The sequence below is a fragment of the Mesocricetus auratus genome, unplaced genomic scaffold, assembly GCF_017639785.1.
Source record: "Mesocricetus auratus isolate SY011 unplaced genomic scaffold, BCM_Maur_2.0 Super-Scaffold_100676, whole genome shotgun sequence".
Lineage (NCBI taxonomy): Eukaryota > Metazoa > Chordata > Mammalia > Rodentia > Cricetidae > Mesocricetus > Mesocricetus auratus.
Window position 1 is genome coordinate 112,377,530 of NW_024429266.1, and position 144,179 is coordinate 112,521,708.

The window sequence follows — 144,179 nt, forward strand, 5'->3', positions numbered from 1 at the left end:
GGGAAAATGGGACATCTCACGTGATCCGACACTTCCCTTGTGGAAGTGGAGACAAGCGTGTGACTCTAAAAAGAAACTATAAGCCAAACTGAGACAAGGGACGAAAACTGCCATCATTTCATGTACTTGTGTTTCTGAACTTCCTCTGTGGCCAAGCATTTTACTGCTGCCGGGGACCCAAAGATGACAAACCGCAGCTCAGCTTCCTCTGGGGCAGTCCTTGCTTATCACATTTGTCAACATATATTTTCTGTTCTCTGGGCTCACAGCGGGCAGTGTAAACTGATACATAGTTTCATAGTTCTATATGGAACATTTTCTAGTGAGGTCTTTTGCTTGTCTGCACCAATGGGAGCTTCCCTGTATTCTAGAGAAGTTTGAATAATAAATACATTATCTAGGAGTAAAAGGAAGAAGTTCACTTAAGAAGAATTAACAACTAGCATGCGCAGTCTGATTTTCTCTCCTCTTAAAAAATAATTTGCGCCGGGCGTTGGTGGCGCACTTGGGAGGCAGAGACAGGCGGATCTTTGTGAGTTCGAGACCAGCCTGGTCTACAAGAGCTAGTTCCAGGACAGCCTCCAAAGCCACAGAGAAACCCTGTCTTGAAAAACCAAAAAAAAATAATAATAATAATTTGCACTTCCTCTTATTTGATTATAAAACTTAACACCGAAGGCAGGAGATGGCTCAGTGGTTAAGAACGCATGCTCAGAGGAGCTGAGCTCTATTCCCACAACCGTGGGTGGCTCACAAAAGCCTGTAACTCCAGCTTCAGAGATACCCATGCCTCATGGGTACCTCCACACACATGTACATACCTTCCACATACATACATGTATACACATGATTAAAAATAAAATAAATCTTAAGAAGGACAATATATTGTAGAACATTTAGTAATGTGAAAGCACACAAAGAAGAAAACAAAGGCTATGTTTTCTCCATGGTTCTGCAATGCTGGTTCGTCTTCTTGTGAAACTTCCTGTGTCATTTATATAGCTTCCTGTCTGTCTAACATGGTGAAGGAAATGTCTTTTTACCAGATCATAAATTATTTTTAAAGATGTGATTTATGAAAGAGACATGATAATCCTCCCCTAACAATAGTTCTTCCAGAAGACATTGGCTAATAATGTATATCTTAGAAGACAGCGTTTTCAGTTTCAGTTACTTGAGAGGAGCAGCCAGTCATTGAATTCTCTGCGTCATCTTTTTGACTTGCCAGTAAGTACCACCCAGGTTAGCTCCATTACTAAAAGACAGAGAAAGCACCTTTTCCCTTCAAATTCCCATAATGACAGTTTAACTTATGCTCTGTGTATTTAGCCCAGGGCTTTACATGTGCCAGACCAATGCTCCTCTGCCACTGACCTGATGTTCTGTTTTCCAGGGATAGTATTTCTAGAAAAGTGTATGACCAACCTTGAAGGGTAAATTCTCTTTGCAAAATAATATCCATCTAGCATTTTTTTTTAACTTTATCTGAGGACATAGCAAGAATCAACTCAGTTTCTTCTCCTGCACCCTATGACACGGATCATGTTGTGGAATATTACTTTAACTATGTAAAGGTGTGCTGCATTTGTTTAACTATGTAAAGATATGTTCCTGTGCCTGCCTAAGGCACCTGATTGGTCTAATTAAAAAGCTGAATGGTCAATAGCCAGGAAGTAGAGGGATAGTAGAGGGCGGAGAGAATAAATAGGAGGATGAATCTAGGCTCAAGAGGGAAGGGGAAGAGAGAGAATGAGGGAGAGAGAGAGGGGCAGCCAGGCAGCTGCCAGACAGACAGACACAGAGGAAGCAGCAAGAGTAGGACATACAGAATGAAAGAAAAGTAAAAAGCCCAAGGCTGAACGTAGGTGAAGAGACACAGGTTAGGTTACAAGAGCTAGTGGGAACCCACAAAGACAGCTGACCGGACAAGAGGGAGCTCTTGGACCCCAGACTGATGGCTGAGAGGCCAACAGGGGGCTGATCCAGACTCCATGAATGTAGTGTCATTGAGGAGGCCATAGAAATCACTGGGGCCTTGGGTAGTAGGTCAGTGTTCACCATGGTTTATGAATGAGCTTGGGGAGCCCATTCCACATGGAGGGATGCTCTCTCAGCCTGGACACATGGGGAAGGGTCTAGGTCCTGCCCTGGATGAAATGACAGACTTTGGAGATCCCCCCAACGAGGGCCTCACCCTCCCTGGGGAATGATGTGGGGATGGGGTGGAGGGCTGGGGAGGCTAGTGGAGGGGCAAGGGAGGAGGGGTGAGAGAGGAAGCTGGGATTGACATGTGAAGCATTCATGTTTCTAATTTAAATGAAAACATATATTGAGGGAAAAAAGAGCTAGTGGGACAAGTATGAGATAAGGTCAAGCTTTCATAACTAATAAGTCTCTGTGTCATGATTTGGGGGCTGGCGGTCCGAGAAAGCCTACTACAGATCATTTCCATGATCCCCAAATGTGTGTGTGGATTTCTCCCTACCAGCAAGCCAGTAAACAGCTGTGCAGCAAACACCAGCTGAGTATCTTCTAACACACTTCACTTCTGACTATATTTCTACATGGAGATAGTATTTGATCCCAAAGGCTGAGGGACTCAGATGCCAGTAAAAAAAATCCAGGATTCCAAAATTTCTGATCATTGGACTTAAATTTGGAGCTCTCATAACCTCTTCTTTAGGATTGATTAATTTGCTTAAAAATGTCAGAGCACTCAGGGAAACGTTAATATTACTATGCCTGTTAGCTTCCTCAGGATATTTAAAAGTGTGCATGCGTGCGTGCGTGCGTGCGTGTGTGTGTGTGTGTGTGTGTGTGTGTGTGTGTGTGTGTGTGCAAGGAATGAGGAATCTCCAGGGCAGGAGACTCTGTTCCCATGCATCACCCTGCTGCATGTGCATGAGTTCTTGCTGACTTCTGCAAGCCTCCACCTGTTCAGCAGTCCAGACTTTTCTGAAGCCTGCCCCTTTTCATGGGAATCTGTTGCATAAGCACAATTGAAGCATGGACAGTCATGTAGAAGTACGATTGGACAGCAAGGCATGATCTAGTGCTAACAGACTGAGTGGGGAAACCCAGCAAAGCCTGTCTGTTCAGATTCTTCTTGGCTTCTCTGTGCAGCATTCTTTGCTTCTGGGTGGAGGACAGCACCCTGCTGGAAAGGGGGCCCTAATAATCTGCTATCAGTTGGAGAATGTGAGAGCATTTCTCCACGGCCAGCTCCAAGGCCTAGACAGGTGGAGATTAGCAATCATTTCTAATTTGTATGGCTTGCCTTTGGGAGAAAAGAGAGTAGAGGGTCAGAAAGCACAATTTTGCTGAAGCCTGCATGAATCCTAGTGTACCCCAGCAGAAGAACAAGAGATTGGCTTTATCCTTTCTCCTTCTCATGCCATTTCAAAGTCACTTTAGAAACCAAAGTCAAAAAGCCAAATACTTTAATTTTTTTGGCCACAGTCATTTACGGCATGATCAGGGTTATGAGAGTCACGAGCCAGGGATGAGGACGAAACTCCAAATGTGTCTCAGACCACAGTTCACAGTTCTGGAAGTCTACTTAGTGGTTTCTACAGAAGAGAAAGACAGGATGGGGCGTGTGGAATGCTGTAGTTGACGGAGATGGGAATCTTATGGCGCTGTGTGAACAACTGCAGCTTGACCTCCCAGATGTGGCATGCAAATCCGGGGTGGGCGTGTGTGCAGAGTGAGCCAGTGCAGCTGTAGGAAACAGATTGTTTTGTTGTCCCCGTGGCCCCGTCTTTATGATGGCGACTTGCTCTGTCACTGTCTTCTACGCCCTCTGCTGCGTCCGCCCCTTCTCTCCTTCCCAGCATCACTTTGTTCATTAACTCGTCCCACTGCTGGCTTCTGAAGCCTTTGCTACCCAACGTTTTAGCTTCAGCCCCTACTGTGTGATTGGTTAATTCAAGTTCTTGAAAGCTGTAAGCAGTTGTCACTGTTCCTGCTGTTGTGCAGTGTCCCTACGGTCAGTCACCTTTTAAGCTTTGCTGCCCCAGGTAGTACATTTCTATGAAGTGGGTCATATGGGAGTCTGATCCAGCATCTGGTACTGCAGAGCCTCTGAATGACCCTGTATGCACACTAAGATTTTAGATTGTGATGTGCTTAACATAGTAGTGAAGCAAAACTTGGGCATATTCTGACTGTTTCTTGTTTGTTGATTGTAGACAGCTTTTCACGTTGTAGCCCCTGCTGACCTGGTACTGTAGCTCACAGTAGCTTTGAATTGTGGTAGTCCTGCTCCAGCCTCCTCTGTGCTGAGGTTATGGGTATGTGCCACCATGCCTGGCTTTCCCACATTTTTAAGAATAAAATTTTTTTCTTTTCATTAAAAAGTCATGTTATTTTCTTGTTTCCAGGCAATTTTAATAGAAATCCATTTTAGGCCGGGCGGTGGTGGCGCACGCCTTTAATCCCAGCACTCGGGAGGCAGAGGCAGGCAGATCTCTGTGGGTTCAAGGCCAGCCTAGTCTACAAGAGCTAGTGCCAAGATAGTCTCCAAAGCCACAGAGAAACCCTGCCTCGAAAAACAAAACAAAATCTATTTTAGATACCCATTTTCTTAGAGTTCCTGGGATTTAATATAATAGGGAAAATGTCCAACTGGTCTTCTTTCAGGATGGTAAAGCCACCTTAACAGTTTGTGTGGACTTGTGCTCCCAGACAGCAGAGACTAGCAAAGACGGACAGGGAAGGGCCTGGGATGTGATGACTTTTATAAAGTAGTTTAAAAGCATTTCCCCTTTGAGACAGAATGTTCTCTTAGGCTCTGCCACCCCACAGTTTTGCTACTAAAATATAAATGGTTTTGTGTAGCAGTTAACTTATTATTAGACTCTTATTATTAGACTCTTATTATTAGAAACTAATGTGTACAACTTGTGTTGGAAAGTAGTTGGCAAACAGAAATTTGTTCTTTGGTTTGATTTAGACTTAGAGGAAGACTTACGTAGACTTGATATTAGCTTATGAAACTGTATGTAAAACAGGAAGTGAAGCCTGGCAGTAAGCTATTTCTTCCTGAAGAAAGAAAACAAATTTATATAAAGTAAACTTAGACTCCAGCGTCTTTCCAGTCCATCCATCCACATAGTCCGAATGTAGCATCAGAGAGCTGTTCTGATGTCTTGGCCTCATCCCTACTCCCCAATTTTCTGATTGACTGAGCAGGTTGAGTATTAGTAATTTTGGAACACATCCTAAGTGATTCTAGTAAGCAGACAGAACAGAGAAAGAATATTGTCTTCCTGCACCCTGCGCTTGCACTCAGGGTACTCTGCTCACAACCAAGATGCCAGGCGGTGACCAGCCGTATTGCATCCAGTGCCCTCTAAACATTGTTTGTGCTGGCCCTCTTCTGTTATTTCCGCAGGCATGCCAAGACTTTCCTCCCCAGACCTTTTTTCCTGATTCAGATTCATCCCATTTTTTTCAAAAACATTGTTCAGCTGATACCTCTCCACGAAGCCTCCCTCATCATGTTTGACTGGAGGGCTTGCTCCTCAGTTGGAACAATGCCTTAATTGTGTACTGTCTTGTGTCATCTCATTTACAGTTGCATGAAAAGATTAGCCATTAACTTTTCATGTTTGTTACCCAGCTATCTGTGCGGTGGGTTTTTAGCATTTGATTGTATGCGTGACGAATCAAGTGCCTATACAACCCAGGAAGCGATATTTCCTCCCACCTTCCATCCCTAATTCCATTTGGTGTGACTCAGGTCTTCAGCTTTTGGAATATGCCCTGTCTCTGTCCTTCCTGCCTCTAGACACCCTGGCTCTTTAAAGCAGGCCAACACATCAGTGGGCAGCAGGGCCAGTGGCCAGTAGAACTGATTGTATGAGTGTATCTTTTTATGCGTATCTTGCTTATCTATTTTATGACCCAGATGTATCTGGATTTCCTCCCCTCCTTGGACCTTCATTCCCTTATTCCCTCGGGGCTTGAAAGCAGAATTTAACTTTTCAGGCTTCCTGTCCCTGTGCCTTGGGGCTACACACTCCCATTCACCACATTCCATCCCAGGGGACAGAAATGATCACTCCAGTTCTCTGCCAGAACCTAGGCTGATCTGTTAAGATTCCCATCTGTCTTAGTTAGGGTTTCTGCTTCTGTGAGGAGACACTATGAGCACAGCAACTCTTACAAAGTAAGATATTTAATTAGGGTGGCTTTCTTGCAGTTCAGAGGTTCAGTCCATTATCATCATGGTGGGACATAGCAGTGTGCAGATAGCCATGGTGCTGGAGAAGTCCTACATATTTCAGGCAACAGGAAGTGGTCTAAGACACTGGACCTCAAGGCCCACCTCCACAGTGACACAAATATGACTTACTCAAATAGGGTTGCACCTTCTAATAAAGCTACCCCCCCCCATGAGATTACGGGGGCCAGTTACATTCAAACTACCACACTGTCAAAGGGAATAGACTCATTCTACTCTGCTTTTGAATTGGGAGTGCAAACCTGGAGGCGGTGTCAGGAGGCAAGCCCAAGGCTACATGGTGAGACTGTGTGCTGGATAGAAGCACTTACCACTCAAGACTGGGTTTCATGTCTGGGACTCACACAGAGATGGAAGGTGAGAAGCAATTCTGTAAAAAAGAAAATTATCTCCATGCATGTGCTGCAGTACATGCACCACACACACACACACACACACACACACACACACACACACACACACACTAAGTTTAACGACAAACAAACCCCAAGATCCCCAATCATGCTGTATTCCAAGTGCTCAATAGCCATATTTAGGGAGTTGTTGCCAATTTGGACAAGACAATAGAGACTACTTCCAACATGGCGGACACCACTGTGAATGGTGCTGGTGTAAACATCTTATATCAGGCCTATAGGTTTTTCATGGGTCCATCCCAACTTTCTGCTGTAGGCTAGTTTGTGACTTCTCATCTCTTTTCCCTGTCATTTTTCTGTGTTCCCCGACCACTCTGTGTCCTTCACAACTCTGTGACTTTGGACGAATGTGCTGTTCTCTTTTTGAAATGACCTTGACTTTCAACTTTCTTTGGCACTGAATATTGGGCTTGGGACTAGCACATCCTAGCAGGTACTCCACTGTGGAACGGTGCCCTCTGCCCTTTACATTTTTTACCTTGATGGGGGGGGGCTTTCTAAGTTGCTCAGGCTGGCCCCAAATCGGTGATCCTTCTGCCTCTCCTTCTCCAGTAGCTGGGAATATAGGCATGTGACATCATCTTGTGTTGTCTTCTCAGAGATGACTCAGACGTCTTCTCTGTGGAGTTCTTTGATTTTTCTTCCCTTGTATTCTTTTCACCCATTTAACGTGGCTCTGTTGACTTTAACACCATATTTTATTATTCTTTCCTGTATATCCAGCTATGCCTTTGGAGAGATAATCCTGTGTCATAGCAATGTGTTTAATGAAACCTAAAATGGGTTGATTGATTGTTATCTCTTTGGTATGTTTTTAAAAGTTGCTTAATGCATTGGGAGAATTTTTTTTCATATCTAACATTAAGCTAGAATGACTTCCTGTCTTCCAGGTTGGAGGTTGGCTTAAAAAAAAAAAAAACAAAAAACAAAACCAACAAAACTTCTAATTTAACCAGATTAGAGTTGAGAGACTGTACTAAGGGGAGTCTACAAGGTCAAATGTGACATGGTGGAGCATAGGCAGGAGCTGGCTCACAGGGGGTCAGTATAATATTATCTTAAGGGGGGAAATATGTAGGGAAGATGAAAAATGGATAATGGAAAAAGTGGAGAAATATATTTGAATTTCTTTTTCTTAAGATGTTTATTTTTTAATGTGTATGCCTGAGTATATGTACGTGTACCACATTGTGCAGGTGCCTTCTGAATCCAGAAGCATTATATCCCCTGGAAATGGAGTTACAGGCAGCTGTGAGCACTGATGTGGGTCCTGGAAACTGAATCCCATTCATCTGGAAGAGCAGTGAGACATTTCTCCATTTCTCCATTCCCCTTTTGCATGTTAAAAAATTCGTGTGTGTGTGTGTGTGTGTGTGTGTGTGTGTGTGTGTGTGTGTGTGTATGTGTGATGTGTGCATGTGCACGGATGTCTGCAGAGGCCAGAAGAAGGCAACTGATCCTGGAAACTGGAGTTATAGAGGTGTGAACACCACCCCCCCCCCTTCCATGTGGGTGCAAGAGCAGTAAGTACTTTCAACTCTTAAGTCATTTCTTTGACCCCATATTTGAAAACTTGAACACTAAGGCCAAAAGCAATGAACATAACAAAAGGGAAGGATTTTCATTGCTATGTCTGAAAACATACATTTCCCCCGCCTCAAAGGATCTCATCAAATTTTGATATACTCTTGTGAAATGATTTATTTGAGTAATTAAAAATCAGTTCGCTTTTCTTTTCTGATTACGTTTTACAGCATCTGGCAAGGCTTAATTTCTTCTGAGACGTCCATAAGCTCTAACGGGCTTCAGAGAGTCTGATCATCGCTTAGGGGCCACCACAAACCCGACAGTCGTCACTCATCTCCCCTGGGCGTTCCCCGGCCACGCCCATCCATCAGACCACGCCCCTGAGCCCCAGCAGCCGCAGATTCTTATTGGCGAAGAAGTTGTTCTGGTCCCACCCTGGGGGCCAGTGATAGGCTGCCCAGGCGTGGGGCGGTGGCGGTTGGCTGTCTGGGGACGGGTCCCTGGTGGTGCCTGTCACAGAGACTGGCGGCAGTGGCGGCTGTCGGGGCTGGATTGTCAGTCAGAGAGAGGAGGGAAGATGGCTCTCCCGGACCCGCGCTGCTAGGGGGAGGAGAGGGGCAGGTGGCGCGGCTGCTGGCGGAGCGCAGTCGCCCGGTTGCTTCGGTCGCCGTGGTCGCCGTGGTGGTCGCGAGGCGAGGCCGCGGTGGGTCCGGAGCTGCTCTGGTGAGTCCGCCGCGAACCGCTCGCCGGCCCCGGGGGCGCCGGGAGACCGAGAACTTTCTTTGGTCTGGGAGGAGTGGGGCTGAGGCAGCTGCGGGGGGTGGGCGAGGACTTCGTCCTGGGGCGGCGGCCCGTTGCGGGTAACGGCTCCCGGCGCGAGGCCGGGCGGCCGGCGCGCCTCGGGAAGCCGAAGTTGGTCGTTCCGGCTGCCTGCTACCGACGAGGCTCGGGTCTCGGTTGGGGCGGTGAGCTCGGGGCGCCCCAGGGTCGGCCTGACGCGGAGTCCACCACAGCCTACGGCGGCTGCCGACTCGTCCCCACCGCCCAGCGTCCGGCCCCACGGCCCACGCGGGCTCCGTAGACCCGGTGCTCTTCAAAGCCGTACTCGCCCGGGTCTCGGGTCCCGCGGGGCTGGGGGGTTCAGAGTGCCAGCCTGGTCTATCCATCACCCGGAGGAGCTCATCTTCTGCCCGCGCCGCCCTGGACCCTGGAATTCTGCGTCTTCCGAGGCTACAGTGACTGTGCTCGAGAATCGTCGGGGTTTCCGCTAAACGTTTTTTGTTGTGGTTGTTGTTATTTTTTTCGCCGCGAAACACCCCAAGTTTGTACGCTTCGGCAAAACTGGATGTCTGCTCTGCAGCGTGCACGTGTGTGGCTTTGTACCTTTAGAGTTCCTGAAGGATTTAAATTTGGCCCTAGTGGTTTTGCACTGCACAAAATCGGCTCTAGGACAAAACGCGGGCAGAGGCTGCCTTGTTCAGGTAGGGGGAGTGCTGCTACTACTTAGAGACTGCTACCGGTAGCAGGGCTACACCGGCCTTTTGCAAAGTGGGTGTCCTTTGAGTAACACAGTGGGTTTTGGAGGAGATGTGCCAGCCCTGTGGTTCATGCAACACGTTGCAGCTTTTAAACTTTTATCTGCACAAAGCCGTAAAGATTAGTGTAACCTTGAAGCAGTGCGATAGTTCTGGGAGATGTGTTTTCCTAAGACCTCTCGCTCTGCCGCCAACAGCACCAGCCCTCTATCATTTGTGAGCACTTGTTTTTCCTCCTTTAAGTGAATACGTTTTACGGTTTACAGGATGAATCTTAGTTTGAACCACGTTTTGAAGCACGGGGAAGGACAAGAAAGAAAAAGGGCTGCTTTGTCAGTAGTAGCCTCAAAATCAAATATTCAGATAATCTGATCACTTTAGTGCAAGGGGGAAGTCCCACATGTATTTAGGAAAACAGATTCTGCAATTGACACATATTGAAGTCATTTGACTTATTAACATTATTGCCAGAAACAGATTAGAAATTCTGTTAGTAATCAGAACTAACAGCCTCTGGATATAAACACGGTAGGGAATGGGCTGGGCCAGTGCACAGTTCCTGTTGTCTTTCCTTTTGAAAAATTAAAAATGTATGTGTGTTTGTGTGGAGTGTGTGTATGTGCGCGCGTGCGTGTGCACGTGCGTGTGTGTGCATGCGTGTGTGTGTGTGTGTGTGTGTGCGCGCGCACGTGCGTACGTACACGAGTGCATGCAATTGCAATGGCGCCAAGATCAGTTCGGTCTCTACTTCACCTTGTGGGTGCCTAGCCTATCTGGTCATCAGGCTTGGTGACGAGTGCCTTTACCACTGAGTCATCGAAGACCTGCCCTTCCTTTTTCTAGTTTTTTGTTTGTTTTTTATTCTTCTATTTTATAAAATCCCTTTTAAAGAATGGTGTCATTTTGACAGTAAGTATACATATATCTTCTAGTTCACTCTTACTCAGCATCCTCTTGCCTATTATTTATTTTATAATCAAGCCCAGGAAATCTTCATAGGTGACTTTTAAGAGTGTAGTTCAAAAACCAGTCATCAGATTATTGGTTGCAAAAAAGTAGAGATTCGTGAGTGAGGTTTTTCAAGAAAACTGAAGTAAAGAGAGGAGTTAGTGCTGGCTATGCAAAGTTCTTCTCTGCCTTGGCTACACATTATAATCTTTTGAGGAACTTAAAATTTTTTACTCTCAGAAGGAATCCCCACCCTTTTTCCAATGAGGGCAACATAGGACAAGAACTTTCTGAAATATAGCTGGTATGTAATAAAATATACATATTTCAGTTGTGCCATTTAATGCTTAATATGTTTATATTTGCAAAATCATTACCACAATTAAAGCAGTGAACCCGTACATTGCCTCCTAAAGTTTGTTTGTATCCTTTGTAATCTTTCCTTCTGATCCCTGGGGAACACTCACTCACTTTCTGTTAGTATAGGGTGCTTGCCTGTAAAAGTTTAAAACTTTAAAAAATATTATTAGTTTCCTAGATGTGAACATGGTTGAAAAACCATTTCAGGGGCTGGAGTCAGTGATTAAGAGCACTTGTTGCTCTTGTAGAGGGCCCCAGTTAGGTCCTAGCACCCACATGCTTGTTCACAATCATCCATAACTCCAACTCCAGGAGATCTGACGCCTGCTTCTGACCCTCAATGGCACCAGGTGCTCCTGTGTTTCTCACATATGTGTATGTAGGTAAAATAACATATGTAGGCAAAACACTCATGCACATAAGATCTTTTATAAAAAGTCCACTACAATAGAGCATAGATTGAAAGACTTTGATGTTTGCATGCATGCATGCATGAAGAAAAAGAGTAGACTCAAGGTAAAAGAATTTGGGGGAAAGAATGAGATAATTATTCAAAATTAATCCTTGAGGAGCTGAAGAGAAGGTTGACCAGTAAGAAGGAAGGGCATTCCTGGAGGCAACATCTTAACAAGGAACAAGATAAAGACAGTGTACTCTTTGTTAGAATAGTTGATGTTGTCAATAGTACCAAGATTGGTTTTCTTTTTTTTTTTTTTTTTTTTTTTTTTTGGTTTTTCGAGACAGGGTTTCTCTGTATTGTTTTGGAGCCTGTCCTGGAACTCACTCGGTAGACCAGGCTGGTCTCGAACTCACAGTGATCCGCCTGCCTCTGCCTCCCGAGTGCTGGGATTAAAGGCGTGCGCCACCAACACCCGGCTCCCAGGATTCCATAGTGATTCGAAGGGTCTCAGGCTCCACAGAAGGTGTTCTTCTGAAGGACATCTGTTCTCACAATACTAGGATGTTCTCTTACCTTTTTTAAGGACCTTCAATGTTTTGTCGGTCTGGGCAGGGTGGAATGGTGTGGGGAATTAACAGTATGTCTGTTGCTTACTATTTGAAAGCCAAGTGCTGCCAGACTTTTTTTTTTGGTCCTTCCAGAGTTAGGCTGCCTATCTGAACAAAGGAAAGAGAACATTTAGCAGTTGAAAATGCTGTTTAAACTGACTATGGAGTGCTGAGCCCCAAGTAATACATCTGCAACACAACCTCTACTCCTGTGGCTCAGAGAACATCATGGAAGAGGGGGTAGAAAGACTGTTAAGAGTAGAGGACAGAGCTGAGATGTCTGCTATGAGACAGTGTCGTCTGTGTATGACAGGGAAATCTCATATACCAGGTAATCACAAGATGGTTCCCTAAACCATCCCAAAAAGTGGCCATACCAATTGACAAGTCAGTTTGGGTGGGAGAATTCTCATGAAGTTTCTTCCTTGAAAGAAGAGCTATAGGCAATTAATGGGTGCTTGAGAGAGGAGAATCAGTTTCCCCATGGATGAGCCCCATGGTAGGCTAGCCAATCCCAAGAAGTCAGCCCTAAATGCATAAGAATGCCTTTATGGTTTCACAGTCAAATATTCATAATTTTCATTTATGATCTGTTAAAAAATATTTTGTCCTTTTTTTTCTTTTTTGAGTTATTAAATCTGATCACATACTTTCAGAATGTATGTTGAGATGACAATGTGGTATTGTTTTTAACCCATTGGTCAGTGAGTTGTATAAGACTTCTTATTAGATTTCACCAAGGAGTGCTTGTTTCTGAAGTGCTTGAGAGTGATCTCACAGTGTATCTTTCCCCCTGTTATAAAGTTTGTAGTGCTTTGTTTTCTGAATACAAAGAGAGAGAGCCTGGTTAGAGGATGTGAAAGGGCTTTCACCCTCTCTGCACTGACAGGCTCTCCTTTGGCAGGTTTGAAATAGTTTAGCTATAAAAATGTTTAGGTCTTAATTGTAGTTTGTTGATATCTCAAATTGGGCTTAAATCCTTTCTTAATATAAATATTTTAATTTCACAACTATGAAATAAGGATTTTCATTCCTATATTACAGTTAAAACTGAGTCTCAGTTCCAGTTAAGCATAGGGAGGTGAAACCCAGTTCTTGTCTGAAATCACAGCTCCAATTGTCTAAATTTCAAAATTCACAGTAGTTTGTTAGTTGATAGATGTTGCAGATGGAGTGGCAGGCTGAGTGACCACCAAGCAGTAATTAGAAGAGGGGAACCATTTGGGAAGTTATGAAGCATGAAGTTGATCTTGTTGAGGGAATGGAGAGTAAGGTGACAGTGGGTTAGAAACAGGTGGAGCAAGAAGCAGTTCCTAAAACATAAAACATGCAAGTCAAACAGACTGTTAGACATGTCTAGGAAACACAGAGACCCATCATGTGAACAGTGCAACTGTTAGGTTAAAAGAATAAATAATATATCTAGCAAGTTCAGAGATGTCAAGTGGCAACTTTCTATAGCCGATGGGGATAGACAGTCGATTAGAATCAATACTCTATATTTAAAGGGGGGGGGTTCAAAAAGTTCACAATTGTTTGCCCAATTTAAGCACTTTTAAAGGTCTGTGAGGTCAAGACATAGAAGCTCAGGTTAGAAGAAAGAGATTTGATGCAAAGTTAAAGAATGAGGCTGGAGGAGGAGCTGGCTGATTTGCTGTCTGTAAGGCTGTAGAGAGTTTATGATGAGAACCAGAGTCAACAGTACAGGGTTGGTTAAGTGAGCAGCTGGTGGCAGGCAGCTGGAGCCAGTAGATGAGGCTGCTGCATCAGAAAGTCAGCCCAGAATGAGTAAGGATGGAAGCAGCCTGAAGGCATTGGGGTCGGAAGAACTGGTCTTCTGAAACTTTAAATGATGAAACGTATTCTCAGTTGTCCAAGTGGCAAATTTCTTGTTAGGATCTCATAGACTCATCTTTTTTTGAGCATTTTGAGCATTTACAATGTGCCAGCTTATTAGTATTATTAATTTTAAATATCTCTCTGTGAGGTGTACATATATATGTATGTTCCCATGATAATGCTAGGTTGAAAAGATTTAAAAAAGGACCAGCCAACAAAGATTAAGAAAGATAATAGTAGAACTTGTTATTTTCACAAAGAGAGCTACAAATATGTTTTATACAGTATTAGGTCACTCCTTAGAAAGGTCAGCAGTGTCATGGAAATAAAACTGAGCTGGCCTAAAGTCAGCAATCAGAGCAGATACTCTTCATGTCACCATGTTGTAAAGTTTCCAAGAGTTGATTACAATGTAATGTGAGTTATCGAATTTGAATTCCATCAATCATGAATTAATTATTGGTAAGAAGTCCAAGCAGAGCCGGGCATTGGTGGCGCATGCCTTTAATCCCAGCACTCGGGAGGCAGAGGCAGGCGGATCTCTGTGAGTTCGAGACCAGCCTGGACTACCAAGCGAGTTCCAGCACAGCCTCCAAAGCCACAGAGAAACCCTGTCTCAAAAAAACCAAAAAAAAAAAGAAGTCCAAGCAGGTTTTGTCTTTTACATTCCTAAAAAATACTTCCTTCAGAATAAAAACAGTTGAAAAAGAAATGCTTAAAACAATTTAGAAAGTAACAGCCGTCATAGTACTTTCAAGTACAGTGGGTGGAGCCAAGATAAAACACTTTTGCTGTACCAGTTTTAGCTTTCTAATCAATCACAAAGCAACATCTAGGTACATTTTATTGTATTAGTATATGACTTAATATTTTTTAAAACGATATTTTAATTATTTTACACTTCAGCTTCTACTAAACCAAACTGACTGTTCTACCAATCAGTGTGTAGTCTTACTAAACTATGTGCTTTGATTACTATAACTTTTTAGACAAACATCTGTATTAATGAGACTTACCACCTAGTTTCTGATTGGGAAGATCTATTTTCTCCTGTCTTAGACTAAGGCTGTGGTAGAAACAAAATCAAGGGCCAGGGCCTCATACATGCTAGGCGGGTGCTATACCACTAAGTTACATTGTCAGCCGAGATCTGTTGCATTTTAAAATTATGTCTTGTTAGTAGGCATCACTACCATTAACAATGTTTTCTTGCATTTTCTTATTGTATCCCCATTTTTCATTGAACATCTGGGAATCCACTGGCCAACTTCTCTAACAGTTGAATCCCATTCCAGCTTATTAAAGAGCAGTGACTCACTCCAAAACATCAACCCCCAAGTTAATTGGAATTTGGTTCTCTTGACATTTCTCTCTTGCTTTATCCCTAGCAGTGAACACTGCCACTTAAAATGCAAAAAGCTTTAAGAAATTAAAACACAACTGTGGTTTGAAGAGTGTATTTTTGCATGCTATTATGTTTGGGAAAGAGAAGAGGGAAATGAATGATACTAAAATGATTGAAACATACTGCTTACTGTTTGTTTTCATTTATATTCTTAAACCTATATAAATAGCATTTGTTTTTATTGTTTGTTTCATTGCTTATACCCTGATTCATCTTGATTTATTTCAAAATGGACTAAGGAACACTCACTTCTGCTGTTTTAGGTTTACTTGTCTCCACTAACAGACTGTGAATCCTTTAAGTCACCTACTATGTCATATCCATTTTTGTGGGGAGTAGAACATAGTAGACATTTACTAGATACGAACAAGTGGGTGGTATTTAGGCATTAGTACAAGAAAAGAAGAGCCAGGTTGGTTGTTGGATCCTGGTTGATTGTGGCTTCCGTGCTGTTATGGGCTGACTTGGCTCCCCTCCTAAATATATGTGGAAGTCCCAACTCCTTGCTCCTCCTATGAAACTGGTGATAGCATCTTTACAGAGGTAATTAAGGGAAAATGAGGCCATTAAGGTGGATACTAATCTAATATGACCAAACTCCTTGAACTTGGGACACGGTAGTTAAAGAGAGGTAAGGGTGTAAAGATGGCAGCCATCTACATGCCAAAGAGAAAAGCCCAAGGCTGATTGATCCCTTTCTGGTGGCTCTTAGCAGGAATCCTCCTTGCTTTCAGACTCTAGCCTGGAGAATCTTGGCAACGAAAGTAAATTTCTGCGTTTAGTTTGCCCAGGCTGTGCTACTTTGTTACTATAGCTCTAGGAAATGGTATGGATGGGTTATACGCTTTATGCACCTCAGATCCCGTCATTGCTTACTCCCAAGAAACAGACCTCCAAGTTTAATGCCTAAACCCCCTAGGCAAGACATGGGAGAGAAATGGGGTAGCTTAACGGAGAAAGAAATTACTTACTATTTGTCTCCTCCACCAGCTTCCCAGTAGCTAGTGGTTACATTTTTAGTTCAATTGCGTTTGTTTAGTTTGACCAAGGGAGAGTGCTTATGGGCTTCTTTGTTCTTAACAATCCTGGTTGGGTTTTCAGGGTAGAAAATAGAAGACCAAATGCAGTGCTTTCTCCTATGATGTTAATTCCAGCTAATTGCATTATTATAGCTGCAGCTCAATATTATCTATTTTATTCTGCACTTGTTGCCGCCAGCAGAGTGCGCCTTTTGGGTCATGCCTATTTCTTTGATGCTTTTGATACCCTCTGGTCACCAGCCCCACTGAGCTGCCACAGACTTGTCAGCATTTTTCCATTACATGCTTCACTTACATGCTATGTAAGTCTGTGTAAAGTTTTTAGCCACTTAGTTCCTCTGTTTTGAAATTAAGTCATATTCAAATAGTGCTGTGTTTACTCAGATTTTACAGTGTTTTTGAGATTCTTTACTGAAAACCTACTTTTGAATATGTACAAAGCAGTTCTTTCATCTTTTGGAGGCAGTTTACTAGCATTCTGAAAGTAAACACTACTAACAACAGAATGAAATAAAAGCCCTGGTGCCTGAGGGGAGCAAACTTGTATTTGTCATCTAGCAAAGAAAAAGCAGCAAATGTTGTAAAACTTGGGTCATAACTTGTGCATTTTTGGAGCATCCTTATTATGGATATATGAGCACCCTGGTAAATACTAGTGAGGTGTCTTAGTATTCATATTTTGATGCCAAGATTGAACCTAAAGCCACATACCTACTACTATGCTCACACACATGTGTGCTACCAATGAACTATACCCAACTCTGTAATGATGCTATTTCTTTAGACCTTTTCCTTTCTTTTGTTATAATTGAAAAAATACTGAAACCAAGACTTTCCTCCAAATCGTGCAGATAATTGACAGATCTGAGTCTTTTTGGTTTTGGTTTTGATTTGAGACTCAGTTTCTCTGTGTATCCCTGGATGTCCTGGGATTCTCTCTGTAGACCAGGCTGGCCTTAAACTCAGACATCCACCTGCCTCTCTGCCTTCCTAGTGCTGGGATTAAAGGTTTGTACCACCACTGCCTGACTAGATCTTGAGTCTTAACGAAAGACCTTTCCTCTAGTACCTTACCATGTCTTTTCTGTGGTCCTCTTATTTTCAACGTGGCTGCCATTAACAGATCTCTGCACCTTCTCTTTCTTCTCACTCTCTCCCTTCGGTGAAAACAAAATAACTGTTTAGTATACCTGTAATCCCAGCACTTGGGAAGCTGAGGCAGGAGAAATGTGAATTTTAGTTTAGCCTGGCCTAGGTAGAGACACTGACTAAAGGATGGATGGATGGATGGATAGATGCATGGATGGATGGATAGATAGATAGATAGATAGATAGGTGGGTAGATAGATAAGGCTGGGCATAGTTGCTTATGCCTGTAAATCTCAGCAATTGGAAGGCTGAGGCTAGAGGTTTGGTGTGAGTTTGAGGCCAGCCTGAACTTCATAGAGAGTTCGAGACCAGCTGGCCTACACAGCAAGTGTTTATGAGGATCCAACTGCCTTCTGTTAAGCCAAAACATTAAAGAGGTTTGCAAAAATGGGAAACAATGCCACTCATCTCAATAATATTTTTGTTTTATATTGACATGGGATAGGGTTAGCATTTTATTTTTAAAAGAACACTTAAAATATATTGTTAAAATTCTCAATATTGTAAAAATTAACATAAAATTATTATAACCACTCTGGAGTTTTCAATAAACTTTTTTAAAAAGGGTATTGGTGAAGGCCAGTGTTTTTTGTGTTTTAGATAGTGTCCTGTTGTCAAATGATGGGCTTACAGGTGTGTAACAGCATGCCAGGCACAATAATTTTTAACAGTATAATTTATGTGTAAAAGACAAGCATAGCAATTTATGTGAAGCAAGCATGTTTCTAATTTAAATAAAAAAATCTACTGAGAAAAAAAAGACAGGTATAGCAATTAAAACTAATCTCCATTTAAGAAAAGGATAGGGAAGATGGTAGATGTTTGACTAAAGTGTTCACAGTATTTTGTGTGTGGGTTTTTCTCTTTCCTTCTTTCGCTCCTTCCTTCCTTCCTTCCTTCCTTCCTTCCTTCCTTCCTTCCTTCCTTCCTTCCTTCCTGGTGTTCTGTAACTGTCTTGGGTGGTATAATCAGCAGAAACATTGTTTTAAACTACTGACTTTACTAAGATTATAATTTGACTGTGATGCTAACTAAGTACTTGTAATTAGCCTGCCACTAAATGGCCGGTACTCCATCAGTTGATTTTTCTACTCACTTATCCCCCGCCCTTTCTCAGCCTTCCCCATTGTGTGCTCCTTAAGGACAGAGAGCAGACCTTTGTCTTTTTGCTAGTAGTGCAAAGTAATAGGGAAACCTTCCATTATACTCAGTAAGCAATCAAAGGCTTGTTGAAATATTAATGTTACAATTTGAATACATAGTAATATCGATTTTCTGCAGACACAAAAATGTTGAATGCATTAACCCTTAGCGTGATCTCATTTGTCTGTTTTTGCTTATTCACAGCCTCTTTCTTTGTTCCTACTCTGGTGCTGTAAGCCTATAGTCTGCATAAATTGTATGAGCTTGACAGGGATTGAATGACTGTCAACCTGAGGTTCTGGTCTAGTGACTATAGGAAAAGCATTCTTAATCACTATGCTACTTACTATGCATTTCCATAACAATCATGTCAATAAATTCTCTTCAGATAATTCCTAGTTCAAAATTTTTACAGCAACCTTTTAAAATCTGTCAGAAGACTTTAAGAGTTTTGTGTCTTAGTCATCAGAGTTAAATGAAGTTTGATTGACCGAGATGATACTTGAATCACCTAACAAGTACTACAGTTATATTTTGTGAAAGATAATACATTTTTTTAAAAAATTAGTTCATCCAATAATTGCTCTTGCAGATTTCTACCTAATAATATATTTGAAAATTTCATTTTATGGCATTCTTATATTTAATGAAATACATAATTTTAATTTCTAATAAGAGATTTTCTAAGTGGTTACATATATTAACCAGTCTCTGTGCCATTGGGTGAGGCTTTGGCGACTCACAGATACTGTGCCGTGGCTCTCCCTGAACATTTTCCCTTGGCAAACACACACCTCATCAGCATGAACCTGGAGTTATTTCTGAGCAGACTGTAAAAAGCTGACAGCAGAGAGAAGTAGTCGCAGAGGCTGGAGTGGCTTGACATATTTTAGGCAGGACGAGGGAAGCTGAGATAAGTAAACTCTGCCCATTTTGTAGGGTGGGTTTGATGCGGGAGACCTGAGCCATGGTGGTTGCGTGTATTCAGAGAAGGCATGCTGTTCCGGGAAGATCAATATGGCAGTAACGTGCATGGTGCACTGCAGAAGGGAGGGTCCAGAGCAGGAGGCTGCATGAGCAACTGTGCAGACAATGCAGCCCAAGCTCTCGGGTTGCTGTGGAGATGGAGAGCAGATGGCAAATTTGACAAGCATCGTGATGGGTGAAATTTAACCCTGTATTCAGCAAATAGTTATTAGATACTGTACGTATTTATGCTAATAATATCTGAGCCTAATTTTGCCTATAATTACTAACACAATTTTAAGATCTGCAACTATTACATAATTTTAATTTTTATTTAATTGTGGTGCTAGAGACAGAACCCAGGGCCTTGTGTATGTTAAGTAAGCAGTCTCCTAACTGAGCCGTATCTCAAGCCTAAGATGGTTATATAGTTTATTTTTGAAAAAATATTACATTAGCTGGGTATAGTGGTATACATCTTTAATTCCTGTACTCAGAATGTAAAGGCAGGTGAATCTCTGTGGGTTTTATGTGAGCCTGGCCTATCATACCAAGTTCCAGGTCAGCCAGGGCTACATAGTAAGACCCTGTCTCAAGCAAGCAAGCAACAACAACCAAACAAAAATATTAGTAAGTAAAATAAAATTATGAGCTGAGTGAGTATCCTGTAATACCAGAACTTGGAAGGCTGAGGGAGCATAATCACCATGAGCTCTAAGCCAATCTGGGCTACATAAGACCATATCTCAATGAGCCAAAAGTAAGTAAATAACAGATAAAGTAAAATGGCAAATAATGCATGCTGCTAGTAGAATTCTCAGTATTTTTTTCCTTGTAAGACCCTATCTCAAAAAGCTGGAAGTAAATAAATAATAAATAAAGTAAGATGGCAAATAATGCATGTTGCTAGTAGAATTCTCAATATTTTTTTTTCTTGTAGATTTGTGCTTCTAGATGAACGCTGTAGGTCCTTAAAAAATGAGAAGCAAGGGTTGGAGAGATGACCTAGAAATTGAGAACACTTTTGCTCTTCCAGAGGACCTTAGTTTGGTAGCCAGCACCTACATTGGGTTTCTCACAGCTACCTATAACTCCTACTTAAGGGGATCTGATGCCCTATTCTGGCTCTTAGAGCACCCCCCCCACACACACAACATGTATAGAAATATAATTTTTGAAAGGAGAGCAAAGCATTTTTCTCCAAATATTTTATTGTTTATTTGGTTAGCAAATGTGACGGCAACTACTTTACCATACAGGTTAAGAAGTCTTCTGACAAGAACAAAGAACAAAGAAAAAAGGAAGGAAGTTGCTGACTGGAGAGCTTGATTTTCCGCCCCCACATTCCTGCCCAAACTCCAGTCTTTTGTGTAGATAAGTGCTCTCTCTTCTGCTGAGCTACATCCCCAGCCGCCTCATGAGACTTTTGCATTTTTAGTTCTTTCTAAGGAGAACTTAACATTTGTATTACAAATATTCTTTGAGCCAGGTTTACTGGCCCATGCCTTTAATTCCAGCACTTGGAAGGCAGAGACAGGTGCATCTGGTCTACAACCTGGTCTGCAGAGTTCCAGGACAGCCAGGGCTACACAAAGAAACCCTGTCTCCAAAAACCATAAACAAACAAACAAACACAAAAAAGATTAAATAAAGAGAAGAGTTCTTTTAGTTTTGTAATGCCACCTATCACTTTGTGTAACAGGTTTGTTTGCTTTTTAACTTGTTATAAACTTGATTTTTACCTCAAGCAGTCCTTACAGCAAGCTGTTGGATAGTTTAAAAGAAACTGAAAAGTCCTTTTTAAGTTAAAAGTCATTTTCTCTGCTTAGAGCCAATAACATAAAATATGTATGAATCTACTTAATAACATTAGCTTTTCTTATAAAATAATGTTTTCTATAAGTAAACATTGATTAGTATATAATATAATCAGCATTCTGGGCTATAAACATAAAGGCAGAATGAGGCCAAGAAGTTACAAATCATGTTAGGAATCATTTATATGTTAGTTTATTGATGAGAAAGTTAGACTTGGAATGTTTCCCAATGAATGTCTTTGTTTACAGTAGGCAAAATTTTTCTTACCTTCTGTGGTGGTTTGAATGAGAATGCTCCCCATAGGCTCATATGTTTGAATACTTAGTCCCTAGTTGTTTGGGAAGGATTAGGAGGTGTGGCCTTATTGGAGGAGGTGTGTTCATTGGGGGCCGGCTTTTGAGTTTCACAAGACTGGAGCCATTCCCAGTGTGTCTGCTCTCTGCTTCCTGTCTGTGGATCAAGATGTGAGTGCTCAGCCGTTGTTCCGGTGCCATGACTGCCTACTTGTTGCCATGTTCCCTGCCATGATAGTGATGAACTCCTATCCCTCTGGGACTGTAAGACCCAAATGAAACCTTCCTTTTGTAAGTTGCCTTGGTCATGGTGTTTTATCACAGCGATAAAGCAGATAATAGTCCTTCATTAACTACAAATGTATTGCCTACATATTTGCTTTAATTTTTCCTCTCCTGGAGCTTAGTGAAACCTGGCTCCATTGATTTCATCCCATTGTCCTTGTTTTGTTTTATGTGCTTGGGCCATCAGATTTTCTTTTGATCCCTATAGTTCATGTGTTCCCTCTCGACATTTCTCCTGTTTTTTTCATTCAGAGATTTATATTTTGTTGCCTTTTTTTGGATCTTTCATCATCATAGAACCCTATTCCGTTCCTATATTAACTATACTAAGGTATGGATTTTTAGCATGAATATTTACTTAGTTTGACACCTCCTATACTCAGACTACATCCAGTTTGGGTAAAATCATAATTATTGTTGGATGACTTTACATGTCTCTGACTCTGATCCTTACATTTTCTTTAGTATAAAATTCTTGTGCTGGTGATATGGCTCAATGAAGCAAAAAACACTTGTCATTAAACCTAATGACCTGAGTTAGATTCCCTGGACCCACATGGTAGGTAGAAGGAGAGAAGTGACTCTAGTAAGTTGTCCTCTGATCATCACATACTTACATTGCAGACACACACACACACACACACACACACACACACACACACAGAGAGAGAGAGAGAGAGAGAGAGAGGGAGAGAGAGAACAGAGAGACAGACAGACAGACAGACAGACAGACAGACAGAGATAGAGAGGCACTTCCTTTTAGGATGACTCTTGTTGCATGCTCTGATGTCACCTTGTGATGGTTAGTTACTGATATAAATGTACTATTAAAAAGTGAGAATGGGGCTGGGAATATAGTTCAGTTGAAGAGTGCTTGCCTAGCATGCATGAAGCTCTGGGCTTGATCCCTAGCACAGCATAAGCCAGGTATAGTTGCATAAGCCTGTAATTCCACAACTTGGGAGGTAGTAGCAAGAAGGCTAGAAGCTGATTCTGAGAATCAACTCAGAGAACAGAATCCATGATCCAAACTAGCAAAAATGTATGTTTGTTCATGTATTCATCCATAAAACAAGTATGTATGTACCTGTTATGTGTGAGCCAATGAATCAGTGCCATACTGTAACTTAAATGGTAAAAACATGACTAAGTAAGTGCAAGATGAGAGTGGTCTGTTTGGCAGCTGTTTTGTTTTGCTTTTTAAAGAACTTAAGGTTTTACTGATGCTAAGTCTGATGTCTTAGTTAGGGTTTCTATTACTGTGAAGAGACACCATGAACAAGGCAGCTCTTATAATGGAAAATATTTAATTGGGGCTGGCATACAGTCTCAGAGGCTTAGTCCATTATCATCATGGTGGGAAGCATGATGGTGTTCAGGCAGACACGGTGCTGGAGAAAGAGCTGAGCGTTCTACATCTTGATCCACAGGCAGCAGCAGGAGACTGTGTACCATATTGGGTGTAGCTTGAGCTTATGAAACCTCAAAGCTAGCCTCCACAGTGACACACTTCCCCCAACAAGGCCACACCTACGCCAACAATGCCACACCTTTTAATCGTGCCACTCCTTTTGGGCCCAGCATTCAAACACCCGAGTCTGTGGGGGTCATTCCTATTCAAACAACCACACATGATATGAACTCTTTCTATGGAACTTTGTTGCAAAGGAAATTTATAAAATTTTAGGTTCCCTTGATAATAGTGTTCTATTCTGTTAGATTTCTCTGGAGTTATTATATTTACACAGATACTTGATATGTTTACTATTTCTGTCCTTTAAAAAGCCTCCAAAACAAACATTTATCTACCTGAGTCTTTACCTTGGTCTCAACTCTTGGATCACAGTTAAACATCTGTCCCAAGAACAGCTGCCCTCTGGGATGGCAAGCAGTTGTATTTAGGCCCAATATAAGGAAATTATGGCCCAACCAGAGATTTATTGAAGGAGTTTAGAATTAGGAAATTGAGACACATGGGTTTGACATGGAAATGCTCATGGATGTGGAGCAGAGATGTGATGATAGAATAACCATTGTGGGCTACAGCACTTCAGTTAGAAAGCCAGTGAGCAAATAACACAGCACATAAAGTGACAAGAGATGGTGCATGGCCTTTAGAAAACAGACTAACTTTATGTCTAGTCTCCTCAAGAGGGTTCCACTACAGTTCTGTTCTTTGGATGTTCAATTTCTTGAACAGTTTCTTTTAGTCAGAGCTACACAGATGTTGCAATGACACTTCATATTGGTATGAGAATAAACATAGGAGTTTAGCATTTGTTTTTAAAAACATTCTGGGGTTGGGGACATAGCTCTGATGCTAGAAAGCCTGTACACTATGTCCAGAGTTCTGAGTCTGAGCCCTAGAATACATGAAACCTGGCATGGTGGCACACATCTGTAACCTTCGCACGCGGAAGATCGAAACAGGAGGCTCATTCTCAGCCACAGAGGAGTTTGAGGACAGCTTAGGCTGCATGAAACCCTGTCTCAACAACAAAAACCCAAGCATCTGTTTCTTACTATGGCTTTGATGATTTGTGGTTTCTAGGTGGTGTGAAGCTCTGTTTTTTGGTAGTTTTATTATATAGTTTCTAAATCTGTTGTGAATACCACTTTCCACTTTTTGGAAGAGGTTTTAAGCCTCAAAATTCAGAGTTTTAGTTTGAAGATATTATGTATAAAATTGTGTTCTTGGTTTTGTCATCAAAATAAAAGAAATTATCCCTTGGGAAAATGCTAAATTTGAAAACTATCTGTGTATTCACCTTTTAAGACATTATGGTCTTTCACGTGTATCTTTTTTCTGAAATGTTAAGGTGTTAAAATTGAGAATGTCTAACAAAGTAATGAGTTTTTGCATTGCATATTTTATGCAACTCATTTTAATGTTTTACATAAGAATATGAAGATAACAAGAACCTTCTAATTTATTTCTTATTTTTATGAGTTATACTTAGTCAATCCTAGACAGATGACATATCTATTACTGTATTATTAAAGAACATAGCAAACTTTTTAAAAGACAATTTAAAATATTTATTTTTATTATTCTCTCTCTCTCTGTCTCTCTGGTGTGTGTGTGTGTGTGTGTGTGTGTGTGTGTGTGTGTGTGTGTGTGTGATGTGCATGGGTGACTGGAGGACAGAAGAGGGTGTTTACTGCCTGGGAGCTGGAGTTACGGGCTGTTGTGAGCTGTCTTAATGGATGGTGGGAATTGAATTTGGGTCCTATGGAGGGCAAGTGCTCTTAACTGCTGAGCCATCTTTAACCCCTCAATGCCCATTTTATACTGACGTTCCCAGTAATAATGATTGTTTATTATTATGTCAACTCTGAATTCCTTGTTGTATTGGCTTTTTAAAAGTCTGTTATGAGGGCTCTTCAATGATACCTTGCACAGAGATTGTATGTTCTAAGTGTTAAAGGTAGTGTTTTGGCTGATCGTGGTGACACACACCTGTGATCCCAGCATGTAGGAGGCAGAAACAGAAGTACTGCCAATTTGAGCTGCTTAGCAAAACACAGAGGGGAAGATGACAGAAGAGAAGATCGAGGCTTGGGGGAGGTGGGGGTAATGGCAGAAAGAGACAGAGACAGAGACAGACAGAGGGGTTAGTGTCTTGGGTGTCTGTTGTTGCCTGTCAAACCGTTATCAAATTTCATTGCTTCACCCACTAGAACTTCTTGAAGTCTTCCCTTACGAGGACACCAAAGTCTGGCTGAGTCTCAGGTCTGTAGCTCTGCAGGGCCCCCAGTTCTTTCCCATACAGCCTTCATGGTGGTTTGGGCTTCATTAACTGTGCCACCTGAGTTACAGGAGGAGAGACCTCAAGTGTAGGGGCTGAAGTGGCAGAGATCTTGAAGCCTGGCCTCAGGACTCCTGATGCTATGTTTGCTGTGTGAGTTTGGTCAAAGCAGCTGTAGGACTAGTTCAGATATCAACATAGTTGTTGAAAAATACTTTCTAACTTCTCTTTTAGAGTTCATGGCATATATCCTCTTCCTGGACAAGGTATTTTTCTGAAGATCTGGGGAATTTGAGAAGAATAGGAGATGGAATGAGAGGAATGATTGCCATTTCTCCTTCTATTGTCCTAACTTTTCCAACAGGCACCCTCAGGGCTGGTTGCCATAGCACACGGACATTCCACCAGGTTCTTACTTGTCTGTGGACTAGACAAATGATGTTTTATTCAAAAAATATTTCCTTGAGTTAAAAAAATGCTCAATTTTCAGGAACCAGATAGGTGATTTGTGTTTTATAGGGAAAACAGGTTTACCCAATGGGCATTTAAAAAGATTCCCACACGTCTTCCCTCTCCTTCCTTATGTGTTGAGCAGTCGTTTCATGGGGCAGCTAGCAGCACCTCATCCTCTGCTTCTTCATACATTTTAGTTTTAGTCAGACTCTTAACAGTAAAATCCATAGTTGGAATCAGTTTTGTTCTGTGACATCATTTGAACAGTTCCCTCTGCTCTGTTTCCCTGAATTCTACCTTGTGACTGTGAGAACATTCTGACAGCACTTAATTAGCTGTCACAATGGGCTCTTCACATAGGGGAGCAGTTTAACATTGACTCTTGTGGGGCTGCTAAGATGCTCAGTGAGGAAAGGTGCTTGCTTCCAAGCCTGACAGCCTGAGTTCAATCCCTGGAACCCACAAGGTTGATCAAGAGAACTGACTCTCGCAGGCTGACCTCTGACCTGTATATGTATATGTATCCGCCCCCATTTAAATAAACACATGTGAAATTCATGATATATCACTATCCATGAATAGAAACTTGATTTTCAAAATAATATACTTACATACTTTTTGTTGTACTTTATAATGAATACCTCATGGTGAAAATTATATGAAATTACAGTAGGAGTGAGGAAAATATTCAAGTTTTTTATACTCTTTAGTTGGCTGATAAAACTGATGAGCTAACCTGCCTCCATCTTAGGCTTGAAAGCCATCTTATAGTAAAAAGAAATGAGGTTCATTCCTGTTTATTATTAAACCTGTTTCTCAAAGATTGGATCATGCCCACTTGTAATGTTAATTACAAATAGTTCTGTACTGTCTGTTCCAGGAAACAGCAACCATATCTTTGTTTCAGAAAGTTGTTATGACTATCTTGTCACCCTACCTTTGTTTGAAAAGGTTGTCATGACTACCTTGTTATGACTATCTTGTTATGACCATCTTGCTTTGCTGCTCGTATAACCCTGCCAAATCCTCCATTTGGGAACCCCCTACCACTGAACTATAAAAACCATTATCTTGCCCACATCCAATGCTGATCTCATGAACCCTACCTTAGGGGGAGGCAGCCCGTGTACATAAATAAAAAGACTTGCTTTAATTAATTGCTTGTTTTAATTAATTTGGCCATGAAGATTTGGGTCAGTGGTCTTTCTCCTTTGATCTTTGGGATTAACAAAAACAATTATAATGCTGTATGACCCTGATGACAACACTCTTAAATGATTAATTTTGGTCATTATTAGAGTTAAAACAAGAATATAGTGTGTGAATTGAATACAATGATAGATTTAGGAAAGTTTTATTATGTTAGAAATATAACAGTTAATTTCATAGGCTACACTTGTTAAATGCTACTTAGAATCCTACTGAACTGTCTAATATAATTTTAACTGCTGTGCTCCAGAATATATTTGAGAAAAATAGGAAGTTAGTTACCCAGTGGGAAACTTGTATTTTAATTTTGTTCCTTTCACCTTGGGAAAGAATAAAGCATTTTAAAAGTATAAAAGTATGTTTTGAATGCTGCTTGATATATCCCGCTTTGTGCAGAGCCGACTGTTACATAAGCAAGGCTTTGCTGTGGTGCTAATAGGTTCCATATTCAGAAGGCAATGCAGGGGTGGAGGAGCAGCTGTGCAAAGACTCTTGCTGCTTGCTGGTAGACACAGTCTCCAAGTCATTGTGGCATTCTGTGGTCACTTTGCATTTTGCCCTGTCTAGTCTTTAGTGATACCTTTAAATTGTAACTGTGGTTCATCATAGAGCCTGGGCCTAATGGAAAGAACTGTTAAAACAATGACACAATGACATTGTGAATGTGGGGTAAAAACAAACAAACAAAAAAAGCTTCAGCCAGTCAGTCAACACTGGTGACTTTTCTTCTTGTGCTTCTTTAAACTGTGTATCTTGTTCTTTATAGAATTGCATTAGTATCTTTCCTGCAAAATGCATTAATTAGTCAGATCTCATTTTTCGTATTAATATACCTTTTCTTGTTTTGATGAATTTTTTTTATTGTTTTGTATTTTCAAGACAGGGTTTGTCTGTGTAGCCCTTGCTGTTCTGTAACTCACTCTGTAGATCAGGCTGGCTCTGAACTCACCTGTTTCTGCCCCCTGAGTGCTGTGGTTAAAGGTGTACACCACCATTATGATGAAATATTTAAAAAGATCACCTTGACACAAATAGGAGAGGGAGAAGTCAAAGTATCTTAATTTACAGATGTGATTTTATACACAAATTACCCTAAAAATCCACCAAGAAAATTCTACAATTGATAAACACTTTCATCAGAGTAGCAGGATACAAAATTAACACAGAAAAGTCACTAGCCTTCTTATAGGCCGATAGTAAACAGACTGAGAAAGAAATCGGAACAGTACCTTTCACAATAGCCTGAAAAAAATATTCTGGGATAACACTAACCAACCAAGTGAAAGACTGAATGTAATAAAAACTTTAAGAGATTAAAAAAAGAAATTGAAGAAGATATTAGGAGATGGAAAGATCTGCCATGATTCATGGATTGGTAGGATTATTATAGTGAAAATGGCCATTCCACCAAAAGCAATCTACAGAGTTAATGCAATCCCTATCAAAATTCTAACACAATTCTTCACAGGATTTGACAGAACAATTTTCAGCTTCATGTGGAAATACACACACACACACACACACACACACCAAAAAACAGGATAGCTAAAACCTCCTGAATGATAAAAGAGCTACAAGAGGTGTCTCCATTCCTGATCTCAAATTGTAATATGGAGCTATAGTAGTAAAACCAGCGTAGTATTGACACAAAAACAAACACATTGATCGATGGAATCAAACTACAGACCCAGACATAAGGCCACACATCTATGGATATTTTTGTTCACAAATAAGCAAAAAATATGCATTGGAGAGAAAAACAGCATCTTCAATGAATGGTGCTGGTCCAACTAGATTGGATGTCTTTATGCAGTAGAATGCAAATAGATCCATATTTATCACCTTTCACAAATCTCAACTCCAAATGCATTAAGGGCCTTAACACAAGACCTGATACCCACCCAGAATCTTACAGGAAGAAAAAAAAAAAAGCAGAGAACAGTCTTGAATCATTGGCATGGGAAAAGACTTTCTGAATAAGACACTGATGGCACAGACACTAGAGCAGCATTTAATAAATGGGACCTCATGAAAAGGGACCATCCTTTGGACAAAGAAGCAAGCTACAGAATGGGAAACTGCTAATTGCACATCCAATAGAGCAGCAGTTCTCAACCTGTTGGAGGTTGAATGATCCTTTCACAGGGGTTGCCTAAGACAAACCTGTATATCAGATATTTATATTACAATTCATAACACTATCAAATGTACAGTTATAAAGTGTCCACGAAGTAACTTTATAGTTGGGAGTCACCACAACATGAGGAACTGTATTAAAGGGTTACAGCATTGGAAAGGTTAAGAACCACTGTAATAGAGGGTTAGTATATAAAATTTATAAAAAAACTAAAAAAAAAAAACTGGACATCAAGAAAACAAATAGTTCATTTTTAAAAATGAGGTACAGAACTAAGCAGAGAGTTCTCGAAAGAAGAAACATAAGTAGCTGGAAAACAAATGTTTAACATCCTTAGTTATTAGGGAAATGCAAATTAAAACTACTTTAAATTGAATAGCCAAATCAATGACCCAAGTCAATAAAACAAATGACGGCTTATACTGGTGAGGATGTGGAGAAAGGGAAAGACTTATTTATTGCTGGTGGGAGTGTAAACTTGTACAACCGCTATGGAAATCAGCATGGTGGTTCCTTGGGAAACTGGGATTACATCTACATTGAGATCCAGCTATTCCATTCTTGGAGTATACCCAAAGGACTAGAAACCCAATTCCATATATACTTGCTCAGCCAACCTAAATGTCTTTCAACTGACAAATGAATAATGAAAACATGGTACATACATACTATGGAATACTAGTCAGCTGTTAAGAAAAATGAAATTATGAGCTTTTCAGATAAATGGAAAGAACTAGAAAAGATCATATTGAGTGAGGTAACCTAAACCCAGAAAGATAAATGTTCTCTCATTGGAGGTTCCTATCTCTAAATCTTCAGAAGTTAGTACACAGCCTGTAGTAACCAGGAAAGTAAAAGGGAACCATTGCCAGGATAAGGAGTTGAGGAACAATAGAGAGGGGAATAGCAGGGTACAAGTCATCTGATTGGGGAGATGGGAAAGGGGACTCCTTAGGGAGAGGGAAGGGGTAAGTACAAAAGGTGGGAGGATGATACAGTAGAATACCAGGATGTAAGTGATCTGATGGGGAATGGGAAAGGAAGGACTCTTTAAGAAGGGAGAGGGGCCCGGCAGTGGTGGCGCACGCCTTTAATCCCAGCACTCGGGAGGCAGAGGCAGGCAGATCTCTGTGAGTTCGAGGACAGGCTGGACCGACAGCCTCCAAAACAATATAGAGAACCCCTGTCTCGTAAAAAACAAAAAAACAAAAAAACAAAACAAAAAGGAGGGAGAGGGAAGCAAATATAGAAGGGGGCGTGTAAAGTAACAATAGGGATGTCTGAAAAAGCCACAGGGAATCATACTATTAACTGTTTACCTGAAAAACTATCATACATGTAATTCTGTGTATAAATACCATCTATAATTTTCACGAACTTCCCTCATACGAGTTGATGATTCTCCCTCCAAGAGTCAAAGACCACCTAACAAATACTAGGCATGAAAAACCCTCTTTTGAGTTTTTGGCCATGACACTCCCAAAATACACAGCCTTTTGCTGTTGTCCTTGATTGCTCCCTAGAGATGAAAGGGAAGTCCCTGTTGCTGAAGATACCACACGTTTCAGAACCAGGCCCCAGAGACCCCTGTGCTGGGACTGACCTTGATACCTCCTTCCTGAGGACTAGCTTTCATGGAACCAGTAGGCATCATGCAAGCTTCTAAATGAGGGAGGCAGCCTACAGTCCTACCCAGCTGTAACACCTATGAACCACATCAGCAACCAGCATTGCACCATAATCCGAAGGGTGCAGAGGTGGCGCGCATACCTTGGCAGTAACCAACAGCTCTCTGATTGGACTTAAGACCTGCTCAACAAGAGAGAAACCATGCCTGGTACTGGAAACCTAGCTAACTATTAAGTGCTAGTGAAATCATGGCTGTTAGAGGAAAATCTACAACTACTACTTTACTAACCCAACATAATCCCTAACAACAATGTATAAACATTTGTCCTTATTCTAACAGATAAGTGAGAAACATCAAAGAAACTTCTCTTTGCACCAGATGGAGACCATTACAAAAAGCCACAACCAATCAATACACAGAATTATGGAACCCAGTGCCAATGGACACAGCTACAAAACATTCCCACATCCAAAGCTTAGGGAATTTGAAGAAAGGGTGGAAAGATTGTAAGAGCCAGAGGATCAGGGGGTTTGCTGTGAGACTGTCTCCTAGTGATGCCAGAAGATATAAAGTCTCATCAACATGATGCCCAAATGTGAGCTGAACAAGGACAACCCAATGGACATGCTGAAGTGGAGAAGGAAAAAGCTCATGAGGCCTCACATTACAGAGAACTATAGGCAACTCAGGAAAGCTGGAAACAGGAGAGATGGTCTTTCCCGGGGAAGGACACAGCAATTGGATGTCCAATGCAAAATGGTCAGCCTTGAAAACACCCATACAAGTGACATTATACAGACCAAGCAGGTTATATTTAGGAATACAGATATGTATGCAATAACACCTAATGAAAGCAAAGCCATGAGTTTGAGGGGGAGGAGTACATGGGAGGTTTGGAGGGAAGGAAGTAAAAGAAGAAATGTTGCAATTTTAATAACATTTTTTAAAAAGTTAAAAAGAAACATTGAAAGGATTAAAAAAAAACATATGTAGATTTGGTTTCCTCAAAGCTTTACTATGCTGTAACTGACAAAAATTTTATAAACTGCACTCAGGGGTAGAGGCAGCAGGATCATGAGTTTGAGGCTACTCTGGGCCAGATCCTGATACACACACACAAAAACATATCTGTTATTATGTACACTATGTTTCTGGTGTTTTGTTTTGTTTTCTTATTTTTGAGGAAAGTTCTTGCTATGGCAGGTATTACAGGCCTGGCCAATGTACTGTTTTGACACATGTCCACATTAACAAGTCCATCACTTTGCATACTTGTTTTTTCGTGAGTGGTAGGAACTTTTAAGATCCACGGTTGTGACAGTTTTCATGTGTGCACATTAGAAAGGTAGGGCATATTTACCTTATCCAGCATCTTCCCTAACACCCCCATTGTCATTCTACTCTGTTTCTGCTTTTGAGGCTTATTTGATTTTCTTTTTTTATTGGCTTATTTCTTAACATAATATACTCTAGGAACTGGATTGGCTTCATAGTCTAAAACTATCATAATAGGTTCTGAGTGTTATGGATCACACCTGTAATCTTAGTACTTAGAAAACAGAGGAAAGAGAATGGCTAACTTTGATGCTAGTCTGGGTTATGTAATGAGTTCAAATCTAGTCTGAGCTACATAGCAAGCCCCTGTGTCAAGGAAATAAGCAGCAAGGGGAAAAATGGCTTGTAGAAGGAAGGGCCATTTGGGGCTCATGATTCTAGAGACATAGGAGTCTATCACCATCATGGTGGAAAACATGGCAGCAAGCAGGCAGACATGGCGCCGGATCAACAACAGCTGAGAGCTCTCATCTCAAGTCACGAACAGGAAGCAGAAAGAGCTAGCTTAAATGGCAGGAGTTTTTAAAGCCTCAAAGCCTTTGCCCAGTGATACACTTTCTTCAGCAAAGTCACAGCTAGTCCTCCACACACAGCCACCAGCTGGAGACAGACTTATGAGAGGGGACGCCTTATTCTAACTGCCACACATGGTATTATCTGTCTTTCATTTTAGCTATATTGTGTGTGTGTGTGTGTGTGTGTGTGAGAGAGAGAGAGAGAGAGACAGAGAGAGAGAGAGAGAGACAGAGACAGAGAGAGAGACAGAGGGGGGGAGTAAGAAGGGGTGCTGTAATGTTTTGTTGTGTATGTTTACTGATTCTTCCATGGTAAATAAAGAAGTTGAGTGTCACGTCTGCTGCGCGGCCTGTGTTCGAGAACGTGTGGAGGGTGTCGGGTATTGAAAACACAGAGACTCGTTTAATGATATAAAGAGAACTTTAAACAGGCTCCAAAAAGGTTTAAGAAAACCTCCTAAGAAAAGCTCCCACCAGAGAAGCTTCTGCTCTCTCCTCTCCCCTGGCTGGTTCTGCTCTCACACCAGAGGTGGATGTGTGTGGGTTTTTGAAGGTGCGGTTAGTCTCTGGACAAGGTCGAGGTCAGGGCGGTTTCCGTGGGAAGGCCTTTCCCAGGAACTTATTGTATCATTTTTAGTAAACAGGTTTTTACTAAACATTGTCTTACAGCTGCCTACTCCCAGGCAGAAGGGGAAGTGGCCAGGAACTTATTGTATCGTTTTTAGTAAACATGTTTTTACTAAACATTGTCTTATAGCTGCCTACTCCCAGGCAGAAGGGGAAGTGGGTCTCTGCTCAAGGTCTGGTGTTCCCACAATTTACCCCTTTTTATTTTTAAATGAGGCACTCCTGGCTTAGGTCAAGTAGGGTTACCCTCCCTTTTTTGTCTTTGGGGGACCTTGAACCCCTGTTTTAGGTGGGAGGGGTCTTTCCCACAGGTTGCCCGTCATCGGAGATACCCCAACCTTAAATCATCTGTAACCAACCTTTATGGCTATCGGGATTGCCATGGGCTAAGCTAAGCAATACTTGGTTACGGATCTCTTGTCTCTGGAACAAGGCACGTTTGAGTTCGGCATAAAGCCAGAATGCCTACCGCCACTGCCACCATTTCCAGGACCCCCATCGACATAGCGCCTCTCCATTACCATACCCATCACCAGATCTGGGCCATAACATTTTACCAGCCTTTGTCTCTTACAAGGGTAACCCGTATGTGATTTACATTTATAATTTGATAAAGTTTTTAATCGTTTTAAGATCTGCTCAGGAAAGCATTTAGAAAGTGCACTTGCACAGATACATTAGGTACAATCATTGATGTTACACATGTAGCATTACGAAAAATATGAACAATAGTTGTTGTATTAGGACAAGTTGCATTTCTCCAGAAAAATATACTGGCCTAGTCGTGATTCCAGAAACAGGAACCATCAAGTGACCATGTTCTGTTTAAATACTGAAAAGAGGCTTTTGTCACTCATCATAGTCCATACCAATGTCTAAATGCTTTAAATGGGTCCTTTTTTTTCTGTTAGCTTTATGATGAAAACTCATGGGTCCGGAAGGTTGATGTAGCAGGTCTGTTGAGAAACTGGAAATCTCGAACCAACTGTTTTTTTTTTTTTTTTGGGCTGTAGATTTGATGACATCAAGGGTCAGGAACACTGATTTAGGAGATCTCACTTAAACTGGCTTAGGTAGGCTCCCATGGTCTTAGGTCTAGTTTTTTTCTGCTCCATGTATCTCACTAAATGGTCTGACAGCTGTCGAAGCTTTATTCTTTTCCTGTAAGAAAACACAAACATGTCCTCGACCCCAAATTAGGGTCTTTTTTACTGTCTAGTGTATGGATGTCTCCATTTGACCTGAGCAATGGTTGCTCAAGTTTTATCATGCCAGAATCTGTTTGAAACTCACTGGCATTTACATTATAAAATTTTTAAATGAGGAGTGTATTATTTGATGAGTCATGTGGGGACTGGGGGCATTATTTCTCCTTTTTTATTTTTTAAAAAAAATTTTTTTGAACTGTTGAAGCTGGGCCATAACAGTAGAAGGATTTGTCTACCCTCCTTGGTTAACTATCTAGGTAAATTGGGCTTATTACTTAGATTATTTGTAGATGTCCATTAAAAAGGACATATCCTTTGAATATTTTTCAAAAACTTTTGAAAAATCACTTAAAGATTGTAAACTATACTGTGTCCAAATAACTTTTTGAAAATTATTTGAAGTCTGTGAGTAGTCTTTTCCAATCTAACCTGTAGAGCTCTCACTAGCTGACAAGGCCTCATTTGTATCTTAAATTTTTTTGTTAAAACATTAACAGACTGGCTGGATGTTCCTTTTGGCTATATTTAACGCAATCTAGGTAGCTTTTTAACTATTTTTGAAGGGATTTAAGTATCCTTTTAATTATATAAGCAGTTTACACTCACACATTTGTAATCACATTTTATACATACCGATGTGGCCACACCATACATTTAGAACATACATGTATCTTTTAGTCATCCTTTTTCCCTAGGTCATGATTAGTCTGTTGTAATGAAGTTTCCTTAATTGAAATCTATGTAAAAGAACAACTTCAGCCAATTCTTGAACTAAAAAGGTTAAAAAGTCCTATATGTTTTTATTATTTCTCCATTTGAGCTACAGTCATGGGGTATAGTCGTACCTACTCCTTGTAACTCTGTAGATGTAAGGTAGAGAGGCCAGGCTTTTGGCCAAAAGTTTTTAGAGATGACTCACAAAATAGAACTTAAATGTAAACAAAATTTTTTATTTCATATACTTTTGTTTTTGTCTTTTTTTTTAATTAATACCAGTGCCAAATTTTTTTTTTTTTTTTTTGAGTCAGGGTTTCTCTGTATTGTTTGGAGGCTGTCCTGGGACTTGCATAAAGGTGTGTTGGGATTAAAAGCGTATGTCGCTGGGAATCTCTTGGATTCCCCTACTTCCTGACCCTGGTATCAGGCTTAGGAGGGGGAAACTCAGAATGTCTAGTTTTTGACTTTTTAATCTCATTGGCAGCAGCCGCTTCCAATGTATTATTGGTGTTATAAAAATTGATGAACAGGGAGCTGGAATGACTAACTGGCATCAACATGGGGGGGAATCCTCACCAACGCCCATATTTTACTTACCTGAGTGTTTAGCAATGGTTGGATCTTTATCATGGTGAGCATTTCTAGTATCCGGAGTAGTATTGGGGTCGACATGCCTGATGCACCGTTCGGGGACCCAAATGGGCTTCTCACTTCCTGGAGGGAAAACACAAACAGCCCCTCGGACCCTAGCTAGTAGGGGAGTGGGTGGCTGCCATTTTCCTGTAATCAAATCCTTCCATCTGACCCATCCCAAGGACTGGGAGGGTTTGTTCCAATGTCTCTCCATAGCAGACAAATTATTACAGTCTACGGTCAAAAAATTTAAAATGTAAAGTATGGTGGATAACTGAATATTGGGGGAGGTAACATACTCCCCCTTTTTTATTTTCTTAAAATACTGTTTGAGAGTGGCATGGGTGTGTTCCACAATAGCCTGTCCCGTGGGGTTGTGAGGAATACCAAAAGAATGGACAATGTGATGTTCCCTGCAAAAGGCAGTAAAGCGATTGCTGGCATAGGCAGGGCCATTGTCTGTTTTTAGGGCATCGGGTATGCCCATGTAGGCAAAGGCCTGTAGGCAATGAGAAATAACATCTTTAATCTTCTCTCCTGAGTGGAGAGAGGCAAAAATCAGTTTAGAATACGTATCCACAGAGACATGTATATATTTTAATTTCCCTGCCTGCGGCAGGTGAGTGACATCCATTTGTCAGAGATGGTTGGCCCTGAGGCCCCGGGGATTTACCCCCTCATTGGGAGAATTATGATAAGGGGCACAATCAGGGCACTGAGAGGTAATCTGTGTAGCTATGGATAAGGGGCACCCAGTGTGAAATTTAATGGAGTGGGCATTTAGATGATACCTCTCATGGAGCTGGTGGGCCAGCTGCTCCTGAGTAAATAAGACCCTAGGGCGGGTCAAGGAGTCAGCAATTTCATTGCCCTGGGCAAGGGGTCCTGGAAGGTTAGTATGTGCACGAATAAATCCCACATAAGCAGGGTGGATGCGCTGCCAAATAAGATGTTGGAGCTGAACTAATAAGGAACGAACCTGGGAGGTTGGAAGAACATATGGAGAAGTTTCTAAAGGTCTAACAATGTTGGCAACATAAACACTATCAGTATATAAATTAAAGGGCTCTCCCTCAAACATTTGGAAAGCCATCAAGCAAGCAAACAACTCGGCGGCTTGTGTTGACATCTGTCCTGTGGGTACCCTCTTCTGCACCTGAGAAGAAACCACCACCGCGAAACCCTTGGAGGAGTCGTCTGTAAAGACTGAGCGAGCTCCAACTAGAGGGTTCTCCTTTAAAATCTTGGGAAAGATCACAGGGTGTTGTTTGAAAAAAGACATCAAGGGGCTGTTGGGATATTGGTTATCAAACTGTGTGCCTGTAGATGTAATAAACAGGGTCCACCCATCATGGAAGATCTGTAGATGTTTCACCTCCTCCTTACCATAAGGAAGGATAATTTTATCAGGACTCTTTTCAAAGGTTTGAATGTTAAACTTGTGTGCCTTTCACAACAATTGTAAAATGAGATCATAGTAAGGGGTCACTACCTTCTTAGGGGAGGCTGACAAATGTACCCAATAAATAGGACCAGTCTGCCAGAACACGGCAGTGGGCGAAAAGCTAGATGAAAGTACAACCAGAACAAGGGGCTGCCCATAATCTATATGCCAAAGGTGGGCTTGCTCTATACTTCTTAACAACAATTGTAGGGCTTCCCCTGGCCTCTGGGGTAATCTGTCTAGGGGAAGTTGGAGCAGGATCTCCAGGAAGAATATCATAAAGCGCTTTAAGGGCCCCTGTTTTAATAGAAAGAGAAGGGCGAAACCATTGCACCTCTCCCAAGAATCTCTGCCAATCATGAAGTGTTTTTAAATTTGAACAATCAATTTGGAGTCTTTGTGGCCGGAGGCCAGTTTGTTGAATTTGATGACCCAAATAAGTATAAGGGGGTCTCTTTTGGATCTTTTTAGGAGCCAAAATAAATCCGCGGGCCTCCAGAAGTTCCTGTAGCTCTGCAAAGGCTATGTAACATTGTCTTTCTTTGGCCGCGGCCAAAAGAATATCATCCATGTAGTGGATAATGTAAAGATTAGGAAACTTACGTCTGAGGGGATCTAAACAGGCAGTTACATAAATCTGGCATATAGTTGGACTATTAGCCATCCCTTGGGGGGAGCACCACCCATTGGAATCGAAGGGCAGGCTCCCTAAAGTTAATCGCAGGAAGGCTAAACGCAAACCGAGGACTATCTTGAGAATGCAAGGGAATAGAAAAGAAGCAATCCTTTAAGTCAATGACAATCAAATGTCAGTCTCTAGGAATGGCCACAGGCACGGGCAAGCCAGGCTGTAGAGCCCCCATAGGCTGCATGGTTGTATTTACTGCCCTCAAGTCTTGTAGTAACCTCCATTTCCCTGAAGATTTTTTTATTACAAATATAGGGGTATTCCAAGGGGACGTGGAAGGAACCAAATGACCTGCCTCCAATTGTTCTTGAACTAACTGGTGAGCCGCCCTTAGTTTCTCCGCTGGTAAGGGCCACTGTTCCACCCATACCGGATCATCTGATAGCCATGTGATGGGTATGGGGGCTGGCGGCGCAACAGTGACCCTCATCAAAAATGGCCAAAACCCTTCCTATCCCCTGGGGCCCTGGTCTCCAAAGGGTGGGATGTCAGAGGGCAAACCTCTCCCTGTTTTAGTTTACCTAGTTTTCTCCCCCGGGCTCTAGCCCCTCCCTTGCATCATCTGGGGGCCCCTGCTTTTGGACTTGGGTGTCTGAGTGGTGAGGACCACTCTCATTTCTTGCATGAGGTCCCGTCCCCAGAGGTTAATAGGGAGGCCAGGCAAAACATATGGCTGGAAAAGCCCTGTGTGGCCTTTAGAGTCTTGCCACTTTAAGATTTTGAGGCTTTTTTTGGGGCACAGCCTGTCCTATTCCCTGGAGGGTCACTGTCCCTTCCTCTTTCGGCCAGGTGGGGGGCCAGAATTTATCTGAGAGGACAGAGAAATCTGCCCCAGAATCTAAGACGCCCCTAAAGGACTTGCCTTCTATCTTTAATGTAAGTTGGGGGCGGTTTTTCATAGTGGCTACCCAAAATGCTGCCGGGCCGGTACTTCCAAAACCTTGGTTGCCCCTTTTCTCTTTAATTTTTCTAGCCTCACAAGGAGCTGTAGGGAGAAGGAGTATCTGAGCAATCCGTTCTCCTGCAGGGATGGCAACAACCCCACTGCCCACTGATGTCATTATTTTAATCTCCCCTCACTATCCTGGTCTATAACACCGGGGTGTACCTGGATGCCTCGAAGAATAGTACTGGACCGTCCCAAAAGTAGTCCGACCGTGCCTGGGGGCAATGGCCCATGCACCCCAGTAGGGAGGGCCTGGATCCCCATTTCCGGTGTTAGGATTGCCCGGGCAGAGGGAGCGAGGTCCAATCCTGCACTCCCGAGGTGGCTCTAAGGAGGTCTGAGATATGAAGGGGTTGCTCTGGGGAGAAAATGAGTCCTGCCACTGCCCAGAGCAGGGGTCATTGCCCCGTACACATTGGTTTTGGGGCCCTGGGGCGGGGCCCTCCTCCCGTTTCCCTGATTATTATTAGCAGAAAGGAAATTTCCCTCCCTGTCAGTTTTAGAGTAGCAGTTATTGGCCCAATGATATCCCCTTCGACAACGGGGGCATAAACCAGGTCTCTTGAGACCCGTAGTACTATTTTGAGGGCACTCTCTACGGAAGTGTCCCTCCCTACCGCAGCTAAAACATGTTTTTCTCCCTCCCAGAGTAGGTCTTTCTTTCCCCACTTGGGGCCGAATAGCAGCAGCTAGCACTTGGCCCTGGATGAAGTTCCCATCAATGTCCCTACAGATCCGGATATAGTCATTTAGACTTTTATTGCGATAGGGGCGAAGGGCTTCCTTACAATATTTATTTGCATTTTCAAATGCCATCTGCTTTATGACTGGCATCGCAGGCCCAATGCCCCCAAATATTCTTTTTGCTACCTGACTGAGACGGTCTACGAAGTCTTGAAAAGGTTTGGAAGGTCCTTGAAGGACTTTGGACAGATGATCCCCTCCTTCCTTGGAAGGCAATGCTTTCCAAGCCCCTTGGGCCGCTGCTGCCACTTGGGCATAGACTGCGATGTCATATTGCATTTGTTGCTGAATGGTGGCGTATTGACCACTCCCGGTAAGCATCTCCACATTTCTCTGGGGCTGTCCGGCCTGTGCATTCCTTTGGGCTGTCTGGCTGTATCTTTCCTGAAACTCACCTCTCCAAATCAAATAATCTCCCCCTGACAGAGCTGCTCTGCAAAGCTGCTGCCAATCGCCAGGTGTCAAATTAAGAGACGCAAAAGATTCCATTAAGGAAAGTGTAAAGGGAGCCTGTGCTCCATAATTTAAAGTTGCCTCTTTTAGTTGTTTTATATCTTTGAAACTTAAAGGGTCATGGCGCCGAATGACCTGTCGAGAATTGTTCGGGTCTGGAACTTCCATTACCGGGGCCACCACCGGGCAGCATTGGACCCCTCCTCTGGGTCTTCCCTCCAGGTCCAAGAAGGACTGGGTTATCTCATAGGAGGAGTCCCTTTTTTCAGAGTATGGGGAAGGGTTTCTCTCCCTGTCCTGTCTTTCCTTAATTAGAATCTTTTTTAGTTCTTTTTTAAGGGCCGCGATCTCAGCAAGTAACCGTTCCTTTTCAGACGGTGACGAGTCTGAGTCTGAGCTACTTCCATTTTCTAGGTCTGATAGAGAAGGATATAACCGATTCTGACCGGAGTCCTTCTTTTTGGGTCGCACCCGGAGATGTCTACCCATTTTTTTGTTGTTACTAAGAGACTCCTCCTCATCCTCACTAACAATGGAGCCTCTAGTTTCAATCACGGTCTCTTTATCATCACTCTCTGCCCCTGAACTCAAGGAGGCTTGAGTCTCAGTCTCTTGTAACTCTAAAAAAGCCTCTTTTGTGTCCTGAACTACCTGGCGGTGACGAACCTTATCTGTCAAAAGTGCTCCCCTCACTAATCTCCATAAGGAGAATGTCGTAGGGGGCAAGGACTCAGATCCCTCTTTTTGTAAAAGTCTATGAAGATCACGGCGAACCTCCTCCCAATCTGGAATATTTAAGCTTCCCCCAGTAATGAACCATGGACTGGCTCGTTCGATCGATTTTAGAAAGCCTTCTAGGGTTTTAGACTTGACTGCAGTCCCATGTTCTTTAAGTAACTTTTTTAGTTGATACTGCAATGATTCTAGCTTCCCGGAACTATTCCCCATAGTTTCTTAACCCCGTCCACTTACCTCACTTTCACGATCTCAGTGGGACCTCCAATTGTCACGTCTGCTGCGCGGCCTGTGTCCGAGAACGTGTGGAGGGTGTCGGGTATTGAAAACACAGAGACTCGTTCAATGATATAAAGAGAACTTTAAACAGGCTCCAAAAAGGTTCAAGAAAAACTTCCTAAGAAAGGCTCCCACCAGAGAAGCCTCTGCTCTCTCCTCTCCCCTGGCTGGTCCTGCTCTGACACCAGAGGTGGATGTGTGTGGGTTTTTGAAGGTGCGGTTAGTCTCTGGACAAGGTCGAGGTCAGGGCGGTTTCCGTGGGAAGGCCTTTCCCAGGAACTTATTGTATCATTTTTAGTAAACAGGTTTTTACTAAACATTGTCTTACAGCTGCCTACTCCCAGGCAGAAGGGGAAGTGGCCAGGAACTTATTGTATCGTTTTTAGTAAACATGTTTTTACTAAACATTGTCTTATAGCTGCCTACTCCCAGACAGAAGGAAAAGTGGGTCTCTGCTCAAGGTCTGGTGTTCCCACAGTTGAGTACTTCTTTCTCTTTTGTTAGGTTTCTGGCTGGCTGGTGGTCTTTTCTGCTTTTTTTTTTTCTGAGACAGGGTTTCTCTGTGGCTTTGGAGGCTATCTCGGAACTAGCTCTTGTAGACCAGGCTGGTCTCGAACTCACAGAGATCCACCTGCCTCTGCCTCCCAAGTGCTGCGATTAAAGGTGTGTGCCACCAACACCCAGATGCCTTTTTCTTAAGCAGTCTTTATATATTCTGGATATGAGACTTCTGATTGTGTACGTACATGATGAGGTGAAAATAATTTCTTCCACTCTCTAGCTTTGCTGTCCTAGTCTTTAAGTGGTACCTTTTGATGAATAAAAACAATTCTCACATTTAATGATGTCCAATGCATCATTCTCCCACCTCCCACCTATGATTAGCACTTCTGTGCCTTTTAAGAAACCTGTCCCTACCTCAAAGGTTATGAAAGTCCTTTCTTACATTTTTTTCTAATTATACCTATAATTCGACTAGAAGTGGGTTTTTCATATAATGTTATCTGGCATCGTGGTTCTTTGTTTATTGGTGCCCACACAGCTGTCCAGTTGACCTAGCCACATTTATTGTAAAGACTGTCCCTTCCCTCACAGAATTGTAGTAAATCAAATGGGCATGTATTTGTAGGTCTATTTCTCACCACTCTGTTCTGGTCTGTTGGCTTACTTTCCTGTATCTCTGAGATTACCGCGTTGAGTTAGCTGTAAATTTGTTAAGTTTTAGAGTGAACTCTGCTGTCTGAAAACCCAGGTGTAGCACAAATAATAAAAGCCCAGAGACTGATATTGGGGTTCAAGCTTCAAGCTGAAGATCAGAGAAGCAAAGCGGCCAAGCCACTAGATCTTAACTCTATCAAGTGGAAATTGGCAATCCTATCTCCACAAATTCTGAGAGGCAAAAGTTCTCAGTTCCTGTCTCCTTCTCCATATATTCCTTTCTCCACCCAGCCATATCACTCCTGTCTCCACCTCCCTAATGCTGGGATCAGAGACTTGAGCTCTGTTACTCTTCATTCTTGTGTAGGCCAGGGTGGCCTTGACCTCAGAGAGACCCATCTGCCTGTCTCCGGAGTCCTGCAATTAGTGTGCCTCCTCTGCCGTGCTAGCTAGTATGGCTGCTGGGATTAAAGGTGTGTGTCACCACTGCCTGACCTCTAGAGCTTGAGGCTGGCTTTGCTTTCTGAATCCTCAGGCAAGCTTATACATAATGTATCACCATACCCAGGTCTTCCAACTCTGTTGTTTTCAAGACAGCCTTGACTAATTCGTGCCTTTTGTATATCCTATCAATTCTTCTTAATGGTACAAAAATAAGCTTTAATTTTAATAGCAGCTGTTCTGAATTTTATGAAAATCATGCCTTCCCTCTTGATGATGGATGATGGCCTATTTGTAACAACTTTTTATCATTTATTCAGCAGTATAATATAAAAAATATATGTATCTGTACTTGCTTTGTTTTGCAAATGTATACAAAAGGAAATAGAATGTCAATAGTTAGAGGTGGGAAGAAAATGAGTAACAATATAAAGTAACTGAGTGTGTGGGTTACTCCTGGAACAGGAGGGCTGTGCATTTGAGGGCCCCTGGGCTATGGTAAGACCCTGTTTCAAAAAACATCCAAGACAAAACAAAAACAGAACAGTTCAACAATAACAAAAAAGAATGTAAAATAAAGCAATAGATAAAATTAAGGTAACCTTGCCTTTTTGATAGAGTTAGGGTGGAAACTTTTGATTTCAACTTTATTAACATCAAAAAAGACAATCGTTTGTAATTCACAGGAATCAATATAAAAACATTTGCTTGAAAGGAGAGTTTTCCCCAATACTGAAAGCTGAAGACATGATTTTTTTTTCTTCTGTTGGATTTTAAAGATGATAACCTGATCCAACAGTACTTTGGATAATATTTGAACACAATTTCAAAACCCTATTTATCTTGACAGTTCTATTGAATCCTCAACAGTATAAATGTGTGTTTTTCTGATAGTCTTGACTTGATCCAAGGTAATGGGCTTCATCTTTATTAAAAATAAATAGGATTTGTATCACTCAACACACCATGAATTAATCTATTTGTTGGAAAGAACCTGTGTTTTTCATTTAGGTATGTCTGCATACTTGGATAGACAATGGAGCAGAGGTTCTGTGAGTTTGTGGTATTCTTTATTACTGAGTAGTAATCCTTATCGCCAGGCAAATAAGTTCTTTTATTTGCATTATAAAATTTAATCCTCAGAACAATCCCTTGGGATAGGATCTGTGGTCATCATTTCTTCATGGACATAGAAGTGAGGCAAATACCCTGTCAAAGTCATACTACAAGTAAGCAGTGGACTCGGGATTGGCCTCTGCCAGTTGGGCCTCACTTCCTGCTACGTTGACATTGCTGATAAGGACCCACTGTGGGACAGACGTGTGCTGGAATCATGCTTGCCTAGAGTGTTTTCCCCAGGAAACACATGTCTAAGTCCGTTACACAGATGGACAGATGGTGAAGAAAAGGAGATCGTACATTAACAACGATTTTTGCATGAGATAGAAATTTTACATTTCTTTTAGTGTGTGTTGTACTTATACTATGGTAAAGTCACTCTTCTGAGTAATCATTATTGAATAGCTTTATGTTGGAATTGTCACTTTTCTTTTAAAAAATTCTCTTGATACAAAGCTATCAAAAGAAGCCAAAAAATGGGGTGTCCTTCCCTCAGAGCCTCTCCCATTCTCTGGAGTTCCTTTTCACTTTTCCTTTATAAATTTACATTCATAAGATTTATAAGATTATATTAAGAGGAAATAGGAGGAAGGGAGGAAGAGAGATCAAATATTTGCTTAGCTAATTGACATATATGCAAAATAAATTAATTTTATAATAATTGTTATTTAACTTTTACACATGTAAATTAATGTTTTTATGCTTTAATAGTTTTCAAGTCTTTTTCACAATTTTAGGATGATCTTTTTTAAATGATGTAATTAAAGATAAAGAAGAATTTTCAATGCTTTACAACTGGCATTCCTGAAAGCTTAATGAAAATTGTAGAGGCAGTTTGACTATTTTATGATATGTATACTTTTGTTAGAAACTTGCATTAAGGTTTGTTTGTGGGCATTGATTGGTTTTTAAATGAATGTAGTAATTTATATTCGCAACTAGTTTCCCAAGTAAGGGGTAACTATAGGAACACTTCTATACACAGTATTAAGAATGAAATAGAGCTAATTCAAACATTTCACACTTTTCTATGTTCATTTTCAGACTGAAGGCTCAGAACAAATGTAGAAAGATGTTCACTTCAGAGATGGGGGTTGTGGAAGAATGGCTGTCAGAATTTAAGGTAACAGCAAGTCTTCTAATATAGCAATTTTATCCTAAGCATAGTTTGTCTGCATTGAAATTCTAGTGGCTTTTTATATTTTATGTGACTAGCGTGCTAAAGCGTTTGTGGAAAAAGAATGTACTGTATCATAGTAAGGAGCTGTTCATGCACAGTGGTCTTTTGTGGAAGATTTCTTTCCTCTCCCCCAAGTGTCTCAAAGAGCTTATTATCTGTGTATTCTCTTTCTCCCACGTGACATTACCGTGATCATGAATGCTGATGTCACCCTCCAGGGATCATCAGTGATCCATTGTCAGGAATAGGATGGGAAATAGTGGACCTGGTCATGATTGACAGAAAGCAGAGGGCAGCAAGATATTTATTTAATCTTCACCATGGGATCTGTGTCTGGACGGCGACCTAGGAGCTGTAACCCTTGACTCACTGGTGAAGAAAACAAAGCTTAGGCTCTGCTGTCCTCTGAGCTCTTCTCTATGGTGGCAAACAGTATTCCTTAAACCAGCTAGCTCCTTTCTCCTGCCCTTGTGGGACACTTTGTGACCCGGAACTACAGACATGAAGAGACTGGGCAGCAAATGTCATTTTGATTTTGTCTGGGATGATTTGGGACAGATATACAATGTAATAGTGTCAGGTTTCTAGGCTTGCTACAGGGAAGGAAACTGCACAGCAATTCAACAGTGACATCACCAAACAGAGGAAGCATTTGGAGGAAAGGTATTTTAGGTGAAATTTAGATGAAACCATGTTTTGATGGGCTCAGAACAGTGTAGGACTGTGTGTAATGGGGTTAAGTTCTAGACTGGACATGAAAATAGACTCAGAATCCTGCCGTCTTGAGAACTGTTAGTCTTGGTCTGAAGGTCTTTGTCTGTAATGGAAACCAAGACTGCCCCTCTGTGTTGGTGAGCTAGATTCTTCAGGCAAGAGGCGTGTGTCATTCTTACCGATATGTGTTCAAATGACAAAGTTGGGATGACCTGTGATTATAGACAAGGCTCTTCAGTGAGCAAGATTACAACAGTCACTCAGAAAAGGAGGTGTTACTACACTCTAGCTGCTAGGTGACCTGTTAATCTTATGCTGGCTTTATCTGCTTCTGTTATCTAATCCTCATGAATGCTGGATAGACTTTGATACTTTCTTAGGCCCCCTCCCGATACCCCAAGACAGGTTTTTTTGTGTGTGTGTGTGTAGCTCTGGTTGTTCTGGAACTCACTCTATAGACCAGGCTGTCCTTGAACTCATAGAGGTCCTCCTGCTTTTGCCTCCTGATTGCTGGGATTAAAGATGTGTGCCACCACTGCCCAGCTACTTTCTTAGTTTTTATTGAGTATCCTTCTTTGAATTTCCTAATTCACCATGAAGCAGTATAGAATGCTGTAAAAGTACACTATATAGTGCTTTTTACAAATTTTAATATTTAGATTAAACCTTTTATGTGTTTCCCTCATGTTAGCTTTGTAAATGATTATTCAAGGAGTTTAAAAGCTTTTCTTCTGCTTCAAAAGTATTTATAATGTTTTGCTACATATTGTTCTAATTTTGGAGTGAGGGCCGGTTGATGGAACTGTTCTGATTTAACTGTTGAGTGCCATTTCTTGTAGACCATTCTTATGTCAAATGTGGAAAAGCTGGCCAGGGGTGGTTCATGCCTTTAATCCCAACACTTGAGAGGCAGAGACAGGTAGATCTCTGTGAGTTCAAGCCCAGTCTGGTCTATAGAGTGAGTTCCAGGACAGGCTCCAAAGCTACAGAGAAACCCTATCTTGAAAAGCAAAAACAAAAACATAAAATGTAGAAAAGCCAACATAGCCAGTTACTGATTCCTTAAGACAGAGCTGTACATGGAAGACCTGTTAAATAGTGGTCTCAGGGGAGGGGTCAATGATTATGGCAGATGTTTGAAAATCATGATGCCTGTGCTGGCGAGATTTATATAAACTTGACACAAACGAGAGTCATCTGAGAGGAGGGAACCTCGACTGAGAGAATGCTCCCCTAAGATTGGGCTGCCGGCAAGATGTGAGCGTTTTCTTAATCAGTGATTGATGGGGAGGGATCAGCCCATTGTGGGTGCTGTCACCCCTGGGCTGGGGGTCCTGGTTCTGTAAGAAAGCAGGCTGAGCAAGCCATGTGGAGCAAGCCAGAGAGCAGCACTGCTCCATGGTCTCTGCATCCGCTCCTGCCTCCAGGTTCCTGACTTGTTTGAGTGTCCTGACTTCCTTAGGTGATGAACAGTTCTGTGGAAGTGTAAGACAAAGCAACACTTCCCCCCAATTTACTTTTGGTTATGGTGTTTCATTATAGTGATAGAAACCTTAAGGCAATGCCTATCTGCTAATTCTTTCCCATTCCTGCCATAGTGCTCAGGAATCTAGGAAGTACAGTAGGAAGGACCCAGGGCAGCATAGCAGTGTTGACAGTGGTGTGTCCTGGTGTCTGAGGGAACAGAGTACTTATCTGATTAGGAAGAAGTGTTGCAAAGGTGACTTATACAGGAGCTGGCTGGAGAGGCTGCGTTGATAGATTAGCGGCACTATTACATACATTAAGAATATGGGAATTAGATTTTGCTATGTCTGAGAAAGGCATTGCAAACCTGGAATAGGTTTTGTTGAAAGAAAATCAAGAAGTGTAGTTAGACTAATTGGAAGACATATGCACTTGAAAAAGGCATCTGATACCTTGGAAATGGTTGTGAGCCACCCAATGTGGGTTCTGGGAATGGAACTTGGATCCTCTAGAAGAAAAGCAAGTGCTCTTAACAGCTGAGCTGTCTATCTCTCCAGCCCTGTGTTTTGTTTTTGCTTTGTGTTTGTTCATTTTTAAAGAAAATGCTATGTTTCTTTTGCTTGTTTTGTTTTGAGTAGCACATCCATGGTAACATTATTGTAATTGATTGAGTGGGCTGAGCGTCAGCAACCCTGTTGATTGGATCCCCATTCCAGTAGGTGGTTTTCTTGAGTAAATCATTACAGCTCAATCAGTAGCATCAGAAAGGTTGAAGTTGCCTGTAGAGGCGACTTCAGCTCCATGATGTGCCCTGCACAGTCTGACTCAGCAGCCTCTGAAACCCGCAGAAACAATGCAGTTAACCCCTGCAAAGCTTTAACTAAAACTTTATACACAAAGTAAACACAGGTAAAATTTTTTCTAGTGGGCTGGAGAGATAGTTCAGGGTAGGGTGAGGGTAGGGAGTGGAGGAGCTTGCCACCAAATCTGATGATCTGCGTTAGATCCCTGGAACCCACAGAGAGGACTAACTTCTACAAGTTGTCCTTTGACCTACACACACACACACACACACACACACACACACACACACACACACACACACACTAAGTAAATACAAATAAGTAAATGTAAAAGCTTTAAAAATTAAAGTCTTTTACTTGTAGAAAAGCATTCACTGTCTGCACTAGATAATCTTAGTATTTCCTTGATAATCTAACAAAGTAATTAAACTAGAATTTCATAAATATTTAATATTTTCAAAGATTTATTTGTAAAAAGAAATTTCAGATTTCTTTGTGTTTTTCTTAATGTTGTGTGTATATTACCTAACAGATTCTAGACTCCTAACTTGTTTTAAATTTTCTGGTAGTCACTGAATCCATTTTCATGTGTGAAGCTGTTGAACCGGGCTGTTCTGTTTACTGATTCTTCACCCATCTGCGCGTCTCCATTAATTCTCTTCACCCAACCCATCTCACCTCCTTACACGTTAAAGCCATCTGCTACACGGCACTTTAGTATGAAGCATCTGTTTCCTTTAAAAAATTGCCAAGAATAAATTTAACATAATTTTTATTTTCATCTCCATTCCTGCCTTCTGTAACATGAAAAACTTTAGCTGGTGGTTGGTTGAGAAGGCCAGCAGTTCTTGAGTTCATCTGGTCCTTTTAAGGTCCATTGTTCAAAGCACTGCTTGTTTTGTTTGGATTTTTATGTGTTTATTTTATGCATATATGTGTTTTGTCTGCATGCATCTCTGTGTACCACGTGTGTGTCTGGTATCTGCAGAGGCAAACAGAGGAGGTGGGACCCCCTGGGACTGGAGTTATAGACAGTGGCTATGAGACACTATGCAGGTGCAGAGAGTGGGGATCCATCCCAGGTCCTCTGGAAAACCAGCCAGCGCTCTTAATGCTGAGCCACCTCTCCTGCCTCCCTCTCAAAGCACCATGAGCACAGTAGTTATACCCTTCCCTCTGTAGAAAAGTGATTTTGCTCACATCCATACCATGCGGTAGTGATGGAGTTTGGGCTGAGTGTGATAATCACCTCTCTGGTTTTAAAGGCATTCTTTTCTCGTTTACCAGCAGCAGCCCAGGACATTGTATTTCACAGAGTTTGACTCTTTGGAAAGAAATGATCTTTTGTTCTGGCTATTTCTTTTTCTCTTTTAAAATATTTTATTTAATATTCATATACGCATATGTGTTTAGATTAAATCCTCCCCTTTCTCTTCCCTCCATTCCTTCCTTATCTTCCCCCTCATTTTTCTCTCCTAATATCATATGCTTTTTCTTTTAAAAAACATTTAATACCTTCTGCATCTATTCAGTACTGCCTGTGTGTGTATATAGATGTGGGACTATCCTCTGGAACATGGGTAGCCTCTCAGAGACTGTATTCTAGAAGAAAACTGACTTTCCGTATCCTAGCAGCCATCAATTGCTAATAGCTCCTCGGATAGTGGTGGGACTTTATGAGCCCCTCCCCTATCTCTGCTGGGACTTAGGCTGCTTGATCTTAAGCAAATCTTATACAATCTTAGTTGCTGAGTTCATGTATGAACTGAGCTGTCATGTCTGACAAATGCCGTTTCAATGCATATATCTACTCCCTCTGGCTCTTACAGTAGTTATTGTAGCTTGCAGGGCTTACTAGTAGGACTATTGGTGATGTTTCCCTGGTAGGATGCTTAGAGCATTCCAGCACCTTGAAAGTTAGCAGTAAAGAAGCTTCCAGGGTATACCAGCTTGATTTCTCATGTCTTGTTACTCAGATGTGTGGTATCTTGAGCAGTGGGATTTCACCTCAAGTTCTGGAAGGTAACTGCTTAGAGTTCCTTTTGCTGTGAAGAGACACCATGACCACAGCAACTCTTATAAAGAAAAGCATTTAATTGGGGCTGGCTTACAGTTCGGAGGTTCATCCCATTATCGTCATGGCAGGAAGCGTGGTGGCATTCAGGCAGACATGATGCTGGAGAATGAACTGGGAGTTCTACATCTTGATCCACAGGCAGTAAAAGTGAATGGCATGCTAGGCCTAGCTTGAGCTTCTGAGACCTCAAAGCCCACCCCTACAGTGACACACTTCCTCCAACAAGACCACACCTCCTGATAGTGCCACTCCCTATGAGCCTATGGGGGCATTTTTATTTGAATCCCTACAGTAATCAAGAGCAATGGCAAACAAACAAACAAACCCCCCAAAAAACAAAAACCCTGTAATTTAGATGGGGAGTGGTGGGGAGATCTTACTGAATAATAACGCAACGAGATAGCCAATACCCTGTATTGGGTTTTTATTTGATAATTATGGTCGCTAGGGGTGTCAGTGTCGTCCCCCCTTATAAGGTAGCTCATTTTATGTATATACATATATACACACTCACATTTTAGGAAACTTCTATGGTAGTAGGTTTCCGTAAGAAAATTTCTAAAGTCTTTAGTGTTAGGATTAAATGGGGTGGGGGGATGGGAGGGCAGTATGGGGAAAGACAAGTAACACTAAATGCCTCTGACTGTTTCACAGAAAATATGTGTTCATATAGACTACATAGTATGCTTTACACTTAATCTTCAGGCTTATCTTATTTAGGAGATTAGAAATCTGATGCTTATTTGATTATCACTCCCTTTTATATAAATTTCTCCAGTACTGGGTTACTCTTGATTAAATGACAGGAATGGAATGTTGCCTGGAGGCCTTTTGTTACTTGCTTTTGAAATACTGAAGAATGCCTTATGTAAGCAGTGCAGTGGCGGTGTTTGTTGTGGTGGTTGCTGCTATTGTTCTGGAGAATGGTGGAAGGTTCCCAAATGGTTCACACTTATGTGCCATGCTGGTAAACACAACTCTTATTAAATTAGAAAAGCCTATTGACGTACATGTCTTCAGGCAAAATATGACCTGTTTTTAAAGAATCTGCCCAAGTGCAGACAATTGTGGTTTCATTTCTTATTTTGTCCTTCTGTGTTCTCCCATTGGGGGTCTAAGGCTTTATGCTGAGTGATGGCAGTGGAGAGGATAGGGCAGCTCATTCCCTCAAGGAGACCAATAAAGGAGGAACGAATCAAATAACTCTGCTATAAAAATGGGGCAGCTTAATTTTCTGTGCATAATTTTGCACACATAAAGCTATGTATTCTAGCCACGGCCCACATTAAACCATGAAATACTGTGTTATGGGATAGGTGAGAAATGGTGGGTGTCTTAAATGACTGATAGAAATATCTTGACATGTTATGTCTGCTGTGTGATTAGCACCAACTGAGTGAGGGAGCGAATGAGTGAGTGAGTGTGTGAAGGAAGGAATGGGAGTGGGAACAATGATTGGGAGACAAATACTGCTAATGAGATATGCTCTAAAAGATAAGGCAGATCTAGTGAGTTCAAGGCCAGCCTGGTTTATAGATGGAGTCCCCAGGACAGGTTCCAAAGCTGCAGGGGAACCCTGTCTCGAAAAAGAAAAAAAAAACGTTGTTGAATTATAATTCACATCACATAGAATTCACTATCTTAAGTGAGAAAGCAGGGTTGGTTTTATTTATTTTTGTTCTTGTTCTTTTGGTACATTTATATGGTTGCTGTTAGACACTCTTTCTCCCTCCTTCAGTCTATGTTAATGACCAATGGATATATTTTTTTGCTTTAGAACTACATAAAAATAAAAGCTGTTCTTTTAAATTTGTTTAGACCCTCCCAGAAACATCTTTGCCAAATTACGCCACAAATTTGAAAGACAAGAGTTCATTAGTTTCGTCTCTCTATAAAGTTATCCAGGAGCCACAAAGTGAGGTAAGTACTTTACAGTTTGTATTAATAGTATTAAGTTGATTATTTTAATTATCAGATATAGCATACATATGTAAAGTAAGAAAATGTAGCCGGGCTTTGGTGGTGCATGCCTTTAATCCCAGCACTCGGGAGGCAGAGGCAGGCAGATCTCTGTGAGTTCGAGGACAGCCTCCAAAGCAATACAGAGAAACCCTGTCTCAAAAAACCAAAAAAAAGAAAATGTGTATGTTTGCAAAACAAGAATAAAATATCAAAAACTAGAATCTTTACTATATCCTCAAGTCCATCTTTCTCCACATTTCCTTTTCTCTGTGTGTCTCTGACTCTCCATAACCTTGGAAAGTCTAGGTAACTGCATTGTTTTTAAGTCAGCAAATATTTATATATCTACTATGAGCCATTACTGTGATAGACATTAGGGGCTCAAAGATCAGCGATAGGACATCTTTATCCCCAAGAGAGATAAGTGTAAGAGACCAAGCAGCCATGTTTAATTGAGTCTCTTGATACTAGGTTCTGAGTTCAGTGCCCAGTGTAAAGAGTGGGGGAAAGACTGGAATTGTTATGGACTTGGTGCTGTTCTCAAAGTGAATTGGACTTCCACAGCTTTCTTGCCTTTCTGTCTTCTGTTGTGAGGTGACACAGAAAGAAGTCTCTTGGTCTGAAGAGCTGTGAAGCAATTCATTCTTTATAAATCACCAGGTATCATAGCAACAGCAGCAAAGTGAAGCAAAACGAAAACTAGACCATGAGCAAATACAGGTTTTCTATGTGGCAAGTAAAGCAAACACTCCTGGCAGCAGGAAAGTGTAGGGAGACTGGGGAAGAGCTAGGCATTGGCTGGATGGTATTGGGTCTGGCTAGTGCCTTCCCTGTTGAGGGACTAGAGAGTCAGAGCACTGGGGTAGATGGGATGGAGGTGCGTTGCATGATGCCTTTTGTTTTTGAGCTTGTGGAAGGATGTAATAGGTTGAAAGTCAATCTCAGTGTCTCTGTCTCTCTTTCTCTGCGTCTGTCTGTCTCTCCAGGGTCTCACTTTGTAGCTCTGGCTGTCCTGGAACTCATTATGTAAACCCGGCTGGCCTCAAACTCATGGAGATCCATTTGCCTCCGCCTCCAGAGCATTGGTGTTGCTGGCCACTAATCTCTTTATTCAGTGGTAGGTAATATCCTGCAGGTAATATCCTGCAGAGTCCAATCCTGCATGGGTCCCTGGATCTTTGCAATCAGACTGTACAAATCAGGGGATTTTGCTATTTGGGTCATTACTTTATGTCGGAAGGCATACAGAATAGTCCAGCTTCTACTTGTTATTCTGTGGAGTGCACTGTAAATGGATATGGAGATCTCCTGACACCTTGTCCTCACTTCATAATACTGAAGTTGCCCAGGGGTCCTTGACAGCAATCTTCGGCCTCCAAAGAGCTCAGGCTGCAGGAGTGTGCCACCATGTCTGGACAGCCCATTTCCTTGAAGGATTTTGCTTTAAACACCCCCACACACACCCAATTTTCTAGTGCTTTGTTCCTCCTAAACCCCACCTATGCAAGCAGTCCCTGGCTTTCTGAGAGCACTTGCTTTGCCTGTGACAGTGATCTATCGTGCATCTGTTTATCTGTTTGGTTTTGTTCTTTGTGGTTGAATAAAACTCCATTTTCTATATGCAGCACCCTTCTTTGCCTGTTACCTATTGATGCCGCAGCGCCTAGGCCAAGTCCATAATTGTGAAGAGTGCTGTGGTAAACATGGGTCTGCAGATGTCTTTACCATGAGCTGACTCAGATTCCTTTTTGTATATACCCAAAAGTGATATATCACAGTTGGGTTTTTGTTTTTCCAAAAGAGAGTTTCTCTGTGTAGCTTTGGGGGCTGTCCTGGAACTTGCTCTGTAGACCAGGCTGGTCTCGAACTCACAGAGATCCATTTACCGCTGCCTCCCAAGTGCTGGGATTAAAGGTGTGCTCCACCACCGCTCAGCCACAGTTCTATTTTTAATATTTGGAAATGCTGAGGTTTTTTTCTTTTTCATTTGTTCAGTGCTGGAAACTGAATCCAGGGCCTTGTTCATGCTAAGCAAGTGCATTACCACTAAGATATACAAATCCTAGCCAGAACTCGGGGTGTACTTTAAAACAGATAGCGGATATGTGATGATTAGGTTCTCATTAGACTACAAAAAGATCATTTAGGAGGTTGAGGTAGCTTGTAAAGTGCTTTCCATGCAGGCATGAGAACCTGAGCTTGGTCCCTAGAGCCCATGAAAAACCGTTGAATGGTGCTGCATGCTAGCAATCCCAATGCTTGGGAGGGGGATCCCTGGGGCTTAGCCATTCAGCCAATGTAATTTGCAAGCTGTCTCAAACCAAGGTAGATACCGCCTAAAGAACCACAGTTGAGGTTGGTCCTTGCCCTCCATGTGCATGAGTGCGCGCGCACACACACACACACACACACACACACACACACACACACACACACACACACGCACTCACGCGCGCACACATACACACACACACACACACACACTTAATATGAGGTACAGGCTTATCGTAACAGTTATTTAATAATCTAATGATCGTGTGGCAATGTTTCCATGGGGAAATATATTCCAAAATGTAACTGAGCCATTAGCAACCCAGCATGTTCAGTTGCACGCCTAAAATATATTCACATTATATATTGTGATTTTGTGACGTTTGTAAGAGTTAGAAGCTCTGGCTCCTTCCTGGCTCTTGTGAATGTGTGCTGTCTGTCATGATCTTCATTTCTGTATATGAACAATGTGACTGATCATATTCTACTTACAGTGTAATGGGAATTAATGTTTCTGTATGAATAGTACTTTGCAAGCTGTGAAACATCGAACAGATGTTGGTATTTATCTGTATTGACTTCAAATGCATAATTTTATTTAATCTTTTTGCAACATGATTTTTCTTCTCTTTAAATCTGTCTTCATTTAATTCTGCTTTCATTAAGCAAAAAATTCTTTTAATTTGGTATTTGAAACTGGTTATAAAGACTCTGAGTGTGTTTTGATTAAAATTGATTATGTGTTCTTACAGAGTGTCTTGAATGAATTTTCTAGCAAGGTTCATAATTGCAAATACTTGTTAAACTTAACCAAGCTTCCTGAATTGATTCAATTAAAGCTTGCTTGGGGATTTGGAAATAGGAGTGTTGGGCTGCAGGGAAGTCCTTAGGGCTTTTGATTTGTTTGAGACAATGTTACCTTTTGCTTTCTAACCATTGTTGTGATATAGGAAAAAATACCCCTTATGGAAGAGTAGCTGTCAGAGGTGGATGTGTTTGACTTAATACTTAGTTTACTTATTTAGTCTATTTGAAATCAAAATGTAATCTATTTCATTGGTTTCTCTGTGTTGTAATTATTAGTAATAGAAATCTGCTTGATAGCTTGATTTAATTTGTTGTCTGCTAATGAGATATATAGTTTATTCAAGTTCCCTTGAAAAACAGTACCTGTGACTCTCCTGACACATCTGACCATGCTTTGTGTTTGATTACAGTGCGTGACTTAAAGTAACACTTGAGAGACATGAGAGTCTCTTAACTTACTTTTCTGACTTTTAGGAGTCTTTAGTAAAGGCAGAGTTATCTGTACTAACATAATATAATTGGGAGTATAGTGAGAAAGAAGAAGGCTGTAGATGATCCTGACTTATATTATATGTAAAGCCAGGGACAGTAACCATGCTTCAACAGGGGTGTGGGCAACTAACGCCATAACTGTTCCACACATGGGAGAAAGCTGTGGGTCATGATTCTGTCCTAGCTTCTTCTGCTCTGTAGACCATCCCGTATATGTTGACTTATAATTTACTAAGAAGGAAGACATTAAGGAAGAGTTGCCCTGTAGCTTAGCTGAGAGGTAAGATGACATGACTTAAGTAGAGTACTCATTGAGAACTGTGGAGCATCGTGCTGACGTGGTACACCGTCCCTCCCTCCACTAGAATCGAAAGCTTTCTGAAATAGCTGGGAAGTGACTCTTTTTGCTTCAGGAAAATTAAAATATTTGTATATATCAGAGTTAACGATACTGAGAAACTTCTATAATTCATACAGTGGTGTCATTCACATGCAGTCCAGTTCATGTTTACCGTGTCGTCTTCTTCCAGTTGCTAGAGCCTGTGTGTCACCAGCTCTTTGAGTTCTACCGCAGTGGGGAGGAGCAGCTGCTGCGGTTCACCCTGCAGTTCCTCCCGGAGCTGATCTGGTGCTACCTCGCCGTGTCAGCCAGCAGAAATGTGCACAGCAGTGGCTGCATCGAGGCCCTTCTTCTAGGGGTTTACAACCTGGTTTGTATCTGATGGATTAACAAAATGCTTTTTGGAAAACTGCTTTTCATTTTAGTAAAACCACTATTCATTAAAAGAAGGGATAGCATGGTGACATGTGTCCTTAGTTCCAGCACTTGGGAGGCAGAGGCAGAGGCAGATGGTTCTACTTGAGTATGAGGTCAGCCTAGTCTACAGAACGAGTTCCAGGACAGCAAAAGAAAAAAGAACCTAATAGTATTGGGACTTCTCTATAATTATCTAAACCAACTTGCATAGGTTGAATGAAAGCTGAAACTTAGACCATTTGAGTTATAGAAATAGCAATATTAATAATAATAAAGTTATAGAGAGATAACAATAATGATAGCAATAACAACAACAACAATAATAATAACAATATCACCAGTGGGGTTTTATTTCATTGTGTTTAGAGACAGGGTCTCACAATTTTTTTTCTGGATCTTATTTTTTTCTTTTAATTTATTTTTTTTACTTAAATTAGAAACAAGTTTGCTTGATATGTTCTTGTCTTTTAAAAATTGTCTTAGAGGGAAGAAAGGGAAGGGAGAAATGTAATTAATATTATAATCTCAAAAATTTAAATCTGAAAAATTTGTCCTGGTAATTTAATTTTATTTTTAAAATGTTATGTGTGAAAGGTGACTGTTTTAAGATATTTTCTTTTACTTTTGTAGGAAATAGTTGACAAACAGGGACATAGTAAAGTATTGAGTTTTACAATTCCATCTTTATCCAAACCATCTGTATATCATGAAGTAAGTAGTTTTTTATCAAAGTAAATTTATTGGGTCCTAAACTCTCATAGTCCCATATATTAGGGTGTAGTTACCCATGCATAAAGGTGTATTATTAGTACCTCAAAAGGTACTAATTAGCACCACACAGAGTGTATACTGTTCAAAAATAAGTCAAAATCATTAAGCAGTGAACTAAGATCTAATAGCGAGAACCTTATTGAAAGGTTTTGTTTTCTTTAATCTTCATGTAATGGGTTAGACTCACCTTAATTTGTGTGTATGTGGGGGGGGGGTGGACAATTGTGTACTCCATGATAGAATTTGGGAATTAAACTTTCTGATTTTCATTTGTTAAAATGTTTTTAATTAATGAAAATGTGAAAGTGTTTAATTTTTATTAACTCTTGAAGTAGAAATTTGATAGGCAGTCTGAATATTTGTAAGGTGTGTGGTGCCCCTAGTAGGCGCTCTCTGTGCTTTGTGTGTTCTAAACGTCACATTCAACAGAACCGCATCTTTTCTCTAGCCTTCCAGCATCGGGTCTATGGCTCTGACGGAGAGTGCGCTGTCCCAGCATGGCTTATCAAAAGTCGTGTACAGTGGGCCCCATCCTCAGAGGGAGATGCTGACAGCACAGAACAGGTACACTGTGAAGAGCCAGCTCTTCTACGACACCACGCTGTTTAAAAACTATTTCAGGGTCGGGTCGGGTTGGGGAAAGGACCGAGAGGGAGAACAAGGAAAGAGACACCTTGATAGAGGAAGCATTTGTGGGGTTAATGAGAAACCTAGCACTAGGGAGATTCCCAGGAATCCACAAGGATGACCCCAGATAATAATCTAAGCAATAGAGTAGAGGGTACCTTAAATGCCATCATAGAGCCTTCATCCAGTAACTGATGGAAGCAGATGCGGAGATGCACAGCTAAGCACTGGGCTGAGCTCCTGGAGTCCAGTTGTAGAGAGGGAGGAGTGATAGATGAGCAAAGGAGTCAGGACCATCCTGCGGAGATCCACAGAGACAGCTGACCCGAGCAAGTGGGAGCTCACTGACTCTAGACTTACAGTTGAGGAACCCGCTTGGGATCAAACTAGGCCCCCTGAATGTGAGTGACAGTTGGGGAGCGTGCCAGTTTATGGGGCCACTGGCAATGGAACCAGTATTTATCCCTAGTGCAGGAACTGGCTTTTTGGAGCCCATTCCCTATGGAGAGTTACCTTGCTCAACCTGAATGCAGTAGGGGAGGGCCTTGGTCCTGCCCCAAATGATGTGACGGACTTGAATGATTCCCCATGGGAGACCTTGCCCTCTCTGAGGAGGGGGTAAGGGAGAGGGCTGGGGGGGGGTGGGAGGGAGGGAGGGAGGGAGAACTGGGATTGGTATGTAAAATAAGATTGTTTTAAAAATAGCAGAAGTAAATATAAAACAAGAAAACTATTTAAGTAAATTTATAGTGTTTAATGAGTTCTGTATAACAATTTTGTGGATATTGAATCATTTTATAAAAGAATCAAACATATCTAGGTTTGTCCTTGTACTTTGTTCCAGATTATCTGGAACACTGAATTTTTATGATGTATACTGTTACTTGCAAAGACTTCTTTTTCCTTATTATGTTTGTAATGTGTAAGCTAGTTCTATCACACAATATCTGTTAACATTATTTTGGTTTGCCTTCAGGTTTGAAGTGTTGACATTCCTTTTGTTGTGTTACAATGCTGCCTTAACCTATATGCCCAGTGTTTCTCTTCAGTCACTGTGTCAGATTTGTTCAAGGTAAATTTAAATTCTTTTTTTTTTTTTTTTTTTTTTTGGTTTTACGAGACAGGGTTTCTCTGTATAAATTCCTATTTTTTAATACTGGAATATATGAATGTAAGACTACTAGTTTGTTACATACCTAAATTATTTTTGTTTTGTGCAGTTGCTTGTTTAAAACATTATATAATTCAGTATACAGTTCAGCCCGTCAAGCACATAAAAGGTAACTTAGAAATAGTAGATACCAAAAACCACAGTGATGAATATCCAACTGAGTTGTTTGGATGGAATATTAAATCAGAGGGGTTATATTACTTATATTACATTTAAAATAATGGCATGGTCATAGCCTTTTAATTTGTGGAATGTGATTGGGTATTCCTTTTTATCTTCTTTTTTTGTGTGTGTGTGGTGCCAAAAAAGACACTATGTTTTAAGCCGGGCGTTGGTGGCGCATGCCTTTAATCCCAGCACTTGGCAGGCAGAGGCAGGCGGATCTCTGTGAGTTCGAGGCCAGCCTGGTCTACAAAGCGAGTTCCAGGACAGCCTCCAAAGCAATACAGAGAAACGCTGTCTTGAAAGAAAAAAAAAAAAGGACATTATGTTTTTCTTCCTTTAAAAAAATGTTTTGTTGAATAATTTTTAAAATTTGGGGCATGTTATACAAATATTAAAATCTTGATTTTAGCATTTGAACATTTAATAGCATATGTAGTGTTGTATGTTACATTTCTTATATTTGATAAATATGATCAGAATGATAATAATACCTCATTTTATTGGGAGATTATAGAATAATATTATTTTCCTTTGTGATATTCCATGACTCTCTAGTTTTCTATGATTAACATTTTTAAAACAATAAACAAAACAGAAACAACTGAGATTTTTACCTTTTACAAGTCAAGTAAATAAGGGCAATTATGGAGTTAAGGAGGTTAGGTAGAGATTCGCATTTGAGTAATTTATTAAGTAACAATTAGCCAGAAGAAGGGCATATTGGTTAACTTTTCTCATTGCTGTGACAAAATCCTGGCAAAAGCATCTTAAGTCACGAGAAGACTGTTTCGGCTCATACTCTCAGAATACAGTCCATCGTGACGTAAGGCATGCTGTAGTTGTGGACTGGCTGTCCAGGGGAAGCAGAGAGACGTGACCTCTGGTCCTTCGTGTTCTTCACTGCAGAACCCCGTGCATGGGATAGTACTGCCCACGTTCATTGGGGCAGGTGTTCCCTCAGTTAAACAAACCCCTCTGATAGCATCCTCACAGGTGCTCCAGGACCCCGTTTCCTAGGTGACTGTAAATCTTTTTCTGAAAAGCCCCCTGACATTGCACTCCTTCCACCTTGGGCGAGGGAGTCAGTTCATTTGGTGTACTTAATTTAGTAACAGGTATCAGAAGAATAGAAGACGGTTGGGAATCGGATTCCTCTGAGGGGAGGCTCGAGCTTCCCAGAGGCCCTTTTCTCCCCACCCCAACTTTGGGCACTTGGTGTGAGAAGTGAGGGGGCAGAGATAGGGCATGCTGGACAACACTCACAAGGGTGCAGAGACACAGGTGGACTCTTGAGAGTCTATTGTAGACCTGGGGGAGGGCAGGGCTGCGGCCAGACCCCAGGTAAGGCTGGAGATTTGGTGGATCCCGCTTTGGGCGTTTGCTTTCACTTTCTCAGCTTTGGCCTTTGGAGCAGTCTGGTCACACAAATGATCTCCTGGCCCTGACCACTGTGCCAGCCTTCCCTGGTGTACCTCCGTGGGCTTTGGCTCCTGTGCTCCCAAACTTGAGCTTGCAGTTGGCTCCGATTCCTGCTTCCAGATGCAGGGCGCCCTGCATTGGATATGCCGGGTCTAGGCCGCTCAGGTGCCATGCATCCACATTGCAGTCCTTGCAGCCTGAGGGTGCAGGGCCCCCATGGGGGTCCACTCCATGCACCTAATCTCGGTGGGGCCGTGTTGGGAAGGCGAGAAGGACTAGAAGGAGACCTCTGTGCTGCAGCTCACTTGCCGCCCGCATTGCTTCTCGTCACGAGTTTTTGTTCGGTTTAGTTTTATTCAAGTTACTTTCTTTGAAAGAAAAAAAAAAGCAAAACCTGTTGATTTCTCTTCAGAATTCTCTCTCAGGTGTTATTTTTAGATAGGGTATAAATAGTATGTGTGTCCTGGAACTCACCATATAGACCAGGCTGGCCTTGAACTCACAGATATCTGCCTGCCTTTGCCTCCCAGCTGCTAGGATTAAAGGTATGCATCACTATGTCTAGCAAAAGCATTACATTTTTTTATTTGTCTGAAATGTTCTATGAATATTTAATGAAATGACTCTAAATTATAGTAATTTTTCTGATCCTGTGGTTTGTACCAGGAACTTAATCAGGAATTAAAGGTCATTCAAAAGATCTGTTAATGACAAGATCCATGTAAGGTCCCCAAGATTACTGGTAATTAAATGGACCAAAATTAGCAAACCAACCAGCAAGTGTCTGATTCACAAGCTGCATAATCATATCACCTTTGTCTTTGCAAGCTTTTCCAAGTCTAACATATTCAGGGAAGTGTTACAGACAAATATTCAGTTTTGGAAATCGTTTTATAGATATTACATTTGTTATTTTATTGTTGGCTCATAAATATTAGAAAATCATCTGCACTAATGAATATGTTTATCTTGGTCTTTCCAGAATCTGTGTCTGTGGATATCCTCGACAACACATAAGAAAATACAAAGGCGTAAGTAGCAGGGTACCAATTTCATCTGGATTCATGGTGCAGATGCTAACAGGAGTCTATTTTGCCTTGTAAGTGTGTCTCATGTACAAAGCACACTGTTGGTTCTTTGGCGTAGTATAGCTTGCTAATCTCTTCCCTTCCCTTCCCTTCCCTTTCCTTTTCTTTTGAGTCAAGGTTTCTCTGTATAACAGTCCTGTGTATCCTGGAACTCATTTTTGTAGACTAGGCTGGCCTCTCAGAGATCCACCTGCCTCTGGAATTAAAACGTGCACCACCACCACCTGGCCAATCATCATATTTTTATGAAAGAATAGGAGTCAAGTTCTTTCTGTTTTTCTTTTTCTTTTTAATTTAAATTAGAAACAAGCCCGCTTCACATGTCAATCCCAGCTCCCTCTCCCTCCCCTCCTTCCCCGCCCCCCCACCAACCTCCCACTCTAGTCCCCCTCCACTACCCAGGGAGAGTGAGGCCCTTCATGGGGGATCCCCAAGGTTTGTCATATCATCCGGGTCAGGGCCTAGGCCCTCCCCCATGTGTCCATGCTGAGAGAGCATCCCTCCATGTGGAATGGGCTCCCAGAGTCCATTCGGATGCCTGGATAAATACTGATCTAGTATCCGAGTCCCCAAAGATTGCCGAGGCCTCCTCACTGACACCCACGTTCAGGGGGTCTGGATCAGTCCCATGCTGGCCTCTCAGCCATCAGTCTGGGGTCCATGAGCTCCCCCCTTGTTCAGGTCAACTGTTTCTGTGTGTTTTACCAGCCCGATCTTGACCCCTTTGCTCATCAATCTTCCCTCTCTGCAATTGGGTTTCAGGAGTTCAGTTCAGTGTTTAGCTATAGGTGTCTGCCTCTGCTTCCGTCAGCCACTGGATGAAGGCTCTTGGATGGCATATAAGGTAGTCTTCAATGTGATTATAGGAGAAGCGCATTTAAGATAGCCTCTCCACTATTGCTTAGATTGCCAGTTGGTGTCATCCTTGTAGATCTCTGGAAATCTCACTAGAGCCAGATCTCTCCTCAAACCTATAATGACTCCCTCTATTGTACCTCTCATCCTGCTCTCCTCTTTTCTTCCCCCGACTCAAGCTTCCTGCTCCCCCATTTCCTCATCTCCCCTCCTCTCCTCCCCCTCTCTTTCTCCCAGTTCCCTCCCTCCTCCTCCCATGTTCCCAGTCCACTCAGGAGATCCTGTCCCCTTCCCCATCTCTGGGGTACCATGCATGTCTCTCTTAGGGTCCTCACTGTTTCCCAGCCTCTCTGGCGGTGAGGATTGTAGGCTGGCATCCCCCTGATTCATGTATAAAATCCATAAATGAGTGCGTACATACCATGTTTGTCTTTTTGTGACTGGGTTACCTCACTCAGGATGGTCTCTTCTAGTGCCATCCATTTGCTTGTGAATTTCAAGATTCCATTGTTTTTTTTCTGCCGAGTAGTACTCCATTGTGTAAATGTACCACATTTTCTTTATCCACTCTTCAGTTGAGGGGCATCTAGGTTGCTTCCGGGTTTTGGCTATTACAAATAATGCTGCTATGAGCACAGTGGGACAGACATCCTTGTTGTGTGAATGTGCCTGTTGTGGTGGAATCAAGTTCTTAATACTTTTTATCATTTATAAAACATGGATTTTAAAGTTGTGCAACATTTCAAACTGACTAAAATACTTCATCATTTTTTAAAAATGCAGGGTCAGAATGAAATTGGCTAAAATGTCAATATGCTTAGCTCTTCTATACATGACTTTTTTTGCTATGATTTTCAAATTGGATTTCTAAAATCCCAAGGAATATTTTTTTCTAGAAATTTTAGCTATTCAAAAGCACTTTAGAGAATCTTCAGTGTTGGGTACCAGTATATATCTGGATCCTGTCTTGTACTGTGTAATTCTCACATTACACAGATGGTAAGGCACTTTACATTATATTCACTTGATACTTTAATTTACTCTGGCAGATAATAAGCTTCTTGAATCGGGGAAGAATTTATAACTTAAGCCAAATCTGGCCTGCACCTTGTAAAGTTTTAGAGTTGTATTCCTGTGTTTGCACACTGGCTGTGGCTGTCTTCCTGTTGTAATGGCAGAGTTGAGTAATTCTGATAGAGAGGACATGGCCACAATTTAAAACATTGGATTTGGGGGGTTGGTTGTCATTGTTACAGACACAGCGAGGCCTTGAACTCCTTTTCCTCCCAAGTCCTGAGATTATAGATGTGTGTCAGCATACCTAGCTCTAAAATACTTCTTTAGTGGCTCTTAAAAGAGACTGTTATAAGCTTTGTGTTAGATCATTAGTATTGCCCCACAGGGTTTGAATTTTTTCATTTTGAGTACTGGAGCTGGAGAGATGGCTAAGCAGTTAGGAGCACAGGCTGCTCTTCCAGAGGCCCTGAGTGGTGTCTCACAACCATGCCTTCTTCTGGCATGCAGATATATATGAAGACAGAGCACTCACATATAAAAAATTAATTAGGCCGAGCGTTGGTGGCGAACGCCTTTAATCCCAGCACTCAGGAGGCAGAGGTAGGCAGATCTCTGTAAATTTGAGACCAACCTGGTCTACAATAGCTAGTTCCAGGACAGCCTGCAAAGCCACAGAAACAGCCACAGAAACCCTGTCTCAAGAAACCAAAATTAATTAATTAATTAATTTTTTAAACAAGAATCATTTTGAGTGTCTTCTGATGATCTGTCTCCATGCTTAGCTTAACTTTTCTGTGACTTACTAGACTTGATCTGTAGTCTAGTCCAAGGCTGTTGAAGGTTTTTCATTTCTTACTGTGTTTTGCTTCTACTGTTTTTGTTCTGCTCTTTCTTATAGAGCATATCTCTTCTGAAATCTCTATCTGTGTGTGTTACCAGTCTTTTCCACCAGAGCATTTAAAGTATTGATCATAGCAATTTAAGCTACCCTATAACCTAAATATTTGGGTCACCTCTGGATTTAGTTCTTTTATTTATTTAGTGGTACTGTGGATTGGACCCAGTGGCTCATATAAGTACTCTACCGCTTACCTGAATCTCTGGCCTTGAAATTAATTCAGTTAATTACTTCGTTTATTGACAGTGCTCTTTGTTCTTATTTATAGTATGCCTTGTAATTTTTGATTGTTCGTTATCTGAATCAATAGTAGGGCAGTAGAAACTGATATAAATATGATTTATGCCTGAAAATAAGAATGATTCTCTTTTGGGGGTACTAATGAAATTTTTTAGGTAATGCTATGACGTTGTCAGAGTCAGAGCCCAGGGCCCTGGCAGCCTTAAGGAGAATTAGTAAAAAGCAGAAAAAAGAGTTCTATTGAATGTAGCCATATTGGGAGAGGAGCAAATTATAGAGGACTAGAGGGATGCATCGCTGCAGTGCACCCCTTGTGGATCCATCATTGTCTGTTCCAGTCTCTCTTACAAGGCATGGTGACAAGTTGTTGACTTATATTCCTGGGAGATAAGCTCCTTCTCTGGCAGGCACTATAACCTCAGGCCTTTTCTCCTCCCAACGTGAGACTGCCACGGAAACTCAGTTTCCAAAGGGAAGGGCACAGGTGTATCTCTTTGTTCTTGCCAGGATGGTTTCAGCAGGGGTTACCTTACTGTTGCCATAGTTACATGCACACTGCAAATCCCCCTGCTCTTACCTAGTATTTCAGCGGGAGCTGGAGTTTCCATCCTTCAGCTCTCTCTGTATGCCTGCCCCTCAGAGGGGGTCTCTTCCCCCTTTTCTTAGCCCCCTTCAGCAATAGAATGTTATTCTTTGATTCTCAATGTACACTAGCATGGCTAGGGAGACTTCTTGTCCCTGAGTGATGTGGGGCAGGGTAGGGGGTGGTCCTCAGTGCTCTTGCCTCTCCTTCAAAAGTAGAGAACCCCTAGTTCTCTCAGCATAGAATGGGGTTTATATCCTCTTTTTCCTCCCTTCAGAACCACAGTTCCTCATCAGCTATGCCCTGGGGGTTATAGGGTAATAGGATTGGCTATCCTCTCCCTAAAAGCCGCAGAACTGTTGTTCATAGGGAAAAAAGTCCTTCTACTTTCCCATGGCAGTGACCACTTAGCTCAATCAAGCCTGCGCTGTAGGGTAAAAGAAACCGACTTTGGCCCTGAAATCAGAACCATCTCTGCCCCTGATTAGCTGAAACGTGAAACCAACCAATCCCTGAGCAGCCTGAGTGAACCCAGAGCCAGTGAAAGAAATACACCCAGGATCTTGAAACCTAAGCCAGTGAAGGAAACATTTTATTCCTGAACCCAGAACCAAAGAAAAACACCCTGACTTTGAAACCAGTGCCAAAGAAACATACTTTCAAAAAGGAAACAGTTCGGCCCTGAAATGAAAGCCATCTCTGCCTGGGACCCACTAAGCTAACCAATCCCTGAGCAGGAAAACTAACCAATCTCTGAGCAGGAAAATCATCTCCCTGGGAAAACTCTGCCCCTAAGAAGCTGTATATAAGCCCTCTGCCTGCTCAGTTGCTGGCTACCCTTTTCCCACCCTGGCAGAGGCAGTCACTCTCCTGGACTCCTTCCCAAATACATCTCTTTCTCCAAAGTCTTAGGCGAAGATCTTCATTTGCTGCTGCTTCTTCTGAACTTGTGAGACGTTCCTTTAGTGAGCTGAGCAAGTCTGTAGCAAAAAAAAAAAAAAAAAAAAAAAGTCACAACTCTTCACAGGAGGAGAAAGCTGCAGTTCTGCAGGGCTTAGCAGAATAGCTGAAGAAGTCCTATCTTGGGGGACAGAGCAGAGCTCAACTGTAGCAGCTTCTCCAGGAGAGGAGCAGGGTTACTATAGACTGCAGGGAGATAATCCCCTACCACACCCTAGCCTCAGGTAGCCTAGCACCTTATAAGTCAGGACATCGTTCTCTCCAGGGCTGAGCTGTCCTGTTGCAGCTCCAACATCCAGAGCTGTCCTAGGCAGCCTGGTTTCCCAACAAGTCAGGGCACCTTTGCAGCTCACATTTTAGTGCTGAAACCAGGCACTCCCACTCGCTTACAGGTGCCACCAAAGGCCACCTTTTCTGGTCACTAGTTGTGCTTCCCATGTGCTCTGTTTCCTTATACAGGAGGTTGTGGAAGCCTGTGTGGTGGTGTGAGCTGTCCATGTATATGCTCCAGAGATTTTGTATGTGCTGCTAGCTCCAGAACCAGCTTTGTGATGTGCTAGAACTTGTTAGAAAGCTTGCCTGAATTATCCCTATTGGATGCCTAATGGCCCTCCCTCCTTTGGGTTCAGGCTATTTGGTTGCCCTGTGCCCTCAGCTCTTTGATGGATTCATTAGAAGTTAGGATTTTGGTGATAACCTGAGTTTACCTTGGCCTTAGGCCGGGAGTAATGCCTTTCCCTATCAGGCCTCACTTGTCCTCTCGATGTAATTCACATTTCTTTATTTGTTGACAGATGATCAAGCCATTATGTCTCTGTTGGCTTTTATCACTCAGTTGGTTTTAGGAAGGGTTTGCTGTATCATTGAAAGTTACACATATACAGTACATACATGCTGATTTTCTTTACTTCTCTCTCATGTTTGCAACATGAGCTGTGTTCCCTTCTAAGTGGCCATCAGAATGCAAAGGAAAGTAGGTAGGGTAGGGTGGGTTCTCATTAAAACCATGGAAACTACAGAGTAATTTGACCATAAATTGTTTGGAACATTATTCTAAAGTATGTAATTTAGTATGTTCTTCTGAGTTACTTTGACAGTGTAAGGTGCTTTCAAATTGCCTTAGCTCTTTGATTTCTGTTCTATAAATAGTCATGTTCCTTAGAGAAAAAATGTACATGTATAAAATATTCTTTGCTATTAATAGACTTTCAGATAATAGTAACTCAATGACTTAAAATGCATTCTTTAGGAGAATAGGATGGTAAGCGGTGTGCTAATGTGGCCTGTTGCTTTCTTTAGTAGAGATAAATAGTTCCTTATTATGTTCTGTTCTGTTTTATAGGATAAATTAAAAATAATACTTTCTCTGTCTAACTCCCATGACTTTGTAGATACAATGGAGAATGGGATCTGGCGCAGAAAGCATTGGATGATATTATATACAGAGCCCAGCTAGAATTGTATCCAGAGCCACTGCTGGTAGGTTCCTTGATTAAGTTTGCAAATTTTAACTTATAATTTTCCAGTTTAGAACTATGCATTGAGAAGTAATTCATAGCATATTAAAATGTGGTTATTATCAGTGTATTGCATTTAAAAGCACTTATATAATTTGGAGATTTAATTAGACTCACTTAAGATGTTTAACTGATAGTATTTTCTTTTGCACTTAAGAATTTCACCATATAGATACGTTTGTCAATCAGCATTCAACATTGAGAAAGAAACCTAGCTTAATATCTAACCATCACAAACCACATCCCATTCACACTGTTTTAAAATATAAGCATCCCTCTGACCCTGTTACTCTTTATTGGTGGGTATATGGACCATCATATAAAATACCTTGGGGAAAGTACTCTTTTTATAAATTCATTGACACTTAGTCTTATATTTTATCGAAAAGTAAATACCACAGCTGTTGATTGATCTTAAAATTTATTTTTCCTTTTAGGTTGCTAATGCAATAAAGGCTTCATTGCCTCATGGTGCCATGAAATCTAGTAAGGAAGGCACAAGGTGTATTCAAGTTGAAGTCACACCAACTTCCTCTAGAATATCAAGAAACGCAGTTACCAGCATGTCAATAAGAGGTCACAGGTGGAAACGACACGGTAAGTGCTCTCCAGATGTGGGCATTGGTGGCTTTCACAGGTTACTCTGCCACTGTGGTGCTAGAACTTGTAACTTTAGGAGATAGCACCACCGTAACACGGGAAAGAACACGCTGTCTCATCCTCTTTGACGCCTGGCTTCTCTTCCAGGGGCAGTAAACATTGAGGGGAATGGACGGTCTTATGTTAGACATATGAATGAGGAACTGTGTAAAATTTACTTACTGCAGTGGAGTAGGAGAGTAAGAAAAATACACTTTAATTCCTCGTGTATTTTCAGTTGCTATTCTTGAGTAGTTGAACATAGCCCTTAGTGAATGTTCTTACTCTCAGTCAGGAATTCAGCATGCAGGGTTTCTCACATTTTGAGCAAAACTACCGGTAACCTTACTTACGTTCTGTTTGGACTCCCTGGCAAAGAATGCCATGTTGTTGGTACAACACCAGGTATTTCTATTTTGCAAATTCATTTTCATTCAAGATTGTGTCAGTATTCCTTATCAGTTTTGTTTTATGATTTTAAAATGTTGCTGGAAGTTAATTTCACTCACCCTGCTACCTCCATGCTTTCCCATTTCCCTCTCTTCTCTTTTAATCTACTGCTTGTTTAATTCTTCATTCCTTTTAAAACTTCTTTCTAGCAGTGATAGTAGCAAGAACCAGAGGGTTCACATCACCCTCCTCAGAAGGGACCTTTGCATGGGAGGCAGAAAGCTCCCACATGAGCATCAGTATGTGTTAAGGGGAAAGCCTACTCTGCCTTCTTCCTCCTCTACACTGAAATCAAAATTGCAGCTCAGCTTGATAAACTGTAACTCGTAAAGTGTTCCCTGAGGAGAAGATGGGAAAAAGAGAAAATGGGAAGAAAGAGCATCATAACAGAAAGCTGATCCTGACTGAGAAGGCTTGCCCTTTCCCCTTCATACATGCTAAGAGAGAACATGCCAAAAAAGAACAAGAGTGAAGTCGTACAATTTAACCAATGGTCATTTTTGATCCTACTCATTTTTAAAGTCACTGCAGTCCTGAAAGTCCAACAGGGAGACAAAAGAGGTGGTGATGTTTGCTGTTAGGCAAATAGTCTACTTGCCAACCCCAAACATACTTCATTTTCTTCAGTGAAGTTATGCTGTTAAATGGGAATACATTTCAGAAAGAAAGTAATCTAATAAATATGTGGTATGCTAAAGATCAGTGATTTTGCCCAGCTTCGTTGTATGAAAATAGGTGGAAATACAACAAACCAGATCGCACTGGCCTTTGTGGACACGTGGACATAATCACTCTCAGACTACTGCTTCTGAAAAGTACAAGAATGAATTCTAATTTCTATTCTACTTCCCCTTCTTGCTGTTTAGATGGACATATTGGAAAGGTGGGGGTCATACAGTTCAAATGTGAGAGAAATATTGATGTCCCTGTATGTGTGTGTGTGTGTGTGTGTGTGTGTGTGTGTGTGTGTGTACGTGCGTGCGTGCCCAGGTATACATCTAAGACAAAGAGATACATATTCTGCAACAAGATGGAAGTTATTTTTCAGAAACATTAATAGGAAAAAATGACCCAAACAAGATAAAAAGGCTGCTTGCATGTGTTGTGTCTGGGCTGCTTTTATGGGTCTGTGTTCCATTTTGACTGCTACTTGCAGGGTTGCACGCCATCTCAGGCTACAACGTCATTTAAGTAGCTTTTTTATTTCTTGTTCTTTGTTTATTTAGCCTTCACAACACATGAGCACCCCTTGTTTATGACAGCAAAATATCATAGATGAGAAAATAGAAGAGAATGGTCTATAGAAAGAAAAGGGAGGCACACCCATAAGCAGATACAGAATATGGATTGGTCTTATTTGTCACCTTCTGTGGTGTGAATGCCTCTTACCCACTGGGCTATAATAAAATAGTGTTTGTTTAGTCTTATCTGTCTCTATAGGTAAGCTGCAGTATCCTTTTTAAGGGTAGTTAGTCTTGCTTCTCCTTCTTAGTGGATTTCTATTGCTATAACGAAATACTCTAACCAGCTCCCACTAGGACCACTTGTGAAAGATTCCACTGCCTCTCACACCATCACACTAGGAGCCTAGCATCCAGCACTAACCCGTATAGAAACCACACCTTCCTAGAGAAGCACTGTTCATGAAGTACCATGTTCTGCTCAGTTCCGCCCTTTCCTGTGTCCTTTTGTCATGTCTGTGATTTCTGCTGTCTAACCAGCACTTGATTTTTGTGGAAAAGATGGTTATCATTGTATACTTCCTAAATATGTAGACAATTTTCAAATTAAAATAGATTTAAATTTTTCATTATATAATTATATATATGAAAATTTTTGCAGCAAAGTATAAATAAAACATTTATTTAGAAATAGTATGAAGGGGAAAAACAGTACAAAAGGACTTGTAGATTCCAGAGTGGCCCACAGTGGCCCTTCTATATGGTGTTTCTGAAGAAGCATGGTACTGCGGAGGTCACTTCAGTTATGACTACAAGACATTGAGAGTTCCTGTTTTGTGGAACCCTAAATATGCTTTCTCTTCAACTCATCTCCCCACTCTTGCCACAGCCATCCTCATGGGAGGGTGTGTTTCTTTCTGAAGCTTTCACCATGTGATGCAGTTAGCACTGGGAATCTGTAACCCTACACTAGTGGTGATGGAGCCTGGGAAAGAAGGCAGAAAAGCAACATCAGTTCTAAGGAATATTCCGTTTTTTCGTTCTTGACTCCTTTGTTTTTCCACTTGGGAGAAAGACCACAGCAATTCTATTCTTTTGAACTTTGCCTTAGTTACTATTGCTGTTGCCATAATCAAGGCAACTTATAAAAGAAAGAATTTGCTGGAGGCTTACAGATTCAGCAGGTTAGAGTCCATGACCATCATGAGGAGCATGGCAGCCTGTAGGCAGGCATAGTGCAGAAGCAGTAGCTGGGAGCTCATCCCTGCTTCACAAGCCGGAGGGAGGGGGAGAGATAGGGAGGAAGCAGACAGAGAGAGAGAGAGAGATCTAATTGGGAATAGCATGAGTTTTTAAAACCTCAAAGTCCACACCCAATGCTTGATCTCCTCCAACAAGGCCACATCTAATCTCAAACCATTCCACCAACTAGGGACCAAGTATTCAAATATCTGAGCCTATTGGGGCCATTCTTATTCAAAACCACAGTTGCTGTGGCAAAATACCCTGAAGAAAGAAACTTAAGGGAAAGGGCTAGTTTTGACTCACAGTTTGAGGGTATAGTCCTCCCTGTGGAGCAAGGCAGCAGGAGTGTGAGGCAGCTGCCCACTGTGTCCCCAGTTAGGAAGAAGAAGGGGAAGCATGCCTGCTTGTTCTCTACCTCTGATACAGTCTGGAACCCCAGTCCAGGGAATGGTGCTACCCAGAGCGGCTGGTTTCCCCCACCTTGTTTAGCTAATGAAGACAATCCCCATGAAGTAGAGTGCAGAGCTGAGCAGGTGGACAGCTGAGACTGACCATCCCAAGCCTTTCCTTTTTCCGCTTGTATTTACTTGTTCTTACTGTTCTCTGTCTTTTCCCCCTCGCTCCTTTATACTTGATTAGAAGGAGTGGGTAAATAAGCTTCTCCCAGGGAAAAAGCAGGCAGAAGTTTCTTTATGTAACTTTTCTTTCTGTGTTTATAATTCAGTAACGTAGTGGTTTGTATGTCTCTCAGTCACCAAAGATTACAGCAAAGCAAACAAATACATTCAATTTTAGCAATTCATCACACTGATTCTTTTCTACTATTAGTATATTCTTCTAGTCCAGACTCATGTTTTGTTTTTTATTTATTAATTTTGAACCATTCTAATTACTTGTAACAAAGTATTTCTGAGCTATTCTAGGATGTATTTCAGGATTCTCTGAAATGTCATGGGTGTGACATTCGCTTCTTAAAGAATTGCCTGCCCACAGCTTGTATTATGATGGAAAATATCCATGAAGGTGAAAGCTACTTGAGTTCTAACAGTCGCTCACGTTCCAGAACCCAAATCCCTCCCTGTCTGGTTGAATTAGGACCAGTTTTGACATTTGCTTGGTCGTGTGTTTTACTTTTTAATTAAAGACTAGTTTTTTTTTTTCAGGGCAAGTTTAGATTCACAGCAAAACTGAGTGGAAAGGATGTGAATTTTCATATCTGCTGTCACCACTATCTTACTGTCAAGCAGCAGCACCATGGTGTGCTTAAAGGCCCTGGGTTAATAGTTTGATGATAACCCATCCTATTTCAGCTCAGTAGATTAGCAACAGAAGGCTAATTCTACAGATAGGTATCACTTTAGAGAGAGCTATTAGACAATTAATTGCATGTTGATCTCCACATGTTTTTCTCTTGATTGTTTTAATATTATAGTGAAATATTTCACTCAATGTTGTGCCTTTCAAATTCTCCAGGTCTTAAGTCTTTGAAAAGGTTTTAGTGATTCAGTCTATGTCTGTGCTTCAGTTTGGAAATGGAAGTTATAATGTACAGTTACTGCTTTGACTTTTCATAATTTCATGATTAATATCCTTATTTATAAGGTGATAATTTAATTTTCAACCCTGTTGTGTTTCCTTTTGTTCCATGGTGGCGAATAATTCAAGGCAAAGATCTATTTTTCAAATACAGATTTTTAAGGCACTTATTTGTTGAGGCTATATAGAAAGCAGAAGGCAAGTGGAGAAAAAAATACCATTGCACTTTTTAAAAAGTTAAATTAAGGATAAATAGGTTGTGATGAGAAAAAGTTAGAAATGAGAATTCCAGTAAGAAAAACAAGCTAAAGTTCGATAAAGCCATAGCATTATTTTTAAAACCGAAAAGACAATTTTACTTATTTTCTTTTAAAAGTAATCATAGGAAGAAAAGAGAAACAAAGCATTTCTTTATGCTTTATTCTGTGGTCTTGAGAGTCTCAGTAGAGCCAGCAGCATCTGCTTCTGCCTTTGCAGCTGTGGGAGCCTGTCTTCCCAGAGTCCTCCTTTGCAGCTGTGGGACCCTGTCTTCCCAGAGTCCTTTGCAGCTGTGGGACCCTGTCTTCCCAGAGTCCTCCTTTGCAGCTGTGGGAGCCTGTCTTCCCAGAGTCCTCCTTTGCAGCTATGGGACCCTGTCTTCCCAGAGTCCTCCTTTGCAGCTGTGGGACCCTGTCTTCCCAGAGTCCTCCTTTGCAGCTGTGGGACCCTGTCTTCCCAGAGTCCTCCTTTGCAGCTGTGGGAGCCTGTCTTCCCAGAGTCCTCCTTTGCAGCTATGGGACCCTGTCTTCCCAGAGTCCTCCTTTGCAGCTGTGGGACCCTGTCTTCCCAGAGTCCTCCTTTGCACCTGTGGGAGCCTGTCTTCCCAGAGTCCTTTGCAGCTGTGGGAGCCTGTCTTCCCAGAGTCCTTTGCAGCTGTGGGACCCTGTCTTCCCAGAGTCCTTTGCAGCTGTGGGACCCTGTCTTCCCAGAGTCCTTTGCAGCTGTGGGACCCTGTCTTCCCAGAGTCCTCCTTTGCACCTGTGGGAGCCTGTCTTCCCAGAGTCCTCCTTTGCAGCTGTGGGACCCTGTCTTCCCAGAGTCCTTTGCAGCTGTGGGAGCCTGTCTTCCCAGAGTCCTTTGCAGCTGTGGGAGCCTGTCTTCCCAGAGTCCTTTGCAGCTGTGGGACCCTGTCTTCCCAGAGTCCTCCTTTGCAGCTGTGGGAGCCTGTCTTCCCAGAGTCCTCCTTTGCAGCTGTGGGAGCCTGTCTTCCCAGAGTCCTTTGCAGCTGTGGGACCCTGTCTTCCCAGAGTCCTTTGCAGCTGTGGGAGCCTGTCTTCCCAGAGTCCTTTGCAGCTGTGGGACCCTGTCTTCCCAGAGTCCTCCTTTGCAGCTGTGGGAGCCTGTCTTCCCAGAGTCCTCCTTTGCAGCTGTGGGACCCTGTCTTCCCAGAGTCCTCCTTTGCAGCTGTGGGACCCTGTCTTCCCAGAGTCCTCCTTTGCAGCTGTGGGACCCTGTCTTCCCAGAGTCCTTTGCAGCTGTGGGACCCTGTCTTCCCAGAGTCCTTTGCAGCTGTGGGACCCTGTCTTCCCAGAGTCCTCCTTTGCAGCTGTGGGACCCTGTCTTCCCAGAGTCCTCCTTCGCAGCTGTGGGAGCCTGTCTTCCCAGAGTCCTTTGCAGCTGTGGGACCCTGTCTTCCCAGAGTCCTCCTTTGCAGCTGTGGGACCCTGTCTTCCCAGAGTCCTCCTTTGCAGCTGTGGGACCCTGTCTTCCCAGAGTCCTCCTTTGCAGCTGTGGGACCCTGTCTTCCCAGAGTCCTCCTTTGCAGCTGTGGGACCCTGTCTTCCCAGAGTCCTTTGCAGCTGTGGGACCCTGTCTTCCCAGAGTCCTCCTTTGCAGCTGTGGGACCCTGTCTTCCCAGAGTCCTCCTTTGCAGCTGTGGGAGCCTGTCTTCCCAGAGTCCTTTGCAGCTGTGGGACCCTGTCTTCCCAGAGTCCTCCTTTGCAGCTGTGGGAGCCTGTCTTCCCAGAGTCCTCCTTTGCAGCTGTGGGACCCTGTCTTCCCAGAGTCCTCCTTTGCAGCTGTGGGAGCCTGTCTTCCCAGAGTCCTTTGCAGCTGTGGGAGCCTGTCTTCCCAGAGTCCTTTGCAGCTGTGGGACCCTGTCTTCCCAGAGTCCTCCTTTGCAGCTGTGGGACCCTGTCTTCCCAGAGTTCCTGGCACCGCAATTCCACCATGCTATCTGTGCTTGACCACCCCAGACTTTCCCTTCTCACGTCTCTTCCAGAGAAAATTTACTGTTTTTTGTTTGTTTCCCACAACTACCACCATTATGATTCATTCTTCCTCCACTTTAAAAAAAAATTGCCTACATGGGAACAACAGAAGCTAATTTCCGTTTTCTCAGAATGATTACTGAAATACCACTGCCATTTTATATAAGTCCCTAATTAAGTTAGGAAACTGACATATGGTTGCAAATAACAAGCACAGGCAACTTTGCCAACAAGTATCTAATAATCCACTGAACCCCCAAGTCTTCATCTCTACATCCTTCCCTCTGTGTGTTTGTCCAGGGATGGCAGCAGCGAGGACAAAGCATTTTGTGTACTTTGAAGGCACTAGTTCCTTAAGAATTGCTTTGTTAGCTATTCAGTAATCATGTCTTGATTAGTTTATACTAGCTAATTGCCGTTCAAATGATATCCCCTCCTAAAACTAACTTCTGAGTGTTCTTAACGTGAAATGAATGTACTGACTGAGAGTACTGTCCAGTGCAAGCGTGCATGTAACACCAACAGTATGTCTAATGTGCTTGCTGTTGTGGAAATGCCCTCAAGTACCTGACATGTCATTACTAGAGCTTAATACCTAGCTAGCATCTTACTTTTATCTTGTTAATGTCAAAATAAGAAATAAACCTCACTTGGATTTCTCAGTTACATATAGTTACAACTGTTTGCAACAGGAAAGTGTCAATAATAAAGTATAATGAAAATAATATTTCTAAACTAGATCCTTTGAACTTCACCCTACTATTGACCCTACCATATGCTGAATGCTTTTTTTTTTTTTTCTGAGACAGGGTTTCTCTGTATTGTTTTGGAGACTGTCCTGGAACTAGCTCTTGTAGATCAGGCTGGCCTTGAACTCACAGAGATCTGCCTGTTTCTGCCTCCCGAGTGCTGGGATTAAAGGCATGAGCCACCAATGCCCAACTGAATGCTTAATTTAAAAACATTTTTTTTTAGTGGTGGTAGGGATTAAATCCAGGGTTCCCATGTGCTATATCCCTAACCTTTGAGTTTTTGAGGTAGAATCTCTGTATGTAGCCCAGGTTAGCCTTAAATTCAGAAGCCCCATTCTTCAACACTTGGGTACCTTTTAATTAGTGGGTATTTTTAATTAGTCCTACTTTTTAAGTATTTTGACTTAGAATTTCCAGCAATACAAACCTCTAAGTGGTGAAAAATAATTGCAAATAAAAGATAATATGTGCTTTTAAGTTTTCTAACATGGTGACCAAAAACAATTACTTTGAGAATTTTAGAACATTTTACTATGTGGAAGAATCAGATTAATGCAATTTTAGATATATTGAGCCCAAAGAAAAAGCAATTGAAAGTTATTATATCAAGCAGTTTGATTACAATTTTGGTTTATAAAATTGTTTCTATTTAATGGATACCATGATACTTAAAGCTAAGAGAGATAACATAGTTCAAAGAGACTTGTAATTATGTTATAAAAATACCAGAAAAAGAGGTCTGTGTCATAATTTGGTGAGTGATTTAGTGCTCTCTTAGTAGATGAGTAAAAAAGAAATAAGATTCAGAGGCTGGGATATAGCTAAGTAAGTAAAATGCTCGTCAGGCAAGCATCAGGACCTGAGTTCAGATCCCAGCACCTACACAGGAGCTGGGTTTGGTGATGCGGGTCCGTGACTCCAGCGCTGGGGGCTGGGTGTGGAAGACAGTAGGTAGGATCCTTGGAGTTGGCTGGTCAGCCAGTCTAGCCGAGTTAGTGAGCTCCAAGCTCAGTGAGAGACCCTGTCTTGAAAAAAACAAGTTGAAGATCTGTGACTGAGCTCTGGCACACACAGACACACAAATGCAAAAGATACAATATGTACATAAAGGAAGTTATTTAAACTGGCTAGTGCTGTAGAGGGTGTTAGTACGTTTCTGTTGTGCAGTACCTTTCTGTTGTGCGTGCCATTGATGAAGAAAGTAGTTACTTTCTAACTGTTGAAGGAATGTAAAGTCATAAATGTGTTTCTAGGAAAATATCTTTAAAATAGTTGTTTATAAGCATCTCAAACCACTTAAGATTGCCTCTCTAGATACTGGAGAAGATAAACTCATAAATCTTGAAGTGGAATATTTATTTTGTGAGTCTGATTTTATTACTTAATGAGAAAGGGCTTAAACTGAGAGAAATAAAAGTTGATGAGAATTTTTTAAACATTTTGAGAAATAGTGATCATTTTAAACTTGGGAATTGGTTATTATTTGGGAATCCCTTCTACATCTCCAATTAGAAAATCACAATTCTAAGCCAGGCTGGTGACTTTCAGGCGTAGTCTGAGCACCATGAGCTGAGATGGAGTATCATGGCGGCCAGGCCAGCCTGGCCTGCTCAGGCTGCTCCGGACTTTCAGGTGTAGCTCTCTGCTCTTGTTCCATCTTCCATCTTTCCGGGCTCAGGCAGCAGCTGGTTGACTCTGGTCCATGTTTGCTTCTTCTGGAAGCCTTTGATTTCTTCTGAAGATTACTGGCCCAGACTGAGTCTTAACCACAGTTCTTCCTCTTTCTAACATGGGTAATACTTTGTGTCCAGTGTTTTGTGTTAAACAGTGTGACTTCTGTTGGATTAAAATGATAAAAAGTATGCAGGTGGTTGATCCATGTGCCTGTCAGTGGCTGCCTTTACAGTCTGCAATGCCAGTTACCTACTGCCTACACCTCACTTTAGAGCATTTCCACTCGGCTCCCCAGACACTTTCCTTCTACCCCTTGGATGTCCAGTCATCTCTGATTTAGGGCCCTTCACTAGTTCGTTGGGGTTTTGGCTGAAATTTGAATAGCAAGAAGGCACCTATTTGTACCCTTCTTCCAGATTGTTCTGTAGCCAACATCTTTTCATCATTCAGATCTCAAATACTCCTTCCACAGAGAACCCTCCCAAAGTGGCCATCTGAAGTAGCCTTGCCCCTCTTTACCCTGCGTCCTGGCTCCACTATTTTTGTTTGCATTTTTCTGCTATCTAAATTTGCCTTTCTGCATAGCAGGAAGGACTGGCATCTATTATGTTTGCCATTGACTTCTCAGTGCCTAAAATGATGACTTACACATTATAGGTGCTGGATATATTATAGTTACATTCATGGGTGAATGAATGGATGATTTGAAAAGTTTTAGGGTGAGCAATTTGTCCTTTTCTAATTGTTTTATTGATATAGGAAAACTGATGTGTAGGGTGGTTTGTTCATCTATAATTACAGTCATTTGCTAGAGTTTTCATTTTATTCTTTCGTATGTGTATATAGTTTTCATAATTGTACCTTATTTAAAATGCTTGGTGCTTTGGTTTTGTTTAATTAACATTTCAAATGTTTCTCCAAATTCTCCTGGTAACTCTATTGTGGTTATTTTAATGGCTACATAATATATATTCCACACCGAGTTGGTAACTTCTCATTTACTTACCTGTGTCCATATATTGAATGATTTGCTTCTAACTTTTCCTGTTATAAATAATACTTTAAGATACAACTTAGTAAATACATACAGAATGTTCTTCATTGGCTGGAATAAAATATAATCATTGAAAGACAGTACTAAAGAATAAGAATTGCTCAGGCACCCTGCACCTTTTCTGTATACGCGTGCAGAAAGATCTGCACAACTGTGAGTTGCAGATGATGTATATGCCTGTCTTTTGGGACTTAAAGCACTTTTCACAGTTACTGTCAAAGCTGTGTGATAAGATCTTCAGTTGTTTTATGCTTCAACTTACTATTTCACAGAGAAGTTTCAGGAGCCTCATTTCATACCATACCTCAGCTCAAAAGGTAGTTTGAGTACAAAGATGTGTAAGTTCTATTAAGAGCTAAGTTGTTTTTCTTAAAATTGTCACTGTTAGTAAGCAGAACAACCAGAAAAGAACCTAAGATTATTTCACTGGTGCAGATGGAATAGATATTTGGATTAGGAAATTATGTTTGTGAGAAATCAGTTTTAATAATGTCTATAATTCACCTTTCCCCCCCCTCAAAAATCAGAAGAAATGTTTAGGATGAAATCATTTAAGTTGTCTTTGAGAATAAAATTGGAATCGTCTGTTAAAAGTGTCCTGTGGCTAAGCATGGACTGTAGCTCCAGCTGCTCGAGAGGTGGGAGAATCAGAAGTCTGCAGCCAGCCTGGGCTATAGAGCAAGAGTCTGTGTTCAAATGGAGACACCAACAAAGGACGTCGTAGATAACCTTAAATTTTAAATTTCTATAGAGTGGGGGGGGGGGACCTGCAAGCTGTGTGCACATGTCTGTCAGAGGACAGCTTTGCAGAGTTAGCTCTCCCTTCCGCCCTCACATGGGTTCTGGGTTTCAGACTCAGGTTGTCAGGTTTCCATAGCGAGTGCCTCTACCTACTGCATTTTGGAACTCTGAGTACTCTTTAACACTCTTCAGTTCCAAATGTGAAGAGTGTTTGTGTACATATGAGTTATAAAATAAAATAGCCTCAGAATTTTTTTGATTATTTTAATTTTTAATTTACTTGAAGTCAATGTAAATATTTCATTTTTTGGATATAAATTAATCATAATTCCTTTTGCATACATTTTTAAGTTCCATTCATATTCCCTTAAAACATCTTCTATATAATTTTCTTACAGAAAGGAATAATTATCTCTCTTTAGTTACATTTGGCATTTTTGGGGGATAACAATAAAAATGAACTAGCTTATAAAATCTTTGGTGTTATTAACCATTATAATAAACCTACATTTAGAAATTCCTACTTCATTTTTCTCAAACAAAGGACCTTTACTCCTTTTGCCATCTAAAAATTATCTTAAACTGTGACTGGAATAAGTAACATTTTCCAAACTTACATTTTCATATCTTCTCCATTTTCACCTTTATTTATTTAATAATTTTATCTTGTAATAGAGATTCATTCAGTTCATTAAAAATACATTTGGGGGGCTTAAGAGATGGATCAGTGGTTGAGAACACTGGCTACTCTTCCAAAGGACCCACGTTCAATTCCCAGCACTCACAAGGATTCTCACAACCATTTCTAGCTCCAGTTCCAGGGGATTGGAAGCCCTCTTCTGGCCCACACAGCAATTGGCAAAAAAAAAAAAAAAAAAAAAAAAAAAAACCAGTAGTACACATACATACATAATTGCAGACAAAATACATATAGAATAAACTTTTTTTAATTTAAGAAAAAATAACCAAAAAGATTTATTGTCTGCTTCATACAAGGTACTTTCCCAGTGTTAAGTATTTAACAGTGGCCAGACAAAAATCAGTGTCACTGTGGAATATACAGCTAGGGAGACAAGGTAATTGTAACTTGTTAAAAGCAATTTTCTAAAAGAAACAGAATGTAGGGGGTGTTGAGATTTGTGGCGGGCTGACGCGGAAGTCTGCAGTGAAAAGTCTCTGAAGAAGTAAGATGTGCCTTTCAGGTGTCGGGGAAACCCAGGGCCAGTCCCACAGTTGTGGGGAGCCGGGGCTCAGTCCGAGAGTTACACAATGGAAAATGCCAAAGACATTAAGGAAAGGATCGTGTAATAAATGCTTGGCCTATATAGTCTTTCTTTTCTATTTAATTTCCTGAAGAATAATCCTGCCTTTCTTGCTCTGCCCAAAATAACATGCTCTTCTTTTTATGAATTTAATGAGTAATTTAGACAGTCCGGCTGCCTTTAAAGCAACCACATGTATCATTTAACCAGAGTTTGTTGTTACAGGGAAGCTCTCACTCCCCTTTTCAATGCCACTTAATCTCATGGTTTGGCATCTGCTCAGCCCCTGACTGCTGTCCTGGTAGTGACTAATGGTTCAGATGCCACTGCTGCTTTATGAATACTCTTCTCTCTCGCCGTTTCTCAGTTTCCCTGCAGATTTCCACTGATAAATCGCCACTGTTAAACCATTAACTTCCATCAGCATATTTTCACAAGTAAAACCAATTAAAAACAAAAGTAAATGACCTTGAGTTTATTAATTCCTTGTGTATTCTAGAGTGTATTTGCTGTGGCTCTTTGTTCAGCCAAAGTAAATTATTTGCCTTCTTTGAAATGACCAAGAATCTAAACAAATAAATTAAACATTGTTGGGAGATGGCAGAAAACATTCAGTCAAGTTGATTCTAACAAACTGAGTTAGAATTTACTGCTTATGTAAAAGAATGTTTGAAACCAGAAGTCTCATTTCTTAGCCTCTCCCTTTAAACAGTTGCATACTTTCTGAACTTCAGTTTCCTCTTATGCAAATGGGGATTTAATGGCTACTTCAGAGTCTCACTATCATTGTTTTGAGAATGTAATAGAATAATATTTGAGAATGTGCTAAAAAAAAATTGGTGCCACTGAGTGTTCCTTATTCTATTAGAATACCTATGTGTCGCTTTTACATTTTTTATAAAACTTAAATATTACTGAAGTTTTTTATGCCTGGGTAACTGCCTTTTGGACTAAAGGTCCCTGTAGTGTTTCTTTTTGAAGTGGCTTCTACAATGTAAATGGACAAGTCTTGGCTGCTACCCAGTAGTGCCATGGTGATTTTACTCTGTTGTCATAACCTCTGGCATGCACCTCAATAGGAATTGATTTGCCCTTACTTTTGATTACAGCTGTTAGCAGCTGGGAGTAGGCTTGGTTGGCACATTTGCACACAGGAGCACCTGTGGCCACAGTGTGCAAAGCACCGGGTTAGGAGAAACGGTTGTATTGGCTCATGGTCATGGCTGCAGAGCAACAGGAGCTTTGAGGAGATGGGAAGAAGTGTGGCTAGGTGTGGGAGTCAGGCACCTGTGGGAATTCCATTTTCAAACTATAAAGATTTGTATGCTACTTTTTTTAAGCGTGCATACTGTTTGGTTTTGGTTGTGTTGTCTTATGTGGTTGTGAAGTTTAAATTTTACCACTGGTCCAATTTTTTGCATATATATATTATTTTACCATTTATTACAGATATTTGCCTGAGAGCTTTAAACCCTTGGATTTAAGGCACAGAATGAAGTCATATTTATAGATATCCATTAGTTATGAGTTTTGTTCATTTATTTGAATTATAAGGGCTGTTTTCAGAATAAAGCACTAAGAATTAGTTTGTTTTTGCATATCTATTTTCATTTTTCTCCATTATAGTAATATACTGTTACAAGCTGATCTAAATACATGGGCTCACATTAATGTTTACTGATGTGTAAGATACTGAGTGAGAGACAACAACTAGAGCTGTGGGATTACTAATCACGACGCCATGACTAAATAAACATTTCCCTAAATATTACGGTTAAGTCAGGTTTAATGTCATCTAATAAAAAATAAGAGGTGACATGTACAAAGGGGACTTTCTAAGTGTTTTGGTTACCATTGTTGGCAAGAGCCAGAGTTTTTGCCTGTATAATTTGGAGTATCTTTCTAAAGTTTGCATAATTTCACTTGATCACAATATCTTTTTTAAAGGAATTCTTTTTTGTTTATTAAAATGTGTTTCATATTCCATGTGAAATATGTGTGTGGAAAATACAGAACATGAGCTGATGCTCTGCAGACTTTAAAAGAGCCTGAAGCCCTTGTCTCTGATGCTGTTGCAGGATCGTAAACCGTGGAATCACAGTGTCAGTGTCTGACTTATGTCATTCAGTCATCCAGTTTTGTGGGTTTTGTTTTGTTTTGCATTTTCTTTTGTGTTGTCTTCAGCCATCATTTGTCTTATCATCTTCAATTCTAGAGCAACCTGACAGCAGTAATGATGCTACTGAAGTGGGCATCCTTGTCATCCCTGAGATTAGTGTCACAAATGTGTCCGGAGAGAGAACCGGGAATGGGGAAAAAGGCAGAGCACTAGGAGACATTGATGCCCAGCATATGCAGGGCGTGCAGGAAACAGCCACAGACCCTAGAAGTGAGAGCAAAGGCTTGCCTGAGCTCAGGAGGCAGAAATCTGTAAGAAAAATGATGGAGGATGGAATGGCCACTGCTGGCAGAGTGCAGTTTTAGCAGAGCACTTTATAGCTGCACCCCAAGGTATCTTGAGGCAAGGGCACCGGTGCATGCTAAGCAACAGTTGCACAGTCACAGACGATCTGCATGTCATCTAATAAAGTGCATGAATTATGCATTGTAATTTCTCAATGACTTTTAATGCTCTTTGGAATGATCATCCCTATGTGGTCTTTGAGGAATTTGTTAGAGAAACTGAGGCAGAAAATTGCTTCTGACATAATTTTCTGCTTAAGTTTTGAAACTAAAATGATTTTTGCCATCTTTTACATGGAGGGCAATGTGTATAGAATTTTAGCAAGTTTTGAACTTGTGATATTTACAGTGTATATATATATATTTTTTTTTAATTCTTTGAGTATTTGGAATGGAGAATACAACCTCCAAAAAACAAAAACAAAAACCACAACCTCTTTAAATGTTCTCCTGTTTAACTTAAGTTCCTTGGTAGGAGCTGTGGTAGAGAGGTCACCCCCAGTTTATAACACCTGATAGTTTTTCTAATTGCTTCTGCTCTTTGCATGCATAATAGGAGAACTCTTTCTAAAAATATAGTGGGAGTAGCTTACAGCATGCTTTTGAATTAATAATACTCTAAATCACTGCCATTTAATTACAATGAACTGGTTTTCCTTGACATTCATAAAATGTTTCAATTTATCCTTTGATTTTGTTCTATAATCTATTGCTTTAAGAAATTCTGCTAAGGTGTTGATTTGAATGTAATTGACTTGGTATTCTTTTGAAAGTTGCTTAAGATACTTAATGTTAATTAACCTTTGTCGTTTCTTTGTTTAGGAGATACAGAATTCACAGGTCAAGAAGAACTGATGGAGATAACTGAAGTTGACGAGGGATTTTATTCCAGGGCTGCGTCTAGTACCAGCCAGTCGGGTCTATCAAACAGTAGTCACAATTGTAGTAACAAGACAAGTGTAGGGAAGAACCAGAGACGGTCGGGAGTAAGCAAAGCTGGAGCAAAAGAGAGAGAGACTGCAGGGGAGTCTTGCAGAGATCACTTTGCTCGCAAACAAACCCAGAGAGCCCAGAGCGAGAACCTTGAGCTTCTCTCTCTGAAGAGACTGACCTTGACCTCCAGCCAGTCCCTGCCCAAGCCCAGCAGCCAAGGCTTGGCTAAGACTGCGGCCACTGTGTTTAGTAAGTCCTTTGAACAGGTCAGTGGTGTCCCAGTCCCACGCAGCCCCTCTCCTGCCGTCGGCTGTGTTGCTGGGGCAGATGCCCATAGATTTTCTGCTTGTAGTCTCCAAGAAGAAAAGCTCACTTACGTATCAGAAAGGACCGAGCTTGCAATGAAGTATCAAGCAGGTCCTCAAGGAACCCCCAGTATTAGCATCACTTTGTCCGCAGATTAACTTGTAACGTATTTTTCTCCTGTAAGCAGTGGAGCTGGGAAGATGGCTTTGCTCCTTTATGAGAGTACGGAGTCCTCATGCCTGGTCCTGGCAGGAGCCTGTGTCTCGAGGTCCGAAGGCTCCTTTGACTATGAAGGGAACAATGTCTAGTTTGCAGTTAGCTAAGACGTGGTCTTGTTATCTCCTGGGTGCCCTTTTCCCTTGGTTTGAGTTCCTTATTATTTTCTTCCTCTTTCCTGTTAGTTGTTATTGTTGCTTTAAGACTGTCAGTGTCACAATAAATTTTTGCAGTTGTCTGAGTTGGTTACATCCTCGGTGAGGTTGTTTTTAATACCTCGTGTTTTAGTGTCTGCGTGTTTGCCCTGAGAAGTCAGAGAGTCTCTGTGTGAGAGGACCCGGCTGTGGAGCCTGGACAGAGGAGAGGCCATGAAGCCACGACAACAAACAGGCGTGAGAGAAAACAAAAGCAATGAGAGCATTGAGGATGCCAAGTGCCAGTAAAAGCTCTGTGACCACATCATCCTTAAGATGAGGACAGTTGGCTCACACGCTGCGAGTTGCCTGGCAGGACACTTGCAAAGGGAAGGTGGGAGGATTTCTGTTGGTGTCCTTGGAACATTAAACAGCAATACTGAGATTGCTGGTAGATAAAATGTTTTCAAGTGTTTGATCTGGATTCCACGGGTGAAAGTCCCTTTGGGTTTCTAAAGTGTAACCAGCCATGAAGCTGATTGACTCTGCTGCTCGACTTTGGAAATCCTAGTTAGTTTGTATTCAGAGTTCAGAGCTCGAGTCACAGAAGACTTCCTGGAAACCACTGTAAATCTTACAACACAACTCCCAGGATACCAGTGTCAAGCATTTAATAGTGAATTGTCTGCAAATGAAGGAAATAGATAATTTTTCATCTACAAAAATGTGATAAAAAGAAAATGAAGATAGTGAATATGGACAAAGAAAATTTGTGCGTTAATTTAGGATTGCTTGTGTTTGTCTTCTTAAATTTAGCATAAGAAAAGAAGAATGTACTTCTTGTTTGTGAGCTTCCAATGTTCTTGTCATGATGTAAAAAGAATAATTCAGTTGCACACTCACCCCTACCAGTCAAGTACTTAGACTAAGAAAGGCTAAGCAAATGTGTCTGTAGCTCTTGAGAGCTCTGTGACTCTGGACAGACTCAAAGGCTCAGTGCCTGTCCTGTCTGCTTGGTTTGCCAGTCTAGGAAGCCGGTGTGCTTGAGTAGTGATTTGTGGTGGCAGGAAGCAAGGTTGATGGGGAAGACCTAGGAAACTGACCACTTCTTGGTTCCACTGACTCTTAATACACCAAGGTCTCCTTATTCGTGGTCCCTAGCTGTGGTCACAAGAATATGCTTGTTTCTCTTTTGAACCTGCACATGTTGTAGAGTGCAACGCATTTACGATTGAGATAGATAAAGTTTTAAATGCTTACCTACCAGTTTAAGCCTAGTTATCTAAGACCTGAGGGTTGTTTTTGTTTTTGTTTTTTTGCATACATGAGTTTAACATTTTAGTTTCAGTAACAGAATGAACTGTTGGCTTAAATTGTTCTCAAAAGTTATAAGGTAACTAGACTGTAAAATTGATATTGGAATGATTTAATAGTAGTCTTATGTACAGTTGAAAATGTTTGTAAAATGTCACTGTGAATTCCTGTTGTATTTTTGTAATTCTTTAACGAAGAATTTTTCTTACACAGTTACTAACAGTATTGATAATATTAAGAAGAAATTGAAAAGATTGTCATTAGGCAAGTTGAGGTGCTTGTTTATGCATAGAATAAGTTTAAAGAAACATTATCTGGCATAATGAAAGATCAGGATAATGTTCAGCTATATAATGAAACCTCATTTTGATATTGTTCAAGACTTTTGCTACCATTGGTGTTACCTGGTATCTTAATAAAGCTTCACAATTTTAGGGGGCAGACCTAGTAAATCAAAACTGGTATTTTAACAAGGTCCCCAGGGACACTTGTGTGCATTCGTCTTTGTGAAGACAGTTTCAGAGTGCTAATTACTTATTTAATACGCAGGAGTCTCAGTGATCTCACGGTCCTCAAGCACAGATATTAGATACTAGGTTGTCATAATTGTCACTGCTTTTGACAGCTAATTCACTTTTTAATAACATGACTTGTTACACCTCATTTTAAGTTCCTAGTCCCCACTTATTTCTGTAATAAAAATGTAGTATCTTCTGCTTCTCTTGCTGACTGTGAATGAAACCAGAGCCTTGGATGCTGCAGGCTTTAAGTGGAAAAGACCCTGACTTTGTTCTTGACCTCTTACATGATGCACAAAATATTTACATGTGTTCATTCTCTTTTACGAAATCTGCAACAGCTTACACCATGGAGTGAATCTGAATTTTTGCTCCAGATGATTTACACCGATTTATTCTCTAGACTATGGAGTTATATTAACAATAAATTCTTTTATACTGCTTTTGATACTATTTCAAGTAAGGATTGTGTACATTGAAGGCTTTTCATAACAGTTGTAAAAGTCGGATGATATTAACTATGGCAACAATTGTTATACTCAAAACTCTTTCCCTACTCATCTTTCAAATGTGAAAAGTTGGGTGGCTTTGTGGGTCACTTTCCTATAAAGATGTTAAGTGTAGACATTTTGTAGATCTGGAGTAACGGCTTTTACCAAGAAGATTCCACACAAAACTGGGCCGGGCACCCCATAGTTCAGATCTAGGATGGGTTCTTGAATTAACCTGACCCTTGCATTCTTAAAGCCATGCTGCCTGGGCACTCCTATGAAGCTGTGCCCAGCACTAGCCTCTGAACCCAAGAGAGAAGAAAAGTAGACTTTCCCAAGGGTTCTGCTTCCCACCCAGGAGCCTCCCTTCCTCTCCTGGGAGCCTCCAGGGAGCACCCTGGGGTCACTGGGATGCTGCCTGAACTATCCATCTCCGTAGTACCAAAGAGCAGGGAACATTTCAATGTCCTTTCAATTGTAAAGCAACCACTCTGCAAATAATACTTAGATGTAAGGGAGACTTATCTTTAAATCAAAAAGGATGCAAAAGATCCCAGTTTACAGGGATTTTTGCCCATTTTGGGAAGTCTTAACTAAAATGTTGAATGGTAAATTATGGAGGAAAGTGTTTACTCTGAAACCTGATTTTAGGCAAAGAGTTGAAGTAAGGCAGCTTAATGTTTAGATATATAGGCACATTAAGCATCCATACAGGAAAGCACAGTAAGGAAGCATATGATAAATATTATAACAGAAAAATATTTAGAAAACACAATGTTGAGTACTAAGGCATTGTAGATAGAAACTAACGTACAGTGTTGTCTTCCCAGTTAGTCCCTTAGTGAACACAAGTTCATACTTGCAGGCTTGCTGCTGAGTGCTGACACTGTGGGCACTGACATGTGTGCTTAACACTGCTCAAGGCTTACCAGAGTGTGCAGGGTGCTCGTCTCTGCACGCTGCCGCTTGCACACATCCAGAAAGACTTAAGCGTGAACAATTTGAAGATGGTTTTGTGTTTTACAGTAGAGTGCTAGTGGACATGGGTCTCAATTGTGTTTTTTTTCTCCTCTCCCCCATACTGTCTGTTGTTGGAGCTGACTGTGCAGCCCTGACCTTCCCTTCTGATCGTGTGGTTGTGCTAAATTCTTCTCACAGACACGCTTGCTTGTCATTGTATTCCTAGAGTTTACATTCCTAAGAATAAACATGGCTTTGGATATTTTTATGTGCTCTCTATGTTTTTAGGGTATGAAATAAACTGGAGTTGAGTTTTTGGAAGTTTCGTACATTTGTATAAACATTCTCCACATGCAGCACTTTATACATCGTGTTTCCTCTTGTTTTGTTGAAATAAAAACTAAAAACTGATTTTCCAGATCATGTTATTCTTTAAAAAGTGCTATAAGAGTTTGTGAACTTGACAGTGGGGGAGACAAACCTAAGTTGGGCGAGCCGAGCCCCTGGGAGCTGCTGGGGTTAGCGGGCCGATGGCTCTCACTCCTGGCTTTTTGTCTCAGGATGAGGAAGTGGGGTCCTCATTAGCATCCATCCAAAGATGAGCTCCGGGCCCTTGAGGCGGTGGCTGATTTGTTATGCCAGAAGGAAGCGCGTGGATAGGATTGCCTTTAACTTTAGTGAGTTGGTCTCTGAGTGCAGACAGTTGCCTCTAGGCCTGAGCACATGCCTTCAGGTGTGGTGGGCAGAGCACAGGTGGGTTGCTGCTGGCTTCTGGATGGTAGGACACATCACAGTATTTTCATTTCTTGGCTGCAGGAGATCACAGTGCCATTCCCGATCTGCATTGTGAATACTGAAACAAACCCCATTAAAAAGGAACCATTCCAATGGACAGATGATTGTATATGTGAGTCATTCCAGCTGACCTAAGGAAAAGTGGGTCAGGAAATACTTCCTTAGCTACTCTTAGAAGCCGGCTTGTGGAACCAGCGCCTGACAGTTTAAAGACTTGTAACTGTACCTTGTGAAATGTGTACTCTCCTAGTGACTCTAGAGCCCCTGACATGTAGCTGGCTCCCCTAGTAGAGTCCGACTTCGTTAATATCTGCATACCTATTTTATAATCACTAATAAGGCCTTTTGGATTATTACTGTAGTTGTAATAGCCGATTCGTCACTTAAGTACTCAAAGCAGTCGTGAAAAGTGAGCAGTACCCCATTTTACAAAAGAGGAAACTGAAGCATTCTGGGAACAGGTGCCTTGCCCCGAGGTCACCAAGTGCTAGGTGGCCACGCCCAACCTTGAACACAAGCTTCAAGGCCTTACAGCTTTGTTATTGCTTAATAAAAGGATCCTAAGTCCTATCAAATGGACATGTATTTAAAATTATTTACTCCATCTTAAAGTAAAATGAAATTTTCATGAAACTAAGTGATGCTATATTTTGTACAATATAAGATAATTGTGTTTCATTGGAAATCAGAGTGTTAGTTATTGCTGTATTAGAAATAGGCTAATTCAAATTAAATGCTTCCTTAGCTTTTCAGAGTGATAAGTTTGGAGCTGGTATTTGTATTTATCTGGAGAAATCATTAGTGCCTGAGACAATTGGGAATGTAAAAAACTGCTGCAAATGAACCAGTGAGCAACTCAGCAGAATCTGACGTAGCAATCCTACCCTTTGACATAGTAATCTACCTTATGTCTGCATTAAATGTGACACAAATGTGTAAACGCAAGATACTTATTGAAGCATTGTTTGTAATAGGAAAAAAGCTAAATGTCATTTAGTACATGGAGTGGAATATGATGTAGCCATTAAAAAAGTGTATCTTGGGGCATGGTGAAAAAAATGTGAATCTGTATATGGTGTGTACAGCAGGAGCCCGTTTCATTATATGTATGTTGAATAGTTAATGTTTGTGTATATTTTATGTATATTATATGTAGTACACATACAGTATGCATGAAAGAGCATTACGTGGTTTAAACACAGGCTCGGGGCTCAAGAAATGGATCAGCAGTTAGAAGGTTAAGAAGAGTGCTTGCTGGTCTTCTGGAGGACCCAAGTTCAGTTCCCATTGCTGGTCTTCTGGAGGACCCAAGTTCAGTTCCCATTGCTGGTCTTCTGGAGGACCCAAGTTCAGTTCCTATTGCTGGTCTTCTGGAGGACCCAAGTTCAATTCCCAGCACCCATATCCAGTGGCTCGACTAACTCCAATTCCAAGGGATCCAGTGCCCCCTTATGGTCTCTATGGACACCCAAACACAAACAGCACATACTCATACAGATGACCACACACACCATGCACCACACACATATAAGTAAGTTCTTAACTAACAACAACCTACGTCGTGAAAAACTGATACTCTAAAATTGGAGATTCTTGGGGGTTGTGCTAGTTTCCAAGAATCATAATCACTCTGTGTGAAACTTGGAAATCTGTATTTCTAGTAAGTTCTTCAACTTAACACAAGGTTTGTCCCAGTAACTACCAGCAGTGGATTAGGTATTTGGTGGTGGTTTCTCAAAGAGATCTGGTATTTTCAGTGGGTCTTCCCAAAGATTGGTTGTCAGTGACATCACTGACAGAGACCTATAGTGAAAGACAAACTGTTCTGACATTGAAACAAAACAAAACAAAACCAAAAACTACTTCCTGTAGAGAGTACATGCCCATCAAGTCAACAGTCTCTTTTAAATCATCTTTGCTGTCAACAAAACAAAACTAAACAGAGCTTACTTTGCGAAGGTTGGCATCTCTGGGTGCATCTGCAGCATGGAGTAAGGTACTTGCAGAACTTGTGCAAATAAGCATCTCTATCGTGAGGGAGGGGTTGGGTTTGGAATAGCCAACATTTAGGATTCATGGTGGCAATGGGGGGGGGCAGAAAGAGCCTTGCCGAGTCAGCCACTGAGAAGCATCTGCTAGGATTTGCACGTTATTGTTTCCAGTCTGTTTAGAGCAAAGAAAGAAATGGAGACACTTCATGCTTATTTCACTCACTCACATTCTGCTCTTTCCTGGACATGGATTTCCTGGAACCAGTAACTAAGCGGGGTTGAAAGGGGCAGGCCATCCTCTGTAGGCCATTCTGACACTGCCCTTTGTAGCTGCAGTTCACGGGCTTGAATTCTTGTTGTTTTACAAGGGTGGTAAGTCAGTGTGTAGGCAGTGTGTGTCCATGTGCCTTTACTGACTTCTCAGGGTTACCCTGAAGCTCTATCTTCACAGTTTGTTCTGAAGCATCTTGACCCTGACAGCCCTTGGGCCTAACTGGTTACTCTAGTAGGGTCACTACATTGTGCTGTGCTTGTGTTTTCCCTAGTGAGACTTCAGTACATACTGCACCATTATAGTAAAGATGCGCTTTACTAGGTGGACTCTAGTCCAGGGAGGCAGCAGAAACACATTGCTTCTTGTGCACTCAAGGGAAGTCGGAAAACCAATTCCCTCCCATTTGTCTGCATGGAGAAGACTGTAAAATGTGACTACTGTGATTCTTATGCGTGTTTCTGCGTAAGTATGCTGCAAAATGTGTTTCTTTTTCCTCAGAGCTGTAACGGAATGGGATGATTTTTCTACACTAGTGTTTCCTATTAACCCTTTTGTTGCTGCTTTCTACCATATCGTTCTCTCCTGTGTATCTGGTGCTCTTGAGTGATAATGGAATGACAAAATAGGAAGATCAGACTTCCATATTACACCTTCTTCTTCCCTTGCTAGCTATGGCTGTGGCTGTGGCTGTGGCTGCCCACTGCTGTGCAATGCCCTGGCCATCCGAGCACTCATCAGAACGCTCTTGCTAGCTGTGGCTGTGGCTGTGGCTGTTGCTGCCCACTGCTGTGCAATGCCCTGGCCATCCGAGCTCTCATCTGAACTCTCTTGCTTACTGTTAACCAGCACCTTTCTACTCCTGCCCCTCCCATGGTGCCACACAACTGTTGATCACAGTTTTCTCCCTCCTTTCATTTAAAAAGAACCCCCTACCACATATGCACCACTCTCTCTCCTGTTGTAATCCCACACTAGTTCAGAATCCTGTGTCGATAATTTCTTCTTTCCCCAAGCCTTTATGTGCATCAATCAAGTTGACATTCATAAGACCTTTGAAAGGAGAAAAACAGCCAGAAAGAAAGCCATGAGCTGCACCTGCAATGGGGAATGATGCACTTTGAGTTCACCAAAGAGGAAAAACCGTACAGCAATACTGCACAACGCACTGGGATAGAATGAAGCTATGGTGTTAAATCCCCTTCAGAAGTGGAGCCAGACCAGGAATGCAAGCCATCCTGAGGTGCAGATCTGCACCCTCTACACCCATCCACATGCTTGGGGACATGGAAGGAACAAGACTAGAGGTTGTGTGATAGAAATTTGGGAGCTAGAGGTATGATTGGACTTCTTATAATGGGCTCATAAGAATAATTGTTTGCCATAAATGCACAGGCCCCATTGTGAAGGAGGCCCTTAACAAGCCCACAATCAAGACAAGGGTGGGTGGGGTGTCCGTAGTGCTCTTGGTATCCCTGTCCAGTCAGCAGACAACCGCGAGGGAAGAGCACTGGCTACCCTGGATCAAGGCTGTGCACAAACGTCAGCAACATGGAAGGCGTTCACCAATAGCACCCTCTCAGAGAGGCAGCTCTGTCTTCCCTGAGAACATCATCACTCTGAGACTGGACTTAGGTTTGCTTTCCCCAAGTACTGGGGCTTCTGTGTGCAATACTAGATATCCTGTTTACCACCTTGGTTTTCTCCTAAGGTTCCTGAAGAACCTCACCTCGAAATACCCAGAGAGAGCCGGAGTTGCATTTCTAGTAACAGCACAACAGACAATTATACTTCTCGTTGCTGTGACGCGGCACACGCGAGGAGAGAAGGTTCGTGTCGGCTCCAGCGTGAAGGTAGAGGCCGTCCATCAGGGAAGAGTTGCTGTGCATCACAAGTGAGAAGTCACGTGGCATCTGCAGCCAAGGAGGAGAAAGAGGGATGCTGGTGCCCCCCTCAACTTCTCTCTCTTATTCGGTCTGACACCCCAGCCAACAGAATGGTGCCACACATGCAGGGTGGGCCTTCCCCACCCGCTACTTCTTTATAGAAACACCTTCACAGACACACAGAAGTGTGTTTCCATGGTGACTCTTATTCCTGTCAAGTTGACAGTGGCAATCAGAGTAATTAACATCAAATGCCCCATTAGATAATAAGAACTTAGGGAAAGACTTTTCTACATTTATTTATTAACTTCCTGCGCGCGTGCACACCTGCACACCCGTGAGTGTCATGAGCTTTTGTGGAGGACAGATGACCGTGTTCAGGAGCCGGAGGAGCTGGTTCTCTTCCACCCTGTGAGTCCTGAGGATCAAGTGCCACTTGGACTCGGCAGCTGGTGTCTCCTGCACTCACGGCTCACTGGCCCAACAGCTTCCAAAACCAGCCTGTTTCCTGGGAAGGCTGGCCGATTCTAGAAGAAACACTGAAGACGTGAGACTACTTTCTGCTCATCTTACTGCTTCAGGGAACTAAAATCTGGATGGCAGTGACTCCCAAGTCATGAGAGAGGGCTGAAAAAATGCTTATGCCTTGGGTTAGAGCCTTAAACTCTCTACCATAGGAATAAAAGTGAAGTCCAAGTACGGCTCCTCCACAGACAACTGGGCAGAGAACTCAGCACTCGAGAGGTTGGAGCAGGAGGATGGGGAGCTCAGAATCATCCATGTTTGCATAGCAGGACGGTCTCAACCCTCTCCCCAGATCATCTCAATTCCTGAAACCACGTTCGAATACTCCTTTAGCTGCCCGATAGTGAACATGTGCCCCAGAGGGACAAGCAGCCTGTCATCTTGAACTTAACAGCTTCACAGTTTCTCAAAATCAATGTGCGGACATCCTGAGGTTTCAGAGCAATACAACACTTAGGAAAACAAACAACCCTGGATAAAACTGCTTGAAGCCTCAGTCTGAAGCTACTGAGGAACTTGAAGTTGGGCTTTGGCTCTGGTCTGGGAACTTAGTGCTTTTTTTTTTTTTTTTTTTTTTTGGTTTTGGTTTTTACGAGACAGGGTTTCTCTGTATTGTTTTGGAGGCTATTGGTCCAGCCTGGCCTCGAACTCACAGAGATCCGCCTGCCTCTGCCTCCCGAGTGCTGGGATTAAAGGCGTGGGCCACCTCCACCCGGCGGGACTTAGCTTTCTAAAACGTTCTGCCTTCCCTACTCTGCTTACGCTCAGAGTTTATGTTGACTGCCTTCTTTGGGGAGTGCGAAGCGTGATATGTGCACCAGCCATAACACAGACTTTGGAGAGTAAGCGTCTAATGAGCACTCAGAACTCGACACAATTCAGTGCTGGCTGAGTCAAGCACAAGGTGTTGTCCCCTAGGGAAAGAAAGCTCAGGCCTTTCCCCCAGATCTCTCCCTACACATTTTTCTTCAGCAAAGACTTTGCTTCTCATTGTTTTGCTGTAATAAATCGTAGCTGAGCCCTGGGAATCCTTTTGTGAGTCACTGACTGCAGGGGTGAGATGTGGGGTTTCCCCGTGCAGAAGATAGTCCGAGAAAGGGACTGTATTCCACAGCTATTTCTTTCATTTTTGACACAAATTAGGGCAAAGGACTCCTGAAAAGAGTTACTGCTAATCATCAGAAGCAAACATACAATGGCAACAACACACAGAGCTAGAAACAAACAAAAGGCCACCAAACCAGCCAGAGCTTGAGAGCAATGGTTCCAGCCAGGGGAAGACTCAGAGAAACAAGCCTGGCCCTGATGGCTGACCCTTGAGGGGCTGTGTATTCATCAACTTCTCAGAGCAGAAAGACTAATGAGAGAGGAGAGAGATACAGAGGCTGAAAGTCAGAGGCAAGGCTTTGGTTTTGGTCTTTTCATTGTTTGTGATATTGAGCAGGCAAAAAGGAAAAGAGCATGTATTTAAGAGGACGATGCACACGCCTTTAATCCCAGCACTCGGGAGGCAGAGGCAGGCAGATCTCTGTGAGTTCGAGGTCAGCCTGGTCTACAGAGCGAGTTCCAGGACAGCCTCCAAAGCTGCAGAGAAGTCCTGTCTCGAAAACCCAGAAATCAATCAATCAATCAATGAGGAGGATGCAAGTGTACATCTCAGAAGCCCACTCATGATCGGATTGGGGTGAGGCGTGGTGATAAGGCGAAGATTAAGCATGTGTATAGCCGTGGGTTCGATGTCCAGCACCAAAAGAACACAATGAAACAACAAGACACCAAAGAGCTTTTCCCTAGAAACAGGTGGGTCAGAGTAAATTAAGCCTTATAAAGTAGCGACCTGAATCAAGTCAACTGAATTATTGATAGATTAATGTGATCTGCACATCCCCACTCTGTCTTCCCTCTAGGAAATACCATGATCAGGTATAAAATGTGTCACATACAATTCTAGAATGATGTGAGAATTACAAATTCTGAGAGTCACTGAGGGGAAAATGGAATTGAAACAGATTCACAAAACCAGGCATGGTTATGCATGCCTGTAATCCCAGGATTTGGCAAGTTGAGGCAGGAGAATCAAGAGTTCTAGACCAGCCTGGGCTGCATGCCAAGCTCCAGGTCATGCTGGGTTTTACATCCAGACCCTGTCGCAAAACAACCAAAAAGCAGCTGATTCACAGATGACCTGGCTATTTGTGTTCTAAGATTTGAGTGAGATCACATGGAGAATTTCAGGAGAATATGATTATTTGTTTTATTTTCCGAATATGTTCTTAGGGGCAAGAGAGATGTCTCAGTGGTTAAGAGTACTTGTTGCTCTTGCAGAGGACTAGAGTTCCGTTCCCAGCACCTGCATTAGGAGGCTAACAGACACCTGCAACTCCTGCTGGGGAGTGGGGGACCAACGCCTTCTTCTGGCCTCTGTGGAGACCTACAGCCACATGCCTGCACGTGCAACCCCCCACACACACACATACACACCTACACACCTTAAGGAACTAAGCCATTTGGAGCCAGGCACACTGGGACACAGCTGTGTTCCCAGCACTCAGGAGACTAGAAAACTGAGGCTGGCCTGGGCTACATAGTGAGTTTCATGTCAGCCTGGATTGTATGTTGAGATCCCGTCACAAAATCAAAATCAAAGCCACAATGGAAGCCAGTGCGACGGTTCCTCAAAAAGCTAAAATGGCCACGTGAGCCAGCTCTACCATTCCTGGGCATGTTTCCATACCCCTGCTTCAGAGACCCCTGCATATACATGTTCACTGCAGCTCCGTTCACAATCTAGGAACTGGAACCATCCTCGTCGTCCATAAACTGAAAGTGAAATATGTACTCTGAATTCTTTTCAGTAAACAAGAATAAAATTATGAAACATGAAGGAAAATAGAAGGATCTGGAAAACACTTATACATGAATGTAGAAGCCAGCTCCAGAAAGACAAATGCTGCATGATCTTCATAGAGTACTGTTCTTTTTTTTTTAAGATTTATTTATTTATTTGTTTATTATGTATACAGCATTCTGCCTACATGTATGCCTGCAGGCCAGAAGAAGGCACCAGGTCTCATTATAGATGGTTGTGAGCCACCATATGGTTGCTGGGAATTGAACTCAGGACCTTTGGAAAAGCAGTCAGTGCTCTTAACCTCTAAGCCATCTCTCCAGCCCCTAGAGTACTGTTCTTAACACTGGATAAAGAGCAGAAGACAGAAAGGGGCCATGAGAGTGGGGGAGGGGTGTAGTAGAACATATAAGATTTGAGACGGAGGGTAGAATACTTTGGGCAGAAGGGTCTAAGTGGGGGAGGGGCTGGAGGATGAGGAGGAGGGACAGGTAATTGGGACTAATAATAGGCGGAGTGGTGGTGGCCCAGACCTTTAACTCCAGAACTCTGTCCTCTCTTCTCCATGCCGTTGTTGCTATACATGCTATGCTCTTTCTGCTCTACAAAGTCAAGAAGACGCTGTCGTATCATTAGCTTATGTAACTGCATATGTGTTACTGATAAAAATAATGTCTATAAAGTATGTGTTCATATTTAGTGCTGCTTATATTTAGCTCTCTTGACATTCTGTGCTTTTTTGCTTGTTCTCGTGAGTTTGAGTTTCTGTCTCTGTCACCCCCTGTTATTGCCATCATACTGCATTGCTCAATGTCACAGGCTCAGAAACATGTACATATGTACATGTATAAAGTTGTATACACATGCCTCGGTAAGCCAGCTAAAGTAACAAAGAGGAGTTCTGTGTCTGCTCGGGAATATAGTACTAATTTTACCCACACTTCCTGTGCTTTCAGATACATTCAAATTAATCTGAGTTTACTTTGTTTTAGCCTGATGAACTTTATTTACTCTCTCTCTCTCTCTCTCTCTCTCTCTCTCTCTCTTTCTCTCTGTCTAGCGAGAATCCCATATAACAATACAACATATCTTGATCTTACTCACCCTCTAGTCCTTGAACTCCTTCAAGATCCACCATCCTCACTACACCTCCTGCCCCAGTAGTAAGAGCAGTTTGTTTTGTTTTTTGGTTTTTTTGAGACAGGGTTTTTCTGTGTTGTTTTGGAGCCTGTCCTGGAACTCGCTCTGTAGACCAGGCTGGTCTCGAACTCACAGAGATCTATCTGCCTGCCTCCGGCTCCCGAGTGCTGGGATTAAAGGCGTGCGCCACCAACGCCCGCTGTTGTTTTTTAAGAAAAGGTTTATTTTATTTTAAATTATGTGTTTCTTAGTTAGGGTTTCTATTGCTGTGAAGAGACCCATGACTCTTCTATAAACTTCTGTAAAGGAAAGCATTTAATTGGGGCTGGCTTACAGGTTCAGAGGTTTGGTTCATTATCATTATGGTGGGTAGCATAGGGGTATACAGGGAGATATGGTGCTGAGGAGGTAGCCAAGAGTTCTACATCCAGATCAGCGGGCAGTAGGAAGAGAGACACAGCCTGAATTGGACATTTGAAACCAAAGAGCACACCCCAGTGACATACTTCCTCCAAGAAGGCCACACCCCCAGTCCTTTCAAATAATGCCACTCCCTTTAAGCCTACAGGGGTCATTTCATTCAAACTACCACAATGTGTGTGCAGGTGTGTTTGTGTATGCGTGGCCTGTGGGGGCCAGAAGTGTTGGATTCCCTGGAGCTGGAATTATAAGCAGTTTCAAGCTATCCGGTGTGGGTCCTGGGAACCAAACTCAGGGCCTCAGCAAAAGCAGCCTGTGTTCTTAACTGCTGAGCCATCTCTGAGTCGCAATCAGAGGAGCAGTTTTTAACTCTCACTTCGCTTGGCTTTCCTTGGTGAGCTATCTAGTCACTGGTTTGGCTGCTGCTCTTAATGGAGCCATTGTTGTCTAGAGCTTGCTTATGCTTGCACTCTCTGACACTATGTTTTTAAGCAAAGGCAGTTACTCAGAGCGGGTGAAAGTGCGACTCTGTTCTTTCTGACTCTTGTAGATGCTTAGCACAGCTCACAGAGTATCTAGATCAGTGGTCCTCAACCTTCCCAACTCTGCAACCCTTTAATATAGTTCCTTGTGTTGTGGTGAACCCCAGCTAGAAAATCATTGCTACTTCATAGCTGTAATTTTGCTGCTGTTATGAGTCGTACTGTACATATCTGATGTGTGACCCTGTGGATCTTGATCCACATGTTGAGAACCACTGAACGAAATGGTATGTTTAGTATTTTTCACTAGTCAGGCTTGTCTTCTGGGGAGGGGTCCTCAGAGTCCCTCATGCTGTCACCCCAGAAGAAGCATTGTTTGTTTGAGTTTAGAAGAAAACCTGCCATCATCTCTTGGGTTTCAAAGTGGCTGGTGGCCTCCTATGAGACCAATGGATATAGTTTTGTGACACTATCACTGGCCAGTCCTCAAATGCTGACCATCTGAACACCCTTTGGGGAAAGAACAAACAAAACAAAAACAATGGAGATATGACTGTTCTGCTGAGATGGGGCTATGTGTCCAGAAACATTTAGTTAGGGTAGACTTAAGGGTACAGTGCTGGAACCAGAAGCATTACGAAAATGTGGACTTGAAGGTAGACATGAGAACAGTAGTATGTGGGCTCTTGGATGTTTTTTTTTTTTTTTGGTTTTTCGAGACAGGGTTTCTCTGTGGCTTTGGAGGCTGTCCTGGAACTCGCTTGGTAGTCCAGGCTGGTCTCGAACTCACAGAGATCCTCCTGCCTCTGCCTCCCGAATGCTGGGATTAAAGGCGTGCGCCACCAACGCCCGGCCAGCATATGAACTTAAATAGGGAGGTTTAACTCCTTTTAAGGGTAATACTTTTCACATCACATGTTAACATTCCTAACCTTGCAGTTACAAATGTAACCCTTTGGTAATTAATTTTCAGTACTTGTCTTTTCAAATCTTTCATATAAAAAGAAAGCTTACTGTTTCAGATGAAAGAAGACAACATTAACTGGGTGTCTTGTTGTTCTTGGTTTTTGTGTTTTCCTTCTGTTTTGAGACAGCATCTCACTATATTCTCTTGGCTAGCTGTGCGGATCAGGCCGGCCTTGGGTAGTGAGGAAAACGACGTGGAATCCGGGGCAGGAGTGTGGTGGAGAAGCTGCAGGTGGAGGATCTGTAAGAGTGAAGGTCTGGGGGTACGAGAGACCTTGACGTTAGAGGGTCTCGATGCTCAGTGAGAGAACCTCAAGACCAACTTCAGGCTCACCAGCTGGCTAGCCCACGAGGCACTCACAGGAAGCGGTTCGCACTCACAGTCGTGGTTTATTCCGGCACAAGGATACACTAAAAACCAGCCAGTGGAAAGCACGCAGGGCGCAGAATCCACGGGTGTGAAGCCTCCTCTCGTCTTCCAGAGGACTCAGCACACTGCTGACCTCTCCTGGCTACGGTGTAAGGCAAGATGGAGAACTGCCAAGCAGCTCACCCCACTGCACACAGCTTTCACCCAAGTCAGTGGCACAGCTATGGCTGACTGCCCGCTTAGCTGACCTTAAGCATGCGAGGAATAAGCAGATGGATTTGGGCAATGACGTTTTCATAATTGTTTCCCTCAACAAAGCTGATCTTCAGGCTCTCTCACTGTGCTGTTCCCTCAACCAAAATCATAAGGCAAGTGTGGGGGGGGCTGGGGGGATTGCAGAAGCAGGAAGAAGACGACTAACCTAGTGTACTGTGTGCTGGAACATGAGGCTGGGCGTGTCACACCAGGGCCAGGAAGGAATATTTCATAAATTGAAGAACAATGCAAGTGGGAATTTCAAGAGAACGATGGAGCCAGGAGTCGTGGTAGAATCCTATAATCCTAGCACTCAGGAGACTAAGACAGGAGGATTTCAGGTTTAAGGCCATAGGAAATGGGATACATAGCAAGACTGTTACAAACAAAGCAAAACAAAACAAATAAACAGCCTAGTGCTCATCAAATGCCTGACATCCCAATATTATAGAGGTGGAGGGAGGAGGATCAGGAGTTCAAGGTCAACCTCAGCTACATAGTTATTTCAAGGCTAGCCTGGGCTACTTGTGTGTGTTATGTGTATATATGTGTATATATATATATATATGTATACATATATATATGTGTGTGTGTATGTATATATTTCTCTGTGTATATCTATACACACAGAGAGAGAGAGAGAATGAGAGAAAGAGAGAGAGAGAGAGAGAGAGAGAGAGAGAGAGAGAGAGAGAGAGAGAGAGAGAGTAAAAAAGAAACCAACCAATGAACCATGGGTTGGGGGCTCTGAGTAGCTAATAAAACAGAAGAGCATCAAAGTTCTCCTAAAAATTTCAACAGCCCTCTCTATCTCTCCACTGTTTGGAATTACATGTTATAAAATGTGCATACCCCAACAACATGTGTACTATAATTCCAGCCCCCACCAACCAGTGCTTCCAATGCTTGGACTTTAATATTTTTGGTTTTTTTTTTTTTTTTTTTTTTTTTGGTTTTTTCGAGACAGGGTTTCTCTGTATTGTTTTGGAGGCTGTCCTGGCACTCGCTCTGTAGACCAGGCTGGCCTCAAACTCACAGAGATCCGCCTGCCTCCGGCTCCCGAGTGCTGGGATTAAAGGCGTGCGCCACCAACGCCCGGCCCGGACTTTAATATTTTGACATGTAGTAGTACCATAGGGTTTCTATTTACTAAAGAGTCCAGCAACGTTACCCATTTTCATTTTGGGGACTAATGTCTATAAATCTGTATGTGACCGTCCACATTGGTAATAGGTAAAGTAAAATCATGTATGTGTGTGTTTCATATATGCACATATATATATTTGCTTCCTCATCACTGATTCATTATGTATTTCTACTTCTTTGATTGTCGCACCTGCTGTGCGGCCTGCATCCAAGAATGTAGCGAGGTGGTCGGGATAGATGACACAGAGACCGGTCGGTTACTTTAAGAAAATTTTCTGCTTCCCAAGTCAGCTTAGGAGGAGACCCCAGTCCGCTTAGGAGAGCTCTCAGGAGAAGTCTCCCCCAAGAAAAAAGAGCTTCCCTTTTTTAAGGACTTTTGCCATCCATTTACATACCATTCTTTCCACTTCTCACCCTCCTGGCTGGTGGTTTAATCTCCGGCCCCAGAATCGGGGAGACACCACAGGGGGCAGGGACAGGAAGAGGCATCTAGCCGTAGGGGGTGTGACAGTCACGGTATTTCAGTGAGCAAGCCCTTATCTGAGCCCTATCAGAGCTTTAAAGCACTGAATTGTTTCCAGTAAACATTACACAGATGCCTGCTCCCAGGCCGAAGGGGAAGTGGGTTTCTGCTCAAGGTCTGGTGTCCCCACATTTGATTACTTTTCTTTGAATATTTTATACTAGTACAAAATTTTACTGTGTTATACATTCTGAAAACTGGCTTCTGTATCATTGTTCCACAGCTGAAATAAATACATACCACTCTATTTTTCCTAATTTTAATAATAGTTCTTAGTGTTCAATGTTACCTGTTTAAGGCTCCTTTGAGAGCGAATCCATCTTTTGGGGGCAGGGCAGGATCTCATGGGATAGTCCAGACTGGCCTGGAACTTCACTGTGTAACTCTAGCTGGCCTTAAGCTTTCAGCAATCTTCCTGCCTCAGTCTCCCACGTACTGAAACTGTGAGGGTGAACCACGTGCCTGGCGTAATCCATCCGATTTTGGTACATTAGCACGTACTTCATCCTTCCTCTTGAACACATCCTGCTTTCTCCTCTTAGGTATATGTGGTCATGTTAAATGTCCTCTGCTCAGAAAAGGAGCCAGTGGAAATGAGATGTTAACTGATGTGGGACTGTGAGTATCAAGGCCACTGTGGGTTAAGATGTTGACAGTACTTGCTTACTGATATCACTCATCATCACCATCATTACTGTCATTACCATCACCACCATCATCGCCATCATTGCCATCATTGTCACTGTCACCACCATCACCACCGTCATCACCATCATCACTGTCACCATCACCACCGTCATCACCATCATCACTGTCCCCACCATCATCACCATCACCACCACCATCACCACCATCACAACCATCATCACCGTCATCACCATCATCACCACCATCATCACCATCATCATCACCATCATCACTGTCTCCACCATCACCACCATCATCACCATCACCACCACCATCACAACCATCATCACCGTCATCACCATCATCACCACCATCATCACCATCACCACCATCATCTGTAAAGAGAAGCTTTTTCTTTGAGAGAAGCCTTCCCGCCAGCCTGGTTCTAGAGCTGCATCAGTCCCAAATAAACACACAGGAGGCTATATTAATTATGAAGCTGTTGGCCTTGCTTGTTTCTTACTGGCTAGCTCTGACTTAAGTAATTACCCCATAATTGCTAATCTAAGTATTTCTCTTACCAGAGAAGTTTCCGGGCTTCCTACCCCATGGCGTTACATCTCAACTCTCTGTGTTTCTCCTTCCCAGAGTCCTCTTGGACTCCTAGTCCCACCTATCTAGATTCCTATTGGCCAGCAGTGCTTTATTGACAAATCATAGGACTTCCCACATCAATCATCACCATCATCACCGTCATCACCACCATCATCACCGTCATCACCACCATCATCACCATCATCACCGTCATCATCACCATCATCACCACCATCACCACCATCATCACCGTCATCACCGTCATCATCACCATCATCACCGTCATCATCACCATCATCACCATCATCACCACCATCACCATCATCATCACTGTCCTCACAATCACCATCATCATCACTGTCCCCACCATCATCACCATCATCACCTTCATTACCATCACCACCATCACCACCATCATCGCCATCATCACAATCATCACCACCGTCATCACTGTCACCACCATAACCATCATCATCACTGTCCGCACCACCACTAGCAGTAGCAGCAACAGCCCTAGACAAGAGTTTTGCTTAATCTTCCTAATAAAAGGAACGATGAATTTTGTCAAGAAGTGGGCTAGAGGGCTGGAGAGATGGCTCAGAGGTTAAGAGCACTGCTTGCTCTTCCAGAGGTCCTGAGTTCAATTCCCAGCAACCACATGGTGGCTCACAACCATCTACAATTCAATCTGTTGTCCTTTTCTGGCATGTAAGCAGAACATTGTATATGTAATAAATAAATAAATCTTTAAAAAAAAAAAGAAGTGGGCTAGAGACTGCAATGCGTGTTTAATGAACTTAAGGAGCATAATACATCTTACATAGTTTCCTGTATAAGAAAAGGACATTTGCAACCTTGTTTCTTATCTAAATTTAAACTGAAAAATAAATAAATAAAATTTTAAAAAACGGAACAAAGCAAAAAAAAAAAAAAAGAAAAGAAAAGGACATTCATCTTCATGAGTTCATTTTCTCTCCTGTTAGAGTTTTGAATTTTTCTGAAATAAATACTTTCTGTTAAAACATAAAATTACTTACTATTTTCTTTATTTTTTTTTATTTGTGTTTTTGAGACAAGGTCCTGAAATGTAACCTGGGCTATTCGTAATTCTCCTGAGTGCTGACATTACAGCTATGGGCCACTACACTAGGTGAATTATAAAATTACTAATCATGCCAAGAAATCTTCAAGTTGGTGATATGGCTAGGTGGTAAAGGCCCTTGTTATGCAAGTTCAGTAAGTGAGTTAAATTCTCAGAACCTAATTAGCAGTGGTGGTACATACCTTTAATCCCAGCACTTGGGAGGCAGAGGCATGCAGATCTCTGTGAGTTTGAGGCTAACCTGGTCTACAGAGCAAGTTCCAGGACAGCCAGGGCTGTTATAGAGAAACCCTGTCTCAAAACAACAACAACGAAGAAAGAAAGAAAGAAAGAAAGAAAGAAAGAAAGAAAGAAAGAAAGAAAGAAAGGAAGAAAGAAAGAAAGAAAGGACGGAAGAAAGAAAGGACGGAAGAAAGAAAGGACGGAAGAAAGAAAGGACGGAAGAAAGAAAGGGAGCACTAGCAAGTTTAATGGAATCAAGTCCAGAGCTCAAGGAGAGAAAAAGATTAAAGAAAAACCTGTGTGAAGCTGGGAAGGCGAAGCCTGGATTTCCCTGGAAACCCCAGCTCAAAGAGAAGAAAGTGTGTTGCAGCCAACAAAGCTGGAAGCAGTTGGAGCTCTGAAGAACACTGTGACATCAGACATGGAGACGTGGAGTTTGGAGTTTGCCCAGCTGGGTTTTGGTCTTGCTTTGGTCCAGTATTCCTCGCTATGCTCCCTTTCCTCAATTTTGGAATGATAATGTATATCCTGTGCCACTGTATGTTGGAAGTATGTGATCTGATTTTTTGTTTTTGCAGAGAATTACAGTTAAGACTGCATGAGTCTCGAAAGAGAATTTGGATTTTAAACATTGTTGAGGCTTTGGCAGGCTGTGGGGACTTTTGAAGTTGGACTAAATGTAGCTTTGTATTATGACATGGCTAACAAGCCTATAGGATCCAGGAGTGGAATGCAGGGGTTTGAATGAAAATGGCTCCCATAGACTCATCTGGAGTAGCACCATTAGGGGGTGTGGCCTTGTTGGGATGGGTGTGGCTTTGTTGGGGGGAAATGTGCCACTGGGATTGGACTTTGAGGTTTCAAATATTCAAGCCAGGCCCAGTGTCTCCTCTCTCTCTCTCTCTCTCTCTCTCTCTCTCTCTCTCTCTCTCTCTCTCTCTCTCTCTCTCTCTCTCTCTCTCTCTCTCTCTCTCTCTCTGTCCCCTTGCTGCCTGTGGACCCACCAGATGTATAACTCTCAGCTACTCTCTGTCACCATGTCTGCCTGCATCCCACCATGCTGACAACGGACTGAACCTCTGAACCTGTAAGCCAGCCCCAGTTAAATGTTTCCTTTATAAGAGTTGCTGTGGTCATGGTGTCACTTCACAGCAACAAAACCCTAATCAAGAGAACACACACAGGTGATTCCACACTTTGGAGGGGGAGGAAGGACGATCACGAGTTTGAGGCCAGGCCAGGCTTCCCATGAAAGCCTGCCTCAACGTAAGCAAACAAACGCCAAGCAAGCAGAGATGAGAGGGGAGCAAGGTAAAGATGGAGACAGAAACTGCTTCTTAAAGCGAGGCTTTTCCACCTGAAACTGCAGTGCACTGCTTCCCTTTGCTGTTCAGAAATAAGCACTTAGAGGTTGCTCTCCTTTAGGTGGGACGCTTTCCAAACTTCTGTATTCCCAGCCTTACCGTGTTGTTTATTGTGTTTTGTCGGCTTTAGTAGTGTGTTCATGGTATTTTTACAGCTGTCTACATCTAGATTAAAAATCTAGGGGCTAGAGAAATGGCTCAGTGGTTAAGAGCACCAACTGCTCTTCCAAAGGACCCAGGTTCAACTCCCAGCATCCACATGACAGCTCACAACTGTCTGTAACTCCAGTTCCAGGGGATCTGATATCTCAGACATACGTGCAGGCAAGATGCCAATGCAAATAAAATAAAAAATAATTTTTTAATCTATTAGAATCTAAAAAAGTATAATTCTCTGCTTGCTTTCCTTCAATATTCTGTAATAAAGTAAAACCTTTAAAACATTGCAGAAATGTGGTTGCAAGGGCTTGCACCTTCACTCAGTCTGGCCCCTCCCTCTGTCCAGTCATGACAGTGAAAATGCCTTCCCAGGTTGGAATCCTCCCTGGGAGAGGCAAGAGGAAGCTCCTGGAGGAGGTCACTACAGATGCCTTTGTAAGAAGCTGCTAGAGTTACAGGCGATTGGTGTTTCCACCTTTACTTCCTGAAAAATTTCACAAGCAATCAGTGTTCTTTGTCCCTTGGTTAGAGAATTCACCACTGAAACCACGTGGCCTTGAGCTCGTTCTGTGGGACAGAGGCTAGAGCATTCAATTCTTTTAACTGTAGATACAGGCACTTGGATATTCTGTTTCTCCTGTCCGTTTTGAAAAATTGTGGTTTTCCAGGAATTTGGTCAGTTCATCTAAATTGTCCAGTTTTTGTTTTCTTTTTTGTCTGACGTTTTCCTAATGTTCTCCATAATCCTTCTATTTCATGTAGCTTTAACCTGGACCTTTTTACTCTTGGTATCAGGTAATTCATATTTTCTCACCCTATCATGTTGATATCAAGAAATAATGTTTTCTTCATCACCCTACCATGAGTTTGTCAATTTTGAATTGTTTCCATTTGGGGACAGTTACAAATGCTTACGATCATTTCTGTACCTTTTTTTTTTAAACATGGATATGCATTTCATTTGTCCTCAGCTTGTGCCTGGGGGTGAGCTGCTGGGCTCTGTGGGGACACTAGGCTTTTCCTTCTGGTGAGCCGAAGGCTGCTCTCCAGTGTCCAGGAGAGCTAGCCTCGGTGTCACCACGGTGGTTCCTCCACCTGCTGCTAACTTGCCAGCCCTGACTTTTCTGCTCTTGCTGCCCCAGCATAATGGGAGGGTGACCTTGCTGTGGTTTGGATCTGTGCCTCCTGGCCACTGCACTGAATGTCTTTCAGTCCTTAAGTGCTAACTGCCAAAATCCGACATCGTATTTTCCCCATTGACTTTCCATATTTTTTTGTGTTCTTATCTAAAAAAAAAAAAAAACCTGTTTATTCTGAGATAACTATGTTTTCTTGTAGGAGTTTTATAGTTAAAGGTTTTACAATGGTCTGTCATTTAAAATTCAACTTAATTTTGTAGATGATTTGGGAAATCACTGACTACTTTCCCGCTGTAGATAACCAGAACCATCTGTTAGAAAGGTTACTTTAGAGCTCAAACATAAAAGAAAGGTTACTTTACCTACTGACTTTTAAGAGGCTTGGTATTAAAACTTTTTTTTAATTGGTCTAGTTCCGTGCTCTCTGTCCTGGTGGTCTGTGTGTCTGTCTTTTGCCAATACTACCCTGTTTTTGTCACTGATGCCCAGGGAGTCTCAGCTTTGGCACTGCTTAAAGTTTTGGCTCCAGTAACCCTTGGTGATGGCTGTGCTGGCTTTGTCTCTTTGCTCTGTTGTGCTGACCGCTGTTCTAGTTGATTTTATCCCCTTCCTCTGCTTGCTTTGGGTTTATTTACCCTTCAAGCTTGCAGAGTGTGGCCTTAGAGCTTTTTTATCATGAGCATTTGAGGCTCTCTGGGCTAGCTAGTTTTATGCCAACTTGACACAGGGAGAGTCATCTGAGAGAAGGGAGCCTCAGTTGAGAAACTGGCTCCATAAGATTGGGCAGTAGGCCAGCCTGTAGGGCATTTTCTTAATTAGTGATAGATGGGGTGGCGCCATCCCTGGGCTTGTGGTCCTAGGTTCTGTAGGAAATCAGGCTGAGCAAGGCAGGAGGAATGTGGCTTTCATCAGCTCCTGCCTCCTGGTGTCTGCCTTGTTTGAGTTTCTGCCCTTTGATGACAACGGAAGTATGAGTGAAATAAACCCTCCCCTCCCCAACCTGCTTTGGTCATGGTGTGTCATTACAGCAATGGTGACCCTAACTCTCCAATGTTCTCAGGCATTGCCTGACCGGCATCAACGTTTTCTCGTGTGTCAGATGGCTCCCCGTTCTGTGCAAAACAGTTTTTCAATTTCCTTCTGATTTTTCTTTTTTTGGTTTTTACGAGACAGGGTTTCTCTGTATTGTTTTGGAGGCTATCGGTCCAGCCCAGCCTCGAACTCACAGAGATCCGCCTGCCTCTGCCTCCCGAGTGCTGGGATTAAAGGCGTGTGCCACCACTACCCGACCTGATTTTTCTTTAATTTCTAAGTATTTGAGATTTTCTGGCTATCACTTCTAATTTAATTTTTTTTTCTTTTTGGTGACCTTGGACATTTTAGGCGATCTAAAGCTCTCCCTGAGCTCCAACCCTAGCCCGCAGCTCTGTTTTGATCAGATAAATACTTCTGCCACTAATGCCTTCGTAGTTGTTGAGATTTCCTCTATGGTTTAGGAAATGTTCTGTTTTGGTGAATGTATAGATACCTGAAGAGAATGTCTATGCAGTTTCTGGATGTAATACTAAATATTAATTATCTTAGCGTAGTTTTTAGTATATTCATGTCCTCCGTGTTTCCTGGGCTTTTTCTGCCTGGAAAGCCCCTCCCCCACCTGTGCTGCTGTGCACTTATTCAGACTACTGCAACTGCCATGGCCCTGTGTGTGTGTGTGTGTGTGTGTGTGTGTGTGTGTGTGTGTGTGTGTGTGTTCCCAAGTGTGTGGATGCCAGAGGACAATGTGGATATCTTCCTTAATCTTTCTCCACTTTATTTCTTCCCAAAGGGGGGCTATTGCTGAAACAGGGTCTCAATGTGTAGACAAGGCTGGCCTTGACCTTTCAGAGATCTACCCGCCTTTGCCTCCTGAACACTGAGATGAAAGGTATGTGCCACCAAGTCTCTTTTCTGCTTGCTCTTTATTTTTCACATACTATTTTTGTTGATTATTCAGAAATTTCACATCATGAACCCTGATCACACTCACTTCCCAGCCCCCCCAGGTCCCCTCCCTTCTTACCCCTCCCCACACACCCCCACCTCCTCACCACAAAAAAGAGAAGGAGAAAGAAGAAGAAGAAAGAAGAAGAAAGAAGAAAGAAGAAAGAAGAAAAAAGAAGAAGAAGAAGAAGAAGAAGAAGAAGAAGAAGAAGAAGAAGAAGAAGAAGAAGAAGAAGAAGAAGAAGAAGAAACCAGTTCAATTTATGTTGCCTATATTCTCTCCTGGATATATTCTCTCCTGGAACATGGTCAAACTCCCCATGGCCAGCCCCCTAAAGAAGATCGAGTCCTTCCCCACCCACACCAGAAGCCAGGACAGTTTCTTGCTGGACTCATAGTTCTCACCATTTCAATTAGGCTGTCAAGCAAGCCCCGGGGCTCTCCCTGCCTCAGCCTCTAACCCCACCCCTACCCTGACACATGCCAGCTACCATGTCCACCTTTTCCATGAGCACTGGGAATGTGAGCACTGTCCTCAGGGTTGCATAGCAAGCCTTTACTGCCTGAGATGTCTACCCAGACACCGGTATTTTCTGTGAACAAAATCTAGACACAGAGGCCCTAAGGGCTCATAGCCATCTGTAAATCCAGTTCCAGGGGCTCTAACCCCTCCTCCTGACCCCTCAAGCATCAGGCATGCACATGGTTGCACATACTTATATACATGCTGGCCAAGCCATCATATCCATAAAGTACAATAAATAAACCTAAAATGCTTTTCCACAATTTGTTAGGAATTGGTTCAGTTTTATTTTAGAGGATCAGAATTTTTCTAGATGAAACTAATTTGCTGTATAAAAAATAGTAGTATTCTCAACAAAAGCAAAACAATACAGGGAAGTAAGTGATATAAACAAGGGTACCTAAAACCCAAGTGGTATTTTAGACATCTTTGAGTTAATGTATTTTAGTATAGAATAGATTATGCTTTGAAGATAGCCTTTGCCAGGAAAAAAAAAGAATTGACATTAGCAAATTTAATTGAATATAAGATGTTTGGTCTGTGAAAACAGCCCTATAATTTTGAAAGTATATTTCCTACTTTGTCATCTAATAAAGGCTTGCAGCTCTTTAATTCTGCTGATTGAATTATAAATTCTCTGGGGCACAGACTGCATTTTTATCTTGTTAACAGCTTGTGTATGCAGAGGGGTAGTCTGCTTAGCCTTATGATTTGTAATATAATAAAAGCATGCACAGTACACATCTTAATGAATTTCCATAGCCTTCCAAGGAGCTGGTGAGAGAGAGTTTCCTATTTTATGGGTAAAGAATTTAAGACAAAAATAATAGCTACAGTGTGACATCTCAGGTTTCCAGTTTTCTCAGTTAGGGGTGAATCTAGAACTCCATGCTGCTTCCTCTGGGGTCCCGGCTTCACAGGTTCCCTAGAGTTGGCCTACATGCAGGACTTCCTGGCACCTGTGTATTTCCCAGAGGGATGACATGGAAGTTGGGGTGGGAAAATCATTTATTGTGTGTCAGGTCCAAAGGAAACTCCATTTCCCCAAACCCCAGCAATTAGACAAAAGGCAGCATGCCTCAGGAATTTGTGAAGCCAGTGCGCTCTACTAAAGGAGCCTTTTCTCTGTCACTGGCCGAAGCGACAAAAGGCTGTCTGTGGTGCCTATTAGCATACCAAAGGACAGCTGGCCTCCAGGCTCCCTCAGTGTCTCAAGTACCTGGTACACATTCCAGAGCTAACATCCTGGCCCTCCCCTCCCCTAAACTTCTCCACCTCATGGGATCCTCTCCCCAGCTACTCCTTTCTCCTTATCCCAGATGCCTCTGGCTATCTACTCTCCCTCACGTCTGTAGGTAAAAACCTTCCACTTAACCACACCATGGAGCGGCCACGCCCTCAGTTTGTACACTGTCCGGGACTATCTCAAGCAGCACCCCCACATCTCAGCCACTGAGCACCAGCACGGCCCCCATCCTGCACTGTGTGTTCCAGATACTCCCCTTTATGTAGTCAGATGCCTCTGGAGGGGTTCGGTTCTGAGTCAGTCCCGCCATGCTGCTCCTGTGTCACCAACAGCGGGATTTACAGCCGCAGGACAACGGTCTTCACAACAGGCTTGGGACATTTTGCTGCTTTGCTTTTTGATTGTTTGAGATGAAGTTTTCCTATGTCCTTCCAGACTGGCTATGTTGACTAACAAAGCCCAGGAAGGCCTCCAACTCGAAGTGGTCCTGTGTGGGTCTCCCAAGTGTTAGGGTCACAGCTGTGTACCACTTACTCAGTGAGCCCTCTGCATTCCTGACCAAACAGCTGAGCATTTGGAATCCTTTCGACACAGTGTGGGGTGCAGGGACAGGCTCTTTTTCTCCCCTGATTACAAGGCAGACAAAGCTTGAAAGTCAAGCCAACCCAAAGTTTACTCAAAGGTGACAACTTAGTTAGAGTTTAAAGAAAAGCTCCAGCAAGCCCAGCTGTCAATCCCAGTCGCTGCCTGGAGAGGGGGGTGGAGAAGAGGACAAAAACAATCAACAAACAGATTTTTTTTTAAGTTATGCTGGCATGGAGGCCAGCCACGTGGCAGACATGTACCCACCCACATAAAATAGAGGAAGCCTTTGGAGAAAGATGAAGAATCCCAAAGTACACTTAGCTTCTAACCATCACCCGAAAGAAACAGAGGAAGAAAAGTTGTATCTTTCTGAGCCAAGAGTCAGAAAGGTGGGCAGAGCCAACAGAAACTCATGGCAGCTTGTAGGGACTGCGCTCGGGGATGGGAATTCTGGGCAGGAAGAGTGCAGCATCTCATTGACGGGATAATTATCCTGCCTGTGTCTTTACCAAGACTTATGGTGAGACTGCCCTCCTGATGGGTGGAGCCATGGCCGGGTGATTGACCCACCCAGCTGGATTTATGTTTACTTAGATCTCCACCAAGGTCAGGGATTTAATATTCTTAACCAGTTTCTCCTTAATGAGCCTTTAATTCAGCTGTGTTACCTTGGGCTTGGGAATGGCAAAGATGAGGAATGATCTACACCAGAGCAGAAGGATCACCTCCAAATAATGACCTCGAGGGTGGAAATGCTAGACAGAGTAGGCCACTCCAGTCACTGTATCCAGCTTCACAAAGGCACCATGTAATTCCTCTGCTAAAACTCTCCCGTTGTCTGGGGCTGGAGAGATGCCTCAGTGTTCACTAGCATTTGTCGATCTTCCAGAAGAGCTGAGCAAATTTCTCAGCACCCATATTGGGTGGTTCACAGCCACCTGTAACTCCAGCTCCAGGGGATCCCACACATTCTTTTGACCTCCTCAGACATTGGCACATAGCTCACACACTAAACATAAGTAAATACATTTAAAACTCTTCCATTCCCTGCCCTTCAGTATACTCCAAAGACCCAAAGGAACCAATAGGACATGGTCCTGTAAATGCATCTGAATTTACCTACTCTGCCTACACTTGTGTCGGCTCTCTCATCGTCGTCTTGAAGACTCCAGGTGCTGTTGTTCCCTCAGACACAGCTCTCTTTCTTCATTTGGTGTCTGATTGAACCTTCTTCCTGGAGAGCTTTGCCTTTCCTGCCAAACCAAACTGAAGTCTTTCTTCTCCATCCTCTTCCCTTGGTTCTGCCTTCCATTTATGGCACTTGATGCTGCCCACTATAATAGAGGCCTTTTTATCACACTGTGTCTTGTTTCTCTCTGATGAGAATTCAGGGCATAAAGTGTCTATGCAAACTGCTTGGCAGATACAAGCCTGACAAGTTTTAGTTGAATAGAGGTGGCTTAGAGAAGTGAGACACTTGCCCAGACTTCAGAGCTAAGAAGGAGTAGATTTATACTTGGAACTCCCAGCCCATTAGAGAAGACGCCCTTTGGAAAAAGAAAAATTAAAAGACAAAAGAAGAGTAAGGCCTTTTTCCAGTGTCAGGAAATACCCAGTGCGCCTCCTTTCTCTTCCCTCCCCCTCTTCCCCTTCTTGCCCTCCCCGCCCCTCCCCTCTCCTCCCCGCCCCTCCCCTCCTCATTCCCATTTGGTTCCTGTTGTTTTGTGCGATGACCACAGAGAATTGTGTAGAAGACAACTCTAAGAACAGAAACCTGGTCACGGAGGGAGGCTGTAAGGAAACTGGATCTGAGGTCCTCTTCTCTCCCTGGGCTTTGTAGGTGCTAAGGAGCTCTGTGGCCCAGTCCTGGGTGCCCGATGCAGCAGGAAAGGGCTTCACGTCCCCAGGTGTACCCTGCTGACTTCAACAGCTCTGTGATGGGCATTTTGAACAAATTAACCCAAGGTTAGCTGAGAAATAACTGAAGCCTAGGTAGTAGCCAGAACCGCAGCCCACCCATAGGGCGTGTTAGCTCTCAGCAGAGTCTCACTTGAACTCTGCTGGCCTGGCCCTGTCTGTCCTTTTCCCTTTTGGACCGTGGTTCCCAAGGAACCTAGCTAGCTGTATATTGAATGCTTAAACAGATTTACAAGTACAGTTATGATTATAAAAAATGACTTATCTTTTGGCTAGGAGGAAGCAAGGGAAGTCGGCAGAGCCGAGTCAGCATCGATTCGGACACAATCTCCTGCTGGAATTTGCAAAGCCGATTTAAATATGATCATAGCGTCCAGAAGTCTGTTTCTAAAATATAGAAAGTCAAGATGACAGCTCTGAGAATGCCAAATTTGAAGAACTTGGAATCTCTTCATTTCGCATTAATATAAACCTTGGGGCTGATCTAACTGGGTCTCACAGTGTGCACAACAGCAGGCAATGGTAATAAAAGCGACTTCCTCACCTTGCTGGTGTCTACTGCTGTCTGTGAGCTACACTGGGTTTTGTATGTTGGGGGCTAGAAAAACAGCATGGTCCGTGAGAGCTCTAAAGGGGGGAAATTAAGTTATGACAAATAACCAACTAGCCATGAGTGCTTTTCAGCAGCTGAAGAAGGATGCATTTCTGTCTGAAAACAATGCTTCTAAGGCCTCAAGACTCTTTGCCTCACTCCTAGGGGCAAAATAAGGTTTACATAGGGGAAAAAAATTAGGAGAGGCTGAAAATCATGTAGGGTGTAAGAATCACACAGATGGCTAAGCTGTAAGGAAGGCATTCAGCATTCAGTGGTCTGGAATCCCGGTGTGAAATCTGGCCAAGTTTTCAGCATATGTTGATCCCTTCCCAGGACTGTGTACATAGCATTTACAGCTGTAACTTTTGCTTATCCACCTGAAAATATTTTGGGGGAGAGGGGAGAGCATTTATATATAAGTACCTGAAACAGAACTAAATTTGAACAAATCCTGATCCTGCTGGAATGAAAATTAGGAAGAAAGAAAATTACGTCTTCATTGGTCCAACTCTCTGCCATTTCTATGAGTGGCCTTGGCTCCTGTGTAAACTTATTGTTATTAAAAAAATACCCGACAGACAACTTCTTGGAGAAACAACAAGTTTGTGGCTTCAGAGGTCTTAGTCCATCATGTTGGGGTGAGTATAGCAGAGCCAAGCAACCCACATCACAGTGGCCAGGAAGCAGAGAGACACCTGAGCCCACAGGTTTTTCTCCTTCTCACTCCACCTGGGCCCTTGCCCAGGAGATGATTTTGCTCACATTTAGGGTAAATCTCTCACACTAATTTATCCCCTGTTGAAACTCACAGAAGTACCCAAAGCTGTGCTGTTCTGACCTCCGGAGCCCTTTCCAGACCAATCAAGTAGACTGACAAGATTAATCATCATATCTACCTGTGTCAACCTGACTCACAAACCGTCTCTGCACAAAACGTCTCTTTAAACCGTAACATTACGCCCTGGCTCCTCAAAGGTTCATGTCCATCTTGCAATGTAAAATACATCCTGTCTGTTCCCAAGAGTCCCCGTAGCCTCAACAGCTTCAACACTGTTCGGACGTCCAAGTTCAAAGTGTCCTTTGAGATTCACGGCAAGCACTCGACACCTGTGAAGTACAAAAAGAAGGTTACATACTTCTAACCCACCGTGGCATGAGGTAAGCACCCCCACTCTAAAGCGGAGAGGAAGTGGGGTGAAGAAAGGCGATTGGAGCTGGGTGGGGCAGGTGTTAAATCCTCCTGGTCTGACACGGGGGGGGGGCACTGTGGCATGATGTGAGTGCAAAGGGTGGTGTGGGCCGTGCGTTCCCAGCCAGCCTCACACACATCCCGCTGTCTGAGCCTCTACGGTTAACACTGTGTCTGCAGGGTCTTTGTGTGGTTGAATGGGGGGAGGGGGTATACTTCCATAAGGGGTCCAAATGCAACCAGGGCTCCCTAGAGCTCTTCCCTCAGTTTTCCTAACGGGTCAAGACGTTTATCCCCTTGACCAGACATGCTGGCACACACCTCCAGTCTCAGCCAGTGGCTTGCTGATGCAGGAGGATTGCCATGAATTTGAGGCCAGTCTATAGTGAGTTCTGGGCCAGCCTGGACTACATAGTGAAACCTTGTCTCCATCCCCTCCACAGAAATAAAACAAGCCCAACAACAACAGACACCCTTTATACCTTGATGCGTGGGGCCCAGCAGACTGAGGGTGTGTCTAGGCCTCTTTCCTACTGTCCTGGCATTGTTTTAATTACTGGACAAGGAAAGCAGCCACACTTTCCTTGGCCCCAACTTTCCCTTCCTTCCTTTCTTGGAAAACCCTTAAGTTTTCACACCTTTCATTTTGCTCGGTATTCTCACTGTCTAGTTGGCTAAAAGCAATCAGCAAAATCCACACAGAGCCTGAACGCCAGGCCACCTTAACACCAGGCCACATTCAATGCCAGGCTACATTAAATGCTTCTTGGCCAGATTAATTATTCCAACACCTTTCAACTCAAAGACTCCCGACCATCTCAAAACACAGACAAAATGTAGACAAACTCTTGCTGGAATAACTGGTCTCTAAATCAAGTTCCTAATTGAGTCTTCATTTCTATCTGAAACCTCATGAGCATAGACATTACTATCTGCATTTTGGTCTTCTGAACTCCCACCATAATAACCATGAAAGAGAGTGTCCAGTATTCTCCATGGCTTCTCTAGCCTACTTCTCTGGATTTTTCCAAAATCTTCCCACAAATCAGTTTCAAGAGCAAGCGTCCAAACCATAGTCAGGTTCAGTCATACCGTGGTGACAATACTTCTCTGGGACGAATGTCCTTTGTAAGTCAAACTTTGCGCACTGTGACAGAGAGTTGTCTAAAGGAGGAAAGATGATGTCTTCTGGCTCATGGTTTCAGGGTGTCAGTCTGTCATGCCCGGGAGGGTGTGGAGGATTAGAACAGCTCACATCGCAGTGGCCTGAGGCGACAGGGAGAGAGGCAGGGTGGGTCAGAGAGAGACTGGCTACGCAAACAGACTTTATCTCCCTTTTGTTCAGTTTGGGTCCCCAACTTATAGGATGGTTCTGATCGTCCCCTCTTAGTCAATCCTCTCTGGAAACATGTGCCTGGAAAAATGCCCCGCCACAGACATTCTCAGGGGAGTTCCTAATTTTCTAGACATTTCTCAGTCCATCAACACCAACCACTATCATTAATAAAGAAGAAAATAAAGTATGTTTCTAAAGGAATTACATCACTAAATATACACACCTGCAAAAAAGTGGAATTGTAATTCAATAAAAAATGAAATTTAAGCTAGGTGGTGGCAAAAGCCTTTAATCCCAGCATTGGGAGGCAGAGGCAGGTGGATTTCTGTTCAAGTTCAAGGCCAGCCTGGTCTACAGAGTGAGTTCCAGGACAGCTAGGGCTACACAGAAAAATCCTATCTTGAAAAATCAAAAAGAAAAAATTAATGTCAATAGCTCATTTAAATTTCCATTTAAACAGAACAAATTTAAATTAGTCCACTGTTATTTCTGACATAAAATTAATATAAAGATAATGATTTATCAGAAAATGAGCTTATGTATACAAGACAATCTACATAGAACAGTTTTAAGAATTTCAGTCCAACACAGATTTAGAGGCTTAGAGTACTTTTGCCAAAGTATACAAATATTCTGATTTTAATTCACTGATGAGTTTGTTTTCAGTTTGCATTAAAAATAACTCACTGTCTGTATCTGTTCCATCTTGCTGAATCGCAGGCATATGGCAACTTTATTACACTCTTCTTCCTCTTAAGCTTTAAGGATGAAAAGAGAATGACACAAGGCACTTTAGAGAGATCTGGGGTATGGGGACACCAGACCTTGAGCAGAAACCCACTTCCCCTTCGGCCTGGGAGCAGGCATCTATGTAATGTTTACTGAAAACAATTCAGTGCTTTAAAGCTTGATAGGGCTCAGATAAGGGCTGGCTCACTGAAATACCATGCCTTCCACACCTCCTATGGCTAGATGCCTCTTCCTGCCCCCTGTGGTGTCTCCCCGATTCTGGGGCCGGAGATTAAACCACCAGCCAGGAGGTTGAGAAGTGGAAAGAATGGTATGTAAATGGATGGCAAAAGTCCTTAAAAAGGGAAGCTCTTTTTTCTTGGAGAGACTTCTCCAGAGATTTCGCCAGAGACTTCTCCTGAGATTTCTTTTGAGAGCTCTCTCCTAAGCTGACTTGGGAAGATAAAGTTTTCTTAAAGCAACCGACCGGTCTCTGTGTCATCTATCCCGACCACCTCGCTACATTCTCGGATGCAGGCCGCACAGCAGGTGCGACACTGGGGGGCTTCAGACAAAACCAAACCAAACCCTGTGACTTAAAATAACCCAACCCCTGTTTACCTGCTCCTGCCTGAAGCATGCCATTAAAACTACCGTTTCTCCAGGTCGGGTACATGCCTGGAATCTCAGCACAGGGAGACAGAGACAGAAAGACTGGAAACTTGAGGGCAGCATAGGCCATGCAAACAGACTCTTTCTCAAAAGCAAAGCTTTTTATTCCTGGAACTCTGGAGACAGAGACAGGTGAATATGAGTTCGAGGTCAGCCGAGTCTACAAAGCAAGTTCCAAGCCAATCAAGACTACATAATGAGGCTATGTCTCAAAAGAACCAAACAAAACTCTGTTTTCTGCAAGGACTCTCTTGAGCAAACAATCTTACTGCCCTGGGGACTATGAAGTAAACTGTTGGGCAGGAGTGAAGATGCCAGTTAAGAGGTCAGAATGCAGTTGAGGGTGTGTACGCTACTCATAGAATGTGAGTTAGGGACAAGGGGGTTTGAGGGACTCTGGTAGGCCTGAGCATGACGAGCACGGCTCTTCCCTATCCCCTCTTCCTTGCTAAACTGTTAAATTACATCCCTAAAACTAGCCTCTTCCCTTATTTGGCCACTTCCTGAGGCTGACCACCAAGGCCCAGCTATCAAAGTATTGAAGTCCAGCCATCAAAAGACCCTTTTGGCTCAACTGATTAACATGCCCAATCAAAACAAATCAACTCATTCTAACACAGGGATTTCCCCATTCCTTTTACAAACTGCAGTTGGCCTGTGGGTCACATCTGTCTCCTCTCTGTCCAGAGGCAGTCCTTTGTCCCTCTGGGACAAATACTCCCTCCCTCTCCCCCTCCTCTCTTGTCCTCTGTCTCCTGCCTTTGTCTCTCATTCTCTGCCATCTGTCCCTCTGGGGTAAATACATCTCCTTTGGGCTGAGTGTTGGGACCCTGGCCCCCCTTGTACAAGCCGGAAGCCTCCCATCTGCTCTACTTCCCTACCCATCCCACACTGAGAAAATGACGGGCAAAGAAGTGGCACCCAAGTGCCCGCCCAGGCACCCAGCTTTTAACCACGCCTGGGCACAGTCCCAGCTCCTGGCTGGCATAGCATCGCCCCTCACCTAAGGTCTGTCAAACCTCCCTGCCTCAGTCTGGATGTGCACCTTCTCTGGCCCTGTTCTTTGGGACCAGTGAACCCCTCCACGAGCCATGCTCAATAAGCCTGCCTTTATCTGTTTTCAGTCTGTTCTGATCTTTTGCATTGGCAGAACCGTATCACTGGGAACTTGGCCTTGGTGCGTCCAGTGCCAATGCCATTCCTTTCAGGGTTGATCTTAGCTTCCACAAGGGCTTGGAGCCAAAGTCTGTGGGAGGTCAGTGGATGCTGTGAGCTCTCCAGGTCTTTACAACCAACTGCAGTTCAGAACGGGAGCTGGCTTGAATCTAAAATGTTTCTCTTCTGCTCAGATCTCCAAGGCTTTATTCCCAGTGTGGCAATGCTAAGGGGTAATGTTTGGGAGGTGACTGCTCCGTGTGAGGTCTGAGATCACCGGTGTAGTCACAGTTGTAGTCACAGTTTTACAGACTGTGGGAAAGCAGCGGAACTTTGAGGATCTTTTGGGGAAAGTGCGCGGCTGGGAATGTGCTATTGAAGAGTGTGACTGACACCTCCGGGTCCTTTACTCTCTCTTTGCTTCTTGGCTGTAATCAGCTTTCTTCCATTGTGATGTATTTATTGCCTCACCACAGGCCAAAGGTCACCAGGACCGAAACCTCTAACGCTTGAGCTAAAATAAATCTTGCTCATTGTATGTTGTACAGTGCTACATTGTTTACCTCAGGCATTTTGTCACGGGGAAGAAGAAAGTTGCTGTGACTTTCCCTGCTTATCCAACACCACAACCTTCGTGTCAACCTCTGCATACTCCTCACGCACAGTCATGTGGTTTGAAATTAATGACTGTTCTCATTCCTGGGACAAGGGCAGCATGGATCTGGCTCCACAGTTTGTGGAGGGGTGACAGCAGCAGGGGAGTGAGGCAGCTGCTCGCACTGCAACCCCACCAGGAAGCCAAGTCAGTGCCTGGACTCAGTCTTTCTTCTCCTCTTTCTCAACCCAAGACCTCAGCCATGGAGTGGTCCTGCTCACATTTAGGCTTGGTCTTCCCACTTGAATTAGCCTAATCTAGAAACTCCCTCACAGACATGCCCAGAGGTGTCTAGACCCTATCAAGTTGACAGTATTAACTATCACATCACTCACTCATACCCTAATAGACCACTCTCCCATTTATTGGTGATAAAGAACATCTCCCTTTTGCTATCGGTAATGGTGTTTTGTATGGTCTAAAAGCAATTATTAAAAATAAACAAGAATATAAGGGTTACTGGTATTTCCCCCTTCAGTGATTGAACATTAATAGTGGGGCTAATAGGGACCTCATTAAGAAAGCTGAAGCCGAGCTGTGGTGGCGCACGCCTTTAATCCCAGCACGCAGGAGGCAGAGGCAGACAAATCTCTGTGAGTTCAAGGCCAGCCTGTTCTACAGAGCTAGTTCCAAGACACATCCACATAAAAGCCTTTTCTCAAAAATAAGCAAATAAATAAAACAAAACAACAAAAAAAGCAAGCTGACAAGCCACTTTCAAAGGCTTCACCAGGATTCTTCACATAACTTTCTTCATTCTGTCTTTTAGAAGAGGTTGGTTTTTCCTCTGTCTCAAAGTCCCAAACACAGGTTAGCAGAAGTGTGTGGGAATTTAAAAACACAAGCTTTCATCAGTAGATCGGGAAGTAGAAGCTCAAGAGGATCTTAATAATGAGCTCGAGTTCTCTATTTAGAACGGTTAGGACCAAAGAACAGCAGCTAGCAGTCTGGGCTAGTGGCGTCTCTCCCACGAAGCCATGACTTCTGGAACAGACAGAGGGAAGTAAGCAACAAATGCTCACCAACTGCTGGTGCTGAAGGGCCCCAACAGTTAGCCCCCCAGTAGTTGGAATATTACTAAGCTGTTCCGTCCTTGGACGTGAGCAGCTACACTTAAACATCTTCCCCTGGTGGCCCTCAAGGACTTGAAAATATTTCCCAGACCTCAGTCCTCAAGGACTTGGGAACAATCCCCAGACCTCAAGGTTCCAGGCCGGTCACAAAGTTCAGCCAGGGCACAGATGTTGCCTGAGACGGATAACGAGCCAGTCAGCCAGACAGCCACAAACGTACATGATTCATGAAGGTCTGGCACCAACTTCCAAACTCCCCTTGAACCCCCACCACCCCGTTTGCGGCTTTAGGCTTTAAAACTTGCTGTAATTTCTGCTCATGGTTCACCCCTTCCCAAGGCTGCTGAACCCCAGCGTGCCAGCTTAATAAAAATCCTCTTGTGTTTTGCAGCGAATTTTGGCTCCTTTTGAGGTGAAGGTCCTGAGAGAAAGACTGCAGGGTCTTTCAGTGCCATCCATTATGATGAGTGGTAATAGACACAAACAGGAAAGAGTCGGTGAGGTGGGACTATTAATGCATAGCAACACGGAAACCTTCCCAGACACTGCTGAGTGAATTATGAAACAGTATGGGAGCTGAATCCATTTATGGGAACCAAACAAATCATGTGTATTTTTTTTCCTGTGCAGAGCTTAGAAGAATGGACCTAGGTCAACGATGGTGATCAAGGGAGTATTCCCTCATCTATGTTATCTGAGTATCTGTAAAGCAAGCCTGTGCATTTATGGCATAAGCATTAAGTTCAAACGTTAAAAGAGTACTGTTTATTGTGTTCCATGCCACACTAGTGCTTTGTTCCTGTCACTGTGGTCCTGCTCTGTGGAATCCATCCTGTTGCCTTCATCCCAATGGAATGTCTATATTAGTCCCTCATCTTTGGGGCCCCACAGACAGGGAAGGAGCAAAGGGTGTTTTTCGTAAGCTTATCTTTCCCAGAGGACTGCCCTTTAATGCTTTGAACATAATAATGGTGATAATAATACTAATTGAACATGAGTACTGCTACTAATACGTTCCCTAAGCTGCTCCCTCCAGCACTAACCCGCCAGACCCATCTTAAGCACCTTGCACAAGATCATTCTCGCTGCTCTTCAGCACCCTTCTTGAGGTGACTACTATTATCATATTCATTTTAGAGTTGAAAAACCAGGGAGTAATGAACCCAGCCAAGCTGAGTGTGGCTGTGGACCTTGTGATGGAGAAGCCTGGGTCTGAACCTAGGCAGTGTGTTCCCAGAGTGGGCTCAGAAGTGGCCATTCCTTAGAGGAAGGTGGACTGTCCTCGGAGGAGTGCACAGACTAGAAAACTGGGACCTGTAGGACTTTGGAGACCCCACAGTCTAATCCGTGCCCCACTGCTTCCTGCTTGAGCTCCTTCAAGCCTTTCCTTCCCTTTCCATTAGCCCTGAGTTTCTAAGTCAACTGCATCATTCTATTGGGCAGTGTGAGGTGGGGTAAAGTCTTAACTGGAGGGTAAAAGTCTGTCTAGTGTCGTATACAAGCCTCACAACAGTTTCTCCATCACCAGTTTACTTTCTGTAAACAAAGACAGTAGATAAAATAGCAAGAAACGTCCTTTAGTGATGATCAGGGCTAGCCCGCCTGGGCCAGTGGCCAACTCCCTTCCTTCTCTTGATTTTAGTTTGGGTATCAGTTTTGCTTCATAATGACAAGGAAAGCATAAATTAGCATGCTTTGAAATAATTCCTATATCTTCCTGTTTTTCAGGAAGCTGGCATTCTTACACTAAATTACATTTTCCCCTTTGTTCTATCTCCATCCAAATTTGGGAAATTCATTTTATTATTTCTGTGGTCATAGTCAAAGCATCCAAAATTTTATGACTAATATTTTGAGTTTGATGACAGGAATCTGTATTCAAGCGAATTAAAAACACTCAGTGTATATGTGTATATAATGTATTCATTCTTATCTATGTGTGTTTCGATAATGTATTTACTGATAAAAGAAAATTCCCAAGATATCCTCAACTTAATTACAAAGGTCAGAGGAAAGATGTGAAGACAGATAGAGGAAATTAATCTGCTTTTTAATTGGGAGAATGTACAACAGAGCCATATAGTAACAGTTTTCAACTCAATCATCATCTCCCATACATGAAAACTCTTGTCTCAAAAAACAAAAACAAACAGCCGGGCGTTGGTGGTGCACGCCTTTAATCCCAGTACTTGGGAAGCAGAGGCAGGCGGATCTCTGTGAGTTTGAGGCCGGGCTGGTCCGACAGCCTCCAAAACAATACAGAGAAACCCTGTCTCATAAAACCAAAAACAAAACAACAAAAAATAAACAAAAAACAAAAATATGTTTATTGGCCATTTGTATTGTTTGCTTTTACAAATTTTCTTTTTATGATCCCTCCCTAATTCTGTATGGGAGATCCCCTGGCCCAGTGCTGCTCTGTCATCTCCATGGCCCAGTGCTGCTCTGTCGTCTCCATGGCCCAGTGCTGCTCTGTCATCTCCATGGTCCACTGCTGCTCTGTCGTCTCCATGGCCCAGTGCTGCTCTGTCGTCTCCATGGCCCAGTGCTGCTCTGTCATCTCCATGGTCCACTGCTGCTCTGTCATCTCCATGGTCCACTGCTGCTCTGTCGTCTCCATGGCCCAGTGCTGCTCTGTCGTCTCCATGGCCCAGTGCTGCTCTGTCATCTCCATGGTCCACTGCTGCTCTGTCGTCTCCATGGTCCAGTGCTGCTCTGTCGTCTCCATGGCCCAGTGCTGCTCTGTCGTCTCCATGGTCCAGTGCTGCTCTGTCGTCTCCATGGTCCACTGCTGCTCTGTCGTCTCCATGGTCCACTGCTGCTCTGTCGTCTCCATGGTCCACTGCTGCTCTGTCGTCTCCATGGTCCACTGCTGCTCTGTCGTCTCCATGGTCCACTGCTGCTCTGTCGTCTCCATGGCCCAGTGCTGCTCTGTCATCTCCATGGTCCACTGCTGCTCTGTCCTCTCCATGGTCCAGTGCTGCTCTGTCGTCTCCATGGTCCAGTGCTGCTCTGTCGTCTCCATGGTCCACTGCTGCTCTGTCGTCTCCATGCCCCAGTGCTGCTCTGTCGTCTCCATGGCCCAGTGCTGCTCTGTCGTCTCCATGGCCCAGTGCTGCTCTGTCGTCTCCATGGTCCACTGCTGCTCTGTCGTCTCCATGGTCCAGTGCTGCTCTGTCGTCTCCATGGTCCACTGCTGCTCTGTCGTCTCCATGGCCCAGTGCTGCTCTGTCGTCTCCATGGCCCAGTGCTGCTCTGTCGTCTCCATGGTCCAGTGCTGCTCTGTCGTCTCCATGGTCCACTGCTGCTCTGTCGTCTCCATGGTCCAGTGCTGCTCTGTCGTCTCCATGGTCCAGTGCTGCTCTGTCGTCTCCATGGTCCAGTGCTGCTCTGTCGTCTCCATGGTCCAGTGCTGCTCTGTCGTCTCCATGGTCCACTGCTGCTCTGTCATCTCCATGGTCCACTGCTGCTCTGTCGTCTCCATGGCCCAGTGCTGCTCTGTCGTCTCCATGGCCCAGTGCTGCTCTGTCCTCTCCATGGTCCACTGCTGCTCTGTCGTTGTCTCCATGGTCCAGTGCTGCTCTGTCGTCTCCATGGTCCTTGACTGCGTTTTCCTGGATGGAGCAATTCTGCTTCCCTCTCTTTTTCCTTCTGTGTTCCTCAAAGATGAAACTGGGACATGTTGTGTTCCTTCTCCCCCAAGTCACTCTTGGAAATTCAACAAAATGGGGCTCCTTGCACAAATGTCTGTTTCCTTCCACCTTTTGGCTGAGGCCCAAGTAGGGAAGATGACCTATGACTAAGAGCCCCACCATGGTGGGAGTTGTATCACACACACACACACAGACACACACACACACACTCTCTCTCTCTCACACAACTCACACACACACACCCCGCCATCAGCCTGTAAGACTCTCCTCCCCATTCCACTGAACTCACCAGTCACCAGCACTACAGCACTTCCAAATGGGAGAGTTTTGACAAATTCATGTTCCTTTTTTGTTTTCTTTCTTTTTTTTTTCTGGTTTTTCAAGACAGGGTTTCTCTGTATTACTTTGGAGGCTGTCCTGGAACTGGCTCGGTAGACCAAGCTGGCCTCAAAGCCACAGAAATCCGCCTGCCTCTGCTTCCCGAGGGCTAGAATTAAAGGCCTGTGCCACCAACGCCAGGCAAATAAAACCATTTGTGTTAGGCTGTAGCAAAAGTTAAACACTGTCTATAACGTGTTAAACACAGGCTTTTGCAAATCTTGTTTCTTTGTAAAAACTTTTATGATCTGAAAACTTTATTATTTCAGGTTTGTCAACAAACTCTCTGCTAACTGCAAACAAAACCAAGCATTTCTGAGGCCGTCTTAGGAATGTGAAGGGACTGTTTTAGGTAATTATTGAAAATAATCAAGGCATTCCCTCAGTACTGAGTGCTTGGGATACTGAAGGCATGTTTATTGGGTCACAGCTGCCACTCAGTACTATACCCTTTGTATTACGACCCAAATGTCTGTAGATACTGCTACGGTTTGAATCTAAAGTGCACCCCCACCCTGGCCCCTGAGGAGGGGGGGCTCAGGTGTTGACTGCTTTTCTCCTGCTGGTGGTGCTGTTTTGGAAGCCCAGGAAACAAACCTTCAGGAGGCATAGATGGTGGAGGAGGTGTTAAGGGCAGGCCTTTGAAGGGCCGCCCACCTGCTTCAGGCCCTCCTTTGCTTCCTAGTCTCTGTGATATGAGCAACCTGTGCCATACACTTTGATATCTTTGCTCATCACCCCCTTCCTCACCCTGTTGGCCTAAAACCCCCCTGAAACTGTAGATTCAAGTAAATGTCCCTCCCTTAAGTTCTCTTTAAGGTGACAGCAGAGTTAAAGTAACCAATATGTTCTCTAGTCCTGCTGTCTTCCCAAAATACTGTGAAAAAAAAAGGCTCCTGAAATTCCAATTTTAAACTGGAACTCTCTAAGTTAGGTTGGCACTACTCTTGAAGAAGGCCACTCTGCATGGAGGACCAGCTCAAAGCCTGTGGCTAGTACTGACGTGTAGTGAGATTCCTCTGCCCAGGGGCTGGCCTGTGTAGTTGGCTTAGGGATGAGTCACAGCATTTGAGAGGCTGCCTGTGGTGGGGGTAGTGGGCAACCTCCTTCTGGAAAGCCTGGGAAGCTGTAGCCCTTGCGGGAGGAGCGGGGAGGCAGCCACTAAGCATATAGAGGTCTTGTCACATGTTGCATTCTTGACTCTACCGAGGACCAGTTACTTGCCTCTAATAATTTCTGACATATTTCAAAGTATCAATAGGCTTTTTTCCCCTTTACTAATGTTAATGGATGTTACAATATGTGTCCAGGTTTTGAACATATTCTTGTCTGGGCCCACAGGAGTCGCTGAGCTCCAGGTACCCTTCTAGTGCACTGAGCTATAGGCCCCGAAGGGCCCCTGTCAGAGCATATTGTGCTGGGCGGTCACGGGAGGCAGAAACTGCTGGCCTCTCTTGCCATAGCCCACAGGACACATTTGCGCCTTCAGCAGTTTCACACAAAGCAGGGCCTGCTAGCAAGACCCGTGTGTGTTTCGGAAGCTGTACAACTGCGCAGCTCGGTCCTTGCATTTGACCTTCCGATGGGAGACCCGAACCCTACTGTCCTCTGTGTTTGGTAAGCAAAATGATTAAGTTTGGGAGGATGCCCCAGTTTTCACCCTATTTAGAAACAAAATAGTAGTTAGCAGAAATAAGCGTTTTCTTTTGTGGATAAATGTTAAGGAAAAAAGAAGTTTTTATTTGTAACTTTCATCAGTTATGACTTGCCAGCCTTAATTAGTTTACCCTGCTGGAAATCTAAAGTTGGAAAAAATAACATGTTAAAGGAGGATAGATTACATATACTGTGGATCCTGAGTTGAATGGTAACATGGAGAACTTGGCCAAAAGCTATCTTTAACCTTTGTTGTGTGTGTGTGTGTGATTAATCTCTTGAGTTTCTCATTACAGTTGTATGAATGTTTCCCCAAATAATTGGCTTTGAGCATTAATAATGGGCCTGTATATGTTGATGACAACTGCCATGATTTTATTCATGTGCAATAAAGCCCTTTATAATGGATCACACAGTTAACTCTCTACAGTGACGTGAGAGTAATATTAATTGCTGTAACAGAAGCCAATCAGAATTAAGTTGATTAAGCATGTTGGAATGTGCTTCTTGTTGTTTGAAACCTATTTCCTCTTAGCATCTAATTATGGTGGAAAAACTGGCTGATGTGGAAAATTCTGGAAACGAGGAGAAACAGACCACAGCCTTAGACAACAAATGCGTGAAGAGAGAGAAGAGAGCTGTAGGTAAGTTCTGCTTAGCTGTGACTTCCGTAAGTTCCTCCTGAGATGGGGATGCATTCATTCCTCTGTGGGGACAACATTGCTGCATTCACATTGGCCCAGGTGATTGTCGCTCTGAACACAGCAGCTGTGCCTATGCAAAAAGAAGGCTAAACAATATGCAAAGATAATCAAATAACATTTGTCTTTTTAATGCTATTTTTGTCAAACTTTGTAATACTATTCTAGATAAGTCATAATTGGTTTCACTAATTTAAATGTCATAACACAATTAGCTTTGTTTTCTCATCTCTTTCTTCCAAAGTTTGAGCTAAGTCTACTTTTTAATTATACTCATAAACAGTGTTGACTAATATACACAATTAGCAGTATAATTACCCCAACACTGCATTAAAAATGCCATCTCCTGGTATTTTTTGTTACGTTTAAAAATGCGGGTTAGCAGAAAGGTTACTGGAAACTCACCACCACTGATGCAACAAACCAATCAGACTGAATTAATAAATCCAGGTTTACTCTGAGCAAAGCATTCCTGGGTGGTTCCAGGGGAACAGAAAACCAGGAACCACAAGGTGAATCCCGAGGTGGGGCCTTTTAATGCCATCTGGGGGTAGAGCTGCCAATAGCAGGCTTTTAGGGGCCAAGTCTGGACTGAGGTGACTCCAGGGGAGGGCCCACCCCTTGGCATCTTGAGGATGAGGGTGGGGCTTGGAACGGACTACCAAACACTTTTATCAGATTGCTGTTGTGAACTGTGGAGTGAGACCATGCAGTCATCAGGAAGCCTGCCGGCCCCTGGCTCTGCATTAGGCATTCATGGTGCTTTCTATGGCTGTCTGAGAAGAAGGAGCAGACAGTTCCCCAGAAGCACACACTCCCCGGGAGCCCACACTCCCACAGGCACTCATATTCCCCAGAAGCACACCCTCCCTGGGAGCTCACACTCCCACAGGCACTCATATTCCCCAGAAGCACACACTCCCCGGGAGCCCACACTCCCTAGGAGCTACACACACACACACACACACACACACACACACACACACACACACACACACTTTCCCCAGTGAGAACGTCTTCACACAGTGTGCTTAGGTGATCAGTTACTGTCTCGGTTCAAAGACTTTCTCTACTGTCTCAGGGGCTCTGTGGACCTCCTAAGTCACCTTGCTCTGGGAAGTGACTTTAACCTCACAAGAGGAAGGAGTAATGAATCTTCCTTTTTCATTAGAAGAAAAAGTGAAAAACTCCCAAGCCTCATCAGTCTCATTTAAATGACAAATCTCTCCAACTGCAAAAACACAATAGAGGAAACTGACATGAGCAGGTTCTCTAATGGAATCAAAGTATTGTCGGGAGGAGATGGATAGACACATTGTGGGTATGAAGGAAAGTGTTCTTTTTAGGAAATGAGCACTGAAGGAATAGTGTACCTACAACTTCTCCCCACAGGAAAAATGCAAATGCAGTGCAGGTAAAGGCACTTGTTGCCCAAGCCTTGTGACCCGGGTCTGATTGCTCAGACCCTTGTGACGGTAAAGAGTTGTTCTCCAGTGTTGTCCTCCAGCCTCCATACAGGCACATAACATCCCCCCTGACTTCTTTCTTTCTCTTCCCCCAACAACAATAATAATAATGCAACTAAAATGCAAACATACACTCACACAAAGCAAATGTGGCAAGTACTAGAACTAGTTAAATCTAGATATTGGATCTGTGGGCAGTCACTGAAAGGGTAATTAAAGACCTGCATGACAGTTGGGAGTGCTGTGGCTGCACATAGGACACAGCTGATGGCGGCTTAAACTTGAAGAACATTTGTTCTTTGCAAACCAAGAATGTCAGTAGTCAGTTTGGGCACAGTGGCGCATGCGTGTCTGTAATCTCAGCACACAGTGAGTTTAAATCCATCCTGGGTTACAAGGTGAGATGCTGATGCAGAAACAGGGAGGGAGGGAGGGAGGGAGGGAGGGAGGGAGGGAGGGAGGGAGGGAGGGAGGGAGGGAGGGAGGGCTCGGCAGCAGCTCAGGGATGCCACCAGATCTCCAGCTGGTTCTGCCCATCTGCCGGGTGCTCTCAGCAGACTGGAGTTTGACTATTAGTCATGACTGCCTGGCAGCTGTCACAGCTAGCGGCATTGGTCACCGACAAGGACAGACAGTGGTGGGGAAGAGCAAAGAAGGTGATTGATCCTCTTGCCCTGAAAGCAACATCTCCCCCAGAATCCCCATCTGCTGAGTGCTCAGCGGCTCCGGCAATTGTACGGCCAATCTTAGCTCTGTGCAGTCTGAAGTTAGACATCCATTGCGACTCAGCATCTCCCATAGGGATGTCCTCTCAATTCAGCACACACCCGGCGCTCTGTTACATGGGAAAGGGGGAAATGACGGCTGTTTGTCACTTCCTGGACTGCACAGGCACCCCTTTTCTTAGAAAGGAAGCGGCACTTGTTTCACTAGACACTGAAGCGGTGGTGGTAAATGCAACCACAACCCAACCTCATTGCGCTCGGTGTCCTGTTGATGTCTGACTGCAGATAACTGGCCACAAAGGGAGACCTTGGGTTTCCTAGCGGCAAAGTCTCTTGAACCTAATGAAATTGAAACTCCGACTCCCCACAAAAACTTCCTTTGTGTCACTTTCGTTGGCTATCCATTTCAGTAGACAGTGAACTCTTAATTAAAGGCTGTCAATCAGCTCATTCAGAGTGGCAACTATTTCTTGTCTCATCGTTAGCCACAGTGGGTCAAGGCTCCTTTAAGTGAAGGCACTATAATAGGTGGGAGTGTGCGCCTTCATGCATGCAAGAAGGATGTTCCTGGCTGCTACACAAAGCCCTAACTAAATCTGAGTCATTTCTTTAAAGAAGAAAGAGAAAACCGAAAGCTTCCAAAACCATCCTAATCTCCCCTGGCCCAAGTGAGCTTACAGCTAGAAACTCCACACCTGGACTCATATTAGACTAGTGTGTGTGTGTGTGTGTGTGTGTGTGTGTGTGTGTGTGTGTGTGTGTGTTCATGGGCACAGCATGTGTGGAAGTCCTTGGAGACCAGAAGAGAATGTTAGATTCTCTGGAACTGAAACTGCAGACAGTTGTGAGCTGCCGTGTGAGGGCTGGGACCTAAGTCCTCTGCAAGAGCAGCCAGGGCTCTTAACAGCTGAGCCAGCTCTCCAACCCCATCTGAACTCTATCTATTGACCATAACAAGAGTCACAACTAGACTTTTCTAGAGCTTCCCAATGTCCCCTTCCCTTGACTTTCTTTGACAAAAGGTGCAATATGGGAGTTGGGATGATACACAGAACCCTCAGGAGAGGAGGCGTGGCTGTGGATCTTGGGAGAGTGCAGGAGAGGCGAGTAATACGGAGTGTGTAGATGGCCTTTGTCTGATGACCTAGTGTGTGGGGTTCGCCTCAGGCTTGCCCTGGTCCACACCTGGGCACTCTTCTCTGCAGGCAGCACAGAAAAGCAGTCGCTGACAGGACTCCATTCGTTGTCTGGGTTACATGTAAGAAACTTGGGGGCTGGAGAGATGGCTCAGAGGTTAAGAGCATCAACTGCTCTTCCAGAGGTCCTGAGTTCAATTCCCAGCAACCACATGGTGGCTCACAACCATCCATAATGAGATCTGGTGCCCTCTTCTGGTGTGCAGACATACATGGAGGCAGGATGCTGTATTCATAATAAATGAATAAATAAATAAAATCTTTTAAAAAAAAGAAAGAAACTTGGTAAACTGAGGCTGGTTGCAAGGGTCTCTGATGAGTCAAGCCCAGGAGGTCAGAGTAGTGTGTTCAAGTTCAGACAGTGAGTTCATCATGGAGAAACTAGAAAGGAGGGGTACATCACAGCCAGGGACCAGAAGATTGTCAGAACAGCCAAGTAGGAGACGAGCCGAGAGCAGTCTTAGGTCAGCACAGAACACACAGGTTCCGTCCTAGTCTGTTTATGCACTAAACAAGTCCTCCTCAGAAACTGCCCTAAGTGCTGAGAACTTGGCTGTGAACTTTTTCCTTATGGAGTTTACCTTCCGGCAGGAAGAGAAAATGATAAATAAGACACAGAATGAAATTACATGGCATAGTGTAGTGTAGTACAGTATAGTATATTTAGAACTATGTAGTATATTAGTGACAGATGGTAGGGAATACTAACAAAGGATATGGGCAAGTGTGTAGGTGCTGCAGTTAGAACATAGATGTTGCTAAATGTCCGTGACTGTATTTCAATCTGTTAAAAGGAAAAATTCACAGTGGTGGCGCACGCCTTTAATCCCAGCACTCGGGAGGCAGAGTCAGGTGGGTCTCTGATTTTGACAGCCAGCCTGGTCTGCAGAGTTCCGGGACAGCCAGAGCTACACAGAGAAACCCTGTCTCAGGAAAAAAGAAGAAGAAGAAATGAGAGAGAGAAAAGAATGAGGCTGTGAGGTCTCCTGGTGATGCTAAGGCACTTGACGTATAAGCCTGACAACCTGAGTTGGGTCTCTGGAACCCACATAAAAGTCTAAGGACAAAACTGACTCCATTGTCCTCTGACCCCCCATTGATGGGGGAAGTCCTGTACATTTGTTAATAAAGCACTGTTGAGCCAATAGGAATCTAGATAGGTGGGACTAGGAGTCCAGGAGGATTCTGGGAAAGAGAAACACAAGAAGTCGACATGTAACCGCCATGGGGTAGGAAGCCCGGAAATATTCTCCGGTAAGAGAAATACTTAGATTAACAATTATGGGGTAATTACTTAAGTCAGAGCTAGCCAGTAAGAAACAAGAAAAGGCCAACAGCTTCATAACTAATATAGCCTCCTGTGTGTTTATTTGGGGACTACAATGCGGCAGACCCCAGGCGGCTGGCGGGGGATAAACCAAAGCGGCTAGCAAGAAAAAGCTTCTCTTTACACCCCATGAGCTCCGTGGCAAGTCAGTAATGTTAAAATGGAAAGGTCACACCACCTCATTTCCTGTTCTCAGCAGCCAGTCAGGGAGGCTACATTCCCACCATTCCAGAAAGTCCCACTGGTTGGTATTGGTCTAGAAACTAGTTTCCGTTCCCTTTCCTTCCCATGTTCTTTCCTTCTTTCTTGGGTCAGGAGTCCTTGTTGCTCAGGCTGGTCTCAAACTGGTAGACTCCAATGTCTCTTCTGCCTTGGGCTCCCAAGTAGTCAGAACTATAGACCCGTGCCACTCTGCCCAGGTCCAGCTACTCTTTTCAGATTGGGTGGGTGGAAATGACGTCCTGGGAAGAGGGGTTTTAGGTAAGGAGAGGAAAGAAGTTAGAGGCCGAGGAAGAATATTCCAGACGGAGGGGGCAGCAAGTGGAAAGGCACGAGTGAGGTCCCCGTGGCCGGGGAGTCGTCCAAGGGGGCAATGCAGGGAAAGATGAGGGGAGTCAGAGACGGGCTGTCTGGAGCTATTGTAAGGACTTGGGGTTTCCTCTTAGTAAGACGCGAATGTTAGGGGCTCCGTGCAGAGTTCTGTGACCTGGTTTTTTACCACCCCGGCTGCAGCGACGAAGAGAGACCAATAATGTGTTGAGACGAAGAGGGGATGAGTTAGGGGACCACCGGTCTCATCCAAGACGGAGACTCGCTGCTCCCTTCTCTCTTTCCTTTTGTCTTTCTCCCTGTCTTCCTCGTGGCAACCCTCCGGCCCTGGCCTCCGGGGTGAGGGGCTTGCCCAGCGAGCACCGCACCAATTGCTCACCATGCATAGTCTGCTCTCCACACCTTAACCTCCGGACTCTCTTTGGCTTTCTCTCTTCCCCAGACCTTTGCACCACTGTGCTCCGAACCCCAAGAGCTAGGTGCACCCCAGTACTGTTCCTAGCTCATCTCCTTCACGCTCTCTGATTTTGTCCAGGGATAATATCCCCTGAAGGTTCCTGTCCTACCTCCCCAGGCTGGGCTGGTTGAGGCTACTAAAGTTATCCGTGAGCCATTTCCTTTGAAGCAGAGAGTGCAGCATCCGGCTTTGCTTTCTTTTCTCTGCACTCGAGAAAAGGGGCATAGCTGATTATTTCCAGTATCACTCAGAACAAGGAGACACGACTTTCAAATAGAAACATGGAAGATCACAATTTTCTCTAACCATGAATGTGACAAGTTCTAATATAGTTTGCTAGAATTTTTTATTATTTATTATTGGCTTGACCTATGGGCTTGTTAGAAACTAACTTATAGGCCTATGAGAGTTTTCCTGACTTCTGTGAGTAGTGGTTTCTATCTTAATTCCTGTAAGATCAGGGAACATGGAGAGCATATGACTAATTTCACAACATGCTGCATGTGCTTTAAATGGTGTGTCTTCTGAATTTGTTGCAGTGTTCATGATGCGACTTTTAGACTGACCACACACAGACACACAATATACACATTTAATACATATTTATTTTTTATTATATCAATTAGGAAGAGGTAGATAGGGACTTAACAACACCTCCAATGATTGTCGTTTCTCACTTTAACTTGGTACATTCTTGTGTCAGGTATTTGAACCCTTGTTCATAGATACAAGGAAAGCTGGAATTTGTCTAGCTTTCTAATGAATTCAACTTTAATTAGTATAAAGCAATTCCCTTTGTTTCAGGTAAAGCTTTTGACTATGGAGTAGGCTTTGTCCGATGTGAATTTAGTGATGTGTATTTCTTTGGGATAATATTTGCATGCTGTGTCATTACTTATCCTTTTATTTGTCTTTTCTTTTTTTTTTTTTTAGAAATACTTGTCTTTGAACAGAATATAATTATAAAGTCCAATTTGTCAATCCAAGCCTTTAACTGGCACAGTTAGTTAGCCTTTACTGGTTATTATGCTAATCCCAAAGATAGAAGGAGAAAGATCATTGACCCAACTCATCATCCAAAATTAATTAAAAGTAGCAATTAATTAAAGCAAGCTTTTTTTTATTTGTTTGTACAGGCTGCCTTCCCCTAAGGTGGGGTACACAAGTGTTGGATTCGAGGAAGACAAAACTTTTATAGCTCAGGAGTAGTGGGTTTCCAAATGGGGATTTGGCAGGCAAGATAGGGTTACCAGAGCAGAACATCATAACAAGTTAGTCCTAATGACCTCCTGAGACAAAGACATGGTTGCAAAGTGGGCATAACAAGGTAGTCATAACAAGATAGTCATAGGTGGTCACCTAATCTTTTGAAACAAAGGTGGGGTTGCAAGATGTTTATAAATAACTTTTTGAAACAAACACATGATTGTCATTCCTGGGACATACAGTACAGAACCATTTCTAGTTAAGGTTATAGGTGGTGCATAGCCCAATCCTTGAGAAACAGAGGTTTAACCATAAACAGGAATGAACGTAGTTCGTCTTTACTATGAGATGGCTCTTTAAGCCTAAGATTCAGGCACTAGTTCTTCAGGTACCTGAATGAATAAATAAAAAGGTAGGACATCACCTCGCCTAGGTCTAGTGGAGGAGAAGGTTTATTGTAGATATGAAGGAGAGCACAGCCAGAGGCAGAGACACCTGGGAGAGATTGGCGTGAATATGACCCTAAGTCCGGCCGTGTGAGATGAAGGAGGGGGGAGGAGAGAGCCAGGACACCAAGAGGCCAGGAGGGTAAGGGGTAAAAAAGACTGGCATTGCCAAAATGGATGAATTGTATAGGGAAGAGCAGCTGGAGGCAGAGCAGCCCAGCCCCTGGGCTGGAGAGTTCATACCTTGCTAGGGGGCAGGGTGTGCTAGCCACGAGGACCCTGTAACAGGCAGGGACTGAGGGATGCTGGGAGAACACGGGTCTGCTTTGATATGTTAGTGGGCATCTCAGGCATTTGTCCCGGGTTTGAGACCTAACGGTAACTAATGTTCTACTTAAGTCTGCTATGTACTCTGTTTTATTTCTACAGGGCTTGTTGTGTATCTCTGGTTCTTCTCTCATCTCATCATTTTAGCTTTCCGTGCCTCATTCTAAGCTGCTTCCGCAGACATATCAGCTGTTTAACTGACTTTAGTCGTAGCTAATCTACTACCTCCCCATCCTTCTGCCTCTGCCTCCTAAGAGCAAGGGTTACAAGTGTGTATCAACATACCTATCTGCTAACAACTGAGTTTTCAATTTTAGCTTCCATTGTTCTATTATCAGCTCTAGAAGATTTGTTTGTTTGTTTGTTTATAATGCTTTCCGACTCCCTGCTCAGATTGTCAGGGTTGGCACTGCTTTTGATGGAATAACCATTATTTTCAGCCTGTGGCTGATGACCTAGATATGTGCAGTCTCCTTGGGTCTGTCTCTGTTGTTACTTAGTGTGGATTTCATCGGCAGTGTTTTCCTTGCCTTCTCTGACTGGCTGTCTTGGACTATGTGCTGGGTAGTCTGTTTAAGAAACAAGCCTACGATACTGGCTTTTCCTTTTAGAAAGCTTAGAGCTGCCTCTTCTCAGATGCATGGAGGGTGCTAACTGATTGTCCCTGACTTCAGCTGCAGCTGCTGGTGGGGATGACGATGCTGGTGAGCACCGGTTAATCCAGGTCTCAGGAGAAGTCTCCTGGACCAGATGCTCTTGGGGTGTCCTTGTGGAGGTGATTTCCTGCTCTTCTAAGTGCTCCATGTGTTCTCATTAGCTCTTTTCTTCTTTTGATAAGAAAAAAAACCACTAAAGGTCCTTAAGATAAAGTCATAGTTACTCTCCATAAAAGTACGCTTTGACACTCTGTTTTTAAAGTTGGTGTGTCCTTTGGGACAAATGTATCTTTCCTCCACCTTTCTCTGCCATTAAGGCTTTGCCTTTTCTGTCTTGCAGGGAGATGGGATGTGGCACTTCCCTATGCCTGTGTTCCTGATAGAGCTATATGGACACGATCTTCTCTTTACAGCCGTGTTTGGCTTAGAGGTGGCTGGCTCTGTGTTGTTGGCTTTGCCTTTGTTTTTGTTGTCTTTCTTGCTCTCCTCCACTTGCAGAGTTCGGTGGGTTTTGCCTGGTTGGTTGTTTGTTTTATTATGTTGCAAAGGCCTTGGTGATTGTGGAGTTTGCCTTGGAGTCCTACCTAAGCCTGGGAACGCAGATGGAAACGATGAGCCTGGTCAGACACAAAGGCTCTACCTTAGGTGTGCTGTGGCTGTGACTGCCTCTTAAAACCGACAGTAAATGCCGGGCCCCGGGGGCTTTTCCATTTGCAGTTGCTCAGGCCTCGCTCTTCATTCAGAATGCCTCCGTCACTGCCTGCTGTGTGGTCCTGATGCTGGTGTTCTCCTACAGGAGGGAGATGGAGCAAATGTGGCATGGCTGGCTCACTGTGAGTGTGTCCCCTCTCACACGTGCATCTCAGAGTGCATGTCACCAAGGCACCCAAGTGTCTGCGGGGAGGTGCTCTCTATCTAGCGCCCTCTTGGCCCCCAATTTCCGAACTGGAGCCCAAACCCCACAGAGAGTGTGGAAGTAGATCAGCAGCGTCTGTCTGCAAGGTACAAATTAGCATTGCAGCTGATGCTGACGGGGTGAGAGGAAGAAAGTGCATTTGGCTTAGACTTAACACAGAGCCGTTTCCTGTCAAAGGTCACTGGGTTCCTTTATATGTGCCTCAAGCTGACAGATAAATAACTGTGTTCTACCCTGGGCCAGGAGGTCTGTTCTTGGCCTCCTTCCAACCTCTTCTTCCCTCCTCTGGTAGGTGTTCTGCTATGCAGTGGTGATTACCCTAGCGGCTGTGGCCAACCTGGCTGGCACTGCACTGACTATCACCATTCAGCGGGAATGGATTGTAAGCCTCACGGGGGACAACAGAGGCCAGCTGGCTGGTGAGCAGTGCCACCCTCACCGGCCCTCTGATGGGCAGAGAAGTAGAAGTGACAAGCCACTCAGGGCTCCGGGAGAGGCAGTATCCTAGCCTGTAGAAGAAAGGGAATTTGAAACCAACCAGATCTGGGATTGAATGCAGATGAAACCTGCTGTCTCTCTTACCAGCTGCATGTACTAGGGCAAGTTACTTAACCTCTCTGAATGCGACTTTCCTTGCCCGTGGCACGGGGTGCGCACGCAGGTGCACACGCACACATATATGCGTGCATGTCCACATACTACACGTTCATTCTCTCTGAGCTCACTTTGAGGAAGGAGGGATTTCATGAAAGCCGGATTTTGTGAGTGCTTAGCATGAATCTGCATAGAAGAACCCTTAAGAAATGACCGTCGTGGCCGGGCGTTGGTGGCGCACGCCTTTAATCCCAGCACTCGGGAGGCAGAGGCAGGCGGATCTCTGTGAGTTCGAGGCCAGCCTGGTCTACAAAGTGAGTTCCAGGACAGCCTCCAAAGCTACAGAGAAACCCTGTCTCGAAAAACCAAAAAAAAAAAAAAAAAAAAAAAAAAGAAATGACCGTCGTTGGGCTGGAGAGATGGCTCAGAGGTTAAGAACGCTGACTGCTCTTCCTGGGGTCCTGAGTTCAATTCCCAGCAACCACATGGTGGCTCACAACCATCTATAATGAGATCTGGTGCCCTTTTCTGGCCTGCAGGCAGACATGCAAACAGAACGCTGTATACATAATAAATAAATAAATCTTTAAAAAGAAATGACCATCGCTGTTCTCACCTAATGCACAGGTTGATGGGGGGCAGGGGTGGGCAGCTCCTCATACAGATGGTCTGGAGCCATTTTAGACCTAGACAGTAGCAACTGAATGAAAAGATTTCTAAATCCTCACCTGTGACAACCTTCCACACCCCCTCACACACACACACACAAACTATCCCAAGTGTGACTATCGGTTACCGCTGATAGTGGATGCAGAAATTAGCTTCCTGGTAAGGGAGTGCAGCGGAATGCCCTGACAGCTTGTCCTTCTCTCCCGTTACAAAGCGTGCACCGCTCCTGCTGCAGACTGTGCTAATTGCCCACTTAGAGCCGAAGATCTCATGGTACCCTATACTTGAGCAGTTGCACTGCCTGAGTGTTGATGGCCAAGATAAAGGAAGCTATTAAGGAGCCTAAAATACACGCCTTGCAGGGTAGAAGCACTTATCATCATGTTTTCTTTGAAATCACATCCATTGGCTTCAATAGTGTCACCCAGAATAAGAACCATGCGGATAAAAGCGTGGTGATACGTCAGTGTGTCCTTTTGTCTTGGGGTCAAGAAAACCTTCCTGTTCTCTGTTAACTCATTTTAAAAGACTTCAAGGCAAAGCAGATTTTGGCTCAAGTATATTACAAGTTTGAAGGTGAGCTTGTGAATATTTTCTTCAATAGTGGCAGAATCCATAAGCTTTGGAGTCAGACTGATTGGACTTTGAGTCTCAGATCCATAATGTTCCTTCTCTGCAATCCTGAGAAAAGAATTTCCCCTTCTGTTTGCCTCGGTTTTCTAACTTGCAACACGGAAGGAGGATTGTGAGGGTTAATGGAGATGAGTGTAGGTTATGCCTTGGGACTGTATGCCTACCCTAAAGTAAGAATTCAGGCAGCAGTAGTAGTGCATGCCTTTAGTCCCAGCACTTAGAAGGCAGAGGCAGGCAGATCTCAGTGAATTCAAGGTCAGTCTAGTCTACAAAGTGAGTTCCAGGACAGCCAGAACTGTTACACAGAGAAACCCTGTCTCAAAGACGCCCCCCAAAAGAATTCAACCCATTCTCCTCTATCCTTCCACTACCCCCCTTCCCACACCACTGTGCTGGTTATTAATTAGTGGCCATTAATATCATTAGCATCGTAAAGACCATGGGTAACCTAGTCAGGTTACTAATCTAATCACTCACGTTCCACTATAGCTAGTCTTGCAGTTGTTTTCCAGGTTGAAAAGGCCATTGCTAATTTGCAGACAAACCTGCTGTCCCTATCACTGACATTGGGTTGACGGTCAAGCCCAGCGAACACGTGGCGTCACGGTGTCACGTTCACCAGGAGGAAGGAGGCACCCATCCGCTGTGTCTCAGTGTCTCCTCCTCTCTCTTGCAGGAATGAATGCAGTGAGGAGGCTGGCCCAGGTTATCAGTATATTTGTGCCCCTTTATGTGGGCCAGGTATGACATGGGCATCTCATGTGATTGGTTGTGGTTTCATTCTTGTATGGAACTTGGTTTCACTTCTTGTAGAGTTTCTATTTCTGTCCAGGGTTTATCAACTAGTCCCCCAGTTGGCTGTAAAACCCGAGCAGCACAGAGCAGGGTGCTTCCTAGAGAGGCATCAGGAGCTATGCACATCCAAGGTAAGGCAAACTCAGAGGGAGTCCTTGTTCTTACTGCTCCTTCTATGTTAGTGTTTCATTTCTTCTTTCCAGACCGAGTGCCTGACCACAATCTTAATATTTTGTCTGCAAGTGTACCTAAAGACAGAGATAAACAAGAGGGCGACAGCTATGCCAATGGTCATCAAGTTCACATGGCTTGACCACATTGGCGGTGACAGACAGGGAGGGTTACCTTGTACAGCTAAATGGATTGCGTATAACTTCAGGGACTCCATTCAGAGATGGTCCAGTGTAAGTAGCACCCCCGTGGGATTGCAGGATACAACCTGCACAGCCTATCCCACCATCTCAGGAGACAAATTGCTCCTTCCCATCTTGCTCATGAACACCTTCCCCAAAGGTCCTAAACTTAAGAGAGGCAAATGTGTCAAGGAGTATGGGCTACCCTTTGATCAAGGCGATATAGCATGTTCCCGCAGGGTTTGCTTATAATTAGAAATGATCTGAGTATGTGGGGATGAACAGAGGCAGAGATGTCTGTAGACATGACCCCACTCTCCTCAGGTAAGAGCCCTCTTCACCTGTTGACATTGTCACCCATCTGCCTGGTTAACTCAGTTCTCTTCATTGTTTATGATTAGTACTCATTTTTCTCAAGCTATTTTTTGAGATAAAGGCGTCTAGGCCAAATTCATGAACAAAATGCATGTATTTGGAGAGATAAATATGTAGAGTTGCATAGTTAGATGATGGATGGATGCATGGATGGATGCATGGATGCATGGATGCATATGAAAGTGGACATGTCCTTCTCATCTACTGTGTGTGGCCTGTGTGAGCTTTCAGGGGCACTTTATTTCATATTCTCTGCCTCTGCAAAGGAAGAACAATTACAGAACTAATTTCACAGAATACTGTGAGAATTAAGTAGTGTAGTCTATTCAAAAAGCCTAGTTTTATCTCCTCCCATACAGTAAGGCTACAGTCAGTGTTAGCCGTATTTTACTATCATTGTTTCTAGCTGCCTGACAGTAAGTTCTATTGTATGATGGAAAAGCTCCCACCTCTTGTCCTGTGATTTGTTCCCTCTGCCCCTCCTGTTCCTTCAGAGCCCTACTCCTCTAGACCTTTGCAGGACTTGTCTTCATTGTGCTGAATACCTCTAAAATAATTTTATATTTCTAATCCATCTCCTCAAGTATCCACTTCTTTGGAAAGTAAGCACCCACACTAACTTCCGGGAGCTCATCCTCACATTTCAAGCATGTGACATTTTGTCTGTCCACTCCCTGAACCAGCCTTCACCTTCCATTTCTGCCCTGTGTCTTAGCTTAGTTCTCTCCCGAGCACATCTTGAGACAAGACTCTAGGGTGAAAAGAAATCTGTTTAGAATGTGACCCAGGAAACAGGGTGGAGGACAGGAAGTGGAACAGGAGAGGGCAGGGAGAAAAGCTGATAGAGGGAGTGTTATGAGTATATGATTGTAGAGAGAACCAGGGGCCTTCAGAGACGCCATGTATGGTGTTCCTCAGGATTGTCCCACTACAGGCCAAGAAGATGGACGTGTTCATCTTATTAATATCCCAGCACCTGCAGCAAGTCCCATATCCATAGGAACTGTCCAACACGGAAGCAGCGGATCTGGGATGAAAAACTGAGGGAGAGGACTGTGTATTGAGTTTAAGCTCACTGGATTTTATTTTAGGTGAAGCGGAGTTTTGGGAAACCATGGACAAATTCATCAACAAACCCAGAACTGTGGAAAAACCAAAGAGCCACAATTCTAGTCTTGAAGAACAACAGGCCACAGCCAAAGGGCTTCTCCACTGCCTGCAAAACCCCCGTGGGCTGCTCCACGCGTTCCTGGAGGGAGGGGAAACGCTCTGCCGACAGACTGTCCTCCTGGCAGGCTTTCCTCTACGTGACTGTTCTGGGCTTTGACTGCATTACCACAGGCTATGCCTACACCCAGGGCATTGGAGGCTCCCTCCTCAGCATCCTCAAGGGCCTCTCAGCTGTGTCTGGCCTAATGGGAACAATTCTCTTTACCTGGCTCCGGAAGCAGTACGGCTTGGTCACCATGGGGATCATTTCCAGTTGGCTCCATGTAGGTAGCCTAACACTCTGTGTGTTTTCCGTCTTTGCTCCAGGAAGTCCTTTTGATATGGCTACCTTCTCCCTCCCTTTAAGAAAGAATTCCTCTTCAAATCATGAGATGCTAAAAGATGACCAGGTTCATGTTTACACCTTTGGAAGAAACCTCAACCAACCCATCTTCCCCGACCGCTCTCCTATCCACTGGACCAATAGCGCAGTCCTGTTTGATGGCCATCAGGACCCTGAGCAGCCTGACTCTTACATCTCCATTGTCTCCATTGTCTTGCTCTTCTCAGGTGTGATCCTGGCAAGAATTGGTGAGCAGTGGGTCACGTGGGGCATGGGGTTCTGGAGCACGTGGTATTGATAAGAAATCTTAGAAGCATTGGTCCCTCCCATTAGGCCACTGTATATATCTTCAGCATCATTCACTGAGAACTTATGTGTCAAGAACTGCCATAGTCCCATGGTGTGATAGCCTCAGTGTGAGGCAATAAATAAATAATTACAAATAGGACGGATAGGGGATCAAAATAGGGGAGGGCAGGCAGCTTGAGAGCCCCCTGGTCTTGGGGGCTAGGGAAGCCTCCCTCTAGAAAGGCACAGCTAGAGATCTCCCAAGGATAAACTAGACTCATGTCATGGAGACAGTGAACAGTGAGGTGAAGACTAGTTTGAAAAGTGAAAGCTTGAAGATTCGGGGAGGTGGAAATGCTACAGTTATTTCCTGAGAGTCCTGCCTGTGTGTGGTACAGACTGTATCTACGGGAAAGCTATGTTTTCACTGAACCCCTTCTCTGTAGAACAGAGATGAAGTAGGAGGAGAAGTCGGGGCAGTCCCTCTCCCAGAGATGCGGGCGGGGCTAACCATGAGTCTGCAACCTTCTCATCCTTACACAGTTGTTATCTATGCTTTGTCCTCACACCATGCCATTCATACCTCATAGTAAGAGCATACCTGTTTTTCTTAGGGTGTTTATAACTAAACGCTGATCCTTTGATGCTGACAACCCTAAAAGGTCATTGTAGAACAATGATGATGGTGACAGAAATCAATTAGCAACTCTGTGGCTCTTGTCATTAGACCTACAGATTCCTAGCTTTGCCAAATTCAACAGCTCCCAAATTTAAAGTCATCTTGTTCAAAGCCCAGACCAGTCTCTGTCATTCAGAAACGAGGGGAATGGGACACATGGCAGCAACTGGAAGATGTGAGTCAAAAACCAAGTTCCCGGTTCCTTTGCACAGACCTCCCCTGGGTACCACATTTTCAGGGACTGAACTGAAGCAAAGTCTCTGCCTTTTTGGGTCTCAGAGCATCACATCATCTCTAGGGCCTTGGTGGGGTAGGACCAGGGTCTGAGACGATGGCTATTGAATTCTGTTTTGGATTTCAGGAACCCCTTGCTCTGCCAAAGCTTAGGAACATTGTAAGAGAAGAAATGAGTTTTGCAGGTTGCTTCAAGAGGCTATAAATGGGCAAGACTGGAGTCTCTTTCCTCTAATGTAACATATGTGCAGGAGAAGGAAAGTATGCTTCTGTGGTGGCGCACACCTTTAATCCTAGCACTTGGGGGGCAAAGGCAGGCTTTTTTTTTTTTTTTTTTTTTTTTTTTGCTTTTCGAGACAGGGTTTCTCTGTATTGTTTTGGAGGCTGTCCTGGAACTCGCTCGGTAGACCAGGCTTGGTCTCGAACTCACAGAGATCCGCCTGCCTCTGCCTCCCTCCGGAGTGCTGAGATTAAAGGCGTGCGCCACCACCGCCCAGCCCAAAGGCAGGCTTTTGTATGTGTGCGTGTGAGTACAAAGTCAGTCTGCTTAATATGGCAAGATCCAGAACAGTCAGGGTTACTCAGAGACCCTGTCTGAAACAACAGCAAACCAGTTCTTCCATCCAGAAATCTCTGACCTCAAGTATTTTGAGTGAGGTGCCTGATAGGTGAATTATCTTTTATTAAAGGTCCATTTCTACCCTTTCCTTTCTCTCTCTCTCTTTTTTTTTTCTCCGACAAAGGGTTTCTCTGCATTGTTTTGGAGGCTGTCCTGGAACTTCTCGGTAGACCAGGCTGGCCTTGAACTCACAGAGATCTGCCTGCCTCTGCCTCCTGAGTGCTGAGATTAAGGGCGTGCGCCACCAATGCCAAGCCATTTTATTTATTTATTTTTTATTTTTCAGTATTTCTACCCTTTCATCACACGAGCTGAGAGAAGACTGCCAGGAAAGAGTTATGTAATTCATAATACATTATAAGTATTTAGTTGAAAATGGGGCAGGGGGGGCATTCCCAGTGACTCCTGTGCTCCAGGGTTGAGTGGGTTTAACTGATGAGGAGGAAATGCTCACATATATCCGCAAAGTCTGGAAGCAGCACCTGCCCTCTGTACTCCAGCACTTGGCTGGTGTTCTCTCTCTCTCTCCCTCTCTCTCTCTCTCTCTCTCTCTCTCTCTCTCTCTCTCTCTCTCTCTCTCTCCCTCTCTCTCTCGCTCTCTCTGTCTCTTTCTGTCTCTGTCTCTCTCTGTCTCTGTCTGTCTGTCTGTCTGTCTGTCTCTCTCTCTCTCTCCTCCTCCCTCTCTCCTCCCTTTCTCGGAGGTAAGGATACTTTCTCACTTATTGTATCTCAGATGAGGATTCCAGAGCTGTCTTGATTCTCTTGGGGGATGTTACTAGAACCTGGTTGTTCAACGACATTAGCAAGGCCCCTTAGTTACTGTTTGCTGATCTGCAGGAAGGACAATGACAAGGGTACTTCCCCAGCAGGGAGGTCTTGAGGTAACTTCCATAGGCAATGTGGCCAGAGTAGCATTTTCAAAACTATAGTCAGCTCTCATCTTGGTCACCATTGTCACAGCTATATTTTAGTGTTTCCATGAGTGCTGTGATATGGGGTGAAGCGTGAGGTGGGCAGCGAGACCTGGGGACCACAGGGCTTAGCAATGGCGTCGAGGCTTCCCGACTCCTACCCACCCAATACTATCAAGC

At 43.1% G+C, this 144,179-nt stretch overlaps 1 protein-coding gene across 3 annotated transcripts; it reads left to right on the plus strand.

The window, feature by feature from the left end:
• Nucleotides 1-8,790: 8,790 nt before the first annotated feature.
• On the plus strand, nt 8,791-113,777 carry Fam126a (family with sequence similarity 126 member A). Of its 3 annotated transcripts, XM_013126019.3 has the most exons (12): nt 8,791-8,913; nt 45,244-45,322; nt 52,259-52,360; nt 56,503-56,682; nt 57,360-57,440; nt 57,949-58,064; nt 59,104-59,199; nt 61,865-61,981; nt 67,915-68,002; nt 68,478-68,637; nt 83,039-83,334; nt 84,109-84,246. In XM_013126019.3, exons 2-11 carry the CDS (start codon nt 45,272-45,274, stop codon nt 83,305-83,307), a joined length of 1,260 nt encoding a protein of 419 aa, XP_012981473.1. In that variant the 5' UTR covers nt 8,791-8,913; nt 45,244-45,271; the 3' UTR covers nt 83,308-83,334; nt 84,109-84,246. The 3 variants fall into 3 exon arrangements, with proteins under 3 accessions (XP_012981473.1, XP_040593314.1, XP_005087169.1); XM_040737380.1 differs by lacking the exons at nt 83,039-83,334; nt 84,109-84,246 and adding an exon at nt 113,511-113,777; XM_005087112.4 differs by lacking the exon at nt 83,039-83,334 and having other exon boundaries at nt 84,109-88,569.
• Nucleotides 113,778-144,179: the final 30,402 nt, after the last annotated feature.

What these genes read in the sequence shown, in the direction of transcription:
- Fam126a (XM_005087112.4), top strand. Translation starts at nt 45,272, where the DNA reads ATGTTCACTTCAGAGATGGGGGTTGTGGAAGAATGGCTGTCAGAATTT. An exon ending in ATGCTGACAGCACAGAACAG is followed by an intron (nt 58,065 to 59,103) that starts GTACACTGTGAA and finishes GTTTGCCTTCAG; the next exon opens with GTTTGAAGTGTTGACATTCC. An exon ending in ACAGGAGTCTATTTTGCCTT is followed by an intron (nt 61,982 to 67,914) that starts GTAAGTGTGTCT and finishes ATGACTTTGTAG; the next exon opens with ATACAATGGAGAATGGGATC.